This window comes from Heteronotia binoei, chromosome 1, assembly GCF_032191835.1.
Source record: "Heteronotia binoei isolate CCM8104 ecotype False Entrance Well chromosome 1, APGP_CSIRO_Hbin_v1, whole genome shotgun sequence".
NCBI classification, from domain to species: Eukaryota; Metazoa; Chordata; class Lepidosauria; order Squamata; family Gekkonidae; genus Heteronotia; species Heteronotia binoei.
The window spans coordinates 213,597,917-213,742,095 of NC_083223.1; positions in this window are offsets into that span (position 1 = coordinate 213,597,917).

Sequence of the window (144,179 nt, forward strand, 5' to 3'; positions counted from 1 at the left end):
AAAAGGGTCCCAGCCCCATCCGCCTCCTGGCTCTCAGTAAGTTACTGGCTACATACCCGGGCAAGGCTGATGCTGCTTATTTGTGGGATGGTTTTACTCTGGGGTTTCGAATTCCGTACAGGGGGCCCAGGGCCCCCTTTTCGGCACCCAACCTGAGATCGGTTGTTGGTCTCGAGCAGGTTGTACGAGAAAAAATAGCCAAGGAATGTCAGGAAGGTAGGGTCCTCGGCCCTTTCGATACACCGCCGGTGCCCACTTTGAGGGTATCCCCGTTGGGGGTGGTGCCCAAGAAGGTGGCGGGTGAGTATCGGATTATCCACCACCTGTCTTATCCTAGGGGGGCGTCGGTGAATGACGCCATCCCTGAAGAGCTTTGCTCAGTGCGCTATACTTCCTTTGACCAGGCGGTCAAAGTAGTTCGCGGCTGCGGGGTGGGGGCGGAGCTGGCGAAATGCGACATTAAGTCTGCATTTCGTCTTTTGCCCGTCCACCCTGATGACTTTGAGTTATTGGGTTTCTCCTTTGAAGGGAAATTTTTTATGGATCGGGCATTGCCGATGGGATGTTCCATTTCATGTGCAGCGTTTGAGCGATTCAGTTCCTTTTTGGAATGGGCGCTCAGGGTTAGGACGGGGGTTAGCGACACGGCGCATTACCTTGACGATTACCTTTTTGTGGGTCCAGCGGGGTCCGGGCAGTGCGCCAGGTTGTTACTCGCCTTTCAGGAGTTAGCCCTCGAACTCGGGGTGCCTTTGGCACACGAGAAAACCGAGGGCCCCAGCACGGTCCTTACTTTTTTGGGCATTGAGCTGGATACTCTCCAGCAGACTTCCCGTTTACCGGAGAATAAGGTCTCCGACCTTAGGAGCCGGTTGGCTGCCTTGAAGGGGCAGCGTAAAGTCTCCCTGTTAGAATTGCAGCAGCTGGTGGGGCACCTTAACTTTGCTTGCAAGGTGGTGGCCCCTGGTAGGGCTTTTTTGCGACGCTTTTGCGACGCCATGGGCCGGCTGCGCCTCCCCCATCACCGGGTCCGGGTCAACGCTGGAATGAGGGCTGACCTTGAGGTTTGGGAGGAGTTTTTGGAATCCTTTAATGGGGTTTCCTTTTGGAGGGAAGACCTGAGAATTGAAGCTGAGCTTCAGATTTCTTCAGATGCTTCCGGTGCCAGTGGTTTTGGCGTATATTTTAGGGGCCATTGGTGTGCCGCGCTATGGCCTGCTGAATGGTTGGATAGCGGGCTCTGTAGGGATCTCACGTTTTTGGAATTTTTTCCCATCATTGTGGCCGTTTGCCTCTGGGGTGAGCAGCTTGCCAACCATTCAGTTCTGTTTTGGTGCGATAACATGGCTGTAGTACATGTTATCAATTCCTTGACTTCTAAATCGGTTGCGGTCATGAACCTAGTTAGGTTTTTTACCTTACGTTGCCTCCGGTTGAATGTTTTATTCCTGGCCAGGCACGTACCAGGCGTATGTAACGGTGTGGCGGATGCTCTGTCTCGCCAACAGATGGAGCGTTTCCGGCAGTTGGCCCCAGAGGCGGATTCTTGTCCGGCGGAAATGCCCGCGGAGCTCTGGAGGCTTGGGAAAAAGAAGCCGGTAGGGCCATTCACTTGGCATTAGCCCCTAGCACAAGGAGGGCGTATGCTAGAGCGGCCGCTCAGTTTGGTGAGTTCCGGAGGGCGGTCGCCCTCCCGGATTGTTGGCCGATCCCCGTGGCGCACATTATGCAGTTTTGCGTGCACCAGAAGGAGCGGGGTTTGGGGTTAAAGACCATAAGGGGGCATTTGGCAGCATTGGCTTTCGTTAGCAAGGCCCGTGGCCTCTCTGAGGCCACAGGGGACTTTCGGATTAGGAAGATGCTGGAGGGCTGGGCACGGGAGCGGGCCCGGCCGGTAGACCAAAGACAGCCCATATCCCCGTCAGTCCTCCACGGTTTGTTCGGGGGTTGGAGTGAGGTCTGCTCTTCCCCATTCGAGTCCGCATTGTTCCATGCTGCCTCGCTGTTGGCCTTCTTTGGCGCCCTGCGCGTGGGCGAACTGGTGGTACAGTCAAAGGCTGACTCCTCTGGGAGGGCGCTCCAATACGGGGATGTAAAAATTAATAATAGTCAGCTGGTTCTGACCATTCGCCGGTCCAAGACTGATCAGCGGCAGAGGGGAGCCATCATCACGATCGGCATGTGTGATTTGCAGGAATTGTGTCCGGTCAGGGCTGTCCGGCGCTACGCCCAACTTAGAGGCGAGGCCCACGGTCCTTTTCTTAGGCATGAGGATGGCTCCCCCCTTACCAAATATCAGTTTTGGTCGGTCACAAGCAAGGCCCTGGTTCGCCTAGGGCTTACTGGCGTCAAATTTGGGACGCATTCCTTTCGTATTGGGGCGGCCTCCACAGCTGCTGCTATGGGCTATACGCCCTCTGCCATACAGCACATTGGCCGATGGCGGTCGGCGGCTTATAAGTCCTATGTTCGCCCCCTGGTCACCTAGTTTGTAGGTGGGGGGTCATTTAATCTTGGTTATGTTTCTGACTGTTGTTTGTTTTTTCAGGTGCTGTGGCTCGGGGTGAGAGAAGGCGGGTTCTCATCTGCGGGCACAGCATGATTTTCTGGGCTGCCCATTTCGCCAGACGATCACCGGTGGGCACCCAGCTCGGCCTCAGCGCATGGGCCACCGTGGAATGGCTGGGTCGTCGGGGGCTGCGCTGGCCCGGTATCATGCCTCTGTTGTTTAGGGAGCGTAGGGCGTTGCCTCCTCACATTCTGGTCGTCCACTTGGGTGGGAACGACCTGGGGTTGCTGCGTGGGAAGGCTCTTTCCCAGCAGGCGTTGGCTGACCTCCGCGAAATTCGTCGCAGGTGGCCTGGGGTTACACTGGTGTGGTCGGCAATTTTGCCGCGCCTGTTGTGGAGGCACGCCATTTCGCCCGGGGGCATCGAGCGGGCCAGACGCAAGGCCAATAGGGCCATTCAAAAAGCCATGGAGGAGGGTTTGGGTATTTTCCTCCCTCATCCGGCCATACGGGTCAATCAAGGTGACCTGTATCGACCGGATGGTGTTCATTTATCCGAGTTGGGCAACCGGGCCTTCCTAGACGAGATTCGGCAGGGGGTGCGGTTGGCTCTGGGCCACCCGGGGGGCGCTAATGCCTAAGCAGAGGCTTGGCATTGGCGGTGGCTGGATGAGGTTTGGCCACTGGGTTTTCCAGGGGAGCACCTATGGCCTAGCACCTTCGGTGCGGTGGTTGGCAGGAACCGTAGATGGGCTAAACGGCTCAGTACGGTGATGCAGATCACAGGGAGCCTCACCTGGGTGGATCTTTCCATGGGGATCGATCCAGCCCAGTTGGTGATGGCTGGAGGCCTGGCCGCTCAGTACAACCCGATTACGGCGGGTTTGTGCTGGGGGCAGGGTGGCTCGCCCTTTGGACAAGGCGGGGTCCAGGTGTTGACCCCAGGGCTTGTCTGGTCCGGTTTTCCCCCCTGCCAGTTATATGTTTGTTAATTCAATAAAGCGGCCCGGTTTAAACCCAATAATGTGTCTGCCTCTTCATTCCGACTGGGGGGGCAAGGTCCGGCCCCCTCCCAGCCGAGCCAGCTCGCTGGCGATAGGCTGGGGGCCGACGTTTGCTTCCCCGGAAGGAGGGAGGGGCAGCAGAATCACCCGACATACGGGTGTTCTCACAAGGCGCGAAGCCGGGGCTATATAAGCCCCGGCTTTCGCCTTCCTACGCAGTTTGGTTTCGGCTCTCTGCCCGCCCGCCCTTTCCCATTGGCAGTACAGGTTTGTGCCGGTCGCCTTTTGGGGCCAGGTAGGAATTTTTTCACTCCCGCACAATTGGCCCGTGTGGGGGTGTTTTTCGCCTACCTTGTACTGCCTGGTTAGGTTAGGTTTTGTGTGTGGTTGTGCGGTCGCAGGCTGGATGAGGTTTGGCCACTGGGTTTTCCAGGGGAGCACCTATGGCCTAGCACCTTCGGTGCGGTGGTTGGCAGGAACCGTAGATGGGCTAAACGGCTCAGTACGGTGATGCAGATCACAGGGAGCCTCACCTGGGTGGATCTTTCCATGGGGATCGATCCAGCCCAGTTGGTGATGGCTGGAGGCCTGGCCGCTCAGTACAACCCGATTACGGCGGGTTTGTGCTGGGGGCAGGGTGGCTCGCCCTTTGGACAAGGCGGGGTCCAGGTGTTGACCCCAGGGCTTGTCTGGTCCGGTTTTCCCCCCTGCCAGTTATATGTTTGTTAATTCAATAAAGCGGCCCGGTTTAAACCCAATAATGTGTCTGCCTCTTCATTCCGACTGGGGGGGCAAAGAGAAACTGACAGAGAGGAAGCAGAAAGGCTTAATGCCTATTTTGCCTTAGTTTTTTCACTGAAGAAGAGAACAAACTCATCTAGAGATGGTAATAGGCAAGACATGGCATCTGAGCTGCTGGTTGACACACAGAGTGAGATAGTTAAGAAGCATCTGGCTGGATTGCATGAGTACAAATCCCCTGGGCCAGATGGTATGCACCTAAGAGTGCTCAAAGAACTTTCTAGAGAGCTTGCAGAGTCTTTGTCCATCATCTTCCATACCTCTCGGAGGATGGGAGACATGCCGCAAGATTGGTACCTTTAAATAAAAGTTTTACTGACTATGTTAGCCAGTGTTTGATTGTTTGTATTTCTCTATTTTGAACTGTGATCCCACATTGTTGTTTTTTTCTACAAGATTGGAGAAGGGCAGATGTTATCCCAATTTTCAAAAAAAGGGAGGAGGGATGACCCAGGCCAGTCAGTCTAACCTCTGTCCCAGGGAAGATACTGGAGCAGATTTTAAAGGGATTGATCTGCAAGCATCTGAAGGACAACTTGGTGATCTGGGAGAGTCAGCATGGATTTGTCCCCAACAGGTCCTGCCAGACCAACCTTATTTCCTTCTTTGATCAAGTGACAAGCTTTCTGGATTCAGGGAATGCTGTTGATATTGTTAACCTGGATTTCAGTAAAGCTTTTGACAGGATTCTCCATGATGTTCTGATGGACTGTGGATAGAGGACTGTGGACTGGACTCTATGATTGTTAGGTGAATAGGGAACTGGTGGATTTGAACAGACTAGAAAAGCGGGTGGATATGAACAAGGACAAGTGCTGAGTACTGCTAGCAAGGTGTTCTCTGGGCATGGGCTCCCCAAACCAAGGTTACTGCAGAAGGATAGCTGTGCACACACAGCCAACCCTTCCCCAGAACGTGATGCTGTTGGCAGCGAGTTTGAGCTGGAGCCACCCCTTATCATTGTAATGTGTTTTGTCAATGCTGGCCACAGACAGCTTCTTGTAAACAAACAAAGGCAGGGAGGAAGATACATACACATTTCTTTGCAAGCCTTCTCAATGGATGGAGTGTGTGCTGAGGGATGCACAGTAGGGGAGGCTCCACAGCCAACATCGCCTTCATTCGCTCTGCTGCCAAATGTTTCCCCTGAGCCTAGTTTATGTTTAGGGGTTGGCAGGTCTTCCTAATCATCACTGTTGTCATTATGGGATTCAGCACTGGTTCCACATCTGATTGACTGCTCCCTTTTTTTTTTGCTGGCTGGCAGATGAGACAGACCCGGGGGGGGGGGGGTGGCACATGGCATTTTGTGTTCTCATGATCTGTTCTCTCAAAGGTGGTCATGGTTGGATTGGTTGTTTGTTGTAACATTGGGTGGGCTAGGCTTTGAGCTGTGAACTTGCACCACTAGGTCCATGCCCACTCTTATCAGCACCTGACCTGACTCAAGCCAACAGTTGTTGAGGGTTACCATGGGGTGGTTGTCTGTGATGGACTCAGTTTAGAACTTTTACACTGCAGAAAGGCATTACTAACTTCTTTGATGTCTCCTCTTCTAATGGGAGCCCAATAGGTCCTCCCCACATTCCATAGCTCCATGTCCATGCTAGCAAAGTGACTGAACAGAGGACATGGATGATCATCCCAGGGCATGTGAGCATTGCATAAAATGTGCCAGGGCTTTTAGCTACTCCTTCACACTCATCCTCCAGGCTGAGTGCAGGGGCCAAATCTGATTTCCAGAAGGAAGTGTCTTCCTTCTCATGGCACCATATTCCATCCAGGCTGCATGGCGCACACATCCATCCCTTCCAAATCACACAAGGTGATTGCAGATTGTGACAATGCCAGTCACACCAGTGTGGCAGCCACAGGGGAATTCCCCAATTCTAGTCAACCTTGAATTTCAAGGGCTGTGACCAGAGAAAATTTGTGCTAGAGAAGGGAGTGGGTGTCTGGTGGGCTTGCCTCATGGCCCACCTCAGTCCTATTGCCCACCACCAGCGCCAATGGGGGAACTGCCAGGAGACGCTCCTCCGACTCTGTTTGCTGCCGGTTCCAGTGCCGGAAGAATCTCCAGCCTCCAGCAGGGAAACCCTCAGACGCCACCTGGCAACGCGTCTACCGGCAGGGACCAACCTCACGCATCTGGGCTCAATAAAAAAGGGGGAGACGAGCTGGGAGGGGGCGGAGACTGGGAGGGACAGGATTTAAAGGGAGCCAGGGATACATGCTGGGGGGGGAAGAGCTCGGTGTTGTTGTTTTGACCGATTCAGAGAGAAAGAAGGCGGCGAACAACAAGAGCAAGAGCAGTCCGAGGTGTCTAGGTGATGTTAATCTACCCCTCCGCTTAGTCTGAGGCATGTCTGGTCCCCGGTTTAATCTGTCCTGGAGTGGCCGCCTGGCCCCTCCCAGAGTTCAACAGGGGAAGAACCTGACAAGTTGGTGGCCTGTACGGGGAAGAGTTGGCCCTGCTCCTCCATTCCCACACCCACTGGCTGGCAGCCTCGAAGGCCGGTCTTAGCCCGTCCACGTTTCCTGGTACGTTGCTAGGCGACGCTGCCGACAACCATGTCTGACCCGGCTGGTCCGACTTTCAACATGGCGCAGTTCACCCAGTGGATGACAGAGTGTCAAGAACAGATGATGTGAGAGTGGATGGCGCAACAAAGGGAGTGCCAAAAGACACTGGTGAGAGACATGTGCAAAGCCTGGCAAGTCATGCACCCCAGCCCCAGAGGAATCTCCGTGCGCCCTCTGCCGCCGCTACTGATCAAACTTACTGCAGAAGATGACATAGAGATTTTTCTGGACACCTTCAAACACACAGCTGAGATGGCCCAATGGCCCAAGGCCCAAGGCCCAAGGCCCAGTGGGCCTATATCCTAAGCCCGTATTTGACTGAGGGAGCCCAGGTCACATTCCAGGGGTTACCTCGCGGGCAAATGACCGACTACGACGCGGTGCAAAACACCTTGCTAGACCGCTTCAAAGTAACAGAAGAATTGTACTGGAGCAAGTTCCGCGTTCAACATTGGGGCTCCAAGGACTGACCCCGCCTTGTGGAAGCAGAATTGACAGAGTTAGCGACGCGATGGCTAGAAAACAAGACTACCACAAAGGAAGTGGTAATTGAGAAGGTTGTTGGGGAACAGATTCTCCAAATTGTGCCGAGGAAAGTCCGCCTCTGGGTCGTGTGCAATAAATCCGCGGACTTGAAAGCCCTGATTACTCTCCTCGAGAATTACTTGGCCCTAGTGGCAAGGCCCTCGAGACCCTTAAGGGATATGATGAGGGAACACCTGGGGGAAGCAAGTCTTCAGGGCACCTTCCAGCCAGAGAAGGGCAGGCCTGCCCCTTTCAGAGAGGCCGGCCGCAGGAGCCAATGACCCAGGGAGACCTGCCAGCCCTTCTGCCATGCCCCAGTGGCAACGGACGTCCGGAGGCTCAGCCCCTGTCCATAGGCCCCTGCTACACGTGCGGGCAGTGGGAGCATTTGCAACATGATTGTGCCACGATGGAATGAGACTTCTCCCGTAACCAAGCCTTGCCGCCTGTCTATCATTGCTCTGCCAACCCCCCCCCCCCCCCCCGGTGTATGCCAAGTTGGGTCATACCTTGTCGAAGCAATGCTAGACTCTGGCAGCACCATTTCAATGGTTAGGCGGAACCTTCTGCCCGTGGGGCTACATGTGTAGCGCTGGGCAGAGATCGCATGTTTTATGGATGAGCCATATGCCTGGCCGGTGGTAGAGATCGTGCTGGAGTTGGCAGGACTGGCCGAGCGAGTGGAAGTCGCAGCTGTTCCCCATCTCCCTTTCTCGGTCCTTTTCGGCTGAGACTTCTCTGGCTTCAAGCAAATCCTCCACCAGGCCACTGCACCCGGTGAGAGTAATCTGCTGGGGGAAGATGCCTGGCACGCCGGGTCCTCAACCGAGGGAAGTGATATGGATAACTTGGGGCCGCTGAATGAAGATTGTGATGTGGAAGAAGACGGGGATGAAGGGATGGTCCAGGTGAACCTGCAGTTCCACCACGACCAGAAGACTGTCCCCACCCTGCAGGTCTTGCGAGAAGCGATGGCAGTAAGTGAGGGCAAGGTGTGGGACGCCTGGAGGGCACAAAGATGGCCCCGAATTGAGAAGAGAGGAGGGGTTTGGTATAGGGTTCCTGAGGCCCCCAAGGAGGGGTCCGAGAAGATGTAGCTCCTTATTTCCCAAACTTACCAGGCTACAATTCTGAAGGCCGCCCATGATCTTCTGTGGGCTGGGCATCAGGGGCCACGAAAAACCCTCTCCAAGATATTGGCCTGGTTCTTTTCGCCCTCCAGTTACATGGATGTCTAGGAGTTCTGCCGCTCATGCCCGCTATGCCAAACAGTTTCAGCACGGACGCCCCCACAAGCCCCTCTGCACCCTTTGCCCATACAGCAGAACTCTTTTCAACAAGTGGCCATGGATTTCATAGGGCACCTCAATTGCACTCCTTGAGGTCATTGGTATGTACTCATGGTGGTGGACTACACCACACGATATTCAGAGGCAGTTCCTTTGTGGTCTCTGAAGACCCCACTGGTGTCTAGGGTGCTCCTCCAAATCTTTGCCCACTTTGGGCTACCAGAAGAAATTCTTACAGATCAGGGTGCCATGTTCCAATCCCGCCTAATGCGCAAGTTGGGCATTAAACAGATCTTCACCTAACTCTACCACCCCCAATGGTTCAACCAGACCCTCAAGGCAGGCCTTTGCTGCCCTGCCCACAACTGCCCTCACAACTGGGATCTGTTCCTGGACCATTTGCTGTCTGCCCTCAGACAGACCCCACAGGCCTCCATGGGTTTCAGCTCATTCGAACTGCTCTTCGGGCGTCACCCTCGCAGATTGCTCAACTTAGTTGAGGGCCAGTGGAGGCGGACGGAAGAAGTCCCCAGTCATACCCCTACCGAGCACGTCCAACTCCTCCAGGGATGCCTACACGCCGCCCATGAGGAAGCTCGCCGTAACCTAGCACAGGAACAAGAGGAACAGCACCAGTATTATAATGGAGGGGCCCGCCAGAGGGAGTTACAGGCAGGAGACCAAGTATTGGTGCACCGACGGGCCACCCCTGGAAAGGGCCCGGACACCTGGGAGGGACCCTTCTCGGTTCACCGCCAAGTCGGACTGGTCACCTGTGAAGTCCAGTGTGGACAGAGACCTTCACCGGCTACATATCAATCATTTGAAGTGTTGGTACCCCCCAAAAGGGCCCTGGTGTGGCCTTGGCTGGCAGCCGGAAGAGTTGCCATCGCCGGTGCTCCCCTGGGTCCTGGCGGCCCCGACGGAGGAACCCCAATACAACAACCACCTGTCAAAAGGACAACAACAAGCCCTACAGGAGGTAGTGGCCCAGATCCCAGGGGTCTTCTCTTGCATGCCCGGAGTCACCCTGCTCGCCGAGCACTGCATTCACATGGAACCCTGTCAAGTGGCCAGAGCTGTGTGGAGGCCAATACCGTGGAAGTGATGGTAGAGCAGGCGGTCCAGGATATGTTAGCCATATGAATTATCGAACCATCCAAAAGTGCCTGGCGAAGTCCCATAGTGCTGTTGCCAAAGCCGGACAGCTCCACTCGTTTTTGCATCGACTACCGGGAGGTGAACAGAGTCTCCCGGTTCGACACATACCCAATGCCATGCACGGATCATCTTCTCGACCTCCTCGGGGCAATCCAATACCTCTCTGCCCTGGATTTAACAAAGGGATACTGGCAAATTCTGGTAAAAGTGGAAGACTGAGAGAAAACGGCCTTTACAACCCTCTCGGGATTATATCAGTTCTGTGGTATGCCCTTCAGGCTCCATGGGGTGCCGGCTACCTTTCAGCGCCTGGTGGACTCCACCTTAGCCAGATACCATGGATTCGTGGCAGCCTATATTGATGACATCATCATCTTCAGTGCCTTGTGGGAGGAACACCTACAGCATGTACAGGCCCTAATCGATTCCGGGTGTACCAGAGACATAATCACACCTAAGCTGGTGGAAGCCCTGGGTCTCCACAAAACCTTATTATCACATCCCATTCGATTTGAACAAATGGATGGGACCATAATGAGAGGGGAGCCGTGTGTAGAACAGACTCGAGGAGTGCCACTGAGAATAGAGAACCACTGGGACACTGAACTCTTTGTGATAGCCCCCTCTTCATCCTTTGATATTGTATTAGGAGTCGGGTGGTTGACGAAACATGAGCACAACATTAAATAGGAAGAGCAACCTATAGACTTTACTGATAAAAGGTGTGAACACCATCACTGGGATAAAGGCTGGGGAACTGAGCCCCCTCCTAGGAACGAGAAACTGTTTGACAATAGAAAAAGTGCGATCGATTCCTAAGGAATACAAAGACTTAAAAAAAGTGTTTAGCGAAGAGGAGGCAAATGAACTTCCTCCCCACAGAGACACTGATTGTGCCATAGAATTCATTCCAGGCCAGGAACTCCCTAGAGCTAAACTCTACTCGATGGGGTGGGCAGAAAAAAGCCGAACTACGGAAATTTTTGGACAAAAATTTAAAAACAAATTTTATTCGGCTGGCCACAGCCCCTCACGGCTCTCCACTGCTCTTCCAGAAGAAGAAGAAATCAGCTTTGCATGGATTTTTGAGGGATTAATGGGATTTCCACCTCGAATGCCTATCCCATACCCCTGATCAAAGATCTATTAAGCACAGTATCGAAGGGGAAGATTTTTACCAAGCTAGACTTGTGAGATGCATACTTTCGGGTGTGCATAAAGGAGGAGGATGAGTGGAAAACTGCTTTCAACACACCCATGGGCCAATTCGAATATTTGGTCATGCCATTTGGATTACAAGGGGCCCCTGGGGTCTTTATGAACTTTATAAATGAAGTTCTGAGAAAATACTTGTACAAAGGGGTTGTGGTGTACCTGGATGATATAATTATTTATTCCAAGAATATACAATCACATGTGAAATTGGTGAGGGAGGTGTTAAGCAGCCTATATGAACACCAACTGTATGCCTAGCTGTCAAAGTGTGAATTTCACAAAACGGAACTTGACTACTTGGGGTATCAAGTGTCTGGGAAAGGGTTAGCAATGGATCTTACCAAAACCCAAGCAGTACTAGATTGGGAACCCCCAAGGTCATGTACACAGCTCCAATCTTTCCTCGGTTTCGCAAAATTTTACCGTAATTTCATACAAGGATTTGCGCAAATGATGTTACCCCTGACTGACCTTCTGAAAACTAAGGGAAAAGGGGCTGAAGCCAAAAGACCAGGGGCTAAATTGGAGTGGACAGCCAAATGCCAAGAAGCCTTTAATAAACTAAAGAGACTGTTCACTAGTGAACCGATTCTCATTCACTCGAATGAGACCCTTTGTGGTCCAATGCGACACCTTCAATGTAGCTGTGGGAGCGATCCTGATGCAACCCAATGAAGGGGGGAGTTGAAACCCTGCGCGTATAGTTCTAAAAAGTTTTCCCAGGAACAACAGAATTGGTCCGTTTGGGATAAAGAGCCGTTCGCGGTGATTTTTGCGCTGAAAACCTGGAGGTCATGGTTAGAAGGGGCGAGAGTGCTGTTTGACATTTGGACAGATCATAAAAATCTACAGGCACTCACAGAGCAAAAGAAGCTGACCAAAAAGCAGATTTGCTGGGCAGGCTTCTTCGCCAAGTTTGATTTTACTCTGAGACACATCCCAGGTTCTAAGAACTTTTTAGCAGATGCATTGTCTCGACTTCCCCAACACAATAGTCAAAGGGAAGAAGTTACTGACTCTATTATCCCACCAAATCACTTGGGAGGGGTTGTGACCACCCGTTCCAAAGCAAAACGAGAAAATCTCGAAGAGAAATGGGGGAGAGAAAGACTGATTGCAGAAGTAGAAAAAGAAGGAGACCAGAAACCTGATGGAGCCCATAAAGGAGAGGGAGGGTTTTGGTACAGAGAGGGGAAACTCTATGTACCCGAGAGTCTTAGGAAAGAAGTACTCAAATTTTGCCATAATGGTAAACTGTCGGGACATTTTGGGTATGTGAAAACTTTACATCTAGTGAATCAGCAGTTTTGGTGGCTCTCCATAAAAAAGGACATTTCCAATTATGTGGCATCTTGCCCAGTATGCATAATGGCCAAGAAAAGGGGGGGAAGCCCCCGGGACTATTGCAACCTATGGAAACCGCTACCACACCATGGTCAGTAGTGTCAATGGATTTTATAGTAGAACTCCCGATGTCCCAAGGAAAAAACATAACTTTGGTAGTAGTGGACACATTTTCGAAACAGGCGCATTTCATTCCATGTGACCAGCTTCCTACCGCAAAAAGACGGGCCCAATTGTTTTTCCAGCATGTGGTTAAATAACACTCATTTCCGGATAAGGTCATTAGTGACAGAGGACCTCAGTTCATTGCCAACTTTTGATGGGAGTTCTGCAAATTAATGTGAATGAAACAAGGTCTGAGCTTCGCGTATCACCCTTCAACTGAAGGACAAACGGAAAGAGTGAATACGCTTCTAGAACAGTATTTACAGTGTTTTGTGAATTACCAGCAATCCAACTGGGTGGAACTCCTACCTTTTGCAGAATAAGGATATAATAACAGTGTACATAGCTCCACCAAAACATCTCCTTTTTTGGTGGTGAATGGGTATGAGGGGAAACCTTTCACGTTATTGCCAGGGGGAACCACCCCAGAACTACCCTTCTCTTTTGAACAGTGGTGGGGGAATTTAGGGAAAACATGGAAGGTAATACAAGACAATCTAGAAGCCGCTAAATACACTTACAAAAGACATTATGACAAAAGTCATGCTCTGGTGTGGGACTTTAAAGTAGGAGAGACAGTCTTCCTGTCCACCAAGAACCTACTGTTGCTTCAACCTTCCAAGAAACTGGCCTATAAATTTTTGGGGCCATTCCAAATAAAAAGAGTAATCAACAAGGTGACAGTAGAATTGTATTTATCTAAAATGTTTAGCAAAATACACCCTGTTTTTCATTGCAGTCTACTCCATTGAGATCCTGGAGCTACGTCTTGGCACCCTCGTCCGCAAGCTCCACAACCTATCCAGATTGGGGGTCAGAGTCACCATGAAGTTAAAGAGATCTTAGATGCAAAGCTAAAACGGGGGGTGTTGTATTTTTTAATTCGATGGAAGCATTTTTCATCGAGCCATAATGAGTGGATGGAAAGCTCAAATGTGCGGGTGAGAGCTAATAAAAAAATTCTACAAGTTGCACCCCTCCAAGCCCCAAGCAAGATCTTAGAGGGGGCATTATGTCAAACATGATATTTCTGATAACAGAATCAATAGGTATTCAGTGCTCACCCTTCCCCCCTCTCTCCCCCCTCTTTTCCTTAAGGCTCCTCCCCTCCCTACCTGGCAACTCTCAAGGATTCAGGATATGCAAGTAATCTTACCATTGTAAAGCAAAAATGTCTCTCCCTCGAGTTCTCATACATATGCCTTATCAGTAAACTAGGAATGTGTGGGAACCAGGAGATGTTGTAGCACCCAAATGAATAGTTGATATTATGCTTTGAACCCTCTATGCAATTCACATCTGTAATGTTATGCTTTTGAAGCTATCTGAAACTTTGCCTTTGATGTAGCCTTTAAGATTCTATGCTGTGTGACACTCTGTATCACTTCCAAGGTTTCATCCCTTGCAGCAAGTATTGGATTATCAATAAAACGAGTCTTTGATTTAAACAATAGCTTGATTATTCGAAATACCGATGCTTGACACTCCTGTTGGTACCTGTCCACTCTTCCCTTTAGGTTCCAGATCCAGTACCGGAAGGGTAATCTCCACACCAACGCAGACTTCATGTCCCGATTCTACAAGGACAGCCCAGATACCAGGGAAGACCGAAGAGGGGAAGTGTGTCTGGTGGGCTTGCCTCATGGCCCGCCTCCATCCTCTTGCCTGCCACCACCGCCGACGAGGGAACTGCCAGGAGACGCCCCTCCGACCTCCGCCCTGTTTGAGGCCAGTTCCAGCACCGGAAGGATCTCCAGCCTCTGGTGGGGAAACCCTCGGACGCCACCTGGCGACGCAGCCACCGGCAGGAACCAACCTCAATAAAAGTGGAGGAGACGAGCTGGGAGGGGGCAGAGACTAGAAGGGACAGGATTTAAAGAGAGCCAGGGATACACGCCGGGGAGGAAGAGCTCGGTGTCATCGATTCGGCCGATTCAGAGAGAAAGAAGGGGGTGAATGACAAGAGCAAGAGCGGTCCGGGGTGTCTAGGTGATGTTAACCTACCCCTCCGCTCGGTCTGAAACATGTCTGGTCCCCGGTTTAATCCATCCCGGAGCGGCTGCCCAGCCCCTCCCAATGTCCAACAGGGGAAGAATCTGACAGTGGGACCTTTCCTCCAACACCCATTATCCACTGGCCATTCTCTTCCAGTCATATCACTGGCTAGGAGTTCAGTGTGGGGCCAAGGTCAACTCCCCAAGTTCTAGTTTTCAGGGCAAACCAACCGAGCCTTAGATTCCAGGGCACCTTGTCTTCTTCACAATGGCTTCTTTTCCCACCCAGGTCACACATTCCTCTCAAATCCATCGCCTTTCACCTATACCTCTTGCAGGATGACTAGTTGCAGGGCCCAACATCTATCCCTCTCTCTCCCTATTCCTGGGATTTGGTTGTTTGTTGTTGTAGCAGTGCACCAGGGTACAGAGTCTGACCACTGTCATTGCCCCCCCCCAATCACGGTGATTGCCATGATTGCATGGCCAAGATCTTCACCAGGGACTTGTCCTGAATTTTGGGTGGTCTTTCCATTTCCTTTTCTTTCCCTCTTTGTCTCTTTGCTCCTTTTGAGCCCCAACTCTCAGTCACTTCCCCTTGTGTAACAAATGACTCCCAGCCACCTGCACCATTCAAGGGCAGGGCATTTACCAGGCCCAGCCATTTACTGGGCTGCTGTCAAGAACACACATCACATGTGGCAGGCATGAGCCATTGTAACCTCAAGTGTGGGACAATGTGGCATTAGAGTCTCTAAAATCCCAAGGGGTCACCCTGCTGCATCCCAAATCAGTTTGGTTCAGCAGAACAGCTGGTTTGGGTCCAGGACATGCCTCGAACTGGGCTTTTTGATTGTGCCCATCCCTAATGTTGATACTCTCTGTGATGGATTAAACTGCAGTGGTATGAAATATTTTGGGTTTAGGTTTGTGCGATATTCTCTTATTATTACCATATGTACAAACCCTGAGAATTTTCATTGGTGCGTGTAACTGCCATAAATCATCACAAACGATTATATGATTGTTTGGTTCAGATCCCATTTCCCCCCTTTTTCATTAAAATGCCTCGTCAGAACATTTTTATGTATTTGTGGTCTTTTGATTTGCCCTGCAAACTAAATGTATGTGTGTGTGTGTGTGTGTGTGTGTGTGTGTGTGTGTGTGTGTATATATATATATATATATATATATATATATATATATATATATATATATATATATATATATATATAAGCAGGAAGTGAGGAACTACGCTGTCTTCCCACAAGCCTGGCATACATCTCCCCTGTGCATGCAGGCAAGTCACTTAATGTTTTGAATGCCTGTTTTGATCCTGATAAAGCATGAAGACTATTACTATGAAACAAGGACATGGTAAGACTGAATGAAACTGTAGCTTTTATCAATACAGGCATTCTTACTCTGAAGGCATAAGCAGCTCTGAAGCACTGTTGAGGGAAAATCACTATTCCCACTGTTGAGGGAAAATCTAGCAAAATCACTAGACTCTATCACAACATCATCTATCAGAACAATTAATATGATCCTCAAACTAGGCTGATCAAGAAACTGTGTGGGTGGGTGCCAGGGAGGGGGATATTTCCTTTCCTTTCCTGCTAGCTGTACTGCAGTAATGAGGGTCAGAGCCACAGAAAGCAGGCTTGTTCCATTGAGAGAAGCCTGGTTTTATTTTTTTAATGTAAAATGAAGAAAGATTATAGCATTGTAAGCAGGGCCACAGCCATATTATGAATTTTCCTACATTCCAAGTCATGAGATTTAACCAGAAACAGCTTTGGGGATATCATGATGGGAAAAAGCAAAATGTCGTGATTGCATTGGGAATACATTAGCTGGAACGCTGTCTCAGCAGCTGGCCCACAGGCTTTTGAAAGAAGGGTTATTCCAAGAACTATATAAATAAACAGAGGCCTTGGGAATTTTTATTCGTCCAAAAAACCGTCTTTGCCAAGCCAACCATTAACCAAAATTTCTCTGTATGTGTCCCTCATTGGTAGGGTATTTGACACAGAGGAAATGATGACTACTTCTACGTGCCAAGTTCTTTATGAAGAGATCTGGCAAGCTCTGTTCTAAGGTAGACTGATTTTTCCAGAGGTCTAAATGCTCAGTAATTACTCTGCTAATTATAATTGGACCTGTTGGTGTACTGCTCCTACTGTCCGTTAAGCGAACATTACTCATGCTGAAGCAACTAGGCCTCTGCTCGTAATAACATACCTAGGGGACTACAGTGTTGGGATAAACCCAAAACTGTCTCACAGCTTTGATTCCCAGTGGCCTAATCTCAGCTGCTTCTGTTGCTCTGACAAATAACAAAGGGGAAAGTGAAGTGACAAAGGAAGTAAGGAAATATTTGTGGGAGGGGGGAGGGGATTTATACAATAATCCAGTCCCCTTTCTTGATATCCATGGGTTTATGAAATTCAACAGGATATAGTGATTTAACGAGTCGCTGCTGGCATCACAGAATTAGTTCAGGAGCTGGAAAACCAATCCATTCCCTGTGTCCTTCTCTGCCTGCGTTAACTGTGAGGCCAAGGTTTGAGGCCCAGCTATTAGGGTTGCCAATAGCCGGGGGATCCCTGGTTTTACAAGCTTCCCCCTGCCCCCAGCCAGCTGGCCAGCGGGGGAAGCCCTGCCCCCACAGCCAACATGCAGCTCTAGATTTTGGGCAGGTTTAGAAACCAACAAACCGGTCTGTTTCAAAATGTGTTTGTGTGTGTGTACCTTTAAAGTTAAGCAGGAAGTATTTCATGGGAAGGGTCAGCAACACAGTCCCTCAGTTTGTTTTGCTTTCGTTTCAGAGCAACTAATTGTGTGTGTGAGAGAGAGAGCGAGCGAGCAGCGTAGCCCCTGTTCTTTTCAGATGTCATTGTGGAGGAACCAGACTCGGTGTGTGTGTGTGAGAGAGAGGGTTACCATTCCCCAGGTTTGGAGGCCCTTCCCCCCGCCCTCTGCTTTAGGGTCATCAGAAAGCAGCAGGGGGGAGGGAAATGTCTACTGGGCAATTATTCCCTATGGAGAACAATTCCCATAGGGAATAATGGGGAATTGATCCGCAGGTATTGGGGCCTCTGGGTGAACTGGTTTTTGAGGTAGAGGCACCAATTTTTCCATATAGCATCTAGTGCCTCTCCCCAAAATACCCCCCCAAGTTTCAAAACGATTGGACCAGGGGGTCCAATTCTATGAGCCCCAAAAGCAGGTGCCCCTATCCTTCATTATTTCCTATGGAAGGAAGGCATTTAAAAAGGTGTGCTGTCCCTTTAAATGTGATGGACAGAACTTCCTTGGAGTTCAGTTATGCTTGTCACACTCTTGCTCCTGGCTCCACCCCCAATGTCTCCTGGCTCCACCCCCCAATAGTCCCCAGATATTTCTTGAATTGGACTTGGCAACCCTAGTTGCCAATCCCCAGTTGCAGGCAGGGAATCCCCCCGTTTGGATGCCCTCCCCCTGCTTCAGGGTTGTCAGAAAGTGTGGGGGATGTATGCTTGGCATTCCATTATACCCTATAGAGACTGGTTCCCCATAGGGTATAATGGAGAATTGCGCTGTAGGTATCTGAGGCTCTGGGGGGGCTGGTGTTTTGTTTTGTTTTTGCAGTAGAGGCACCAAATTTCCAGCATAGCATTTGGTGCATCTCTTCAAAACACCCCCCAAGTTTAAAAAAAATATTAGTTCAGGGGGTCCAATTCTATGAGCCCCCAAAAGAAGGTGCCTCTATCCTTTATTTCCAAAGACAGGGAAGGCATTTAAAAGGTGTGCAACCCCTTTAAATGTGATGGCCAGAACCCCCTTTGGACACCCTTGTTGCTGGCTCCACCCCCAAAGTCCCCAGATATTTCTTGAGTCAGACCTGGCAACCCTAGCTATACTGCTGGCTAGGGGTGCCACCTTTGGCTTGGCGTATACAACTTTTAAGTCCTATGGCTTAATGATTTTGTTAAGCCATCTAACTTCTTCCTTCAATTTTAGGAATACTTGGCCCTTTTTTTAGGATACGCAGACTCCAAGTAGGGACTGGAAATATCCAAGAATTACGACTGAGCTCCTGACAACGGAGTTCATTTTTCATGGAGAAAAGGGCTGCTTGGGAGGAAGGTATCATTCTCTGCTGAAGTCCCACCCTGCTGCAAACCTCAGACTCCTTATGACACACTGTGCAACATTGACAGGAACAGAGAAACAAAGGGTAACAGCAAGAAGGTAGAGGAATCACAGGCTGAAGGCTCTTGAATGAGTTCATTCAAGACAGAGCTGGTAATTTCGAGAGATAAATGGCTGCCATCTTTTTTGGAAGTAATGTTAAAAGGCCTTTGGTTAACCAGTCAGTCAGTCAATCTCTCTTTGGCAAGGAAGCTTGTACAGACAGATGAAAATGGAAACTGAGAAAATGATGGCCCAAGTGGTATAACGGCTAGATGTTGGACTAGGAACTGGAAGACCCAGATATCAATCCCTATTCCGCTGTGACAGTTCATTCAGTGATGTCTGGCCATTTCCTTCTACCCGAACTTACCTCACTGTGTTGTTGTTGTCAGGATAACCCTCACTGGATTATTGTTGAGGGAGAAAGAAAAGGAAAGGTCCCCTGTGCAAACACCAGTCGTTTCCAACTCTGGGGTGACGTTGCTCTCACAACATTTTCACAACAGACTTTTTATTGGGTGGTTTGCCATTGCCTTCCCCAGTCATCTACACTTCCCCCCCCCAACAAGCTGGGTACTCATTTTACCAACCTCGGAAGGATGGAAGGCTGAGTCAACCTTGAGCTGGCTACCTGAAAACCCAGCTTCTGTCGGGGATCGAATGCAGGTCATGAGCAGAGCGTAAGACTGCAGTACTGCAGCTTTAACACTCTGCACCACAGGGCTCTTGTGGGAAAAAAAGTGGGGTGTAAACTGTGAATTTAGAAGGAGGTAATTGTGAATTTCCTGCATTGTGCAGGGGGTTGGACTAGATGACCCTGGAGGTCCCTTCCAACTGTATTATTCTATGAATCTATGAAATCAGTTCTTATGATAAAAACAATTGTGAGCTAAAGAGGAAGTTGTTGGAAGAAACAGGATAGGAGAAAGGTTAAAGCTGTAGAACCAAATCTGATAACATTTTGTCTGCTATGTATATGTGTTTTAAAGAATCTGGAACTTTAAAGAGTTAAAAGACAGGAATGCATGTATAACTGTTTAGTCAAAATCTACACTATATTAAAACTACTAACAGCTAAATGATAGGTGTAACATTGTCAAACAAACTCAGCAGTAAATTCCTTTGTAACATGGCCTCCTTTCCTTCCCTGTAAGTAGTTATTCCTCTTTCTCTGGTTATTTCATAAACAAAATAACCACAGCAAATGCTCTTGAAATACTTCCCCAACAACTCCCCTCCCCCCTAAAACTATACCAAAGAACTTTGAAACTTCTTGTGACTTTCTCCTTTTCCCATAGCTTCTCTAGCTGCTGAAGCCTGAATGAGCAGAGCTGTGGGGGAGGGAGCTGGGAGGATAAAATTTCCTGAGTTTAAATTATCTGGAGGGCCCCTGAAGCCAGTCTCATGCAGTAGTCATGAAATGCATTCACCCCCCCCCCTTCTTTTTCTTTTTACCTTCTAATGAAGTTCTGTACTGCAGCCCTTAGGGGCTATGGGAAGCCAGAGTACAGTAAACAGAAGCTATTCTGATTTTGTTAGCCAGGCCTTTCTGCAACATTTACTAGAAGGCTTAGGGAATCTCTTGCTTCTCAGATACCGCTAAACCTACCAGCCAAGCCAGCACTGGAGCAAGGTATGCCCAGTCAGGACGAGCTACAGTCAATAAAAGGATACAGCCTTCTAGGAAGGACATTATCTCTAGCAGCCTATGGTTTCCCTCTTCCTTTAGTTCCACCCAACTTCATAGTTTTGTCTGCACATCCATATCTTGCAAAGGGGCAGTCTTGTTAGTGTTTGTTAGCAAGATAATTTTTTTTAAAAACTTTTGTTGTCTTTTTCTTAAATTCTTTCCCACACTTTTCTCCTGCTTCATTTTGCTCTGTTCCTTTCAACATCTGCCATTCTTCTATCCCCATTTATAATCTGCCCCCCCCCTTATTTTTCAGTCTTGATTTTAACTTCTCATCCATTAGGGTTGCTAAGTTCAATTCAAGAAATATCTGGGGACTTTGGGGGTGGAGCCAGGATACATTAGGGTGGGGCTAGGAACAAGATTGTGACAAGCATAATTGAACTCCAAAGGGAGTTCTGGCCATCACATTTAAAGGGACCACACACCTTTTAAATGCCTTCCCTCCATTGGAAATAATGAAGGATAGGGGCACCTTCTTTGGGGGCTCATAGAATTGGACCCTCTGGTCCAATCTTTTTGAAACTTGGAGGGTGTTTTGGGAAGAGGCACTGGATACTATGCTGAAAATGTCATGCCTCTATCTCAAAAAATAGCATCCCCCAGATACCCATGGATCAATTCTTCATTATACCCTATGGGAATCAATCTCCATAGGGAATAATGGAGTGCCCAGCAGACATTTCCCTCCTCCCCCCTGCTTTGTGATGACCCTGAAGCATGGGGAGGGCCTCCAGATCAGGAGATCCCCTGCCTCCACTTGGGGATTGACAACCCTTTCATCCATTCTGCATGGCAATTTAGGATGCATTTAATAGTAGTGATAGTAACAGTTATAGCAGCAAACCTTTGTTAATGTTATGATCAGAAAGGGGGGGGGTTAATATTTCCCCATAATCCATAGCAAAAGGATGCTTTCCCCCTTTCAGTTTGCCTTAGTGGTGAAAAATAAGGAACAGAAGTTGGACTTTAGCTTAGTTTCCATTGAAGAAATGATAGATAGATAGATAGATAGATAGATAGATAGATAGATAGATAGATAGATAGATAGATAGATAGATAGATAGATAGATAGATAGAGAGAGAGAGAGAGAGAGAGAGAGAGAGAGAGAGAGAGAGAGAGAGAGAGAGAACACTGGATGTACCACTGGTTGGGGATGAGGAAATGAAGACTGTATTCGGGGGAACTGCACTGCTGTATTTTACTTATTTTTTTAGGGAATGTGAAAGTCTCCTGGCTCCACCCCCAAAGTCCCCAGATATTTTCTGAGTTAGACTTGGCAACCCTAGCCCATTGGCAGCCCTGGGAATGAGAATTCCATTTCCTGGATAACCTTAGCCTTCTCTGTTAAAAGCCTATCCAAGTTTACCTGTAAAGGACTCACCACCATTAATTTCTGGGAATGAGTTTAAAGATAACATTTGTTGGCACCTTACCAGAAATGAGTAAATATACATATGTATCAAAGAGAGTAACATATAAATATATTTTTTTAATCCCACAGATTTTTGGTATGGTAATTTTGTCTCCACAGTCATTTTAACTTTGAGATAAGTATGTTCAGGTCTGGGGAGGGTTAAACATTTTGAGTCAAATGTTTCCCTTCACAGCCCTGCAGACAGAAAATAGATAGCTGTGATTGCTCATTTAAAAGCTCCTGGCCAGGCTTCTTAAACAGTTAATCTTGGTCAGTTCTATCTGGTTTGCACATGTGTTTCCTGTTTTTCTTCTCAATTCTATACTGCTCAGGGACCTGGGGAATGAGAGTGCAGGATTTTCCTGAAAGGAAGGGCTGCTTTGTTCATTACCGCCTTGGGAATGTGTTAAATTTTAGCATGTGTACTGCAGGCACCAAACTGTATTTCCAAGGGCAGTAATCAGCTGTGATTAAAAATGTATAGTTTAAGAGAACCAATAATCAGCATGCTTCTTTTAGAAATGTTGGCATTATCGACTCAAGATCCTTTTGTGCTAGTACTTGCAGGCTTCCAAAGGGAAAAAACAGTAAGCATTACTTGAAGAATGTAATCACTGAAGACTGAGTTGTAAATTCACAGCAGGAATGAAGACTCTGAAGGCAATGCTGAAGGAATGACAGGCCAAGACATCATGCATTTTTTTAAAAAAGGTTATTCTAACCAATAGAACCAATACCATATAGTGAACGAGAGCCTATGGGGGGAAAGGCAGGTCCAGGTCGCATGTTCTTATCATATTTGGGCAAAAGAGAGACAAGAAATCCACAATTTGTAGTTCATGAAGAAAAGGATTTGTGAAGAATTGGTTTCTTTTAATTGGATGTTGTAATGTAGCCTGATAATGTACAGTCATATGTATTGTTCTCTGTGAATATAACAGGATATATATGTGGAGAGGGAGAAACTCCACACTAGACCTTTAATCCTGGTTCAGACTTGCCCCAAATGGATTTTCTACACTAGAATCGTATGAATTATAAACCCATAGAGTTGGTTTCTATAATTCCATGATCAGTTTGGGGGCAGAGCTGAACCAGGATTAAAGGTCTAGTGCAGAACTGGCTGCACTGATCTTGGCTTATGGTAGCTGCTGTTCTTACTCTTAACTCCAGCTGGCCAGATGAGCCAAAGCCCTCTCTACCTGTGGACCTCTGACTCACATGACAGAGCCAACAAAGCATGCTCAGTCCCAATGACTGAAACAGTGAAAGGGAAGTGGATGTTGTGCTCTTACTGTAGAGCATCAGGAAGAAGGTTACAGCACTGTGCAGGTATGAGGCTACTCAGGGCCTTTTTTGAGCAGGAATGCACAGGAACACAGTTCAGGCTTGATGTCAGGAGTGGCTTGATGTCAGGAGTGTATCCTAATACGCAAATGAGTTCCTATTGGGCTTTTTCTAGAAAACAGCCCTGCGGCTACTCAAGGGATCGTAGTAGAACTACAGTGGCTGTGGTTGATGATATCAATTGCCCAGAGCTGGCCCATGGGAGTAGGTGGCATAGGCGGCTGCCTGGGGCACCACCCCACCTAAAAGATTATGTCTAAGTAGTAACTGTCCAAAAGAGTTTTAAGGAATGACTCTTTCAAGAGGAGAATCCATAGACTTTCCAGAAAGAAGTAGAGATGATATTTCCAAAGAGGATAAGCATAAATTGCAGTCAATTTCTAAAGGGAATATGAGAGTACTTCCAAGAAGATATTTTTTTGCAGTACTACATGACTTCTGGATTCAGTATGTGTTTCAAGGACAAAGCCCTTCTTAAGGATAATACTTCTCAGGAAAACTTCCTTTTTATCAAGGTTTTTGCTTAATGAGGTTTTGATAGTGAAATTCAAGCAGACACAGGTCACAGAATTCAGAATTTTGGGTAACACCTTTTGGGTGTACAGGAGTCCCTAGAGAGGTATTACCCGAAATTCTGAATTATAATCTAATTAAGTATAATGCAGATTCATTTTCTTCATGTGTTCTTATTCAAAAAATAATTTCACGTCTACCAAAAGAGTAAAAAACATAGATGTCTGCTAGGATCCCCACTATGCCATGAAGCTATGTCACAGGGTTGTTGTGGGGATAAACTGGAGTGTGCCACCTTTAGGTCCTTGGAGGAATGGTAGAATAAAGATTTACCAAGTATATGGGGTTCATGGACATATCCTACATGCATTTTTATTGGCAATGATTGCTTGCAATGAAAGAGGATTTCCATGAGTAATTTTAGGTTTGCAGACCTTATTGGTGACATTGGCCAGTTATGCACTCTGTAGAGAATCAATGCTAAGCCTCTAAGATTTAAGGCCAAGTTTCAAGCCAGGCTGCAAAAATAAAAATAAATAAATCAACCAAGCGGATAAATGAAGTAATTCACACAGTGTCCAGAAATAATCCAGATTTTTAAGAAGAGATATTATTTTATTGCATTCATTAGGCAACTCATTATTTTCTTCTTTGGCTGGTTGTAGAAAATATTACTTATTCCTATAGTTTATTAGGCTTTAAAAAGGAACTGTGCAAAATGGACACTTTTCAAATTGTCAAGAAGCTGCTTTGGAAATTCTGGCATGCCAAGAAAAATAAAAATGTCCTATATAGTTTTTGTTAGCATACAAAGCTCCTTTCTCTTGAGTCAGACTATTGGTCCAACTCCCTCAGTATTGTCTACTTTGACTAGCAGCAGCTCCCCACCATCTCAGGTAGAGAAAGGTCTTTCTTTCCACCTACCTGTTTACAGCACAGGTATTCTATCAACAAGTAACAAATAAAAAGTCCTCCTGAAAGGTTCTTTTCCATGATCTTCCTAAAGGTTGCAAGGATGGCACCAGATGAACCTCAGAGTTTTATAATCTTCACACCACCACTCAGAAACTCTAGTATGTAACCTCTCCTCAAACTTCTATAAGCAGTGGTACTCCTAATAATCTGAGAATATGTTTAGATTAGCAATGGTCCAAAATCATTTAAGATTTAAGGGTCAAAACCAGCATTTTGAATTGGGCCCAGAAACAACCTAAAAGCCAAGGTATCAGCCATCAGGCAGCCACCGGATTTTGAGTTGGATTCAGATAGCTTTCCTGCTGGTGGAAGGATGCCTCCTGACTACCAAAAAAACCTATCCTGGTGGTCATGTGACTTGCATGGACAAAAGCCATGTGAGATGGGGACAGTAGTGAGGAAGATTAAGTGAGATTGAGTGAAAAAACTAGCTGGATCCAACCTGCAGTTTCCAAGAACTTTTCAAAACATGCTTTTAAAAGTATTGCCCTGGCATGAACTGGCATTAATTATCCCAGTGCAAGCATAAGTCTCCCCTTTCCTAACATCCTATGCTTGGTGGACTAGCAAACATCATTATCTACAGATAGGCTTCCCAACCCCCTCGCTTTGGCGGGAGACTTCTGGGTTCCCAGCTTCATCTCCCGCTCTCCAAAAATTGGGAAGCGGGGGGTGGGGAGGTGGAGGTGGGGGAGAACATACCTGTAGGCTTCATGCTGTTGTAGAGCTCCTGAGCAGTTTGTAAAATGTCTGCCCCTTTAAGGCTGGGCAGGAAGCAGGAAACAGGAAGGGCTTCGGAGAACGGCCCCTCCCTTTCTTTGCTTTCGTTTTCACAGCAGGTGGAGTTCTCCGGAAGAAGACCAAGTAAGTATTTGTGTGTGTGAGAGAGGGATGGGGCAAGGAGGGGGGATTCCCTGGTATGGAGGCCCTCCCCCCTTTAGAAAGCGTGGGGGGGGAGGGAAATGTCTACTAGGCACTCTATTATTCCCTATGGAGAACAATTCCCATAGGGAATAATAGGAAATTGATCCGTGGGTATTGGGGGATCTGGGGGGGGGCTAGTTTTTGAGGTAGAGGCACCAGATTTTTAGTATAGCATCTAGTGCCTCTCCCCAAAATACCCCCCAAGTTTCAAAATGATTGGACCAGAGGGTCCAATTCTTTGAGCCCCAAAAGTTGGTGCCCCTATCCTTAATTATTTCCTATGGAAGAAAGGCATTTAAAAAGGTGAGCTGTCCCTTTAAATGTGATGGCCAGAACTCCCTTGGAGTTCAATTCTGCTTGTCACATCCTTGTTCCTGGCTCCACCCCCCAAAGTCTCCTGGCTCCGCCCCCAAAGCCCCCAGATTTTTCTTTAATTGGACTTGGCAACCCTATCTACAGAACAGCAAATATTTACTGGTAGTCAACAATTAAATCAAATATTGAAAACAAAATATCAGGTAAGGTAAATGGAGTTACTAGTTGGCTGGGTTTTCTTTTTTGTTTTTGTTTCCTCTTATAGCTAAGAGCTAGTCTACATATTAAATTAGGTGACAGAATTTGGACTGTACCACTTTTGACTGCAGATGTTTTAAGTGCTTTGTCCTATTAAAAAACTCCAGCATGTAATAAATGAGGGATAAAGGTCAAGCATATTTTCATTGCCTGAAGTATTAATTTACTTCATACATGAAGTCTTTCAGCATTGTAATACACACCTCTTCAGACTAAAATTGTTTACTCTGACATTCTACCATTTCACTGGCTCCTCCTTTGAATATAATAGTGGTGAGAGTAAAAAAAAAAAAAAGTGCACTTCCAGCAATGCACGCATCCAGCTTTTATTTAAACAGGGATGTTACACATGCAAAGCAGCTATGTATTCTTGGTAAGTATGGCAGTACAACACCCAAGCAGTTTAGGGATCTCAAAAGTGCTTCCTAAGCACATGTAGCTGCTTTGCAAAACTAGCAGCCAAGTTTAAGCTGGTCATGCATAAAGATGGAGATGAAAATTATTTTTCCTCTCCAGCATCTTTTTCTCCTGGCTTGCTAATGCATCGGCATATTGTTGCTTGTTGCCAGGAGCACCTTCTTTCAGTTCCATCTAGCTCAAAAGCAGGTTCTTGATCTACATCCTGCTGACCTGGCTACACTGATCCATGCTACCATAACCTCAGAGTCCAGACTGGACTATTGTAACACAAGCTATTTCCTTTGCCTCAGAGGCTCCAATTGACATAGACTGTGGCCACAAGGCTCTTCTCAAAAGGGTCAGCCACTCAGAACATGTAACTTCAGTGCTGTGTCAACTGCACTGTCTGCCTATTTACTCCTAAGCCCAATTCAAAATACTGATTATTACATTTAAAGCCCTTCATGGCCTAGGGATCTCATATTTAATGAAATACACATTCTAGGGTTGCCAGGTGGGTGAAAACCAGGTCATGGATCATTCTAGGATTTATAAAAACTCTTATGTCTTAACCTGATGCGACATCAGTGCATGCTGATGCTGACATGTGGCTTAAAATTCCTCCTGCCATTTCTTCTTACTGGTGCTTGATGTTGGCAATAGTTCTGGCAACCCTAGCAGGACCTGGCAATCTTAGCATCTCCCAGTATACTCTCCTGAGCCATTCATGCTTTTCAGACAGCCTCTTCCTTAAGTTACCCTCCTTAGGACTGTTTGCACATGTTTGTTTTTTTCCTCCGTGGTGGAGTCCCAGACCTTTACAATGACCTGTCAGAGCAGGTAAGGAGGGCTCCACCCTTTGCTGCAATTTAGGAAGGTATATAAGACAGTCTTCTTCCAGAGAGTAAATCTGGGTGAGTGGGTGAACTTTCCCAGTGGATTTGGCTGTGAGTTTGCTGATCCTCTGTGTTTCAACTCTTGGTTTTTGTTTTAGTCTGAATGCTTTTAAATTTATAAATTGCATATTTCAGTCCATTTTAACTTTACTAATGTGCAATTTAATAGGTGCCTTTGCAATTTGGTTACTATATTGTGTGCTGCCTTGAGTCCAAAAAGACAAGGCAGAGTAGAAATGCTTTAAATAAATAAATAAATAAAACCACATGACCAGCACCTAGGCTCCCTTACAGTAGTTGAAGAAATATGAGTTGTAGTAATGAGGGGGGTTTTTTTAGAAAAAAAGCCCAGCAGGAACTCATTTGCATATCAGGCCACACCCCCTGGTGTCATCATTGTTCCACATAGGGTTTTTTTGTAGGAAAAAAGCCCAACAGTAACTCATTTGCTTATTAGGTCACACCCCCTGACACCAAGCCAGTCAGAACTGTGTTCATGTGCGTTCCTTCTAAAAAAAAAGCCCTGTTTGTGGAGGTCTTGACCTGAAGCCATGCTGAGACAGAAGGTGTTTACCCTCTCCTATGGGGGAAGTTCCCTTATGTTGTCTCTAGCTACCTTGCTAAGCTGATCTTTCTCTGACAGTTGGGACTGGAAGGGGAAGAAGCCACATTAACGTATCTCCAACTGTGTGGTCATATGTGATTATCAGAACACATAGTAGTGAGAGATTAAGGTACTGGTCATTCCTTCCCAGATGTCTGCATAGTCATGTAATGACTTTGAACAATGCTTTCATGTATACCATTTTTATGCATATGTCTTTTTTATTTATAAAATTTATGTCCTGCCTTTCTGCCCTTACAAGGCTGCAAGATCAGGATCCTCAGTAAAGTCCAAAGCAGCCATTTTCTCCAAGGGAACTGATTAATGTAGTCTGGAGATCAGTTGTAGAAGATCTTCCAGAAGATTTTCAGGCCCCACCTGGAGGTTAGCAACTCTATTTAAGTTAAACTGGACGTTTGTTGCTGCTCCACTATGCAATAAGAAGAGGATACTGTGTGTATGCACAAGGTTCTGGGTTCAATCCCTGACATTTCAGGTAGTGGGAAAACCAGAGCAATAGTACCGTCAGAATAGGAAATACTAAGCTAGTGGACCAATAATTCTGCACAAGACTGCTTCACATGTACACAGTATTTTGTAGACTTTTCCACCCCCAAAGACAGCACTTTGCCCTATAAACATATTTTCAGAATACAAGAGAAACAGTCAGATTTCCTCTTGGCATGAGATAATGAGTAGGAAAAAATCTCCCCCCCCACCCTTTCAAATGCTTCATGTTCCAAACAGCAAGCAGGAGAACAGGAGTATGACAAATTCTCCCATACTTCCTTTAATGGAAATCAGATAAGAAGAACTAAATATCTCAGTTAAAGAAGTAACTAAGTCTGAAAGGGCTGTGCCTGACTATTTGTTGATTGTTTCATGTGTGGTTCCAGCTGTGAGTGTACTGTCCTAATGACTTCCTGCCTAGTTTTTTTCAGTTGTAATTAATTCCCATATAAAATCAGATACTGGGTCTATGGCTAAAGGCTTTCTACATACTGCACCTGTGATGTTATGCATATGGCAGAGAGTTTAGCATTTTATAAGTGGCTTATCATTGTTGTCTATTCATGACCCTAATTACAGATGTTCTAGCATAAGTAAGAATTTGGAAATGACTTTTCAAAGTGGCTTGAAACAGAAAAAGGGTAAGTGACTGAAGCTTGCTCTACATGACCAGGATATTGAGATTCTAGAATTCTGAGGTGGCTGAGCATCAGATAGCAGATGAGGGCATCATTTGTGAAAGTTTGCCTAAGTTAAAAAAGATACTCCCTGAACATACAGCTCATCAAGGTTTTAGCTCACTTCTGACCCCCATGTTCCAGTGTTCCATTTGAGAGGAATGTTTAATGGAGAAGAACAGTACAAAGTTATGACACACTGGCAACCTGAAGTGCTATATTCTCTTCTATGATGTATCAGAACTGTTACAAGTTCTCACCTCATCCTGCTGCAAGTGCAAAATGGGTTTTATTTCTGCTTAGATCATACTTTCTAGAATGTTTACCAGAATTCTTCCTGAGCGCTTGCCATGGTTACACTGATACTCAGAAACTTTTGGCTGGCAAAGTTAAAAGAAAAGCTAACTTTCGATGCAGGTATCTAAGCTGTGCAAGTTGGTGTAAGGGAGTGGTTAAGAGTGTTAGGAGAGAGCCAGGAAGGACAAAGGTTGTATCAGAACACAGCTTTTTAAAGTGGTCTTAGGAAAGCCATTCTTGCAGTCTATAAAAACCCTGTAGTTTTCATTTCCATAGAAATCTATAAACATCTTGATACTTTCAGATGCTACAAATATTAGATTACATATTCTGAAAATTTTTGTATCCTGTTGGTATTCAGTCAAATATTGTTGGTGAAGATGAATGTCAAGAAGATCTCTCCCTTCAGCTATGGAAACACAAGCAGCGGCTTGGCATGAGGAATGAGACCAAATTTCACAATGTTTCTGGGGCTGCTAACAGATGGACTTGGGGGGGGGGGGTTAGAAGGTGTCCCAAATCAGGCTGGCTCAAAAAAAGCAGTCCCGAAGCCTCCACACATTCCCTCACAAGCCAGCTCCATCCTGTCCATGGGGTGACACAGGCACGATAAGATGGCTGTCGCACACCATTCCCGTTGCTCAGTTTGGGATTTTTTTCCCCATACATTTTTAGTGCTCTGAATAGTGCACTCCGAACAGATTTTTGTAAAAAAAAAAAAAGCCGGATGCAGATTGAGGTGGCTTGGCAGTTTCATACCACCAAGGAGCCTTGCTTGCGCCCTTCTGCTTCCAGATGCCGAGGAAGTGACTGCATGTGGTTCAAAAATTTGCTACCACCACAAAAGTAGTAACTTTTTGAACCACTCTCAGGACTCTGGAGGACAGGGTGAGTACAGAATGGGGACAAGTGGCAGATGTTGCCATTTGGAGGGATTTTTCTGGTCAATTTCAGAGGTGTCCCTGAGTTGGTCCAAAGTGCCAGTCTGTAATCATCCTGGTTGTACCTAAATAGTCTTTATCAGTTGTCAGGCTCAATTCAATGTAATGGTTATCAGATATAAAAACTGTCATGATCAGGAATGCTCCCATACATTTGTCATTCTGCAAATAGAATTATACAGCAGGGCATTTTTATAAGGGAAACAGGATTGTCCAGTAGTCTACTGTCACTTGTCTTCTATTTTCATGATTCAATTTTTTTGCATTGTTTCTCATTTTTGTAATCCTAGTACTATTCCACTGTTTATTGGATTGCTCATGCCATTCGATTGCATTTTCACCACCTTGAGTAACAGCATTAAAGCAGGCAAAAAAAAAAAAAGTAAATAAATGATGTTAGCACTCCTCTGCCCAGGGGTCTGCTCCTTGCAGAGGTGGTGGAATTCTTCTTAAGCCTCCACACTAAGCTTGGTAAGTGTGTGCTGGGAAATTCTTAGAGATTTGAGAGTTCAGACTGGAGAGGGCAGAGTGTTCACAGGGTGCTCAGCAGGGATTTGATGACCACCCTCCACACATTTTCTCCAGGGCAACTGATCTCTGTAGTCTGGAGATCATTTGTAATTCCCAGAGAACTCCAGGCCCCTCCTGGAAGTTGCAGCCCTGTTCCACATAATTGCTCTCCATGCCCTAACTATAGGACTACTCTGGTCTGTTCCTAGAAATGTGTTTGGTGTGATTCAAGCATACAATGCAGGGAAGAGGGTGCACACTGAAGCAAGCTGAATTTATTTTTCCTGTATGGAAAACATCTTTGAGAAAATGGCAATTGATACCCACTCATGAGGATTTCCAGAATACTGTGCAGTTCTGCAGACTGTAGGAGTCCTTTCTGCATTTCTCTCTCCTTTTTTAACACTGGATATTTTAAGAGAAATGCTAGGGGGAGAGTAACTGCTTATATGAAGGTATACAACTCATTTTACTCTAATTATTTTTGACAGCTCTCCCATAATTTTAATACGATTCCAAAAGGGTAAAGAAAAACAGATTTTCATTTCCCCCCCTTACATGTTGGCCTGGCTGTCATTATGATAGAAGTCAGAAACAAATTTCTTAATGTTTTACGATTAACATTTCTAAAAAAGCTCTCCCTTTGTGTATTTATGTATAACTACAAATCACAGAATAAAAAGCTGAAAATGAGAACCAGGATCATTTGACGATCTACCTACCTTTGGTCCACTGGGGGATTAGAAGGCAGAAGTAACACCACTAGTTGTCACTACTCCAAAAAGAAAAGAGAAAGCGTTTTGGCAGCAAACATTTGTAGGCATCTTGCCAGTATCCTGATTCAGTGTTTATGGGAACATCTTGAAATAGCTCCCAAATTAATGACTGTATCTTCCATCACTCTAGTATGATGTCTGAACATGAGGAGAAAGTAAACAATAGTTAATGATCTGGGATCTGCTGGCAGATGCTATATTAGCTCTGGTTCTGATTTCCAGTTACCAGTCACAAGCGATTCTGATCAGATGTTTATCTTTGGGGAAAATGCACACACATATACACATGCAAGGGAAAGCTGGACCAAAGATTGCTATCCTTTCTACAACCTCTTTCAGTGGGGATGTTTCACACAAAATCAAATCACTTCATGTGACTACTTGTTCAGTTTGCCCTTCACAGTATTTTTCTTTAGAGTATTTTTTTTTTGTTCAAGAAACAGGAGGAAAGGAGAAGACAGCATTTCCATTTTTCAGTGATGGCATATGCTGTGGATGACTTGTTACTACACGTTTAAGCCAGTGGTTTTGATTCTGTTCATGAGGCCTAATTTTCATGTTATTTTTGGACTTCTGGTTCAAGGTAGGGATGTGCAGGGATGTCCCTGCAGGCCTGGAAACAATATAAACCCAGTTGCCAACGTCACTGCCACACAAAACACAATCTGCTCAAGGTCTGCTCTGCAGACCTGGCTGCAGCAAACCCAGATGCCAGCTCTCCAGCCCTGCCCCAAACAACACGGGGAGAGCTGGCCAAGCACAACAAGCATGCTGGCTCTGGGTCTCTTATCCAGGTGCCAGCTTCCCTGCCACAGAACACACAATCTGGGGAGGTTGGGGATGAACAACAGCAGTGGAAGTGGCAGATGAGCTGCTTCCACCCCTCTTCTCCTCAACTACCAGCACTGGGTCTGCCCTGACTTTGCAACGCTCGACCTTCTGGGAGAGCTCGTCTCACCAGCAATCGAGCTTGTTGGCCCACTCAGCGACTGTGCCCTTAAGGCGCAGGTCTAACACAGTCGCCATCATGTAGACCTTATCCTGCGTGAAAGTCTGAAAGCAAGCCTCAAGCCCTTCCTGCAGCCTAACAACCAGGGCACGCACCGCTGGAAGAATGTCTGCACGACTTGAGCTGGCACTAGAAACGAGGCCAGGTCCTCACGGGCCATCTGGACCATGGGGACAACCAGTACGATGCTCGCCATATCAGACTAGAGCATTTCTGTGTGGGTCTTGAAGGGCCCAAGAACCTCCACAGTCTGAGAAATGACTACCCAATCCTCTTGGGTGAGACGGTTCTCATCCCGAAAGACCCTCATCTCAGAGACAAGGGCATCCAGGGCTGCCCTCTGCTCCACCATGTGCTCCAGCATGGCACAGGTGGAGTTCCAGCCTGTGCTGACATCACCAATCAGGCGGTGCCCTGGCACGCCTGTCAGTGTCTGTTTCTCATGCAGCTGATACGAGTCCGTATTGCTGCATGAGAAGTGACCCGTGATATGCCGACACTTCTGGAGCAGAAGTCAGTACTCATGGGTCATGGCTAGATATCGACGATCCTGGCTTTTCGTCTGGCTCAATGCGTCCTTAACCATGAGGTGGAGAAGGTGGGCCATGCAAGGGAGGCATTTTAGGCCCTGACGCTGGACAGCCGCCTTGATGTTGGAGCCACCATCAGTCACCACGAAGCCAATGGCGACGTCCCCGCTGCCTAACCAGCCCTCTAACTGCCGTGAGAGGATGGCTCTGAGAGTGTCCGCTGTGTGCAGCGCATTGACTGCTTCGGCATGCAGCAAGGCCCAGCAATAGCCGGCCTGGTGGCCCTGACCCTGCCTGCCGCTACTGCTGCCACCCCCACACTGCACTGCCCCCAGCTCTCTGGGTTGCCACCAATGCGCAGTCAGGGAGAGATACCCCTCAAACGCATGTTGGGAGCCCCAGATATTTGAGGTGAAATGAACAGTCCCCCCGGCAGCACGGGACAAATGCTCCTACACCAAAGATCTGGTCACCCTGAAAACAGCTGGCACAATGGTCCTGCTAATGGTGGTTCTTCCAGGAACTTTGTACCAGTGTGTCAGGTACTCCAGCAACCCTAGCACCCCAGGATTCGATCACTGAAACTGGAAGCCCATGGGCGATTGACCTGGCAAGGTTCCAGGTGATCACCCTCCTGCCATACCTGATTCCCCCTCTTGACACACAGGTGCCACACCTACCAAACATCTCTGGCAGAGATGCCTGGCATCCCTGTACTCCCACGGAACACTCCTGGAGAGCGGAGGTAGTCGCAATGGGATGGACCTCCTGGCTGGGTGGTATTGGCTGCTTGGGCACCACAGCACCAGCCCCGGGTGGTACTTCCACAGGTGATTCCGCATCCCCCCCGGAGTCAGGTGGGCAGGGTCCCGCCCACGACTGATCCGGACCCTGCACAGCTGGCACTGCGCATAGCGTGGATCCTCCATAAATTGGAAATGCTTCCATACTTCAGAGGTGAACGAATGCCCAAACTGACTGGCAGCTTGGGTGTCCGGAGCCACCTCCTTTGAGGTGCTTGGGGCAGACACATCGTGTCTCGGGGTGGCAGGAGGGGCTAGCCGCCAGGGGGGAAGTGGACGGAGATGGAGGCACCTCATGTGTCTCCATCTCTTCTCCCTCCACCCCATGTGGCCTCCACTCCTGGTCATCCCCTGAAGGACTGCTGGTGCCTGAAGAAACCGAAGAAGGGGGCTGGTCCTTCTCAACCAACTTCTCCTCCAGCTCCTGCACGACACTCTGCACCCTCCTTGGGGTGATCATTTTGGACAGAAAACTGTCCCCAAAGCTCATCTCCAAGGAAGGCTGCTCCTGCTGCCCCTCCTCTGGCTGCTGAGGCCGAGCGACGTCAGCTGGAGGAGAAATTGCCCGAGCAGCAGACCCCTGCTCAGTGCCAACACCTACTGGCACCTCTGCTGAGGGCGCCCCAGCAGCAGCCTTGATGAAGGGCCCAAGGCAGGCCTTCTTCTTCATCACACTCCTGCCAGAGGTCGGAGTGCTGGAAGGCGGCTGTGGAGTGGCCCCGCGCACAGGTGGTGGGGAGACCTGGGTCCTCCCCCTCCCCTCCACCCCTCTAGTCTTCTCCTTGGCCTTGCCCTCAGGGTCCCTCTTCTGCTGCCTGTCACTCATGTCACCCTTGGGCAGTCTCACACAACCTGAACTGAGAGTGGGGTTTTTTACAAACCTAACTCACTGCACTTTACCCTGAACCAACAGGTGCTCTGACTTCTTTTTAAGAACCCTCCCACCAAAACTTGTTTGTTTGTTTTTTTGGTCCATAACCTGTCCCTCTTTGGGTTGGGGTAGTAGTAGTCTGGTAAAGTTTAGGAGACTTGGTGATCCTGCCTCTACCTGGCTACAGTTTTTAAAAGGCTACCTTGAGATGAAGGCAATCCTTGTTATATCCTCCTAGTTAAACTTATCCTAACTAGATCCTGGGACAAACCTGATTTCCTTGCAAACTAGAAATCACGTGTCCCCTATAACTTGAGAGAAGCTATGGTTTACTCTATGGAAATCTAAGGATGCACCAGCTTTCAGTGGCTGAAAGCAAGATGCACTGCAACCCTAGTCTCTTTAAAAGGGAGCCTGATATGGCCTAGTAGTCACGCTGCCTTTTATGAGAAACCTAAAATCTTTTTAAATCACCCCTATCTGGCCTACTTGAATTTTGAAAGGAGATAAAGCCCTAAACTGGATTAATTTTTTTTTTAATTTCAAAAAACACAATCCCTAAAAACACCCTTATTAGTGGGGCAGCCTATGTAGCGGCACTAGCCAAACCGAAAGCACACTCAGACTCCAAAAATAACCCTATAAAAACATGAAAGTGACCCATCCCACACACACCCTCACCAACCCCCACACTAACCAGAGGTAATTACAAAAAACAAAACGTGACAGAAAGAACACCCCCCCCCCCAAAAAAAAAAAAACCCAGCACAATCAGAAAAGGCCAAGCAACTCAACTGTTTAAAAAGTGGCCTTTTCACCAATAAGAAACCTCAGGCCAAATCAGTCAACAACCCCCCCCCCACACACACAAACCAGAACCAGGAAAAGGGGGACAACAGGACAGGAGGATGCAAAACCTGCAGCAATAGAGAATAGATCCAAACAGAAGGCCAACACAAACTCAACTGTTAAAAAAGTGGCCTTTTAAACAATGAAAATTAGGCCAAACAGCACCCCCCCCCCAAGAACCAGAAGAGAAAAGGAACAACAGCAGCACAACACAGCAGCAACAAATCAAACATAGAATCCTTTTAAAACAGTAAAAAACTTAACTTTTAACAACACAGGAACTTTCCCAACTCCCCCCCCTCCCCCAAAAAACCTTCACCCTAACCCCAAGAAATCCAAGCCACCCAAATCAGGAAAAGTAAAAGGACACTGCACTTTTTAAAGTCCTCTCACTAAAGTAAGATATGGGCAAATTGGCAAAAAAACCCCTCACCCTAGGCCCCCACCCCCAGCAGAACCCCCTAACCCTAACCCCAAATAAGCTAGTACCCACCACCCAAATCTGGATAAGTAAAGGGACTCTGAGTCTTAAAAAGTCCTTTTACCAACTAAAATAAAAACAAGAACCCCAAGACTGTCTTACCGTAGATGTCTTCTCGACTCCAGGCAAGTCTGGTAAGGCTGAGAGAGAGCAGCAGCAGCTGAGGCCAAGGGCCAGCACAGCACAATCTCTCTCTCACACCAACACAGCAGCAATGGAGGAGTCCAGCCAGGCAGCCTCCTTAAACAGGTTCTCTGGCCTTACAGAGAGCAGTTTCAAAAAATAGCACTGCTCTGTGATTGGCCAGAACAACAATGTTGCTGATGGCTGGGGGATCAGCTACACAACAGCCCAGCAAAGCATGCATTTGCAATGCATTTTGCAAATGCATGCTTTGGATTGGCTGCTGGGGCTCCTCTTCCCCCTCCCCCCCTCCCTGATCCCAGGGAAGCTATGGGAGAGGCGGGAAATGGCTACTAAAGGCGGGAAAGGAGGCAAGCAGCTCCCCTGAGGCTGCAAAAGTCCCTTTCCCACCTTTTGCATTGAATTCCGTATACCGAATATATATATGGAAGTATACGGGGAGCCATACTCCCGCATAATGGGCCCCAATTGGATTCGGCTGTATGCTATTCTGTATACAGCCAAATCAGGGGTGATTCGGCAGTTAATTCGGTTTGGCTGAGCCGAATGCACACACCTAGTTCAAGGTACCATGAGGGAATTCAAGCACCCCAGATTTTTTTACAGTGTTTGGTGTTTGCCCTAATATGGGTGAACCTGGTATTATATTAGGAAAAATAGAACTTTGCGTGCACAAGAGTTCATCCTGCTGCTATAGGTACTTTATCACAATACACCTTAGACTAGATCTGCCAGCTCCAGGTTGGGAAATTCCTGAGCTTGAGGAGGGCTACATTTGGGGAGGAGAGGGCCTCAGCAAGAGGCATAATGCCTCAAAGTCTGCCCATCAAAGCAACCATTTTCTCCAGGGGAACCAATCTGTGTATTCTGGAGATCAGTCTGTGTAGTCTAGGAGAGCCCCTGGTGCTGACTAGAGAATGGCAAACTTACTATAGACCATAGACATTTCAGTGAAATATTTATCTTAAAACATACATGGTGAATGTACCCCTCAGAATCACATTCATGCATCCAAAGAAAGGTAATATGAAAACTGAGCTAAGGATTTCTGAGGGGGGTGGGCTGTGACTTCCCTTAGGAAAACTAAGGCCTAGGTTCTACAAACAGATGAGGAGATGGCTACACACACATCTGGAGTGTACCATTTCAGACTGCAAGTGGGGGGAATCACATATGTTGACCACCATATTAAAAATGCCCTGCACAGAAAACTAGATGTCAGATATCAACTTTTAGCTAGTGATGGAAGCAATTGGCAGAAACAGAGGATCTGGAATGTGAATTCAAGTTTGGAAAGCTCCACATTGTTACTAGATGAGCTCTGAGTTTTATTTTGCCTTGTAATGGCTCAGTGCTAATCTTCCATACTGCCAGTTTTCCAAGTCCTCCTTTCTCATAATTTCACAAACTTAGCAAATGCAAAGTAAGGGCAGAAGGAAGCCAGCCCCAGAAAAGACTGGAGAAGGCTCAGGTCTCACCACAAGAAGTTCTTATAGTTTCTATCTCCATTAAGATTTCCATGCATACTCTTAATTTTCTGTGAATTTTCTCTTGGTTTCTCTACATATGTTTGTTTCCTCCTCCCCTTTAAATATAAAGTTATTCACACAAAAATATGCAAATTATTTTAAAAGCAGATGTTTTGTGCAAGCTGTTTTTTTTCCAGCTGGGCCATCCTTGACTGGGCCACTGGAAATATCCCTCATACAAAATCTGTAATTCTCTCCACTTAGTAAACTATACATCAGATTGCCTTCATGCAGGAAATGAATTTCAAGCATATGTATTTACTCGCAATCTGAAGCCAGGACAGAGATTTACCAATCTCAGTGGGGACTATGCTCCTCAGCAAGCCTTTTAGCAAAAAAACCCTAGGGATACTCTGCAAACTATGTATGAGAAGAGAACTCTGTAAATCATGTTTGAGTAAGACACAAGACATCTGAGGCTACTGCTCCTGGCCTTTCAGCTGGGCATCATGCCGGGAGCCTCCATTGTCCCGCGGCCAGTTGTCTTAACTGATGTGCTGAATTTTTTTTCTCTCAGTATTTTTAAGTTCTGGTCTATTGACCCCACCCCCCCACCCCCCAAAAAAATCAGGATTCCCCCCAAAGCCTGGATCCCAATACTGGTAAAGTATTCAGATTCAAGGTTTTTTTGGTTTCTTTTGAAAACCTAATTTTTTCAGGTCCAATAGACCCAAACAGAAAAATACAAAGAAAAAAAGCAGCAGCAAAGCTGCAAAAAACAGCTGAGAGGCAGCTCAGTGGGGATTGTTTGTGGCAGTCTGCCCCCAAAAGCCTACAAGGCAGCTGATCCCACAGGAAGAACTCTCCCTGCAGGCTTGGCTGGGGCTCTATTGGTCAGCCTGGTTTAAATCAGACTGCCCCAAAGAGCCTGCACAGCTGCTGATCCCACAGAGAAAACTCTCCCCACAGGCTCAGCTGTGGCTCTGTTGGGCAGTACCTTTAAACTGGACTGCCCAAAAGAGTCCACAAAGCTGCTGGTCCTATGGGGAGAACTCTCCCTGCAAGCTCAGCTGCGACTTTTGTACACCCTGGTTCAAACTGGACTGCCTAAAAAACCTAGCAAAGCAGCTGATTCCATGGGAGAACCCTCCCCACAGGCTCAGCTGCTTTGTGGGCTCTTTTGAGCCATCTGGTTTAAAGGGATTGCCTAAAAGAGCCCCCGCTGAGCTGGCAGATAGAGTGGTCCCAGGAAAGGGGAAAGGTGGAGTGGAGGGTGGTCCTTCCTGCTCAGCCGCTTTGTGGACTGTCTTCTGCAGTCCCTTTAAACACCTCATGTTTGGGGAGCAATCTGCTCCAGCCCCTCAGCTCCTTGAGGTATGCCAGTAATTCCCAAATATATCCAGGATTTTCCCAGCATTCCCTCCTCCCCAGTTTTCTAGAAAAATTCTGGATATGTTTGGGATGGTGAAATATGCCATCCATATGATGGTTTTGGAGTATATTTTTGATAGATCCAAATGCACACCCCTGGCTCTAACACTCACTCTGCTGCGGAGGGAAGAGCATAGCCCCCTCCCCCAAATTCCCCACAGCTGATCCCTTGCTCAGGGAAGAACAATCAATCATAAGGCATTTAGGGGGGCTACTGCCCTACAAGTGGTCAACTTTCCCTTCCTCTCATTTGAGCGATTCTGTGGTCCCATCCTCAAACTTTGCCTAGGGCTTCAAATCGCTAAGATCACCCCTGTTAAGTTCTTCCATGCAGCTGAACCAGATGTGAACCAGACTCCTTTCATATAACTTAGTTAAGACATGCCTAGTCCATGTGAGAGTCATTAATCCTATCCCACCATTGTCCCAACTAAATCTTCTTTATTTCTTTTCTTTTAGGGCTGATAAAGATGCTGCTGATGAGTGACAAAATGTTTTTTAAAAACGCTTTGAAGAAGGATGACAGATAAAAACAGAACAAAAAGGTTTTGATCTATACAAAAGATGGGAATTAACTTTTGAGTGTGTGTGTGTGTGTGAAGCCTCCCTTTTCATGATGAAATTTCACATCCAGAAATTCACAAGTCATAATTAAAACTGTATTTTGCAATTTCAGATCTACCTATGATAATTCAAGTCCAATACTGAAATAATAATAATAATAATAATAATAATAATAATAATAATAATAATAATAATAATAATAATAATAATAATTTTATATCCCGCCCTCCCCCGCCAAAGGCAGGCTCAGGGCGGCTAACACGACACAGTATACACCATGATTACAATAAAATACAATAATACTACAGAACAATTAAACAATTAAAATAGATAAAATTGTATTCATAAATTAAGTTAAAATTAAATAGACAGTTGGACCATTATAAATTATAAATTCCTGTGCTACAGTTCAACTATATATAAGATGGCTAGATGTCATTTCCCGGGTTTCATCTTAATGCGAGCTGAAAGAGGGCAGTTTTGCAAGCCCTGCGAAACTGATTTAGGTCTCACAGGGCTCGCACCTCTTCTGGTAGTTGATTCCACCATTGGGGAGCCATTGTTGAGAAGGCTTGCTCCCTCATTGTTTTCAATCTAACCTCCCTTGGTCCAGGGACTTCTAGAAGATTTTGTGAACTAGATCTCAGTGCTCTCTGAGGAACATATGGGGAGAGGCGGTCCCTAAGGTAGGCAGGTCCTCGACCATATAGGGATTTAAAGGTAATAACCAGCACCTTATAGCGAACTCGGTACACAATCGGCAGCCAGTGCAGGTCCTGCAGCCTAGGCTGCACATGTTCCCACCGAGGTAGTCCCACTAACAGCCTGGCCGCCGCATTCTGCACTAGCTGCAGTTTCCGCGTTCGGTATAAGGGCAGCCCCATGTAGAGGGCATTACAGTAGTCTAGCCTCGAGGTGACCGTTGCGTGGATCACAGTTGCCAGGTCTCTACATTCCAGAAGGCGGATTTAGCTGTGGCAGCTATCTGGGCCTCCATCGTCAAGGAAGGCTCCAGTAGCACTCTCAAACTCTTGACCCTGCTCACTGGAATCAGTGACGCACCGTCAAAGGTTGGTAGGGAGATCTCCCCTCCTGGCCCGCCGCGACCTACGCAAAGGACCTCAGTCTTCGCTGGATTATATCTGGATTCTGTGTATTCATCAAATGATAAATATGTATGAAATTTTTGTTTTGCCTCTAAAAGCAATCTATGCTTTTTAAAAAAATTGAGATTAATGTTTTGTTTTTCTGTACTTCATATGTTTAGATTTTAATGCTGATACCTTATGTGCCTATAATATGTTTATATTTTAATGCCTTGGGTGAAGCGTTAATAAGAATTATGGAAGACAATGATTTACATTTAATGGAAATTTAAATACAAATAATTCCTAATGGCACTAACATCACATGTTCCTGACAACCAAGCAGAAGCAAGGAAATGTCACATTGTTGGTTGCCAAGTCAATTAAATTCATCCTTATTGCATGCATTTTGAGCTAATGTGGTGTTATACTCTTTTGACTCACTCAGGCCTTTTGCACATAGTTTATCCCGCCCCCCCCACAAAGATACAATTAAAAGTTGAAGTCTAAAATGTATTTTTATTTTTCATTTTAAATGTTCATTTTCTTTTTATTCCTTATTTATTCATTTTTGCCATTGATCTCAATAGCATATGCACAAAATTAGGCAGCAACTTCTTTATTTTCCAGCCAATCAGGATGACATTTTCCAGTGTTCTCAGGAGCCAGATCCGACTTGCAAACTTTCAGGTGCATAGCAAAAATGCCATTTTTTAAGGAAGTTAATTTATAACTCACAGACTGGACAACAGTAGCCATTCCCAAGGAAAAGACTGTGATATAAATTCAATATCATCATCTTCTTCCTCCTCCTCTTCTTGTCATTTCAAGAGCGCCTCATGGTTTCTGTCAAGAAAATCCTCACCTTCCTCTATACATTGCAGTGTGGACAATAGTGCCTTCCATCCTCGTATCTTCTCCTCCAGCAGGGCTACTAACTTACACTTGCTGCAAGTGCAATTGCTGCTACTCTCAGGTAGAAACACAAACATCCCATATTCTTTACATGTCACTGCCTCAGCTCCCTCACCAACCATGCTGCTGCAATCCATTTCAAAATTCTCTTTATCTTGACTTCCCTGTAAATTCCACTACTAACTGCCCCTTGAGACTACTCGTGAGGAACTACCCACCTTACTACAGAACCCCCGTGCCAAGAGCCCTTTGGCTCTTGCCCTTCGGCTCAGATGAGCCTTGCAAAGTAAAGGCTCAAGCACCCACCCACCTTTGACTCAATAGCCTGAGCAACAGTAGAGGGTGGGGCCAGCAACCACCCCCCAGGCAAACAAGCTCTCCTCTCTCAGCAACAGCTACACAAAAGACACACAAAAGTAATCAGAAACCCCTCTCCTGAAGGCACCAAGCACTCATCCAGTTCCCTCCCACAGCAGTCCTAGGTAATGCTCCCCAGCAGTTTTAGAAAAGCAAATCAACACTCACCTTACCAACAGTTTTGTCCCAGCTCCAAGCACCTTCCTCTAATGCAGCTGAGCCACTTTTGCCTCTGGCAAGGATGAGCCTTGCAAATAAAAGGCTCAAGCCCCCACCCACCTCTGACTCAACATCCAAAGCAACAGAAGAGGGTGGGGCCAGCAACCACCCTCAGGCAAACAAGCTCTCCTCTCTCAGCAACAGCTACACAAAAGACAGACAAAAGACACACAAAAGTAATCAGAAACCCCACTCCAGCAGGCACCAAGCACTCACCCAGTTCCCTCCCACAGCAGTCCTAGGTAATGCTCCCCAGCAGTTTTAGAAAAGCAAATCAACACTCACCTTACCAGCAGTTCTGTCCCAGCTCCAAGCACCTTCCCCTAATGCAGCTGAGCCACTTCAGAACACTTATGTTACCAAGTCCCCAAGGCATGTGGAATTATGGTTTTAAAATGTTAGAGACATCTCCCCTGAACTAGTAAGGTTATACCTGTGCTAGTTCAATTGAAGAGTGAAGCTGGAATGGGAGGAGAAGATATTGGATTTATATCCCATCCTATACTCTGGTCTTAGAGCGGTCACAATCTCCTTTATCTTCCCCCACCACACAACACCCTGTGAGGTAGGTGGGTCTGAGAGAGCTCTTATAGCAGCTGCCCTTTCAAGAACAACTCCCACAAGAGCTCTGGCTGACTCAAGGCCATTCCAGGAGGTGCAAGTGGAGGAGTGGGGAATCAAACCTGGTTCTCCCAGATAAGAGTCTGCACACATAACCACTACACCAAACAGGAGGAGCTATCTTTGCCATTGATCTTATTTTGGGGTGCAGTTCATAGGAATCAATATGATTTGGGGGAGTTAAATAGACTGCCTCCCCACCCCCAATCCTGCTATTTTGCTGCTACCTTGGCCAAATATGGAGAAAACAAAGTGTTTCAAGGCCACTGGAACAGACCCTCTATATAATGGAGGAATAGGTTGTTGTAGATTTTCCGGGCTGTGTGGCCGTGGTCTTGGCATTATGAGACCTGACGTTTCGCCAGCAACTGTGACTGGCATCCTTAGAGGTGTAACCCAGAAAACTGGAGTTTTCTCTGAGTTACCCCTCTGAGGATGTCAGTCACAGTTGCTGGCAAAATGTCAGGTCTCACAATGCCAAGATCATGGCGAATGGAAAATCTACAACCAATGGACTCTGGATGTGAAAGCCTTTGACAACATAATGGAAAAATCATTATGAAATTCAGCTCCACAGTTATTCATAATAAATGGACAAAACAAGGTTGTCACAAGTCCCAAGAGATAGCAGTTGGATTTAAAAAATGATGTTTAATTAAAAAAAAATTCAAAGATTTTTGCCAGATAGTTCCTATGATTTGAATTCTTGGTTTTGTTTTGTTTTTTTTTTTTAAAAAAAAAAAGACTAGGGTGCCTTTTTAAAAAACCTATCTGGTTGCTTAGACATTATTTGCCAGTGACCTCTCTATTTTGTTGAAAATAATGATAAAATAATGCTATTGCAAAAAATATGTTCAACTGGGAACTGTTTTTACAACCAGTCTATAAAAGCTGAATTCTGGACATGAAAATCTCAAGGAAGTATACAGGTGGCTGGTGCAATCCTAAACAGAATTAGGCCTACCGAGTCCATTGATTTAAGTTAACTTAGAAGGATGTGAATGTATCAGTGTCCTGGCCGGAGTGGCCCTTCCTCTCCTAGGGCTCTGGCAGTCCCAATCCCCAAGGGCTGTGCCCACCACCAGAATGGGGAGCGGGGCAAAGACAAGACCCAGCAGAACCCTACCTCCCATGTTGGCAAAGGGCTTTCTGAGGCCTTGTGGGGGAGGCAGCGCCCAGCCAGCCCTTGGCCCCTCCTGATGACCTGGCCATGGGGCCAGTTGATCCAAGTGGCAGCAGAACATGGACATTGCGTGGGCAGAGCAATGAGGGATGGAAGCCCTGACGGTGGGGCCAGAGGAGGATGGCCTGGTTTAGGCCAGGAAGATGTCTGCCATAGGCGTGAATGACCGGACCCCCCCCCCCCCGTGATGTTACAGGAGGAAGCATCAGAGTAGAAGGCTGCTGGGTGGGAGAGCATGTTGGTGGAGGGGAGGGCTGCACCATTGGGGAAGGGAGGGAGGGGATGGATGGTTGGTGGAAGGAATGGGCGGAAGGGAGGGGGAAAGCTACAGAGGTGTGAGGCATTAAAAAGGGAATAGACATTGATGGCCAGAGAGGAAAAGATGGAGAAAGGTGGACCCCAAAGAGAAAGAGAGCATGCCGATCAGGCAGCGCAACCCGACTCCATGGAGTTGACAGCTGAGTGCGTAAACTTACCCGCACTCCATTTCTGGGGCCAGAAGTGACTCCCTTTACATCACGGCTGTCCCTCTGCAGGTGGCACCAAAATCAGTATTTGTTAGTGTGTGTGCTCATCAGTGTGTGTAAAAACAAATATCACTTTTTATTGATGATCAAAGTGATTGGAGTTATAAATCTTTAACCTAAAAATCTAAGGCTTTCATAGATTTATGTTAAAATTAAACATTCTTCATAAAGTTATTTCACTTTATTTGTAACATATTCACCCATGTTAACAATCACTAAGTTCACTGTCTTCTCAAAGATGAAGTGCAGCTGATTTTTCAGACTGAATTATGAAACAAGCTTAAAAATAAATCATAAGCCTGTTCCTCTATTTTAAACAATATGCTTTTTTAAATTTTAAAAATTCCATATGACAATAAAGTTACAGTAAGGAAAGGGCTAACATATGTATGTGGCAGAAACACTTTTGCCTTTAAAAAGTTAAAAGTAGAGTCCCCTTTGCAAGTGCCAATTGTTTCCGACTCTGGGGTGATGTTGCTTTCACAACGTTTTCACAGCAGACTTTTTATGGGGTGGTTTGCCATTGCCCCCCCAGGCGGAATAACGAGACATACACAAAATTGGATTAAAGGGCCACTTTATTAAACACAACGGCAAGGGCAAACATGGGGAAGCAGGTAAAGCCAGGGGTCAACATGACCACCTCCTAAACCTGAAACTGGGCGAGCCCCCTGAGCCCCGGGTATGAGCCAACTGAACGGCTCAGACCCGGCCGGCCCGGCAACCTGATCACCGCACCTGAGCTCCGCCATCCCCACAGCCTTGAAGCCTAGGATGCGGACACTCACCGCGTGCCGGGATCCCAAGGCTTCCTGGGGCAACCTTGGGCCGTACAGCTTGCAGTTCCCCAGGGAAGCCATGCACCAAAACGGCGCGATGCAACGGGAGCTCACCAATCCCCAAAAACATAACCCAACACAAACTGCCAGTGACCAACCTATAACGGCTCCGCCAATCCAATTGCCAGCACCATACATCAGCAGTGCAAGGTAGGCGAAAACACCCCCAGACAAGGCCAATACGTCTGAGGGCGAAAAATTCCTACCCGGCCCCCTAAAACGAGCGACCAGCCTCTGCCTGCACTGCTTGACGGGTGGGCGGGCGGGCCGACAACCGAATTAAAGCTGCGTATGCGGAGGCGGGAGCAGCCTTATAAGGCCGCTCCTCGCCCCCACCCTTGGAAAAACCCATTGCCTCTCATCCGCGCGGGGAGGCAATGGGCAGCCCCCAGCCTCATCGGTCTATGGACCGTCCGGCTGGGAAAGGGCCGAATTGCCCCCCCCAGGCGGAATAACGAGACATACACAAAATTGGATTAAAGGGCCACTTTATTAAACACAACGGCAAGGGCAAACATGGGGAAGCAGGTAAAGCCAGGGGTCAACGTGACCACCTCCTAAACCTGAAACTGGGCGAGCCCCCTGAGCCCCGGGTATGAGCCAACTGAACGGCTCAGACCCGGCCGGCCCGGCAACCTGATCACCGCACCTGAGCTCCGCCATCCCCACAGCCTTGAAGCCTAGGATGCGGACACTCACCGCGTGCCGGGATCCCAAGGCTTCCTGGGGCAACCTTGGGCCGTACAGCTTGCAGTTCCCCAGGGAAGCCATGCACCAAAACGGCGCGATGCAACGGGAGCTCACCAATCCCCAAAAACATAACCCAACACAAACTGCCATGGACAGCGCCAAGCCTCTGCTTAGGCCGCTGTACCCCAAACTACAAAACCCTAAGAAGCCCTTGCCGTAGGTCAGACAAAAATAGCTCATTGCCCTTTGAAGACAGATGAACACCGTCCTCCCTGTATAATTCCGGGATGTCGGATAAAATCAAAGGATGTGGCACATAACCCCCAAGACCCGAACAAAGGGCTTTGCGCAGGGCCCTATTGGCCTTAATCCGGGCGCGCTCCAATCCAGTAGGGTCCCAAGCCGTCCGCCAAACGCGGCGCGGCAACATGGCTGACCATAAAATAAGGACCCCCGGCCACCGGCTGCTTATTAAGGCCAAATCCTTCTGGGCCTGGATCGAAAGGGCCTTCCCTTTAATCAGGCCCAAATCGTTCTCCCCCAAATGAATTACCAAAATCTGCGGAGGGGGGCCACTTAGGTCCCTAAACAAAAGGGGGAGAAGACCAGGCCATCTCATACCACGACGGCCCTGCCAAATGATGACAGCTCTGTCACTCAGGCCCAGCTGCGAACCGATCGGAGTCCTCCGGGCCTGATGCGCCGCCCAAAAAACAATGCTGTGGCCGCATATGAGGATCCTTTTTCTCTGGTCACCAGCCACAGCACCTAGAAGAAAAAACTATTAGACTGCAGAACAGAAAGGAGGGGGGGTGAAAACCAACTCGGAAAACATTCTATGACCGCAAAGGCCGGATGTAGGAACGGTAAGCCCCTGACTTCCAACGCCCAACTCGCCGAATATCTTCGCCCCCATACCCTAGAGCTGCAGCCGTAGATGCTGCTCCAATTCTAAATGAATGAGTACCGAATTTGCGCCCCCCGAGGCCCAAAAGCTGCAAAGCCCTACTTGTAATGGCCCAAAACTGGTACTTCGTCAGAGGGGCCTCATTGGCGTGGCGGAAGAGGGGGCCGTCCGATGACCCACGCAGCTCTATATAATGCCTGATAGCGGTAACAGGGCATAACTCGCTTTCCGTACACGAACCCACCGTCACAGTGCAGCCATGCTGCTTCTGATCCATCTTCGAACGGCGAACCCGGAACGACACATGGTCACTAAATAAACACACGTCCCCAAACTGCAAAGCCCGGGCCGAAACATCGTTGCGGGAGAGTGATACAAGCTCCGATACCCTAAAAGCCCCAAAAAAGGCCGTCAATGCGGCACTGTGAAAAAGCGCCTCCTCGAAAGGGGAACCGCAAACTAGGGCCCAAGAGGCGTGAAGCCCCTTCAGGATAGAAGGTGAAATAGGTTGGCGACAGTCCGCACGGGGTCCAGACTCGCGGGACCAACCCTCTAATATCTTCTGAATGCGGAAATCCTTCGTATCGTCTCGATGCCCCCTGGCCTTGCACATGAAAGCCAGCCCCGCGAGTTGGCCACGGATGGATTTTACTGATAGGCCCCTATGCCGCTGATGCACACAAAACCGTAAAAACTGGTCAACAGGAATAGGCCAAACCGCAGGTAAACCGCCCCCTTTTCGAAAACCCGCAAATTGGCTAGCCGCCCGGTCATACGACCTTTGGGTGCTGGGCGCAATCGCCAGATGGATTGCCCGGCTTACTTCATCCTTCCAATCTGCCATAGGTCTGCCGGGATGCGCTCTGGCAACAGGTCGGCCTCCGGGGCTAATTGATGGAAACGGTCCATCTGTTGGCGAGACAGAGCGTCCGCCACCCCGTTACAGATGCCGGGAACATGCTTGGCCAGAAACAAGATATTCAATTGTAAACAACGTAACGTGAACGCTCTGATGAGCCGCATAACAGCGGGGGACTTAGAGGTCAAACTATTAACAACATGAACAACCGCCATGTTGTCGCACCAGAAGTGTACCGAACAATTGGCCAACGCCTCTCCCCACAGAAAAACAGCAACAACGATCGGGAAGAATTCCAGGAAAGTCAAATTCCGGCACAACTCGGAACCTAGCCAATCCTGCGGCCATCGCTCGGCACACCAATGCCCACGAAAATAAACCCCGAAACCGATAGAACCGGCGGCGTCAGAGACAATCTGTAACTCGGCCTCCAGCTGCATATCAGTCCGCCAAAAGGAAATGCCGTTAAAATCCCTTAAAAATGTTTCCCAAACAGCAAGGTCCTCCTGCATCTCCCTCGTGACCCGGGTGAAGTGATGCGGTGCGCGCAAGTTAGCCATCCCGTCGCAGAATTGCCTCAAAAAGGCTCTGCCCGGGGCAACCACCTTACAGGCGAAATTCAAATGACCCACCAACTGCTGTAACTCGAGCAAGGTGACCTTGCGCTTGCCCAACACCCCCCGCACACGAGTAAGCAGACTAACTCGCTTGTCTTCGGGCAGTCTAGAAAACTGGCGCACCGTATCCAACTCGATGCCTAAAAAAGTGAGAACTGTAGTTGGACCCTCGGTTTTCTCTGTAGCCAAAGGAACTCCCAGCTCCTCGGTGAGATCCACAAAGGCGTTCAACAACGAAAGGCACTGGCCAGAACCCGCGGGGCCCACGAAAAGAAAATCATCTAAATAATGAGCCGTGTCGCGTAAGCCCGTTCTAACACGCAAAGCCCATTCTAGAAAAGTACTAAAGCGCTCAAACGCGGCTCAAGAAACAGAACAACCCATAGGCAAAGCCCTATCAACATAATAATTACCCTCGAAAGCAAAACCTAGAAGATCAAAGTCCTTGGGGTGCACCGGGAGGAGGCGGAAAGCTGATTTTATGTCGCACTTCGCCAACTCTGCGCCCCAGCCACACCGCTGGACAATATGCACTGCACGGTCGAAGGAAGTATACTTCACCGAACAGAGCTCCGGGGGGATTGCATCGTTTACCGAACCACCCTTGGGGTAAGAAAGGTGGTGGATCAACCTAAATTCACCCGCCGCCTTCTTGGGGACAGCCCCGAGGGGGGAAACCCTAAGGTTAGGCAGGGGGGGGACTTGAACGGGCCCAACACCCGACCCGCAGAACACTCTTTCTTGATCTTCTCCCTCACGATACACTCAAGACCCTTAACTGAACGCAAATTGGCTGCAAAAAACGGTATCCGAGGACCTTGAAATGGAATTCTAAAACCAAAAGAGAATCCCTCAAACAGGTAACGCGCATCGCAAGAAACGGGGTACAAGCGCAACAACTGCTTAAGAACCGTCAGCCGAATGGGGCTGGGACCCTTTACCAGGGGGCTGCCCAGGCCCGCCTCCCGACCGCTTGGCAGGCCAACGCTGCTTGGACCTGGTGCAGGCGGTGAAAGCGTGAGGGCCTCCACAGATGGGGCACTCGTGTTTATACCTACATCCCTTCCTGGCGCATGAGCCTTGGGAGGTGAACTCCCAGCAAAGCAGCCGTGGCTGAACCGACTGCCCCGCGACAGCGCGGGCGCCAGTAAAGGATGCAACCGATGTCTTCTGGACTAAATGGCCACTATCGGATCGTTCCCCAGCGTTTGGTTTTGCAGGGGCCATAAGTTGCAACCAAAGTTGCTGGTTAATTTGATTCCACTGGAGACAAGGATTAACCGCTGCCCGCATCCGAAACTGCTCATCGTACTGGAGCCAAGCGCCCCCAGCGAAGTCATTATATGCACGATATATAATGTCGCAGTACTGGAACAGTGGTGCGGCTCTCCATGGTTGGACCCTGGCAATAACACCCGCATAAATGCGGAAACCGGGCAATCAGTTGGCCCAGGTTCTGTCCACTTTACGGCGCTTGAGCTTCTCTTTGTCCTTTTCGTCAAGCTCATCTTTGGATTTTTTCTCCAGTTCCCTGTATAATAGGCTAAATACGTCAACGTATTCGCCTTTAAGAATCTTTTCTCGAGTAGCGGCGGTGAGGTGGTCGCCCAAAGGCATGGCAGGGTCACCAAATGGGACAGCGTGAAACTCCAATGCGCTGTAAGGAACTGGTGGATGGGGTGGGAACCCCCAGAAACCAGCCTGATGCCCGGCCCACGACAAAGGCGTGGAAGAGGACTGCTGCCATCCCCAGGGCAATACACTCACCGACGGCCCCTAGCTAGGGGCTCCTAAACCGGCGCCAAAACCACCAGCACTGGGGGCTACACCCCAAGGCGCCCAGGAACCTACTGGAACCGACGTCGAGGCAGAAGAACAACCCTGAGCAAGGGAGCTTTGTGTTGCCTGCTGTCCCAAAGAAGGCGATGGCCACGAATAATTAGGACCAGGAACTTGTGTACCAGCCCCTTCTCTGGGTCCCGATACTAAACTGGACCCCCACGGGCCCCATGGCCAAGATACACCCTGTTGAGTAACAGGCAGCTTACCTTCACTAACTGGCGGCGCCACCACGACGGCCTCGGGTTCCTCTCGCGGCTGATCATCAGGGGGAAATCCTGGGTTCACAGTAGCACTGCTTCCCTCCGTGCCCTGCAACACAGACAATCTGGCCAGCACCTCCTTTTGGAAGGACAAGGTAGCCGCCCTGCCAGAGCCCAACAAGCCAGTAACCCTGCGAGAAGGACCAGGCAAACCCATGGCCTCTTCTAAGGAAGCCAACTGATTAATAATGGCCTGCCTGGTCCGTGCCTTCTCCGTCTCTTCAGGCAGGGGTGGCTCAGGGTGGGGTCGCTTTGCAGGGCGCTTGGCAGGCTGCTTGCCCTTCTTGTTACCTTGGCCTTTTTTGGGCCCCATGGTTTTTCTTTCTTTTCTTTTCTTTTTTTTTTTTAAAGAAAGAATTCCCACCTTAACAGAACAAATAGGCGGGTATAATGTTTGCCACTCCTTTAACCTCCTTGCCTTGTGTCTTGTTTTTTTTTTTTTTTTGAACAAGAGAAGGGGGGGGGGAAGTACCCCCAAACAATCCCTCCCCAAACCAGTAGAGCAGGAAGAAGGGGCCTGCCTGCCTGAATCAGGCCCCACTCCAACACACCCTTAAGCCCAAGGAAACACGCCTGCCAGACCCACGACTAGCCTGCAGTGCCCGGCTCATGCAAAGAAGGAGGTTCCTCAAAATTCCCCCGAAGGCCAGCTGGCAACGCCCGACAGCCCGCACAGCCTAACCAGGCCTAATAATGGGCCTCCCAAGCAACTGCCGCACAAACAGGGGGGGGGGGGGAAATGCCGCAAAGCCTCCGGGCGTCCCTATCGCCTCACGCCACGTGCTACAAACCCGCTGCCCGATAGGCAGCTCTGACCGCAGCAAACGCCCCGGCCCCCGTCCGAGCCCCCGGGCCGAGACGCGGCTCCTCCCGCGGTGCTGCAAAGGCCGATCGTCAGGAGCCTACGTGGCTCGGAGAAACAGCCGCGCGGCCTCGCTCCACTCGGCCGAAGGCGCAACGACTGCGCCTGGCCGACAACCGAATTAAAGCTGCGTATGCGGAGGCGGGAGCAGCCTTATAAGGCCGCTCCTCGCCCCCACCCTTGGAAAAACCCATTGCCTCTCATCCGCGCGGGGAGGCAATGGGCGGCCCCCAGCCTCATCGGTCTATGGACCGTCCGGCTGGGAAAGGGCCGAATTGCCTTACCCAGTCATCAAGTGAATGTTAATACTACCTTACAGGTATTGATTAATTAATCATCTTTTCCGGGGGGGGGGGGGAGAGACGCCTGGTAAAGGAGAATTTTTAGTACTTTCATTAGCCTCATAGTACTTTCACTAGCCTCATAACAGCTAAACTGTGTTAGACAAATGTAAATTTGCAGGAGAGATGTACTGATGAATTCTTATTAAAGAGAGCTATTGACCTGGCATCTCGCTAGGTAAGAGCACTTCACTAGGGTACAGAGCCAGTTTGGTGTAGTGGTTAAGTGTGCAGGCTCTTATCTGGGAGAACCAGGTTTGATCCCCCACTCATCCACATGGAACTGCTGGAGTGGCTTTGGGTCAGTCGTAACTCTCTCAGAGCTGTTCTGCTCAAAAGCAGTTATTGGAGAGAGCTCTCAGCCCCTATCTCACAGGGTATTTATCGTAGGGAGGGGAAGGGAAAGGAGATTGTAAGCTGCTCTGAGATTCCTTTGGGTAGTGAAGGACAGGGTATAAATCCAATCTCCTCCTCCTCCTCCTCCTCTTCTTCTTCTTCTTCTTCAACACTTGTATAGAATTTCCTTTAAAAGCCTGTCTGAGGAACTGGGTGGCTGTAACAAGGGCTTTTTTTGAGCAGGAATGCACAGGAACACAATTCTGGCTGGCTTGGCATCAAAGGCTTAATGAGTCCCTGCTGGGCTTTTTCTACAAAAAAGCCCTGTGTGAAACAATGGTGACACCAGAGGTGTTGTCTAATATGCAAATGAGTTCCTGTTGGACTCCCCCCCAACAACAACAAAAAGCCCTGGCTGTAACAGAGTTGGCTGAAGCTTAATCCAACAAAGACAGAGGTCCTGTAGCTTAGCCAAGATGGAGTAGAATTGGACATCTGGCTCCCAGCACTAGACAGTGCGCTGTTGACACCAGCCCAGAAGGTGAAGAGTTTGAGTGTGACACTGGATGCCTCACTCTCTATGGAAGCCCAGGTCACTGTGGTTGCCAGATCTGCCTTTTACCATCTTCAGGAGATCAGACAGCTAGCACCCTATCTCTCCCCTCAGGACTTAGCTACAGTGATCCACACAGTGGTCACTTCCAGGTTAGATTAGTGTAACTTGCTGTACATGGACTTGCCCTTGGGGCTTATCTGGAAACTCCAGCTGGTGCAAAATGCAGCAACACACTTGCTAACACCATTGTCTTTACAGGCAAGCATACGGCCAGCATTACACCAATTGCACTGGCTATCTGTTAAGGACCAGATTCTCTTCAAGGTTTTGATACTGACATTTAAATCCCTGCACAGCCTGGGACCAACATATCTGAGGGACTGCCTCTCCCCATTTGTGCCCTGAAGGACTTATGTTTGATTAACCACCATTTGCTGGTTGTCCCCAGCCCAAAGGATGTCCACCTTCCCTTGACTATAGCCAGGGCATTTTCTGCCCTGGCTCTGGCCTGGTGGAACATGCTCCCACTAGAGATCCAGGCCCTACTGACCTATTACCTTTTCGTAGGGCCTGTAAAATGGAGCTGTTCTGTCAGGCCATTGAATCCAGCCTCCCTTGTTGCAATATTCCATCTTCACTCAGGCCTGTTCTTGCACCATTGATTCCAGCTTTATTTGTATTATAGTTTGACTAGTTTGTCTACCACCTGAAGTGGAGTATTTCAATAGTTATATTGCTTTTACTGTTTACTTGTTTATATTTGCTGATAATTGTTATTATAAATTGCTATTATTTGATTCTGTTGTACCCCACCGTTTGCAGGATACGGTGGAATAGAAATTAACAAAATAAATAAATATGCATTAAACAGCTGAAAATCATATACATGTTGTGGCTCTTATTTGAGCATTATGGAAATATCTAAAAGGTGTACAACTTTAATTATAATCCCACGCAGAGTTACTTCAGTCTAAACGCACAGATTGTGACTCTGTAATAGCGCTATTAGTATGGAATTTATTGAAACTACATAATATTATAGATGCCCACAGTCAGAATATGATTGTGGCAGTTAGATGATTGATTCCAGATATAACTCTGCTATACATAAATTATTTTGTTATGTTGTATACATTTATAGTTCAGCTTGGGTAGTAGGATTCTTTGAGGACTGAGATGTTTGTCAAATCACTGAGGAGCTGAAAGAGCCACTTTAAAATGGGTTGAATCACTGCAGCATTTAGATGGTTGGGTAAACTATGGGTTTCATTCTCAAGAGTAATTTCCCATTGAAATGTTACTTTTACTTGGGTGAAGGTTTGTGATGGCTTCCTGGTGTTTTTCACAGCTCCCACTCAGTTTCGATCAGTTTCTGGAGAGATGCTCATTCTTGATGCATGCCATTTAGCAAGCTTGGCCACATTGGTCCAGCCTTTCATCCGCACACTAATAAATTGCAAGCAAAGTATGCCATTCATAGGCAAGTAACCTCTGGTCCCCATTGTTCTACTAATTAATCATTGTTGATTGGTCTGACTTGCTGCACATTATTTCAAAGCATGATCAAAGTGAGTCTACAATTAATCTACTAAACTAGATGTCAGATTAGTACATTCTTTTGTTTTTATAATTTTTATTGATTTTAACTATAAAAAGAAAAAGCTTAAGTATAGATACAGAAGCATTAAAGAGGGGGAGGGGTGGATACAGAGTGGTGGACCAGAAACAAAGAAAAATGCAAATATATCAGTTACATTTCTACCTCCAAATGAAATACCCAATTCTTTCTACCTGCAAGTATTAAATTTTCCCCTTATATTTTACCATCTTTATCTTTCATTATACACTTTTTTTATTAAACTATTACTTAAAATAAAAGTCTAAACTATTCTTCTTCAGCACATATAAGTATAAAAAAAGTCAGAGAAGTCTCAACACAGGACTAACTGGCTAAGCTTAACCATATTAAAAATACAGACTAACTTGTTATTTTAATAATGTCGTCATTAAAATGAACATAAGAAACAAATATCTTTATCCTTCTAACTTACTTATTTCAAACGGAAAGAAAAAAATCAGATTTAAAATATCATAAAATGTAGAGAGAGAAAAAAAGTAATAAGCAGAAAAAAACATAGTAATTTATCTGTCTCAGTATAAACAATTTCTCCAAACAAACATATTAAGAGCAGATCTACGAGATTACAGAATAATTGTGTTGTCTGCCTTCTTAAAAACTGATCCAAGTTAACTATTTATTTATATAAATTTATATCCAAGTTAACTATTTATTTATATAAAATTCTTTTCAAAACTTTTCAATCCTTTAACTCTTATATCCACATTGCTCTAGGAGGAACAACTTAGTATGACCCAAAAATCGCACTTGGCCTTTTAAAATTGCATGTCAGTTCTTGTTGAGAATTCCATATCCAATTACCCACAGAGAAAGAAACAGTTCAAAGACCCTTTTTCCTGAAAGTTTTCCACGTCTTGATTTTTTTGCTGAGATGTACCTTCTCCCTCCTTAGTGCAGTCATCCCTCTCAGGAAAAATAGTAAGGATCCCATGCCACTTGCTGTAGGGTGCAGGAAATGTACCAGACACCACGCTGGCAAACCACGTGGTTGCCTGTGCTGCCTGCACCCTGCAGGGCCCCATCAGAAACTGCCTCGTGTGCATGTACTTTGCCCTGGCACTGCACTGTTGCAAAAAGGTTATCAATCATTACCTGAGCCAACGCCTGGTTTCCGAGGATAAATAAAGCAGCGCTCCTGGCTCGGGAGGTCAGCTTTCTCCCCACGGTCGTCTCGTTTGGTTTCTTGACTCCCACAGCTGGTGACCCCGACGTGATCAGCTCCCCGCCTCTACTCGCCCGACCTCTTGGTCTTCACGGTGCACCTTTTCAGGTGAGTATGGGGGAAACGTTGTCTAAGGAACAAGTTGTGCATGCAGATGAACTAAGGAAATTATGTCAGTCGCAGCAGCCAGACAGATGCCCGTCAGGGAAAGAGATCCTTGAGCTCCTGCGGGAGATAGACTGCCAGTGTCCATGGTATCCACAACGTGGTTCCATGAAGCCCAGTGACTGGGGGAAAATCGGAGCAGAGTTGCGGCAGGAACCCCGCGCTCCTATGTCTCTGCTCATAACCTGGCAGCGGATTCATCATGCCATTTGCCAGTTCACTCCAACTGATAACATCCTCTGTAAGCCCCCTGAGACGTCGGGTGAACCCCCCCCCTTATCTCTACCCGGCCCTGGCCTCTTGGCCAGCGGCCTCAGCTCCCGCGGGAGCTCCCCAGACGGTTGTGTCTCCCAGTGAGCCGCTGGGCTCAGCCCTCCCGGCGCCCCAGTCCTCTCCCGCCATCCTTCTCAGTCCTTTAGAACGCTCCTTGGCTCGAGCCCGAGAGGCAGGGGAACTGGACTTGTCAGAGGAGTGGGGTGGGGAATCTCCGGGGTTGTTCCCTATAACACGGACCCCGGATCCTCGGCACCCTAACCAGGTTCAAGTAACTTGGACAGGGTTGCCCTATTCCGTCCTGAGAGAATTGAACAAATCTATTAAAGATTATGGCTTGAAGTCTACCTTTGTGCAGGGGACCTTAGAAGGTATCGCACAAGGTTATTCTATGTTGCCCTATGATTGGAAGGCTCTTGCTCGTATGATTCTGTCCCCCTCCCAATATGTCGTGTGGGACAGCGAATATCGGGCCGCCGCCATTGCTGCGGGTACTGCTCAAATTACCGCCGACCAGCTTTATGGGGCGGGGCAGTTTGCTGACCTGGTTGCTCAAGCCCAGCTCACTGACGCTCATCTGGCAGGCGTTAAAGCTTGCATCCTCCGCTCCTTCCGCCGGGTCCCAGTTACAGAGAAGGCACAGAAGTCCTTTAGCGCCATCCGGCAGGGACACGGGGAGCCTTATGGCGCCTTCATCGATCGCCTCCAAGAGGCCATCCAGCGGCAGCTGGATAACATCGAGGTGCAAAGCGAGTTGCTGGTGAAGTTAGGCTATGAGAATGCCAACACTGACTGCAAGCGAGTTCTGAGCTCTGTCGTCAGCCGCCCTGGCTACACCTTAGCCGACATGTTAACAGCCTGTGCTGAGGTGGGCTCCAAGCAGCACGAGATGGCGCTTCTGGCCGCAGCCCTTAAAGGAAATGGGGGAACAGGGAGTGTTCATCATTCCTTCTTGTGAGGAAGCCCCTCCCCCGGGGGTGCCGCTCCTAGTGCAAGCATGGAGCCAACTCCCTTTTTCACTTCCGCCCGGGACTCCTGTTGTTCATGCGCTCCCCATAAGGGGGCGCGAGGGTGGTTTCTCTTCTTCTTCTGTTTTTCAGGTCGCTCTGGTGAACCAAGAGATCCTTGCTTCCGTTGGATTTCTTACTTTGCCTGTCACAGTGTTGCGTCCCTCACCTGCACCCCCGCGCCAGCGACAACGACGAAGCCCGCTGGGGTCGGGGTGTTCTGATCTTGTCTTTGTAGACCCACAGCTAAGTGGGGGTCCCGAGAAGTGGGGTACAGGGCGGGCGGCCGCTGCAAGTCTCACAGGCATTTTAACCTTAGGCGGCTATTCTAATATAGTAGCGCAGGAGAACCGCGCTTCCATCATTGGACTCACCTGCCGTCTAGAACAATCCATTAATGCAACCACCTCCATTATTTGTGATCTGCAGAATGAAATCTTCAGTCTGCACCAAATACAGTTGCAGCACCGGCTTGCCCTGGACTATCTGTTGGCATGCCAAGGAGGGTTTTGCAAGATTGTTGGACCAGCAGCCTGTGAGGTACGGTTTCAAGACTTCAACCGAACCATCGAGGAAGAGTTGAAGCACTTGCACAACCTCATTGCGGATAATGCACTCCGTCCTGATTGGGACCCTTTTGCTTGGCTAACCTCCCTGCTCCCAAACCTTACTTGGCTCCGACAATTGATTTGTGCTATAATTGTTATTGTTGTTTTTTTAATTATTACTGGTTGTTGTATTCAGTGCCTTCCTAATTTGCTGCAAATGTATACGCGTTCTAAGGAAACATGGCAACGGCGTGCATTGTATTATGCTTATTATCAGCTTAAAAACAAAAAGGGGGAGATGTAGGGTGCAGGAAATGTACCAGACACCACGCTGGCAAACCACGTGGTTGCCTGTGCTGCCTGCACCCTGCAGGGCCCCATCAGAAACTGCCTCGTGTGCATGTACTTTGCCCTGGCACTGCACTGTTGCAAAAAGGTTATCAATCATTACCTGAGCCAACGCCTGGTTTCCGAGGATAAATAAAGCAGCGCTCCTGGCTCGGGAGGTCAGCTTTCTCCCCACGGTCGTCTCGTCTGGTTTCTTGACTCCCACAACTTGCTCCTCTCAAAAAAAAACTTCAATTAGTCTCGATTTCTGGTCCTTCTTTTTAACTGCCCAATAAGGTTCCATTTTGGTTTTCTTCTGTTCCTTTCCCAGTGGATCACTCTCCATTTCCAATTCCACAGACGTCACTGAGATCTCTTTAATACTCTGCTCATGTAGATTTGAGATTTTGCTAGCTTTCAACATAAAAACTCCCATTTGCTTTCTTTATCAACTCTGTTAATGAACCAAGATCTTGCTTTAGAGAAGTTATGGTAACCATTATAACTTTTTAATAAAACATTTTGCTTAGTAATGCCATTTTTCTCTACCAAAAAACTCAGTCTATTAATCCAAGTTGAAAAGTAACTCAGAGACCCAGTTAGTCTGTCCCTCCAAATCTCCTCCAGCAGTGTGTTTTGATTGTTGCCATTTCAGTTGCACTCAGGCAGCAAAGACAAATCTCTCTAAAATATATCTCATTTTTGTTCAGACCATATTATAGCCAGATAATAGTCTTATTAACACATATTCAATTATAATCCGGGTCGATTTGAGTATCTGTATTCAGTCTAATTCAAATTGTTGCCAATGCTCAAAGTTGTTTTTTGTCTTTTCAAAGCCTCATTCATGGAAAAGGGGGGGGGGATCCGCCTCTTTCCCTTCCTTTGAACTGTCCCATTTGTTGTTATGTAAAACGACCCATTTAGCCGGTGGTATTGAAAGCAAACTTACTTGCTGAGTAGAATTGCCGTGCTTGAGGTAGGAAAGCGATGCATCAGAAGCTTGTTAAGAAAAAAAAGAGCAGGCGGTTGGGTGTTCACCTCTTACTGCCGTAATGGCGATCATGGTGGCAGAGCTTCAAGGCATACAAGGACAGGAACAGCCGCCACTATGCCCCTGGCTTCTTGCAAAGCCCCATGCCGAAAGGGCTTTTCTCCCTTTCTCACAATACGAGAACTCGTGGGCATTCGATGAAATTGCTGAGGAGACAGGTTAAAACGGATAAAAGGAAGTACTTCTTCACCCAAAGGGTGATTAACATGTGGAATTCACTGCCACAGGAGGTGGTGGCAGCCACAAGCATGGCCACCTTCAAGAGGGGGTTAGATAAAAATATGGAGCAGAGGTCCATCAGTGGCTATTAGCCACAGTGTGTATGTGTGTGTGTGTGTGTGTGTGTGTGTATATATATATATATATATATATATATATATATATATATATATATATATATATATATATATATATATATATATTTGGCCGCTGTGTGACACAGAATGTTGGACTGGATGGGCCATTGGCCTGATCTAACATGGCTTCTCTTATGTTCTTATGAAACCCCTTCAGGGTCTCCCTGGAGATGCCACGTCTGTGGCACCTCTCCAACCACCTGATTCAGGGGGGCCACTAGAGACAAGCTCTGCAGACCCCCATTGAGCTCAAGGCGACATAACTCGGAGCGCCAGATTAGTAAATTCTTGTGTGCTATTATGAAGAGTTTATTTTTCAGCCCTCAATAAAAGGGTTGTAAAACAATAGCGGCTTCAATATATCTCTGGCCGGTCAGTCTAAAGGTCATTCTCCAAAACATGCAGATCTTTGTGAAGCAAATTGTGGTGTCTTGTTTACATCTATGTGAATCTTTCAGCCATTCTGCTTGGTATCATTCAACAAGAATGGATCTTCATTGTCGGCATAGACAATTAATAAAAACTTTATACAGATTTATGCCCTTCACTATCCTAAAATAAACCTTCATCAATCCTGTGGAAACAATGGCCAGGGCCCAGCTAACATCAACTGATATCTATGGAATAGTTATACGCATTTTAAATTCCTTTCCTTTGCCAGTATAATTTAACAACGACTGAATTGTGCCCAATATGAGCTACTTATTATGAGTGAAGTTATGACATCACTTTTATATATAACAGTTGGATGAGTTTTTCATTCCATATAGTTTACAACCATACTTTAATGCCTAAATAAGTAATCATAAGTTCGCAACAATCCATCACACCCTACTATAATCAAGAAACAAAACCCAGGAAAGGGCTTTGCCAATAAAGGGAACTGAATCTGGAGTCAGCAGGGATCACTGGAGTTTTCACTCTCACCAAATGGCAAGCCATCCAGAGGAGGACTACAGTCAGCCTTCTTTGACTGGCTCCCATATTTCCAGGCAGGGTTACAAAAAATTACAATCTTTTGACTTTTCCATAAGCAGCCAATATTTAATATATTACTGAGCCCAAGACCAAGTGTCTAGTTGTATTTTAATATCTGTGAATTTATTTATCTATGAACTGTTATGAAAATAAGGTTTTTAATGACGTTCAGGAAGTTTCATATACTTATGAAAAGTTTTCTTAAATAAATGAAATCCTTACGTAAAAAGGGTGGATTTATGGAGGACTGTATGCAGTTCATAAGAAAATTGGATATAACAGAAACTGAATTCCAAATACTCTGAATGAAATTATTGGTATATATACCTGCTTGTAAGAAGTAAGGGTTTTAATAGCATGCAGTGAACAACTGCAATCATTCATGGTAAAACTAGGAAATGAAAAAAAAAATAGCTGCAGCTTATTTCCTCAAATATTATTTTTAATGAAGGAGCCAGCATGATGTGGTGGTTGGATGAGGACCCTCACTCTGTTATGGAAGCTTTTTGAATGACCTTGGTCCAATCACTTCTGTTCAATCTAATGCACCTCACAGGATTGTTGTTTTAAGGATAAAACAGAGGAGGGAAGAATGGTGTTTTATGCTGCTCATTCTCTCATTGTGGAGAAATGTAGGGTATAAATATGTTAATAAATATTTTAAAAATGTATATGCTGCTTATCAGGAGATCTGCTCAAGGTGGTTCACAAAGTAAAAATATCACAATAAAATAAAACTAGCACCATAAAACAAGCCATAAAAACAAGCTATGGCACAAAAATGTCAAAAGGCATTTCTGTTGTGATTTTAAATGACGGTTATCTCTGATTTAATTTTTTAAAAATATTTGATAATTGTCAAAGTTGCTCTCTGTTAATTACCATTTCCCCCTCTGTCTTATAGTTTTCTTTCATTTCTTTGCACAGTGTCTGAAGGAGGAGGAGAGGGGAGTAGGAGGAGATTGGATTTATACCCCACCTTTCACTTAGAGTTTCAGAGTGGCTTACAATCTCCTTCCCCTACCCTCCACAACAGACACATGTGAGGACGGTGAGGCTGAGAGAGCTCTCTGAGAACAGCTCTTAAGAGGAACAACTCTGTGATAACTGTGGCTGACTCAAGGTCACCCAGCAGCTGCATGTGGAGAAGTGGGAATCAAACTCAGTTCTCCACGCATTTAACTATTACATCAAACTGGCTCTATACACTCCTGAACCCACATGTGATGTCTCCTCCAGAAGCACTTTCTTGGGGGCACCTTCTTTGGGGGGCAATAACTCAGACCCCCCCCACACACACACACACAAGTCCAGTCTGCACATAACTTGGAGGTATGCAGGGGGCATCCCAGGGAGGTCTGGTATAATATTCTTAGCTCATACAGGGTCCATTCTATACACTCCAGAGCCTGCACCTGACATCTCTCTCAAAAACACTTTCCTGGGGGCATCTTCTTTTGGGGGTCTCTAGCACCTGGGAGGGCTTTTTCTGCATTGTAAATTCCCTACACTACTTTGGTCTGTGTGAGATTCAGGGTTCGGTTCATCAGCTGCCATGGACCCCAAATGGAACTGCCTTTTTTTGGTCCATGCCCACCCTACTTTAGATTGGAGTAAGGACTGTGTTTTGTGCCAGTTTGGTGACATTAACTTTAAAAACGGCTGCCCTAGATTCTCAAATCCATTCCTCATTCAACATAACTGTTCCCCAAAATTAGAAACCTGGGGCGGGGGGGAAACCCTGAAAACAAAAGTGGTCATGTCCTACCTGAAAACCAGCAATCACAATAAATCTACCTCCCTCCTGTCTGAATCCTAGAATCAAAATCATATATATTTTAAAAATCTTGATGCACACCCCTAATGCTTACTCTGGTTCCTGCTGTTAGGTTATAAAGGGGAGAAGCACACTGTTTCATTGTAACCTATACAATAACTACACCACAACACCAGCTTCAGTTTGAGCTGCCCATCTTATTGGAGCAAATGGGACAAATGAATTATAACAGTATTCCATTGTTTCAGTGGGATCATAACAAATAACTTTAGCTGAACTGGGACCTGTAGAGTTAGATGTAGCAAAATGCTGGTAGCATTGTTTATTTTATTGACTTTAAAATGCTTCTGCTATCTTTCAAACCTATAAAGGCTCCCCAGTGTGGCACACAAAATTCCAGTTAATAATTAAAACAATTTTTAAAAAGAACCATATAAAGAAGCAGCAGAGAGCAAAAAGAGGTGGGGGGGGGGACACGGTTTTGTTTTAAAAAGTGCTATCTAGTCATGCACCTCAAAGCTCCCACAACTAAAAATATCTTAGTTTTACAACAGAGGCAGCAGATGCCTCCCCACACCTAAGGTTGTAGGGGAAGCCCATTGGGAGGGTACCACCAACAAAAAGGTTCTGCCAGTAAAGGAAATGGGGAATAATAAAAAGGATGCACCTAATAAGGGTTTAAAGAATAATGCATGTGAAATATTATTAAGTGAGTCTCGTCCTCCTTTTTCCCAACACTCCCCTCTTCTGCAGTGGTCCCAGGAATGCTGGGGTCTCAGACTGGGGAGAACTGGTTGCTTCACCCTTGTAGCTTACTCCTGGTTTCTGTCCTTCCTCTCTCTTTGGCATGGACTCTTGACCAATCCTGATCTCAGCTACTTGTTCCCTTTTATATCCTCTTCCCTAGTCTTTGATCATTCAAGTCCCTAGTGAATGGTGGGGATTCCCCTGTCTATCTGCCCTCTTCCCTTCTCCTATTGGATTCCCTAATTCCCCTTTTAAGCCATCTCTGGCTTCACCCCTGTGTCTTCTGTGTGTGTTTGTCTCCCTTGGTCTGTATGAGTGCAGCAGCACTTGGTGTCTTCTCCTCTTCCTTGCCACAACTCCAGTTTTGGTGCAAGGTAAGTACTAATTTTGCTTCTCCTTCCTTCTTCATTCCTTCACCATCACTCAGCCCTGCATTTGGGCAGCTGGCTCCAGCCTTGGGGACCCAGGAGTCCTGCCCCGTATCTCTTGAAGTAGCCAGGGCAGGTTCCTTGGTTCTCTGTGGGGCAGGGTGTTGATTCCTCAGCAGAGGGGGAAGGAGCCATCTCCTTGCCTGTCATTGGCCTGGGAGGGAACTCCCTCTCATCACCAGTTTCTTTGCCAGCTCATGGGAGCTTGCCAGCCTCTCCAACATCCTGCCAGCTTGTGGGAGCGGGGTGCATTCCTCCTTGGTGGCTTCTTCTCTGCTGGCTGCCAGGGGTTCCTGGGCTGCTCTGCTACCTCCAAGAGCGGCTCCATCATCAAGGGGGTGCTCTCTGGCATTGCAATATCCAAAGCCAGACACATGAATGCTCTAAACTGCTGTTTAAAAGTTCAGTATGGATTTTACAAACAATGATATTACTTTTAGAAATAAAACTACCAAGTTTTTATTTCTGTTTGAAAAACAAGGGTGGGGGATCTTGACCATTGACTGCAGGGCATGTTTGAAGACCAAAATCGATTCATACATTTTTCAAGTGACTTAGGAGACACTTCTGGTCCCATATCACTCTAATAACATTTATAGAGTAGAACCAGTTTGGTTTGCTAAAAATGATGTGATTTCATCAAAAGTCAAAAATTGCTGGATTTCCCCCCAAGGAATCTTATCTTTTAAAAAACTAAACGTGTAATCTGTATAGCCCAAGGCATTAATCACATTCTAAAATCATTTTTTTTTAAACAACCAAGCCTGATTTCTACTTCCGCAAGCCATGAGTTTCCCCACTCTATAATGCTAAATATTCTAAGGATAGTAGATGTTTTCCTGTAAAATGTGCATGCTGAACTGAGGTCAATTTGCACCTGAACTTTTTTTTCATATGTGTCAGCAGATTGCTGCTGCTTTCTTGAAGACAAAAGACAAAAGCTGAACAGCTGAAAATAATTAATATTGAACCTGACACATCAAAAATGTAATTTGTCACTTGTGATTATGGCTTGTATCTTTAGTTTTATTTTTACATCCATCATGGCTCTCCCTTAGCTATCATTAGATTCCACATGGTTAGAATTAAGCCTGACCTGTGACCCTCCCTTACCAGATCCAAATCACTCTGTTGCTTCAAAATCAGAGCCCAAACTGATCCAGCAAGAGGGAAAATGAACACATGTAAGTTTAGTTAGTAATAATGACCATCTTGTATTCTGTGGGGTGTCGTCTTTGATATGTGTAACTTGGGCTCTATGTTAAGATTAATATTCTGTTAATGCAGTAGCCACATTCTAATCCAAACAAAGAACTCAAGGGAATGAAAGCACCCAATAGCGCCTGTTGTTTCAAAATCAACAAAGCTTTTGTTTATTTGTTTGTTTTGCTTCTTCTCATCATTTCTGTTGATGTTACTTTATTTGATTTAAAATAGCTTGGAAAATTTTCTGTAGCACAAGTATATAGTATGGACTGCCCAGAAATATGGAATGGTATACAAATTGTTTCTCACAATATCGGATAAGGGAAACCACAGTTATGAACTACAGCTGTAAACTTCCTGAAACTTTCCAGAAAACTCTGATTCTGATCAAACTGAAGCACATGGGCTTTTAAAAAATGGGATAGTTAATTAAGGCAGACTGGGATACAATAATGTCTTGTTTTCTCACGTAACTTCATTATTTTATTTATATATTTATTTACTTACTGATGAGGGGCTTGTAGCTTCCCCAGCATCCAATAACCCAAACAGTCACAGACAAACCATGCAGATAAACTTTATTGTACTTGGACATTCAGAAGGCATAACATAAGCTATAAACAGTTGAAGTACACACAGTAATAATCAAATGTACTTTACACACACTCCCACAACTACGCATACCCTCATTATGATCTAATACCTGTTAAAGAGAGAGAGTTACGTCCTACCCAGGAATCTAAAGCTGAGCAGTAAGCTATTGTTTGAGGCCCCAAATAGAAGATGTTTTAAATCAGCAAAGGGTGTTTTCTCTCTTAGGCTGTTCAGCAGAAGAAACTGTCTCTGCAGAACAGTCCAAGATTCTAAATCCCAATGAGTGTGGCATAATCTGACACAGAGGGAGTCTCTAGCTACCCTCTGGTCCAGATCAGCAGCATGGGTGGAAAAATCCACAGCTTATATAGGCATTAATGACCTCACACACATGGCTACGTGTGTCATTCAGTTGTGCTTTTGATGTCACCAATTTTGCAGCCAAATGTAAATAATAAACAATAATGGCTGGGAATGCCTCAGGCAACCAGTTCCCTAAACCTAGTTGCTGGGTTCATACCAATAGCTGCCGTAGATGTTGACCTTGTACCCAATTACCTCATCTGGCCCTCTACAGAGGCTCCATGATGCTGAGAGACTGAAACCTCTGGTGGCCAAATTCATAACTGCAATCAAAACTCATAGAGAAATATAGAGGCTTCTAAGGTGTTTGAAGAGCTTAGTGCTCATTCATAAGAGCATGGCTACTTTCATAAAGAGTTCTTGTAGCCAATTTCATAAAGAGTATGTTTAAAAGTATGTTTAAGACCATAAAGAATATTGTTCAGATCATAAGGAGGGCCAATCCAAAATAAATTCAGCAACAGTCCTCCGTTTTGGACCTCTTATGATCCAATTCAAGAATTTAAGGCATTTAGGAAACCATGACATATTCTCAATTATTTACTTGCTAGCTTGCTTACTTTATTTGAGTCCAGGAGCACCCTAGAGATCAATAGGTGTTTAAGATGTTGCTGGATTAAAATCTAACTGTTCTATTGCAGACTATCATGAAATTAATTAATTTATAGCCTCCTTTTCTTGCTGAGACAAGGCTATTGAGAGGCAAAATCAGACACCATTAGACAATCAGTGAACAATGCAATAGCACTAGGATTATATAACTAGAAAACATTTTATATGGTTGCCAGATTCTAGTTGGAAAATTCTGGAGATCTGGAGATAGAGCCTGGGGAGGGCATGGTTTGGGGAGGAGAAGGACCTCAATGGAATATAATACCATTGAGACTACCCTCTTGAAAAATTAATCTCTGTACTCTGGAAATCAGTTTTAATTCCAGATCTCCAGGCCCCACCTGAAAGCTGGCAAACCTAAAAATGAATAACACATAACTTAAGGTAAGGTATCCTATAAACAATGCATTAAGTGGAATGTAGAAGAAAATGCAATGAATGCAAGATGATACCTACAGAAATAATTGGAATAGACTGCAGTCCTATTATATTAGAAAAGTGCTCTTCAGGACTGTATCATGCTACTGCAGTTCTAATCCCTTTTATTAAAATGTCCTCCTGAACAGAAGAAAGGGAGCCTTTCTGACATTCTCAGGCAGGCCATTCCACAAGCTAGGAGCCACCACAGGGAATCCACATGACCTTTACTTAGTAGGGAAAGATTTTATTTATTCTATTGTAGAATTAATAAATTAATTAACTTCACAGACTTCACATTTCTGGGATCCAAGATTACTGCAGATGGTGACTGTAGCCATGAAATTAAAAGACGTTTGCTCCTTGGGAGCACAGCTATGGCAAACCTGGGCAGTATAATAAAAAGGAGAGACATCACCCTGCCAACAAAAGTCCGTATAGTCAAGGCGATGGTATTCCCAGTAGTAATGTATGGCTGTGAGAGCTGGACCATAAGGAAAGCCGAGTGCAGAAGAATAGATGCTTTTGAGATGTGGTGCTGAAGAAGAATCTTGAGAGTCCCTTGGTCTGCAAGAAGATCAAATCAGTCAGTACTAAGGGAAATCAACCCAGACTGTTCTCTGGAAGGTCAGATGCTGAAGCTCAATTACTTTGGCCACCAAATGAGAAGAGAGCACTCACTGGAGAAGATCCTGATACTAAGAAAGACAGAAGGCAAAAGAAGAAGGGGACGGCAAAAGATGAGATGGCTGGACAGCGTTACTGATGTAACAAACATGAATTTGAGCAGACTTCGGAGGATGGTGGAAGACAGGAGGGCCTGGTGTGACTTTGTCCATGGGGTTGCAAAGAGTCGGACTCAACTGTGTGACTGAACAACGACGAAGCATTAATTTGTATTTGGGACTAGTCTGGCTTATAGGTGATGCAGAAATATAGAAAACAAATAAGCCTTTTTTACAAGTTAATCAGAAGCATGTGAAATTGTTTTGGACAGAAAACATCTGCAGTTTTGTCAGAGGATGACACCTTGGAAGAAGAGCAGTGTCTGAACTGAAGTTACAGTAGGACTGCCAACTCTGGCTAGAGAAATTCCTGGGTGCAGTCCCTGGGAGGGTGGAGTTTGGGAAGGGGAAGGAGTTCAGCTGCTATGTGGTTCCATAGAGTCTGTCCTCTATGCTGCTCAGGGAACTACAGTCTGAAGATCAGTTGAAATGTTAGGCTACACCTGGAGCTTGGTAACCCTAGTTTCCAAAAACATAGTAGCTTTTAGGCTAACAGTGTTCCTGTCTCCCCACATCTTTTATGTACTTGAATGGAGATTCAGAAGAGCTATCTGCACCCAGAGATCTTGGCCATGCTGAATCAAAGCAATTATGGTAAAATCATACACATGAACAAACAATGATAAAAACGAGCCATTCATTCATATTTATAGTCCATCCCAAAATAATGTGAATTCAGGAATGAAATCCTTTATGAACAAACTGTCCACCAATCAGTTCAGAGCAGAACAGATGTGTCCCTTTCTTGGTTCAGAATAAGTTGTTCAACAATGTGGGGAAGGTCATGCAATAACTTTTTGGGAGGCACAGAGCAGGCGTAGAAAATGTGTCCACAGAAGCCAATGAATGTCAGTGACATCTAAGAGAGCGTGATATGATACTGATGATGAGTGCATGTTATAAGAATGCAATGTAATTTTCAATAAATAACTAAATAATGAGTATATAACCTTCCATGTACATGTTCTAGCCCAAATTGGATAGCTCAGGCTACCCTGATCTTGTCAGATCTTGAAATCTAAGCAGAGTTGGCCCTGGCTAGAATTTGGATGGGAGATCTCCAAGAAATACCAGGGTCAGAGCTGTTCTGGCAGGCATTTGGTTGAGGCAACGGACATCTAATCCAGTTGGCCTCACATGCTGAAGCCTCTTTCTTCCTTTGGCTCAGTCTTCAGAAATCCTTGCTGCCCAGTGGCTCTGGTCCTGGTTCATTGTATCCTAGTCAACGGCTGTTTTATACTTATGTTTTGGCTGTTTCTAATTTATTGAACTATCACATATCTTTTATCTGATGTAATCCACTCTAACATCAAACAATGCTGGGACCATGGAGGTTTTACAACCAGGAAATGACAAGAAAAATACTCTCTGTGTAACAAAACAATATCAGATATAATTACAATGATTCCCAGTTCAACAATATATTATAGTAACATCATTATCAATTTCAGTGACAGAATACCATCCAAAGCACACTGCTTCACTACAATCTAGGCTTCCCAATCCCCAGATCCCAGTGGTGGATTCCCTGGTTTTACAGGCTTCCCCCCACCCCCAGCCAGCTGGCTGGTGGGGGGGGGGAAGCCCCGCCTTCACAGCCACCATGTATCTCTACAGCTCCAGGTTTAGAAACCTGCAAACAGGTCCCATTTTAAAATGTGTGTGTGTTTCTGTGTTTGTGTGCCTTTAAAGTTGAGCAGGAAGCAGGAAACAGGAAGCACTTCATAGGGAAGGGTCAGCAGCAGCTTCATCAGAGCACAGCCCTTCCATTTGTTTTGCTTTTGTTTTCAGAGCAAGTAAGAGTGTGTGTAAAAGAGAGCAGTATCCCTGTACTTTTCAGATGTCATTGTGAAGGAACCAGACCCAGTAAGTGTGTGTGTGTGAGAGAGGGAGGGTTGCCAATCCCCAGGTGGGTTACAAGCCAAGAGACAATGTGTTCTTAAAATACTATAAAATTGAACAAAGCCTCTTAAGGGAATTTTACTAATGCACTAACTGTTTTTGCAAAATGAATTTACTTAGAAACTAATCAACACTCTCATTGATGCACTTAAAGTTTTTAAACAAACAAAATTAAGCTAATGTTGCTAACAGAGACAAACCAACAAAATATAAACCAATACAAGGTTTCAAAGCCCATCACATTGGAGTCCACAAGGACATGCTACTTAAAAGTAGCAATGTTGAGGAAAATTCTTCAAGAATAATTTGCAAAGTAGATTTGGATGCTGAAGAGAAGTACAATTGATAACACGTTTCCCAGGTAGAATTACGTGTTTCGATTCAAACTTCCTCTGATCAATATACTTCAATAATCTGGAACCAATGCTCAAAAGCAATATACACACAGTCAATTTTTCCAAGTGGCATTAATTGAGAACCGCTAATGCTGCTTGGAGAAATTAACTATCTGTGTGAACATATGAAGCTGCCTTATACTGAATCAGACCCTTGGTTCATCAAAGTCAGTATTGTCTTCTCAGACTGGCAGTGGCTTTCCAGGGCCTCAAGCTGAGGTTTTTCACACCTATTTGCCTGGACCCTTTTTTGGAGATGCCAGGGATTGAACCTGGGACCTTCTGCTTCCCAAGCAGATGCTCTACCACTGAGCCACTGTCCCCCCACCAAGTGTATATTGTTTTTGAGCATTGGTACCAGATTCTTTGAAGTAGAGGCACCAAATTTGCAGCATAGCATCTTATGCCTTTCCTCAAAACACCCTCCAAGTTTCAAAAGGATTGGACCAGGGGGGCTAATTCTATGAGCCCTCAAAGAAGGTGTCCCTATCCATTATTTCTAATGGAGGGAAGGCATTGAAAAGGTTTGCAGTTCCTTTCAATATGATGACCAGAACTCCCTTTGGAGTTCAATTGTACTTGTTCCAACCTTGTTCATGGCCCCACCCCCAAAGTCTCCTGGCTCCACCCCCAAAGTCCCCAGATATTTCTTGAATTGTTCTTGGCAACCCTACTACTGTCCATAAGATGATGTTACATTCATTCAATACAGTCCAACGATTTAAAACTGGTCCATTCTCATTTCGGATCTGTGTGATCCTTCCCCTGGGACTGTCTAGTTTATTTTTAGGTGCAGTAGTTCGATGGTGCCTTATTTCATTACAATTCACTGTTTGCCAGGCTTTCTCTAATTAATTTCCTTTTTTCAGAATGCTGCTGCCATTTCTCCATCTATCAGCATTTAATTGTGTTCAATCAGCTCTGAGCCTGCCTGCTGGAAGGGCAGAATATAAATTGAAACAAATAAATAAAATAATAAATAAAAATGACATGAAGGCTAGCAATGGTGAACCATCTCTGAACATCTCTTGCCTCGAAAATCCTATGGGATCGACATAAGTCAGGTGTGTCTTGATGGCACTTTCCACCACCATGCACATGTTGAAGCTCTGCCTGAAGATCTTTGGATCCCAATCAGAGTAGCTTGGATTCAAGCACAATTTCTGAAGATGTAGGAGCACTTCAGTTTTCTTAAGAGGAGGCAGTTATTTCTGCCCATTCTCCCTTCCCACCTCAGACCTCTATTGTGCGCCCAATATAGGTGGTAGAATTTCTGATGATGATCTCTTTCACTCCAACCCATTGAGCCCTCACCCTAAAAGTTTGTTCCTGGTAGGCATCCAGGACCCTGGTTTGGATCCTCATTGGAGAGAAATGGGATAGAAATATTTGAATACACAAATATGTACACTATATATGTAAATAATGTACTGTATACTTTGCATATAAAAACCAAGCAACATGCATGTGATGTACAAATTAACCTACAAAATCAACAGTAAAAAGTGGACAATATGTGGATAACAATAGTATGAATGAAGATAAAAAGAATTAAATAGTGAACATTTTTTAAAAAGAGCAATATTTGTTGGTCTAACCTATAGTTTAAAGTAAGAACAGGGAGAAGGAGCAGCATAAGATTACCATTAAAGCTATTTAAGTTACAGGCCCTGTAATTTTTATTACATTCCTGTGTTTCAGGTGTAGTCAGGAGTCAAAACAAACTTGAAAGTTTCCATCTTTAAAATGCCTTTTGTTGGGTACAGGGTACTTCTTTTTACCTAGAGCAATAATATTTTTTCTTTGCAAAAGTTTATGAAGTCATATTTTCTAAACAATAAAATAGAAGGTGTTTCTCCTCCATCCCAGAACTGTACAAAATTGTTTGAACACCCATCTGGTTGCATTCCAGTCGTACAAAGGTGCTTAATAGTTATTAAACTTCAGAGTATGGTTACTGCCTTAAGCCAGTAAAAACTAATAATTGCTCACTAGAGGTTTTTAAAGTTGAGCATTACTGTTTCATGTTATTTAAAAATATATCTTCTCCAGTGTTCAGTTATTATTCCAGCATAAGGCTCAGAATGTTCTTTTGAATACAATCATGTTATTTGGCAGCTCTTCGATGTCTTATTTGGGTTTCTTAAAAAATAAACTTAGCAATTAGGGATGGATACAAACCAGGAAGATGTGACTCAGTTAAGTTCGTGATTTGTGACATTCATGCTTTGTGAACCAAAGACTGTCACAAACTTTTTGACACTAGATGAAGGTTCTTGATATGTTACCATGACTTCCTCTGGTGTGCTAGAGGCATCAGACACACAGGGGATCTCTGACTGATTCCTTTACAAGTTTGTTGAGGACTTGATTTATAAATGCCCCCATCCTGATTTTTTTCCAACGGAAGGGGGGAAAACAGCAAAAAAAAAAAAAAAGCAAGAGCAATAGAAGCCCAGCAGAACACAAAGTCCCAGAGAATCTTTGCAGAAGAAACTGAAGGGGGAATTTTTGCTCCCCAAAGTAACCCAGTGACAGTTTGGCGGGCACCCCAGCCCCACCAGAGTTTTCCATTTAGAGTGATCATGAGGTAGGTGTTTCATGAGATAGGCATTAGGTGAGGAAGCCTGTGATGGACAGCATGCATATGAATGCTGAGAGGCAGTGCATAACAGGGTTGGCTCCCCCCCTAGGCAAACTAGGCAGTTGCCTAGGGCGCCGGCAGGGCAGGGGCGGCAAAATCAGCCTCCCCCACCGCAACCGGCTAGTTTGCCCCCCCGCCTCCTCCTCCTCCCTCCCTTCCCCATAGCATTTTAATTTCAAGGCCGGAACAGGCTCTAGTGCCACATTCCAGTTATCTAAAGCCCCCTCCTGCCTCCTTCTCCTCCCTCCCTTCCCCTCTGCATGTTAATTTCAAAGCCCCCTCCCAGCGATCGGAAAAACCGCGCCGTGGGGTCACGCTTCCAGTCTGTCAGGAGCAGTGTCCTGAAAGGGCAGTCCTGCTGCTGCTGATTCCTCCCTTCCCCACTTCCTGGATCAAGAGGAGTCAGCTCAGCAGCCACGGGACCACCCTTTCAGTACGCTTCTCCTGACAGACTGGGAGTGCAGCCCCACGGCACAGTTTTTCTGAGGCGGGAGGGGGCTTTAGGTAGCCGAAATGTGGCACTAGAGCCCGTTCTGGCTTTGAAATTAACATGCTATGGGAAAGGGAGGGAGAAGAAGGAGGTGCGGGAGGGGGGCCGTGAAGTGGGGGGGCGCCAGGCAGCGAGTCAGCCTAGGGCGCCATGGGGTGTCGGGTCGCCCCTGATGACAGTGACATCTAATGGAACTGCAAGTGAGTGACAGCTACTGGAACTCACTCTGATTGGTGAACTGCTTCTAATTGTCAAAAGAAGGTAGCAGTTAGACAGTTGGAGAGAGCAGTTACAGAATTGAAGGAGTTGGAGAGTGACTGAGAAAGAGAGTGGTGGTTTTTATGATGCTATCTAGTGTGTGACAAGAAACGCAAAGCAGAATCTGATTCAGAGCCTGTGTGGGTGGCTTTAAGTAGTGGAAACTGGTGGGAGGGTGTTCCTAGGAATTAAGAACAGTTTCTGTATGTGTAAAATGCAGAATCACAACCTGGGAAGGAAAACAGTTTCCTGTATTAAGCTTAGTGTCCAAAGGGGGAAAGACTGGGAGTCTGGGAGATCTGGCTTTGGCAAAGGGTGTTGAGGTGGCAGTGAAAGGCTCTCAAATGCTGCCAAAGGTGCAGGTTATTGATCTTAAAAAGAAGATAGTAATGATCTTGTCAGAGAAAGAGGTTTAGTGAAGAGTGAAATGCTGCCAAAGGTGCAGGTTATTAATCTTAAAAAGAAGATAGTAATGATCTTGTCAGAGAAAGAGGTTTAGTGAAGAGTCCAAAGGGACTCTTCACTAAAGGAGGATTTGAGGGAGAGGCCAATTCCTGGGGTCCAATTCCTGGGGCACCCAAAGGCAAACCTAACTTCACACTAGAGAATCTCTACAGGACCCAAATGCACTACATCCATCTATCTACTCTATGAACCCTGCTGGCCTGGAACCAATATAAACCCAGTTGCCAACATCACTGCCACACAAAACACAATCTGCTCAATGTCTGCTCTGCAGACCTGGCTGCAGCAAACCCAGATACCAGCTCTCCAGCCCTGCCCCAAACAATGCAAGGAGAGCTGACCAAGCACAACAAGCATGCTGGTTCTGGGTCTCTCACCCAGATGCCAGCTTCCCTGCCACAGAACACACAATCTACAGATGTCAGCTCTCCAGCCCTGCCCCAAACAACATGGGGAGAGCTGGCCAAGAACAAGAAGCATATTAATGGGGCAGCCTATTTAGTGTCTCTAGCCAAACCCACAGCACCCTCAGACTCCAGAAATAACTCTATAAAAACATGAAAGTGACCCACCCCACACTGCCCACAAACCAACCCCTACACCAACCAGAGGTAATTAAAAAAAACCAAAACGTGACAGAAAGAAACTTAACTTTTAACCCACCCACCCACCCCAAAACCAGAACCAGGAAAAGGGACAACAGGACAGGATGCAAAACCAACAACAACAGATCCAAACAGATCACTGAGAAAAGGCCAAGAAATTCAACTGTTAAAAAATGACCTTTTCGACAATAAAAAACCTCAGGCCAAATCAGTAAACAACACCCCCCCCCAAAAAAAAAAAACAAAAAAAAACAAACCAGAACCAGGAAAAGGGACAACAGGACATGATGCAAAATCAACAACAACAGATCCAAATCACTGAGAAAAGGCCAACAAACTCAACTATTAAAAAGTGACCTTTTTAACAATGAAAATTAGGCCAAACAGCCCCCCCCCAAAGAACCAGAACCAGAAGAGAAAAGGAACGACAGTAGCACAGCACAGCACAGCAGCAACAAATCACAGAATCCTTTTAAACAGTAAAAAACTTGACTTTTAACAATACAGCAACTTTACCAACCCCTCCCCCACAAAAAACCTTCACCCTAACTCCAAGAAATCCAAGCCACCCAAATCAGGAAAAGTAAAAGGACACTGTACTTTTAAAAGTCTTCTCACTAAAGTAAGATATAGGCAAATTGGCAACCCACCACCCACAGCCCACACACCTAGCAGAACCCCCTAACCCCAAATAAGCTACCCAGTATTCACCCACCCAAATCTGGATAAGTAAAGGGATTCTGAGCCTTAAAAAGTCCTTTTACTAACTAAAATAAAAACAAGAACCCCAAGATTGTCTTACCTTAGATGTCTTCTCTTCTCCAGGCAGGTCAGGCAAGGTTGAGAGAGAGCAGCAGCAGCTGAGGCCAAGGGCCAGCGCAGCACAATTTCTCTCTGACACCAACACCAACACAGCAGCAATGGAATGGAGTCCAGCCAGGCAGACTCCTTAAAAAGGTTCTCTGGCCCTACACAGAGCAGTTTCAAAAAATACCACTGCTCTGTGATTGACCAGAGAACACTGTTTACTTGGATACCCAACTAAACAAAAGAACAAAAATGTTGCTGATGACTGGGGGATTAGCCCAGTCATCAGCTACACAACAGCCCTGCAAAGCATGCATTTGCAATGCATTTCTCAAATGCATGCTTTTGATTGGCTGGTGGGGCTCCTCTCCCCCTCCCTCCCTGATCCCAGGGAGGCTATGGAAGAGGTGGGAAAAGGCTTCCAAAGGTGGGAAAGGAGGCAAGCAGCTCTCCTGAGGCTGCAGAAGCTCCTTTCCTGCCTTTTCTATGAGCTTCCGTATACTTCCGAAAATTCATTATACAGCTTCCATATAATGGCTTCCAGTTGGATTCGGAAGTATACGGCGCTGTATACTTCTGAATCAGATATGATTCGGAGGTTTCTTCGATTTGGCCGAATCGAATGCACACCACTAATCACAACCTGTCTTGCCTCCTCTTCTGCACAGAGAGAACAACTTGAGAACAGGATCTTGACTAGTGCTCCTAGGGTGGGGAAAGGGGATCTCCCAGTTTGGAGGCCCTCCCCCCACTTCAGGGTCATCAGAAAAGCGGGGGGGGAGGGGAGGGAAATGTCTGCTGGGAACTCTATTATTCCGTATGGAGACTTTTTTTTACCATTTATTTATTTATTTATTTGATTTGTATCCTGCCCTTCCCGCCAAAGCAGGCTCAGGACAGCTGATGTAATTAGATGTAACAGGATGTACAAACAGTATGCACTATAATGGAAATCATTTGGTGGGAATAAGTAGAAATGGGTGGAAAAGTAAAAACTCAAGGGTTCATTTCTCTAAAGAAAGAAAGCAGCTTGAAAGGGAGACACTGAATCATACCAAAGCCTTTGAAAGTCAGTCTCATCTCTTGTTTTCACCAACTTGTATTACCATATGTATTTTCAATTTAATTATTCTCTGAGGCATAACTTGACTTAATCAGATTTTCAGAAATCCCCCTTGGGTGGCGGGTTATAGATAGGAATCTGATAAAGGCTTATTTGAATGGGCATAAATTCCATAGACAAGACGTCACACAGAGGCTCTATCCGACACACAGGGCTTCATACATGTATGGGTTACCCTGTTCTTTCACATCACATATTCATGTGGAAAATCTGGCCTGAATAAGAGAAAATGACAATAGAAATTAGAAGCTTACACAGCCAGCTAAGGAAACAATTCCTTCTGGGTACGTGGCAACATGGCACTGAAACTGACAGAGGAACTTGCATGAGCTGTTGCTGAGTTTGCTAAGCAGTTCCTCTAGTGGATTTTCCAGACTGCCAGCTGAACCTAGAAATAAATGCAAATCTCACTGCATGGAACATGGCAGCCTGCAGTTCTGCAGTACTTCATTATATATGCAGCATGTAAGCAAATATTTGGTTTATTATTTCAAATTATGCTATTCACAACAAACATGCTGGTTCTGGGTCTCTCACCCAGATGCCATTTCCCCTGCCACAGAACACACAATCTACAGATGCCAGCTTTCCAGCCCTGCCCCAAACAACACAACTCTCAAACAAGAGAAGTGGTGGACCACACCTAGCTCCACATCATTCTGTATCTGACACAAAGCAAGAAGCATTTAGACTTACCTTGAGTGATGGATGGTTGGCTGGTCCAGACTCTTTTGCATTACCCAGGGTGCACCACGAGGAGGAGAGCCAGAGTTGCACCCCAAATGAGGAAGATCACTGGGAGGGCCTCAGATTGTGTGAGAGGAAGGGAACCATTCCTTTTCTCTCAGCTCAGCAGCAACACACCAGGTATCACTGTCCCATTAGAGGGACCTCAGCATTGGTATGACTGTTGGCTGCCTGTCATCATCACTGGCACCTCCCTCTTTCTAACTCCTGCCCCTGAAAAAAAAACTGGTTTATCCTGGCTGGGCCTGTGGGTGCTGTTAGTTACAGTTGGGGGCTGCAATGGCCCTTTCGGTATTATTAGGCATGTGTGGATGGGGACTGGGGAAATTTGGATAGCTTTGCAGATTTTAAACCAGCATTCACTTTTGGTATGAGGATGGATGAGGGGTGGGGGGGGGGGTGCACTGTCAATCAATTTGTGAGTGAGTTTTTTGGGCTGTCTTTGGACTCTAGTCTATGTTTAGTGGGAGAGCGTTTTACAACCACCTTCCAAGCGTGGGCCAAGAGAGTATGCAGGTACAAGTAGGTGCTCACTTCATTCACTCTCAACATCTACGTTCGGGGAACACCTTGGCTACGGAGGAGAGGGCCGACCAGACCTCCCCCTTCACGACCCAGTAGTCCAAAGGAGGCATTTCCTGCGACTCATTGGGCTCCGAAAGATAGTCCCTCACCATCGCAGCACCCATCTCCACTCTCAGGGGCCTACCGCTCCCAGAGGGGCCAATGAGCCACCTGATGAGTGCCATCTCAGCACTGTTCTTGGCGTGAGTCTGGTGGGAAACACTGCCTAGCCGGGGAGGTTGGGGATGAACAGTAGTGGAAGTGGCAGATGAGCTGTTTCTACCTCCCTCCTCCTCATCTACCAGCACTGGGCCCACCTTGACTCTGCAGCGCTCGACCTTCTGGGAGAGCTCGTCTCACCAGCGATCAAGCTCATTGGCCTGTTCAGCGATTGTGCCCTTAAGGTGCGTGTCTAACATGGTCACCATCATGTAGATCTTATCCTGGGTGAAAGTCTGAAAGCGGGCCTCAATCCCTTCCTGCAGCCTAACAACCAGTAAGCTCACCACTGGAAGAATGTCTGCATGGTCTTCAGCTGGCACTAGAAACGAGGCCAGGTCCTCACGGGCCATCTGGACCATGGGGACGAACGGTGCGATGCTCGCCGTATCAGACGAGAGCATTTCTGTGTGGGTCTTGAAGGGCCCAAGAACCTCCACAGTCTGAGAAATGACCACCCAATCCTCTTGGGTGAGACGGTTCTTATCCCAAAAGTCCCTCGTCTCAGAGACAAAGGCATCCAGGGCTGCTCTTTGCTTCACCATGCGCTCCAGCATGGCACAGGTGGAGTTCCAGCCTATGCTGAAATCACTGATCAGGTGGCCCCCTGGCACGCCTGTCAGTGTCTGTTTCTCATGCAGCAGATACAAGTCCGTATTGCTGTGTGAGAAGTGACCCATGATGTGCCGACACTGTGAGAAAATGACCCCTCTGTCACAAACATGGTTGCGAGGGCGCCTGGAGAAGTGAGCTTGCATCCGCCTGGTCAGTGAATGCGAGTAGAACTATCCAGGAACTACATAGGACTCATGTGTACCAACCACCAACTATATACGTGCTTGAGACAGGCACAGAGTGTCTGCAGACGCACACGGACGTTTCCCCACTACCGCGTGGAGTCCGCCATGGCGAGGGGGAGGCTACGCCGCCAAGGAGCTGTCCAGGCGAACGGTGTTGGAGCGCTAAGCATGGAAGCCACTGTGTTTCGCTAACACCACATGTAGCCATCTTCCTGCCTGGTTGGGCTTCATTCCTTCTTAGTGGGAACCTCACGTACACACCTTGAGTCATTCCTAGCCCGCAAGCAACCTATCTAGTTTATGAATGGATTAATGGCTCAACCGTTGATCCTGACTGCTAAGTAATATCCTGAACAACAGTCCTCACCCAGGAGATGATGAGAAAGAGGAAGGATCTCTCCTGCTACCTCCAAGCCCTTTTGTCTACACCGGAATACCTAGGTCCATATCTGATTTCCTATTGTCACCTTCCCAGTTAATCCCATCTCATCCCAAGCACCTAACCATTTCCATACTGATATCATTGGAGCCGCCCCAGGCCCTGTCGCAACTTGGAAGTTTCCAGGATGCCCAGGATGAAGGTGATGTTCATTGGTTGAAGCATACACCCAATCAGGTGTCGCCATGGACTCACCATTGGTCCAGCCGATGTCCAGCCTTCTTGGTCATCAGCGGAACCTCCCATTACCACTCCCAGTCACCTCCCATCCCCTCAGGACTGAGGTGACTCTATATAACCTGTGGACTAGCTACCCACAGGTGTGCTCTCTATTCAGCAACCCCCTTATCCCGCTGTATAGATCCATCCCCAATTCCTGATCAGTTTCGGGTCCATTCCCCATTCCCTCATTCGTCGCCATCGGAGTCTTCCTTGGAGTCTGCGAGAGGTAGTATCACTATGTATGTCCATCCTTTTATGTACCCCTATCGATCTCTCTATATTTCTTTAGACCTGTGTGAATGTGTGATTGTTTTTGTACCTTGTGTGAAAGAACTATTGTTTCAAATAAAATAGAATTGATTTTATTAAATTAGAGTCCAGTTTATTGAGCATTGACTCTCTGAATGGTTGAGCCTAGTATACACAGATAACAAAGATTCCTATTGGGCCAACTGTCTCTCAACCTAATTCCCCAAGTTCATTTTGAGAGCAGTTACCCTAACAACACTTCTGGAGCAGAGGTTGGTACTCATGGGTTTTATTTTTATTTATTTATTTATTTATTTATTTGCGGCTAGATACTGACAATCCTGGTTTTTCGTCTGGCCCAATGCATCCTTAACCACAAGGTGGAGAAGGTGCGCCATGCAAGAAAGAAGACATTGGATTTATATTCTGCCCTCCTCTCAAGCGGCTCAGAGCGGCTCACAATCTTCTTTATCTCTCTCCCCCACAACAAACATCCTGTGAGGTGGGTGGGGCTGAGAGGACTCTCACAGCAGCTGCCCTTTCAAAGACAACCTCTGCCAGAGCTATGGCTGACCCAAGGCCATGCCATCAGGTACAAGTGAAGCAGTGGGGAATCAAACCTGGTTCTCTCAGATAAGAGTCTGCACACTTAACCACTACACCAAACAGGTGTTTTAAGCCCTAACACTGGAGATCCGCCTTGATGTTGGAGCCAACGTCAGCCACAACGAAGCCCGTGGTGACGTCCCTGCTACCTACCTAGCTCTCTAAAGCCATGAGAGGATGCCTTTGAGAGTGTCCGCCATGTGTGGTGCGTTGACTGCTTCGGCATGCATCAAGGCCCAGCAATAGCCGACCTGGCGGCTCTGACCCTCCCTGCCGCTACTGCCACCCCCACCCTGCAGCTCACTGGGTTGCCACCAATGCGCAGTCAGGGAGAGATACCCCTTGAACGTATGTTGGGAGTTCCAGATATCTGAGGTGAAATGAACAGTCCCCCCGGTAGCACGGCACAAATGCTCCTTCACCACAGATCTTGTTGCCCTGAAAACAGATGGTACTGATGATTCCCCCTCTTGGCACACAGGTGCCACCCCCACCAAACATCTCAGGCAGATATGGCTGGTGTTTGTGTCTTGTCATGGAACTCTCCTGGAGAGCTCGGAAGGTAGTCACGATGGGATGGACCTCCTCTCTGGGTGGTGTTGGCCGCTTGGGCACCCTAGCACCAGCCTGCTTCTCCCCCTTAAGAAGCATCACCTGGTGGTGCTTCCGCAGGTGGTTCCGCTCCCCCCCTCCCGGAGTCAGGTGGGCAAGGTCCCACTCACAACTGACACCTATGCAACAGCTGGCACTGTGCATAGCGTGAATACTCCATAAGTCGGAAATGCTTCCAGACTTCGGAGGTGTATGAATGCCCAAGCTGACCAGAAGCTTGAGTGTCCGGACCCACCTCCTGTGAGATGCTCGGGGCAGACACATCGTGTCTCGGGGTGGCAGGAGGGGCTGGCTACCTGGGGAAGTGGGCGGAGATGGAGGCACCTCGTATGTCTCCATTTCTTCCCCCTCCACCCCATGCGGCCTCCCCTTCTGGCCATCTCCTGAAGAACTGCTGGTGCCCAAAGGAACCAAAGAAGGGGGCTGGTCCTCCTCAACCAGCTTCTCCTCCAGCTCTTGCACGACACTCTGCACCCTCCTTGGGGTAGTCGTTTTGGACAGAAAACTGTCCCCAAAGCTCATCTCCAAGGAGGGCTGCTCTTGCTACTCCTCCGGCTACCTCCCCTCTCAAAATATGCTGACATATTTAGTAGGCCCTTCCTTCAGCTGCTACTACTGGAACCCTGCCTCAAGCTACAACCAAGCTTGCTTGATTTCAATAGAATCTTTCGACAACTATTTTTCATACTTTTCTTTGGTTGAAACACTGGGAAATTGCTGTGAAAGGCAGAAGAGAATGGTACTGCAATTAATTAATTAATTTCAAGTTATATGAAGTTCATACAAGCTTTTCTGCAGTTATCCCAAAAAGGATATTTATAAGGGGCTTGCAGCTTTTTACTGGCTGTGTTTCCCATGCCTTTAAAAGCAACCTATTGTGCAGATACTTAGTCAGTGAACTACTTTCATCCTTTTTAATATCTACAGGAGTTTAATTTTGGTGTCAGACAGCTGTTAAAAGCAGGACCAGTAAAATGGTGCCAAGTTCATTGTACCATCTCTTCCAATGCGGTTGAGACATATCGCAGTAATCGCCAATAATCTCTTTTAGTCCCACACCTCTTACTCTCACTCACTCACACAAAAATCTCATAGAAGGCCACCTGGCTACAACTGGGGGTGCCAGCTTTTCACTGGCAGAGCACCTATGCAACAGCAGTATGATGAACAGAAAGTTTCATCCAGCAAAAATGGAAAGAAAGAAAGAGAAAGGGAAAGAATGAAATGGAAGAAAAGGAAAAGAAAGACATGGAAAGAAAGAACATAAACATAAGAGGAGCCATGTTGGATCAGGCCAGTGGACTATCCAGTCCAAAATTCCCTCATACAGTGCCAAAAAGCATCAGCATGTCCACCAGTGGGGCCAGGGCACTAGAAGCCCTCCCACTGTTGCTTCCCCCACACACACCAGCACCAAGAATACAGACAGAGCATCACTTGCAGGGAGAGAAAGAAAGAAGGGGGAGGCCAAAGAAAAAAAAAAGCCTTCCTCACCATCAGATGACCCCAGCCAGCAAAAATTCTGCCCAGGAGTCATTTGGTAAAAAGAAAAACAGCTACTGGAATGCCCACTCCCCGCCACTCCCAGCTGAAAAAACACACACACACCCTTCTTTGTCACCTAGGTCTCCCAGGGTAATCTCCCCAAAATAACACACTGCAAGGCACATGAAAATTTATACCTTGAAGAACACTTCATGGGTCTAAAGTGCCAATGGATGCCAGCTTTTCTCTCAAACACTGCAAGCAGGGGAGAAGGAAGGAGAGGCAGCCCATCTCCTCTCTGCACAACACAGAGATGGGGCAGGGCTAGTTTTGCTGGGGACGGGGCTAGCTTTGACTTTTCTTGTGAACCACTAGTGAGGCTTCTGTGGCCTGGTACCAGGTCATGACCCTGCAAATGGGAAACACTGGTTTAATTGAATGGAGAAAGTCTATCTGGAAAGTGTAATCATTTACAAACTACCAGGAACTCCACAAGAGTTTGTGGAATATTTGTGCTTGTTACCCTTCTACAAACATCACTTTTGCGAACCACTAACTGGCCAAAATTCATGACTAACTTTATTTTGTGAGCCTGTTCATGCCCATCCCTATTAGTAATAGCAGATGAGCTTACCCGCCACCACGAGTATGCTGACATCCAACAGTTCTGAGCAGTGGGTCACATGAACTGACCATATGTTCTAATGTAAATCCCTGAATCCTTTGCAACACTTATTCAGCGAAAAAGCAAAATATGTATGTGGTCAAGTGTGTTTTTGTGGCTTGTGAAAAGCATATGCCATAATAAATGTGAGGGGGGGGGAGAGAGACTCAAACTGCTGTTTAAACTCTCCCAGTCTGAAAATAAACAGAACCTGGAACCCTATAAGAAGGAAGGCAGTTTTTCAGTAGAAATATGACCCTCTGGGAAAATAAATCCACTGTCACTACTCTTCCATTTAAGTTATGCTCATCTTCATTAGTTTCTTTCTAAAACAAAGAATGATATTAGGGTCTGTATTGTTTTAGTTATCCCATTATGTTTACATGAAGGGAAAAGAACAAGATCTAGAAAATAAATTTCTGTAGTCACGAATAACTGTAGTCATGCAGGAGACGGACGGTGGCTCAGTGGTAGAGCATATACTTGATAAGCAGAAGGTCCCAGGTTCAATTCCCAGCATCTCCAACTAAAAAAAGGGTCCAGGCAAGTAGGCATGAAAAACCTCAACTTGAGACTCTGGAGAGCCGCTGCCAGTCTGAGTAGACAATACTGACTTTGATGGACCGAAGGTCTGATTCAATATAAGGCAACTTCATATGTTCAACTTTAATGTACCTGGAAAAACCCAGAAGTGGCATCATTCTAGGAGCCCCACCCCTGCTCTTCAGACCACCAGTAAATAGCATGAGATCACTTCTGGGGAGGAGGGGGAAACAGAAGTGACATCATGCTTCTCCAGGAATTGCCTAGAGTTTCCAGCAATTTCTAAAGAGGTATTTATGATGTCACTTCTGTTTTTCCCCCAGAAGTGACATCATGCCATTGTTGTCAGTTTTTCCCATATCCCTGCTCTCATCCTGTCTCTGAAATGTAACTGCTTGAGCATTCTAAGGTAGGGTTAAAAGCTCACACATACCACTGTTGTGATGTCTTCTCTGTAATTCCTACATGCCTGCTCTGTAATGTTGCTTGCTTTCTGAGGTTGCCTAATGCATTCCTGTACCTTATGTGAAAATGATAATTGTAATTACTTATGAAATGGGGATTTTATTTCTTTCTGTCTGAACTTTGGTGCACCAAAATTGCAACTACAAGCATGTCTGGCATATCGGCAAAAGTTGCTTTTCAATAACTGTCAGTGAACTCCCATCAGCAATATGTACATTTCATGAGATAAGCTCAGTATCATGGATTTAAATGAACACTGAACAGTAGGACTTTTCTCACCAGGTTTTTGATGCAACTCAGTTTCTTAACTTTAATTTAACTTTCCCCTCCTGTACAAACAGGATCATTTCCCAGTTGTTAGTGTCCTATTTTTTGGAGAGAGGCTGAGTTTATTCTGACTCTCTCCAAAGAGGTTTTAAAAAAGTGGGGAAAACTTGAAAAAAACAGGAGAGCAACAACAGACATACAATACTGTCTGTGAGGGATGGGAAAAGCCAATGCAGATTAGAAGTCTTTTAATCGGTGGCTGATTGATTGACCTACTCACTCTTTTTATTGATTAGTTTCTCAGGTAGAGGTAATGGTGACAGATGGGGGCACTTGTATTTTCATTGAGCTGTGTAAAAATATGTATGTATTAGTCATATTGCTGATCACATTGTACTATACTGTGTAGATTTATGGAAAATAACCCACTGAACATGTTCCATTACTTATGAGCAGCCAAATGGGTGAGCAGGATAGCTGAACAGACAATTATTTGATCACCCTGCTTTTTCTAATCTGTTGACTCAGGATGATTAGCCAGTGTATCATGAGTTGTAAACTGAGAGGTGTGAGGGAGCCAGGGTCAGTGGGCAAAGGGGACCACTTTGAATCACACCTTTACCCAGTACCTCAGGAGAACCCAAATTAACCTTGTCAGATATAAATGATGGCACAGATAGCGTTTTTAAGTTCAAAACAAATAAGAAGTTTTATTATATACAGATAGTATGGGAAGGGAGGAGAGAATATCAAGAGGTCTGTAACGTTGACAGGCAGAAAATCAGACTTGAACACTCAAGAACACCTTATGTTGGCAGGCTGTTATTGTTATATAGATAAATGAATGAAAACTCAGTGTTTCCCTCAACTGGATAACACTCTTCAAATATATATCTTTTTACAGATGATGTTGGCTTTTCAAATATTCCCACACACTATCTCACTCCCTCAGAGAAAATTGATTGGACTTGTGTAAGAACTTCCCTCCACAGACCCTTTCCCTTAGCAGACTAGGTATCCTCTTGTCTAAAGAGCTATACCCTGAACTCTGACACCCTTGAGGACACCTCATACACTTGTGCCTAGTCCTCTTCTTCTGCTAGGATCTCTGTCTGACTTCAGGGATTTCACACAGACACAAGAACCTTTTGTCCCTCTCACAGTATGTGTTTTGAGGTTCTTTCTTTAAACAGGAATCTGCCCTTTGGCTCTGACAGAACTCCTCAGCAGAGTCTTAAACTTGTACTGCCTTGTGATACCCTGTGCCACAGCCTTGAGAGTCTTCCCAGAAAGAGCCACTGTTAGCCCCTTTTCATAAATACTCTCTACAGACCTGAGCTCTATTCAGTCACCAGCTCTGTCTCAGACTGCCTGGACTGCAGTCTCACTCAGACACTTCTCAGTCTGATCTCCACTGGAACTAAACTAGAACTCAACTGAGGAGATTTTTCTCTCCCTGCCTCCTTTATTTTGTTACATTGGTTACCATGGAGGTGGTTAGCCAACCACAGTGAGTGTCTCAGCTGTCACTCACAGAGGCTGCTTTCCAGTCCCTCACAGGAGGTAAAGAGTTCAAGACTACAGGCAAGGAAAAGATTCATTTAACAGACTGAAAATGTTGAAGCTAGGGTTGCCAGCCCATGATGAATAGTGGGAGTCCGGGGGGCTAAAGCAGGGTATCACTGTCATGAAAAATCCAGAAATGAGGATTTCTGTCCAGGAATCTCTGTCCAGGAATCTCTGGAACTCTATGGTAAAACCATAATCATAGATAAAAATCCCCTAATGGAATTGGCCCAGTCCAGCTTTCTCATTGGCTGTGGTATGCACCATCAGTGATTGACCTGTGAACTGCCAGTCAATCATTCTCCTGTGCCATAGCTGGCTGTGCTTCTCTCCCCCAGCCACTGTCAGACTCAGGACAGATGAGGATTGAGCCACTGGAGAAGCTACTAGGTAGTAGTGGTTGCTAGGCAACCATTTTTGCTTCTTTCAGTAAAAGATGGTGAGGAGGCCTTTTCCAGGCTTCTTTTGGCACTTGAGGGAGAATTCATTGACCCAGTCCTGACTAAAGCTGTCAATTCCAGTTTGGTGGGAAATTTCTGGAGATTTTATAGTGGAGTTTGAAGAGGGCAGGGTTGGGGGATGGGAGAGGCATCAACTGGATAAAATGTCATAGAGTCCACCCTCCAAAGCACTTGTTTTCTCCATGGGGATAGAGATCTGTTGTCTGATGCCAGGAAATCTTCAGACTCCACCTTGAGGTTGCCTACCCTATGCCTGGCTGCTTGGGAAGGAGATACAGTTGCCAACTCCAGGTTGGGAAATTCCTGGAGATTTATGGGGTGGAGCATAGAGATGGTGGGCTTGAGAAGAGGTGGGACCTCAGCCATGAACAAAGCTATAACTCCACTTTCCAAACTAGCCACTTCTTCCTAGGGAACTATTGTTGCCAATATCCAGGTGAAGTCGGAAGATTAGTCAGAATTACAAATGCTCTCCAGATGGCTTAGATCAGCTTCCTGGGAGAAAATGGCTGCTTTGAAGCTGGACTCTGTGCTATTATACCCTGCTGAGGCTCTTCCTTCCTGCTTTTGGTCCACACTGTGATTTTGTTCCACACTGTGACCACCCACATACTTTCAGCCTAACCTATCTCACAGGTTTGTTGTGCAGATCAAAAGGGGGAAAGGAGAATGATGTTTTGGTCCACACTGTGGAGAAAGAATGTATTTTTCCTAGGTAGAGGCTGTAGAGATTGGGAGGAGATGGAAAGCTGAATTCAGATCAATTCCCCTACAGAAAATGGCTGCCTTGGGTGGGTAGGAAGACACCAAGGCAGGGGGGAGTGAATGCCTCCACTTGGGTGACTGAATGAGAAGATAGTGAGGGGAAAATTTGCATCTTTGAACAAGGAAAAGAAGGGGGAAATGTAGTGATCCACAAAACTGGAATTACCTGAAATATGTACTCAGTATTATATATATAACTTTGAACTCTCAAATCACTTTCTTTACAGTAGTATTTCCTGAACTAAGTGACCTCAGAACTATTTGGAAAATGAAAGGTTCCTGTGAACCCTAGAGTGAATTTTTTTTTTGTTCTTCAGAAAAATTTCCCCTTGGTCTAAGAAATGACTATATTATTGTAATGTCTGGAGCCATTCTGTAACAACGTCGTTTGACCTCTGAGGACAGCCAATTGACAAAAATGTGTTTGGTCATGGTCAATAATGGTCTATGTTTGGGATTAGTGTTTGATTTTATTTTGAATTGAGGCTATTACTTGGGCCTATATTTGTTTTATTGAATTTGTAATAAATACATATATATTTTCATATAATTTATAATATTTATGCTTCAGTTTTAGACACCGAACTATTGAACCTTTATATTCTGAGTTCCTTAACCTTTTGTTTCTTAATTCATTTTGGGTTAAGTACCCCACCTTTGCCTTTTTCTTATTGTGAGTGTGTGTTCCTATAGTCGATTATATCCTCTGAAGGTTAAAAAAAATCTGTCGTGCCTCTTCATCAGTTGTGAATTGATCTTACAAACATTCCTGAAGTATCTATGTGAAGCAAATTCTCCACAGAGGATGCTGCCCATTGCCTCTCTGCAGAAGTTACCACAGCGACTTATTTCTTTTCAGCCAAAAGGCACACTCAGAAAATGGACTCATAGAGAAATACACAAGCTCCTCTGAGGGAAGGTAGGTCTTACTCTTCCATAGTAAATTAAAGCTTTTGGGGTATAATAATGAAGTTTACCTACCTAGCTCTCACGAAAAAAAGTGTTTACTGCTCTACTGTATCTCCAGGAAGGCACTTTGAAGGCCAATTTTAACCTGATGCTGTGCATGTAAAGAAAACTTTCTCTGTGCACCTATCAAATTTAAGTCTATGCATGCAGCAGTGTGTCATAGTTCTATGTCCTAACTGGGAATGCACTGGTGCAGTGAACACAAAAAGCAACATTACACTGAGTCAGGCCATTGGTCCATTTTTCCTGGCATTATTTCTTTTGGCTGGTAGCAGTTCTCTACATGAGGGGCATTTCCTATTTAGTGACTTGAGATACCAAAGACTGAATTTGAGAACATGTGCTTAAAAAGCATGTGCCCTGTCACTGACTTTTGGCCCTCCCAATTTCAACATTTTCAGATTTCTAAATGCATGCATAACATCCAAGAGCATGGTTTAAAATGAGATACTGGGAGCTTGGAATGTGCATCTATAAGCCACTCCTCTTAAGTCATTTGTAGATTGCAGCTTTAATTGACTGGGTTGGTTGTTGTTGTTTTATAAACAAGATTCTCATTTTTTTTAAAAGTCCATAATGCATACATGCCTTTAACCGGCATAGATACAACATGAGTGTGCTTGGGACATTTTTATTGCTGCTTTCATTTCTTGCTGTATTGTTCATGACAGTGCTATTTCAGGAACAAGGGTTTAAAGCAATGGCCCTGCAAAAAAAAGAAATCTTTTTTCAAAGCACATGGTTTTCATTGCCTCCCTTTTCTCCTTGATTTTTTCCCTTTGTCTCTTTCTTTGGTTCCTGACAGTCCTGCTTTGTTTTGATTGTAAAATTACAGAACAAAACTTTAATTATGGTGTTTGGATGGTAAGCAATTAGCAGACTAAATGTTTTGCTCTTGGTAGTCGAATAGTTATGTCTTGTCTGGAGAGACACCAATCGCTGTGTGCATTTGTGTGGGAGGTTAAACCTGAGGTCAACGGATTGTAACTGCCAAATACATTACATTCTTAGGGCAGGTACTGCACGGTTAACAGAAAACAGACTGTGCTTCATACTCCCACAGCTGCCTGGAAAGACTTTGTTTTATGTTATTTTTGTAATATGCAAAATGCCAGATAAATTTTTAGATTAATGAAATCTACGCCCTTCTTAACAATAACAAAAAAACGATGCAAGTTCAAAACATTCAAAATGTTTCACTGCAAAGGGGAAGAGAGAAGCATCACATTCAACTATAAACTCAGGCCTCAGATTCAGTGGAAGCTCACAAGAGTGCAGCTCCTGAACCTTTCTGAGAGTTCCACCTCCTCCTTCTGAGAGTTCCACCTCCTTGTCCATTGACTAGTATGTGCAGCTGCATAACAGTCCCTGGATGAGCTCCACCACCTATTTTTCTACAAAATGACCCCTTGATAAACTGTTCTTGGAGCCAGAAAATCCCAACATATAGACCTTTTCATGCAGCAGAATAAACATTGACTTGCTATACTGAAAATCAATTAAGGATTTTTAGTTGGTTAGAGCAGTAATGTGTGTTGTTTCATTGAGATTATAGCAATAACTAACTTGTCTTCTCTTCTAGCTTGATTTATCAGGTTCTAAATGGGTTCATATGCTGACATTCTTTTTTGCTGTCTGGTATAATAAGATGGTTCTGAAGTTTTTCTCATCTGTATTTTGAAATCACTTGTTGCCAGTATCATACTGGCAACTTTTCCTCCTTCATTCTGGTTTTCTTTTCCAAACTTTGTACAGAGTACTTGTCATGTTAAGTTTGCTTCCCACAACACTTTCTTCCTTTTTTGCTCTCTCTCTCCCTTTCTATATTTTGCTAGCATGTGTGTACATTGATTAAAACACTGCAAGTTTTTTTTTTAATTTAGAAAAATTTTGTGCAGCCTCTTTAGATCTGTTCAGTGCAACTCATGACAGTATAAACAACAACTGGATATATAATTAAAAACAGACTATAATAATAATAAAAATCTTTAAAAATCAAAATCAGTAACAGCATACTAAAAAACCCACCACTTAAAGCAATCGAAGGCATGAAAACATGCTTTAAAGTAATATTAATAAAACAGTCTGCGTGCTAAAAACTGAACATAGCAAAAGAGCAAAAAAAAAAAAAAGACTGAACCCTTTAGTTAAAGGCCTGGTTAAAAAGAAATAGTTTAAGCTGACATTTAAGAAATTCAGCCCAGCTCTGCCCATGCCACAATGCGGCTGTGCACCGCAGGGCCGCTCTTTGCCTCCCCGGAAGGATGGGAGGATGAAGAGCTTCCCACCCATCTGGGGCTGCGGGCGGGTGGAACGTCTGAGCTATTTATAGCCCCGGCCCCGCCCAGCCAACGCAGTTGGTTTTCGGCTCTTGGCTGGGACGGAGGCTTCGTTGCCATCCACAGCCGAGAGCGTGGAGCATCGGGCTGGGTTGGCGTGCGGTTGCAGTGGCGGACCCAAGTCGCAGGGTGTGAGTATGGAGCTCGGTGTCAGGCACTTCATCGGCGGCAGCCTGGTCAGGCCGCAGGGATCCGTGGGTGGCACGGAGTGGCTGGCGGCGGGCAGCAGGCCCTTGTGGGCCGGGGGAAGGAGCTGTTAAGGGGGGGCTAGTGCCCCTTGGTAGTGGAGGCCAGTTTGTGGTGGGAAGTTCATTTTGCCCGCCACCCCCCCCCCTTGGCACACGTTGTATTATTGGAGGTGGAAAGTCTGGGCTCAGTGGTAGAGCTCCGGCTCGGAACGCAGAGGGTCCTAGGTCCTGTCCCAGCATCTTCAGTTGAAAAGACTGGGCAAGGAGAGGGTCTCCTGCTTGAGACCCTGTAGTTAAAAAAAAGGCACACAGCAGAGAACTGCAACCCCCCCCCTGTGTACAATAAATAAATATATTGGTGGATAGGAGGGTGTGGCCCCCCCATCCCCCCTTTGGAAAGCTATCTGGGGAGTGGCAGCAGAACAGCATAGTATGGGGCCAAAGAAAGGGCAAGACCCTTCCAAAGGGAAGCAGCCGGTCAAAGGCCCCAATAAGCGGGTTCGCCCGGGGACACCGGGTGAGGAGCAACTGGATGGGTCTGAGATGAGGCAGGCCATAATGGATAAGTTGGGTGCCTTATAGAGGGAAAGGGGTGCAGCTGGTGCACCTACAACCTGGTCCGGGCGTAATAGGGCTTCGGGGCGGTCCGGTGCCTTTACATTTGAGCGAGAGGTCCTGGCAAGACTGTCTGCATTGCAGGAGGGCATGGGACCCAGACCAACGCCCAACCAGAGTCAGGAGGCCGGGACGAGCAGGGACGCCTTGGCGGGGGACAAAAGTGAGGACCCAGAGTTGGTGGAGGAAAGGCAACAGACGGACCAGACGGTAGTAGTGGCAGTGTCGGCCTCAGGTGGAGAAGGTACAGTTACACCAACACAACAGTCCCAGGTGTGGCCATGGAGACCTTGGGGCTATAATACAGTGACAGGGCCCTCTAGTGGAGGGCAGGTTTCTACTAGGGGTGTGCATTCGATTTGGCCGAACTGAATCAACCACCGAATCACCCCTGATTCGGCTGTATGCGGAATCACATACAGCCAATTCCAATTGGGGTCCATTATGCGGGAGCCGAGTATAGCTCCCCGTATACTTCCGTATAAATATTCGGAAGTATACAAATGTCAATGCAAACGGCGGGAAAGTGGCTTCTGCAGCCTCAGGGGAGCTGCTAGCCTCCTTTCCTGCCTTTGGTAGCATTTTCCCGCCTCTCCCATAGCCTCCCTGGGATCAGGGAGGGAGGGGAGGGGGAAGAGGAGCCCCAGCAGCCAATCTAAAGCATGCATTTGCAAAATGCATTGCAAATGCATGCTTTGAAGGGCTTTTGTGTAGCTGATCCTCTAGCCATCAGCAACAATGTTGTTCTTTTGTCTCTTGTGTGAGAGAGATTGTTCTGTCTTGGCCCTTGGCCTCAGCCTTACCAGACTTGCTTGGTGTAAGAGAACACGTCTAAAAGATAAGACAATCTTGGGGTTCTTGTTTTTATTTTAGCTGGTAAAAAGGACTTTTTAAGACTCAGAGTGCCTTTACTTGTCCAGATTTGGGTGGTGGGTACTAGCTTATTTGGGGTTAGGGGGTTCTGTTGGGGTGGGGGGGGGATTTTGCCAATTTGCCCATATCTTACTTCAGTGAGAGGACTTTTAAAAGTGCAGTGTGCTTTTACTTTTCCTGATTTGGGTGGCTTGGATTTCTTGGGGTTAGAGTGAAGGGTTTTTTGGGGGGGGAGGGGTTGGTAAAGTTCCTGTATTGTTAAAAGTTAAGTTTTTTACTGTTTTAAAAGGATTCTGTGTTTGATTTGTTGCTGCTTGTTGTGCTTGGCCAGTTCTCCCCATGTTGTTTGGGGCAGGGCTGGAGAGCTGGCATCTGTAGATTGTGTGTTCTGTGGCAGGGAAGCTGGCACCTGGGAGAGAGACCCAGAACCAGCAGGCTTGTGTTTGGCCAGCTCTCACCGTGTTGTTTGGGGCAGGGCTGGAGAGCTGGCATCTGGGTTTGCTGCAGCGAGGTCTGCAGAGCAGACCTTGAGCAGATTGTGTTTTGTGTGGCGGTGATGTTGGCAACTGGGTTTATATTGGTTCCAGGCCTGCACTGCAGGGTTCATAGAGTAGATAGAGGGATGTAGTGCATTTGGGTCCTATAGAGATTATCTGGTGTGAAGTTAGGTTTGGCTTTGGGTGCCCCAGGAATTGAACCTTCTGCTCCCCAGAGCCACTTTTCCCATGACAATTACAGTGAGGAAGTGGCTCTAATTGGTTTTTTCTCACCATTGAGAGCAGTGTTCCTTTTGGGGTGCCCACAGATGGGTGCAGTCTTTTGGGGCCAGGGGGGTTTCATGCTGGGGAGTCCCCTGAAGCTGCCCTGCAGTTTTGGGGCCTCTCCCTCAACCCCCCCTCTGGCCAGAGCCACTTTCCCCAGAGCAATTATAGTGGAGGAAGTGGCTAATTGGGCTTTCCCCAGCATTGGGCCTTTTGGGAAGCCCAAAGACAGGGACCCCCTGGCCCAATCTTTTTGGGACTTGGGGGTTTTGTAGGGGAGAGACCCCTGTGGGTTCCCTGCAGTTTTGGGGGCTCTCCCTCAAATCCCCTGCCCTCCAGTAGCCTCTAATTATGCCCTATGTTGCCATTGGTTTAAATGGCCCATAGGGTATAATGGTGGAATAGGGGCACTCTCTTTGGGTGCCCCTGGAATGGGATCCCCTGGCCCAATCTTTTTGGGACTTGGGGGGTTTGTAGGGGAGAGTCTCCTGCAGGTCCCCTGCAAATTTGGGGGCTCTCCCTCAAATCCCCTCCCCTCCAGGTGGCTTCAAATACACCCTATTTGCCATTGATTTCAATGGCCCATAGGGAATAATGGGGATGTATATTCGTAAATAGCCGCGCATCTACCGTATATGCGGCTATTCCGACTACGTAATTCAGAAATATACGGGATTCCAAATTCCCCCCCCCCCCCCGAAGCCATATAATTCCTTTTTTTTTTTTTGCACATCCCTAGTTTCTACACCATTGGACCAAGGCAGACATTGGGTTTTTCCTGCCCAGCCTGGCACGGAGTGGGCGGTGGGTGGCCACCCGATGGGCCGTGTTCAGGGCACTTCGGCTGGGTGGTGCCAGCCGCCAGTAGCCTCTACAGGGGTGGCGGCAGCTCAGGCCGTGCCATCAGTATCGCTATCAGGGGCGGCGGCAGCTCAGGCTGCACCATCAGTATCGACGGGGGTTCTCCCATGGACCGGGCATATGGCCGTGGCTCAACCTGTGGGGTGGCCAAGTGGTCAATGGAATGCTTGGAGTTATCCTCCAAATCCTTATGGTTCGGTGCCTTTTTTGGCTCTCCCCTTTGGGGATACCGCGCTCCCCTTAGGGGACCATTTGACCCCTGCAACAGGAAAAAAAAAATAAGGGGGGAATATGTCGATGTATTCAGCCTCCTTTACAGGAAATTGGAGAAGAAAAGTAAGGACGAAATGGATGAGAAGGGAAAAGAGAAGCTACGGCGTAGGAAGGTTGATCGCACCTGGGCCAATTGGCTACCAGGGTTTTTTATATAAGCAGGATTCATTGCCAGGGCGCAGCCATGTAGAGTGGCCCCACTATTTCAATACTGCGATATTATATATAGAGATTACTCGGATTTTGCGGAGGGAGCTTGGTTACAGTATGATGAAACGTTTAGGATGAGGGTAGCTATTAATCCGACCTTACCTTGGGACCAAATTAATCAGCAACTGTGGCTGCAGCTGATGGCCCCAGCAAAACCCAATTTGGGGGACAGGACTGACAGTGGTACCTGGTGCACAGACAATTGGGAGTCGCAGTTGCCCGCTCACCAGTGGGCTAGCCGGTTCAACCCCGGTTGCTGTGTTGGGAGTTCACTTCTCAGGGAGTGTGTTCCCGTAAAGCTTGTAAATTTCGGCATGAGTGCCCATTATGTGGCGGGCCCCACGCATTTTCGGCATGCAGCAAAACAAAGCATAAAGGAAGGGCTAAGCGCCCCGAGGGCGGTGGCAATGCACAGATGCCTGGAAAAGGGCCCCAGTCCCATTCGGCTGAAAGTGCTTAGGCGTTTCCTGGAGGGTTACCCCAAGAAGACAGATAGGGCATACTTATGGGAGGGGTTCTCAATGGGGTTCAGGATACCATTTCAAGGGCCTAGGGTGCCTTGTGGGGTTTCCAACCTCCGTTCCATCGTAGGGCTCGAACAGATCATTCGGGAAAAGATAGCAAAGGAATGTGCCGAGGGCCAAGTCATCGGTCCTTTTGATGACCCCCCAGTTCCATGTTTACGAGTTTCTCCTCTTGGCGTTGTGCCTAAGAAGGCACCTGGTGAATATAGGCTTATTCATCATCTTTCTTATCCTAGCGGCGGATCAGTGAATGATGGAATTCCCGACCACCTATATTCAGTCAGGTACACTTCCTTTGACCAAGCGGTCAAAGTGTTGCGGGGGTGCGAGCTGGGTGCAGAAATGGCCAAATGTGACATTAAGTCGGCATTTCGCCTGTTACCAGTTCACCCTGAAGATTTTGAGTTGTTAGGGTTTCAGTTTGAGGGGAAATATTACATGGATACGGCCCTACCCAAGGGATGCTCTGTATCCTGTGCAGCCTTTGAGAGATTTAGTTCCTTTTTGGAATGGTTGGTGATGACAAGATCTGGGCGCAAGGAAATGGTTCATTACTTGGACGATTTTTTGTTTGTGGGCAGGGCAGGGACCGGGCATTGTGCTCAGCTACCAAACTTGTTTATGGAGCTGGCAAAGGAGCTTGGCGTTCCTTTGGCGCACGAAAAAACTGAGGGTCCGGCGACACGCTTGACATTTTTGGGCATTGAGCTTGACACTGTTCAACAGGCATTGAGGTTGCCTGAAGAAAAGGTACTGCAACTTAGGGAGAGGCTCGCCGCTATTAAACCTAAAACGCAAGGTGTCGCTTAGAAAGTTACAGCAGCTGGTCGGGTATCTTAATTTTGCCTGTAGAGTTGTAGCGCCAGGTAGAGCATTCCTTTGGCACTTTTGCGATGCCATGGGGTCCCTCCAGTCTCCTCATCACAGGGCGTGTATAACGACCAGTATGTACAGCGATCTGGAGGTCTGGGAAACCTTTTTGGAGTCATTCAATGGAGTTTCCTTTTGGCGTGAGGACCTGAAAGTTGAGCTGGACCTCCAGATATCCTCAGATGAGGCTGGGTCGACCGGTTTTGGGGTTCTTTTCCATGGGCATTGGTGCGCTGGGCAGTGGCCCTGGGACTGGCAGGACAGTGGGCTTTGCCGGAATTTAACATTTTTGGAGTTTTTTCCTATTGTGGTGGCAGTATGGATCTGGGGGGGAACAGCTGGCTAATAAAGTTGTACATTTTTGGTGAGACAACTTGTTGGTTGTGCATGTTATTAACTCATTAACATCTAGGTCAATTCCAGTAATGAATCTGGTAAGGGCTTTTACATTGAGCTGCCTTCAATTAAATGTGTTGTTTCTGGCAAAGCACGTGCCTGGTGTTTGTAATGGGGTGGCGGACGCCCTGTCTCTCTGACAGATGGAGCGTTTTCGCCAGCTGGCCCCGGAGGCAGATCCATTGCCGGAGTGGATGCCCCAGGACCTGTGGCAGCTTGGCAGGCCAAAGCCGGTAGGGCGATTATGTTAGCCTTGGCCCTGAGTACCCGGAAAGCTTATGAGCGTGCCGCTCGACAGTTTAAGGTGTTTAGGGATATAGCTGGATTGGGGGATAGTTGGCCCATTCCACTGTTACATTTGATGCAGTTTTGTGTGCATCTGAAAAAATAAGGGCTTAACGGTTAAGTCTATTCGGGGGCAGTTGGCCGCCTTAGCTTTTATCAGCAAGGCACAGGGCTTTCAGGTATCAGTTGGGGATTTTAGAGTTAAAAAGATGTTGGAAGGCTGGTCACATGAGCGTGGGAGGACGCCCGGCAACCCATCTTGCCATCCATACTTTGGCAGTTGGGTCGTGTATGGCCTGAGGTGTGTAGCTCTAACTATGAGATTGCACTTTTTCATGCAGCGGCACTGACTGCATTTTTGGTGCACTACAGGTATGTGAACTGGTCAAGCTGTCATGGAATGATCAGTCTGAGGGGGCATTGCAATATAGCGATGTCAAATTTGTGGGGGGAAATGTAGTGCTGCACATACAGTGATCCAAAACGGATCAGCAGTGTAAGGGCACCAAGATCACAGTAGGTCCCTGTGAAGAGGCTGATTTGTGCCCCGTGCAAGCATTACAGCGCTATGTGGCAATAAGGGGGAGCGCCCAGGGCCCCCTTTTTTGCCACAAGGGCAGGGTTCCTCTCACAAAGTATCAGTTTTGGGTGGTCACGGCTCATGCCTTGGCCAAGTTGGGTTTGGCAGGATGCAAGTTTGGCACTCATTTGTTTGGGATTGGGGCCGCATCCACTGCCACAGCAATGGGCTATTCGGAGCCATTGATCCAAAAGGTGGGCCACTGGCATTCAGCAGCTTTTTGCACCTACGTACGCCCATTGGTGATTCCATGAGGGTGTTGGGGTGGCTGTTGTGTGTTATGTGTGTTGAAGTTCAGTTGTGTTTGACTGTTTTCTCATTCCAGGTGTTGTGTCTCACCAGGGGAGGCTGCGGATCCTCAACTGCAGGCACAGTTTTATTTTCTGGCCGGCCCACTATGCAAGGAGACTGCCAGTCGGTATCTAGTTGGGGCTGAGCAAGTGGGCTGTAGTTGAATGGCAGGGGCGACGTGGGTTACGGTGGCCAGGGCTCCTGCCATTGTTGTTTTCAAGCAGGGCTGGCCCCCCACCTCACATTCTGGTCATTCACCTTGGCGGGAATGACTTGGGGCTGATGAAGGGGAAGGCCCTTTCATTACAGGCGGTGGTGGACCTTCGGGTCATCGTGTGGAGGTGGCCCAGAGTCTATCTGTTTTCATCCGCCATCCTACCAAGAAGAGTCTGGCAGGCCGCCTGGAACCCGGCTGGGGTCGAGCGGGCCAGACGAAAGGCGAATCGGGCCCTGCGGAAGGTCTTGGATGGAGATCTGGGTACCTTCCTTCCTCATCCGGGAATTAGGGTGGAGTTGGGGGAGCTGTTTTGGCCAGATGGGATTCATCTGTCGGATGCGGGGAATCGGGCCTTCTTAAGTGACATTCGGCAAGGGCTTTGGGTGGCTGTAGGCCACCCGGTGGGGCGCTAATGCCTAAGCAGAGGCTTGGCATTAGGGGTGGCAGAAGGAGCAAGGGGTTATACCTTGCAGGTGAGCACCCAGGCATCTGCACCTGTTAATGCAGTCGATGCGCACGAGCGGCAGATGGGCTTTATGGCTCAATGCTGTATAATGCGGATCGTAGTCGTGCCTCCCCCTAGATTTGCCTCCTTCTGGGTATCGGGGCGGAAGTTTAGAGGAGGGTAGTTTTGGCCTGGCTGGCCCAGCATTAGCCATAGACTTATGGCTTGTGCTGGGGGCAGGGTGGCTCACCCCTTTGTTGGACCAGGCGGGGTCGGAGGAAGACCCCAGAGCTTGACCCAACTGCAGGTTGCCCTTGCCATGTTAGTTGTATTAATAAAGTGGCCTGTTTCCCAATATTTTGTGTCAGCCTCTTTATTTCAAATGGGGGAGGGGGGGCAAATGAAGGATCTCCACTGGTGGGCTGGACAGTATGGGAGGAAGCTGTCATTCAAGTACCCCAGGCCCATTTTAGGACGTAACGGTAAGAAATGGCAATTCAGGTTGTGTCCAGAACCAGATGGGTGGCCAATCCTGATGTGATCCGATATGACTGTAATACTTCATTATTGTTTTATGATGTTTTACTAATGTGCGAGAATCACATAGAAGAATTCCATTGCACTTATAATGTTGGCTTTTTTAAATGTTTATCAATGGGCACATGTACAGTAATGCAGAGTGGACAGTATTTCAGATAAGCTGAAGTAACTGAAAGCTTTGTAAAGAGCCAATTCTGGAAATAATTATCTAAATTCAGGATGAATGGAACACAAATACTCTTCAATTTCAAGAACTTACACTCAATTAAAAATAAAATCTTGATGTCATTTAGTTTCCCCACTATGTGAATTCAGTGATGGAGTCTGTTAACCTCTGTTTTATAAAATAAGATCTGAATTATTCCTAATCCTACATTTCTGCAGCAAGGCTCCCCTTATATTTGTAGGGACAAGATATGGCACTACTGAGATGGACATGGGGGAGAATAAACATAACATTAAAATAATTCTCTTTCAACTCAATTCTCATTTTAAAAAAAAAACAGACGTCTATAAGAAGACACTCTTTCACAAGGTCTAATGGCTTAGAGAGTGTATGGGTGTTTGTTTTTGTATCTGCTCAGTCTATCAAGAGGTACTTTTAAACTGACCAGTGGGAAAAACCACAACTAATGAATGAAAAATGCTGAAAAAACAGAAACTGAAAGTGTGGTTGTGGTTGACCTTTCATCACAAGAAAGTAAACATACAACCACAGAAGGTTAGGGGGGAAATCATAGGTTTAAATCTCATGTATCTATACCTCTAATGGAGCCTCTAACATCAGGGGAAGATTTCTTCTGCCTCTTGCACTGCAGAAACATGCTGCCTTTTGCAACACTGATCTGTGGGATCCAACCATTATATAGGAATGAAACAGAGAGCAAGGGAGAGTAAGTGATGAAGAAAAAAAATCCTAGACTAAACAAAATTAAATTAATCAAAACTATTTCACAAATATTAACAAGTATTAGAGGAGCCCACTAAAGACAATAGGAAGCCTTTCCAGTATCACAAAATAAACCCACTTTAATAAGGGCAAAATTGCCATCATCCTGAGGCAAGGGACAGGAAGAGATCCATATTCAGCATCTGTCTGCTGAATAAGTAGATTAGGATAACAAAAGAAGCTGAGAAGGACCAGTAGATTTCACCTCAGTCACACCCCATTGATTATGTGATGTAATTTATATTAGGGAATGGTATAAGCAGTTGCAGATCTTTCATTGCCAAAAGATGGCATGTTTCTTTCTCTAGGTTATTCAGAAAAAAATACTGAAAGATGTATGATTAGGAGTATTTGTTTGTTGGTCAATATCATTTTCATTTCATTTATTCCATTTATACCCCTTACCCCACTTAGGGAGGCAATAAAACAATTAAGAGAATCAACAATTAATAATAACCCCCCCACCATGCCTTATGTCAGAAAAACATGAATATAAGCAGGACTTTTTTCTTGAAAAAGTGCTAGAACTCTCAACAGGGAGATGAAGGAGAAACACAAGGGATTCTTTTAAATAATATTATTTTCATGTGCTACAAACTTACCTCTACTTTAAAGCAGTTTCCAAACTTTAGACACCAGCTTCCTCAGTTCTTTTTTGAGTCTTGATTTTAATGCCTAATGCTGAATGATGACCTTGAAGCAACCACGTGTTAACATGCTTTCTTGGATCAAAGACTTTTAAGGGAGGTCCAACAATTTTATATACACAGTAAAGATGTTATGATTTTGACTGACAAGGAGGACCTTTTTTAGTGGCAATCAGGTTCATCTGGGAAAACCCCCCTTCACACTCATAGGAGGAAATAGCTATTGTATTGAGAGTGTGCCAAATCCAAGACAGTTCCTTGGGCATTTCTTCTCTGAATGTTAGATGTTATCTGAAGGCTTAACTAGCTTCTCTTTCATTGAGGTGAAAACTTCTTTCCAATGTGCATATTTCTTGTTTCCCATAGAAAATATTGTCCTTTGACTTTGCTGGCCATTTCTTAGAATTCAGAACTCTTCCACACCTTGACAATTGTGTGGTTTCTTTTGAAAGCAGTCTCTTTTGAAGAGAAATTTTAAGGCGATCATAGAATGCAACTGGGGAGATTGGTGGGTTATCAGTTTTATTTGTTTTTTGCAATGGGACACCCTTAAATTGCAGATTTTCAGTTGCCTCAGGTGCTTTCTTATAATAAGGCCTGCAATAGTGATCTCTTTTCAGTTCTGATGGTTCTTGCAAAGCATCACAAATTAATCCGAGAGATCCAAAATAAATTCAACTGATGTAAACTTTTTATGAAGACCTTCATATGTGCACTTCTCCTTTCTGTCTTGATCATTTGCTGATTTACCTTTTTCAAAATGAAGCACCAGGGCTTTTTCAAAATGAAGCACCAGCCAAAGCAGTTCTGTAGCTAGATTAACCATCTTGTAGATAGAATCCTTCCAATTTTTAAAATCTCCATCTCCAACGTAAGTTCACATGACTTGAGCTGCCTTGCAGTTTTTGGAGATGAATGATACATAGCATACAACTTGTCCCAAAAACTCTTAAATTTATTGATGCCAGAAACCCTTTTTTACAACATCATGCAATCCAAACTATGCTCGCTTGGGAGTCAGCATATGGAGTGGCATCCGGGGCGTGCTGCTGCCGGGGAAGAAAAGCCTCCATTGGGTAGACTGTAGTTGATTTTCTCTCTCCCTCCTGAACCCACCTCAGACTCTCTCCAGGCTCTCATAAGAACATAAGAACATAAGAGAAGCCATGTTGGATCAGGCCAACGGCCCATCAAGTCCAACACTCTGTGTCACACAGTGGCAAAAAATGTTATATACACACATACACTGTGGCTAATAGCCACTGGTGGACCTGTGCTCCATACACTGTGGCTAATAGCCTTGGCAAGAGCAACAAGTCCCCTGCACTGTCTGGCAGCTTCCCTGCTCACCTGCAGCTGCTACCATGCATCCGCTCATTTAAATCTTATTTTTTAAATTTCATTTTAACATTTTTCTAATGTTACAAGCAGCATCATGCTCCTCCAGTGCTCCTCATGAACTTTCAAGCTTTTTTTTTTTTTTTAGAATTTTATTTCCACAAAGAGGTTCTGGAACTCAGTTCCACCGTGTTCCCCCAGAGTTTCCTTCAGCAAGGCAGATATCAAGTCTAAATAAGCATTTCAGATGAGAAATATACTCTTGGGGAAAAGTTTGCCCCCATGGTCCAGATCTGACTTTGGGCCTCCATGGCTGCTGTTTAAAAGTAAAAGTGTTGGAGATCAGTTTACCAGCATCTCAGCCCACATCTAGTTAAGTGCAATGGAACACTTTATTTACCAGTGTCACACCTATTATGTGATTCCACACCTATGATGGATTTTAATGGATTCCCCCAACAATCCACTTCTAAATTTATGGAACAGAGCACATAATCTACTGCCATCATACACTAGTTTAATTTTATTTTTAGTTGACAACCAAAGTGTGTGCTAATTTCATTGGGTGTCCCCTGATTCAGCCCTTTGGCTTTTTCCTTCACTTTTCTAATGCAAGACATGTCCATTCTGTGTCTGGAACACTGATGGCTGATTCTGATTTATTTTTGGTTGGATGTCAACACAGCTGATGTTGGCACAGTTTATCATGCATGAATTTCAGCCAGGAAAACAAAACAAAAACAAACCCCCATAATCTTCCTTGAAAATTGCATGTACTGGAGGGGATGCAAGAGGGTGGGTTGCTAATGCCTTCCAAAGCTCATATAAGCAAGTGCTAAATATGGTAGAAGATAAAACAAAATTGCAAAGCCAAGAAAAGGCCAAGAAAAGACAAGCTTTATAATATGCCAAGCATTCTAATAAATCAACGTTCTGATAGATTTAAAAGGAAAAGGCAGTTATAAAGCCATGGAGCCTTTCTCCTGTATTGAACTCAAAGTAAAGTCAATTAAATCTGAGTTGTTTGTACTAACCTGCTATGGAATTACCAAGAAATGTGTCATATTTTTGTCCCACTGCCAAAGCTTTGCCAGAAGAAAACATGTACTCCATGATTTGTAGTATGGTGCCATAGAAGCTTTAGCAAACCATTCCTTAGAATTTTGGAGTTCTGAATCACCTGGTTTTGTTTAGAATGTTCAATCTGAATCTTGTACAGAGTGCTGTGCAAATGCAATCTGCTGTAGTTTAATTTGTTTCAATAATTTTGTGCATCTGTGGGGCATTTAACCATGTCAGAGTGGTTGTTTTCAGTAAGGGTGTCTGAAGAATGGAGTCAAATTGAGGTGCCAAGTGATGAAGTTCTAGGCTGCTAGGCAAACTGAAAAGTAATACCTATCCAAGTTCAGGTGACATACTTGGAGTGTTCATAAAGAACACAAATATGAATTCATTCATCTACTAACCAGTATGTCTAACTTGTTTCTGAAACCATCCTGGAAGACTAGAAAGTGGAAAATGTCACATCTGTTTTTATATGGGGGTTTAGAGGGAATCTAAGGAATGGCAGGCCTTTTAGCCTAACATCTGTCCCAAGTAAATTAGTAGAAATTGTCATTAAACACATTGACTAAAAATCAGCATGGAAAGAAAAATCAGCATGGCTGAAGGGGAAAAAATCAGCATGAATTCTGCAAAAGGCGGTCTTGCCTCACCAAAATTTTGGCGTTCTTTCAGCATATTAACAAGTATATGGATAATGGTCTTGAGGACAAAAGGAGATTGAGGAAGAATCGTACTGCTACAGCACCAACCCCAAATCAGACTTTTCCCCGCAGCCACTGTGGCCAGACCTGCCTGTCCCGCATTGGTCTTGTCAGCCACCAGTGAGCCTGCAGCAGACGTGGACTACTGCACCCTTCTTAAATCTTCGTTCGCGAAGTCAAGCCGAGAGGGATAATGGTGATTGGGTAGACCTTACACACTTAGACTTCCAAAAAGCTTTTGACAATTTACCTCACCAAAAACTCCTGAATAAGATTAGCAGCCATGGGATAAGAGGAAGGGTCCTTTAATTAAACATTGGTTAAACAATAGGAAGCAGAGAGTAGAAATAAATAGTTCTCAGAATTGAATAACATGAGCAGTAGAATTCAACATGATTCAGTATGGGGACCAGTGCTATGTTTAATTACCAACGATTTATCTAGTGACCCCTGCCATAATACAAGTGTACAGATAACATCAGGAAGATCACCGCCGTTTAAACTATGGAATGACCCAGACATTTGGAACTGGTTTTAGATTGTTGTTTTAAATCAATGTATAACTTAAATGTTGTTTTAAATTACCTTATATTGTATATTTTATATTGTATAATTTATCGAACTGTTGTCAGCCGCCCTGAGCCTGCCTAGGCGGGGAGGGCGGGATATAAATAAAATTTATTATTATTATTATATTATTATTTAATTTGTTTAAAAATTATATGGAATTGAGGCATTAGCAGTGAATTGGCCAGGTATGCAGATGATACTGCATTGTCTGGGATGGTGAAAACCAAAGTGGATTGTGAAGAACTCCAGGAAGCTCCATGTAAATTGGGTGCATGGGCAACAACATGGCAGATGACGTTCATTGTAGGTAAGTGTAAACTTAGGAAAGGCACTACCAAGACTAAAAGAGGGCCTGTGTAGATAACAACACAAGTCAAGGAAGCTATACAAAGTAAAGAGGCTTCTTTTAAAAAGTGGAAGGTCTGCACCAATGAATGGAATAGGATGGACCACAGGATCTGGCAAAATAAATGCAAGTCAATAATTAGGCATGCAAAAATAAAGATTTTGAGGAGTGGGTTGCTAAAAGCATCAAGATAAACAATAGACATTTAAAAAAATATATCCAGAGCAGGAAACCAGCCAGAGAAGCAGTAGGTCCTTTGGATGACAAAGGAATCAAGGAAGTGCTAAAGGAAGATGGGGAGATGGCAGAGAAGCTCAATTACCTTTTTGCTTCAGTGTTCATTGTGGAAAGTGTGAGATACATACCCATGTCACAGCCCCTATTTTCAGAAAGGGAATCTGAAGAAATGAGACTCATTGAGGTAGCCAGAGATGGCATTCTAGAAATTAAAATTAAAAATAATAAGTATCCAGGTCCTGATTGCATACACCCGAGAGTTCTTGAGGAACTCTTATCTACTAACGTGTATATGCAACCTATCACTAAATTCAGATGCTGTACCAGAAGACTGGAGAATAGCAAATGTTACACCAATTTTTAAAAAGGGATCCAGAGGGGGAACCAGGGAATTACAGGCCAGTTGGTCTGACATATGTCCCAGACAAATTAGTAGAAACTGCAATCAAAGATAGAATTGCTAGGTGCATAGAGGGACAAAGCCTGCTGAGGAAAAATCAGCATGGCTTCTGCAAAAGAAAATCCTGCCTCACCAACCTTTAGGAATTCTTTGAAAAAGTGCTATATTTAGACAATGGTGACCTGGTAGACATTATATACCTGGACTTTCAAAAGGGTTTTGACAACGTACCTCACCAAAGACTCCTGAGTAAATTTAGCAGTCACAGGATAAGAATATGGGTTCTCTTATGAATTAAAAACTAGTTAAATGTCAGGAAGCAAAGAACAGAAATCAATGAACAGTTCTCACAATGGAGGGAAGTAAGCAGCAGGGTGCCACAAGGGTTGTTATTAGGGCCAGTACAATTTAATTGATCCATTACTGATCTGGAACTAGGGTTGAGTAGTGTAGTGGCCAAGTTTGCAGATGACACCAAATGATTCAAGAAGGTGAAAATCCGGCCCCTTCCCGCCCGCGCCGACTTCAGGAGGCTATAGGGCGGGGGCCGTTTTTGCCTCCCCGGAAGGAGAGAGGCAACGGTCGCAACATACGGGGAGTTTGGGGCGTGGTCTGCTGGGGCTTTATCAGCCCAACCACGCCCGCGGCCACGCAGTTCTGCTGGCCGTTTTGGGTGAAGTCGTCGCTTCCCCGTTCTTCTCAGCGTGGCAGCAGGGCCTCTTACCTCCCTGAGGCCGGACGGTTTAGAGGCTTCTTCTCCGAAGCTTCAGCTCTTGCGGCATCGGCCGCTCCAGGTTCCGGCGGGAGTGGGAGTTTTTTCGGCGCGATAGCTGTCGCGCGCGTCGGCCGGCGGCTCCGAGGCTCCCAGCTCTTGCGGCATCGGCCGCTTCAGGTTCCGGTTGGGGGGGGAGCTTTTCGGCGCGATAGCAGTCGCGCGCGTAGTTTAGTGAGCCCGGCCGTGTTGCCTGTGTCGCGGCCGGAAGCCGCGTTCGGCCGGAGCTCCAGGCCCCCCCCCCCCCGCCTCGCCTTTCGGCTGGGAGCGACAGCGGTTTGCGCCTCTTCATTTTCTGTGGACGGCGCTTTGTGGCGCCGCTTAATTGCGTGCCCCCTCCTTCCTTTCCCTTATCAGGTGTCTGGTTGGTTCTCTGGGCCTTTTAGCGCCCAGCTTATCGCCCCCCCCCCTGTTAGGGGTGTTGGGTCCGAATTAGCTCCTGTTGGGGCCCTGTGACAGGCCTAAGAGCCTGCTTTTGGTAGTGGTTAAGTGTGTGGACTCCTGTCTGGGGGGAGCCTGGTGGGATTCCCCACTCCTCCCCTTCCACCGCCTAGGGGCATTTCTTTGGTGAGGGGATAGAGAAGGTTAATCATGCCCAAGGGTCAGGGAAAATCCAAGGGCAAGCAGCCCTTGAAGGCTAAGAAGAGGCCCAACCCCGGGGCTCCCCCAGGGGCGGAAGAAGAGGCCCAGACCAGGCAGGCTATCGTCGACAGCCTCGAGGCCCTTGAAAGGCATTATGGTCTGGTCCCGGGGCCGACGGGTCCCGCCCGGGGGCGCAAGGCAGCGCGCTCATCAACCAGGGCTTTTGAACAAGAAGTCCTGGCTCGGCTTTCCTCATTGCAGGAGTCGGCGTCCCTTCCTGGGCCTTCTGACGCACCGGGACAGGAGCCACCAGATGACAACTCCGATGTTGAAGAAGGTAACGCCCCGGTTGGGCCGACTGGTCCGGGAGGTGTAGGCGCTTTCACCCCAGGCGGGGCTCCAGCTGGCCCGGATTTTGTAGGTAAGCCTAGTCCTCTTGACAATGTTGGCACTTGGCCTTGGGGCTCTTGGAGCCCCTGGCATTCATTTGGACCTGCTGGTCAACTTGCCAATGTTACCCATGGCGGCTCGTTTGGGCAGGGCCAGATCCTGCCGTGGGGTGCGGGTGCCGGAGCCGGGTCTTCAACCAACCCTTCAGTTCCCGTGGGTCCTCAGGGCCAGCCACCCTTGGGCGGTTCTCTTCCCTGGGGTCACCAATTTCCCCCCTCTTTGGCGATGGGTGCACCGGTCCAACAATGGGGGGGATGGTATTTCCCCGCACCGCATCTGGGTTCGGTTCCCTTCCACTGCCGCCCTTTTGGGGACACGGCTATGCCCCTGGGTGACCATCTGACAACTGCCACCCGGGAAAGAATCTTGCGCGGCGAATATGTCGACGTCTTTGGCCTTCTTTATCGGGAACTCGAGAAGAAGGACAAAGATGAATTGGACGACAAGGATAAGGAGAAGATCAAACGCCGCAAGGTTGAGAGGAACTGGGCCAACTGGCTGCCCGGGTTCCTCATATATGCAGGGGTTATCGCACGCTCGCAGCCTATGCGTGCGGCGCCGTTGTTTCAATACGTAGATATTATCTACAAAGCTTATACGGACTTCTCGGGTGCTGCATGGCTGCAGTACGACGAGGAGTTCCGCATGAGGGCGGCGCTCAACCCCAGCATCCCGTGGGACCACATTCACCAGCAGCTGTGGTTACAGCTGATGTCCCCCGCCAAACCCAACGTTGGTGATAGGTCGGACAGTGGTCACCTGGTCAGCAAGCACTCAATGGCATCTGGTCCCCGCTCAACGGCGGGGCAGCCGGTTCAACCCCGGTTGGTCTGTTGGGACTTCTCGTCCCCAAGCGGTTGTAGCAGGAAACCGTGCAAATATAGGCACGAGTGCCCATTGTGTGGGGGTGCCCATTCCTTGTCCGCCTGCAACAAGACAAAGCCCCGAGCGGGAGGCAAGCGGTCTGCGGGTGGTACAGGCGCACATGCCACTGGTAAAGGGCCCCAGTCCCATCAAGGTGATGGTTCTTAAGGAGTGGCTGGCGGGTTACCCCCGTGCGAGCGACCGGGTGTTCTTGTTGGAAGGTTTTAGTTATGGTTTTAGGATCCCGTTTCAGGGGACCAGGGGCCCTTATATGTCTAGGAACTTACAGTCCATTCGTGGGTTGGAACATGTGGTAAGGGAAAAAATTTCGAAGGAGTGCAGGGAGGGCAGAGTCTTGGGTCCGTTCGACGCCCCCCCGGTACCCAATTTACGGGTATCCCCTTTGGGGGTGGTTCCCAAGAAGGCCCCCGGGGAGTTCCGTTTGATACATCACCTGTCTTACCCAAAAGGGGGGTCGGTGAATGATTTTATCCCCGACTCCCTGTGCACTGTAAGATACACCTCCTTCGACCAGGCGGTTAAGATTGTGCGGAGTTGTGGTTTGGGGGCCGAAATGGCGAAGTGCGACATTAAGTCGGCATTTCGCCTGTTACCGGTCCACCCGCGCGATTTTGAGCTCCTGGGCTTCGCTTTTGAAGGTAAGTTCTATTTGGACAGGGCCCTGCCTATGGGTTGCGCTATATCTTGTTCGGCGTTTGAACGTTTTAGTTCCTTTTTGGAGTGGGCCCTTCGCGTGCGGTCTGGTGCCGTCACGACTGTTCATTATTTAGATGATTTTTTGTTCGTTGGCCGCCAGGGGTCTGGACGGTGTGCCCATTTGCTCCAGTCCTTCTTGGACCTGGCAGCGGAGCTGGGCGTCCCGCTTGCCCATGAGAAGACCGAGGGCCCAGTTACCAAGTTGACGTTTTTGGGCATTGAGTTGGATTCCGTCCAGCAGGCTTCCAGGTTGCCTGCGGAGAAAATTTCCAAGTTGAGGCAAATGCTGACGACGGCCCGGGGCCGACGCAAGCTTTCGTTATTGGAACTCCAACAGTTGGCCGGGCACCTGAATTTTGCCTGTAAGGTCGTGGCACCTGGGAGAGCTTTTTTACGGCGCTTATGCGATGCCATGTCAGGCTTGCGCATGCCCCATCACCGAGTTAGGGTCACCCGGGGCATGCGACAGGACCTCGAAGTGTGGGAGGAATTTCTGTCCAACTTTAATGGCGTGTCTTTCTGGCGGGATGAGCTGAAGCTGGAGGCTGAGCTCCAGGTTACATCTGACGCCGCTGGTGCCAAGGGTTTTGGCGTCTATTTTCGGGGGCACTGGTGTGCCGAGGAATGGCCAGCGGAATGGTTGTCAAGCGACCTGTGCCGCAACTTAACTTTTTTGGAATTTTTTCCAATAGTTGTGGCATTGCGGTTGTGGGGACCAGCTCTGGCCAACCACGTTGTCCACTTTTGGTGTGACAACCTGGCGGTCGTCCATGTAATCAACACGTTGTCCTCCAAGTCGCCCCCGGTCATGCGTTTAGTTAGGGCATTTGTACTGACTTGCTTACGGTTAAATGTTCTGTTTCTCGCCAAGCACGTGCCCGGCGCGTGCAACGGAGTCGCGGATGCCCTGTCTCGTCGGCAGATGGAGCGGTTCCGCCTTCTTGCACCAGAGGCCGATCTCCAGCCGGTTCGGATGCCCCCAGAGATGTGGCGGCTTGGAGACGCGAAGCCGACCGGGCAATGATGTTGGCATTGGCGCCTTCTACACGGAAGGCCTACGAGCATTCTGTTGACCAGTTCCGGAGCTTTAGGGAGCAGGTGGGGTTGGCCAATCGGTGGCCCGTACCAGTTCCTCACCTTATGCAGTTTTGTGTTCACCTGAAAGGTAAGGGGCTGGTCGTCAAGACTATCAGGGCCAAGCTGGCAGCTCTTGCGTTTGCCGCTAAGATCAGGGGTTTATCAGACAAGTCTGATGATTTCAGGCTGCGCAAAATGTTGGAGGGATGGGCTCGCGAGCAAGGGCCCCGGCAGGATACTCGCCAGCCTTTGTCTCCTGCTGTCCTAAAAGGTTTGCGGGCAGTGTGGCCCACAGTTTGCTCTTCCAGTTTTGAAGCCGCACTGTTTCAGGCGGCGGCGATGACTGCTTTTTTCGGGGCTCTCAGAGTGAGCGAGCTGGTGGCCAGCTCACGGAAGGATCATTCTGAGAGGTCTCTTCAGTCCAGGGATGTGAAGATCCAAGGGGACCAGGTAGCACTTTTAATCCGTAGGTCTAAAACAGACCAGAAACAGCACGGGTCTAGTATTACCTTAGGCCCATGCCACGACAGGGATATCTGTCCGGTGGCTGCCTTGAAGGAATACATTGCTGTTCGTGGGGATGATGCTGGCCCATTTTTCCGGCACAGCGATGGGTCGCCATTGACCAAATTCCAGTTTTGGTCAGTCACTAGCCGGGCCCTGGATAAACTTGGCCTCGGGGGGGTGCAATTTGGGACCCATTCTTTTCGTATTGGTGCCGCTTCCACGGCCGCGGCTATGGGGTACCCGGGGCCGGCCATTCAGAAAGTGGGACGGTGGAGGTCCTCGGCTTATAAAGGTTATGTGCGCCCCATTTCCCATTGAGGAGTTGGCTGTTATGTTCACGCGTTAATTTGTTCTGTTTCAGGTGCTGTGGTTCGGGACGAGAGAGCAAGGATCTTGATCACCGGCCACAGCATGATATTTTGGGCTGCCCGTTACGCTCGACGATCGCCCTTCGGTTCCCAGCTGGGCCTTAGTGAACAGGCAGTCGTTGAATGGCAGGGGCGACGTGGCCTACGTTGGGACGGCCTCTTGCCGCTTCTTTTTCAGGGGAGGAATGGTCCTCCGCCTCGGATTTTGGTGATACACCTCGGGGGTAACGATCTGGGCCTGGTACAGGGGAGGGCCCTGTCACACCAGGCGATCGAGGACCTCCAGGTGATCCGGAGCAGGTGGCCTGGGGTGCTGATCATCTGGTCCGCCATCCTTCCTCGTCGGGTGTGGCGAGCGGCCTTGAACCCTGCAGGGGTGGAGAGGGCTCGACGCAAGGCCAATCGAGCGGTGCGGAGGGCGCTCGCTGGGGGCCTGGGCATTTACCTACCACACCCGGGAATCAGGTCGTACAAGGCGGACCAGTATCGGCAGGACGGAGTCCACCTGTCCGAGGTCGGCAACAGGGCCTTTTTGTTTGACCTACAGCTGGGGCTGCGGCTGGCTTTGGGCCAGCCGGTGGGCCCAATTGCCGAAGCAGAGGCTTGGCATTGTGGTGGCGGGAATTGATTCAGATTTGTTCGGTGGGCACCCATGGCTTTCCCGTTTAAGGGAGGTGGCGGGTACCGATGGCAGCTGGGTTCGACGGCCCTCTGCTGTTTTTGCCCGCCACAGGGTCACCCCCATTTTGGCTAGCCGTCCTGGTCGGGCGGCGTCGCCACTGGGAGTGGATACCCGGCCGCCGCCGGCCTGGCAGCAGCTAGTTTTACACGGCTGCTGCTGGGGGCTGGGTGACTCGCCCCACCTGGACCGGGAAGGGTACGGATCCCCTTCGCCGGCCAGTTAGTTGTTAGGTTGCCCCAGGCTGTTGGTCAATAAAGTTGCCCTGTTTTAAACCCACTCTGTGTGTTGGCTCGTTCTTCCGACTGGGGGGGCAATCCGGCCCCTTCCCGCCCGCGCCGACTTCAGGAGGCTATAGGGCGGGGGCCGTTTTTGCCTCCCCGGAAGGAGAGAGGCAACGGTCGCAACATACGGGGAGTTTGGGGCGTGGTCTGCTGGGGCTTTATCAGCCCAACCACGCCCGCGGCCACGCAGTTCTGCTGGCCGTTTTGGCCCACCCTCCCACCCGGCAATAGTACAGGCTCCTCCGGTCGCCGTTTTATCGGGGCCAGGTAGGAATTTTTTCAGCCCAACTGATTGGCCTGTGTTGGACTGTTTTTCGCCTACCTTGCACTGTTGCATCGAGGTTGGGTTCCCCTCCCCCCTTTTTTCTTTGGTAACTTTAATGGGCGGGAATTGATTCAGATTTGTTCGGTGGGCACCCATGGCTTTCCCGTTTAAGGGAGGTGGCGGGTACCGATGGCAGCTGGGTTCGACGGCCCTCTGCTGTTTTTGCCCGCCACAGGGTCACCCCCATTTTGGCTAGCCGTCCTGGTCGGGCGGCGTCGCCACTGGGAGTGGATACCCGGCCGCCGCCGGCCTGGCAGCAGCTAGTTTTACACGGCTGCTGCTGGGGGCTGGGTGACTCGCCCCACCTGGACCGGGAAGGGTACGGATCCCCTTCGCCGGCCAGTTAGTTGTTAGGTTGCCCCAGGCTGTTGGTCAATAAAGTTGCCCTGTTTTAAACCCACTCTGTGTGTTGGCTCGTTCTTCCGACTGGGGGGGCAATTGAGGTTCAATGTGAAGCGCTCTAAGAGGACCTCCACAATCTGTAGCAAATGAAGTTCATTGTGTAAGGTGATGGGTCTAAACTTGCTGAGATTGAGAGGGGGGAAGTTCAGTGTTGGTAAGTGTAAGGCAATGGCCATTAAGACAAAAAAAAATTCCAGCTTCAAGTATAGGCTCATGGGGTCTGAACTTGCTGAGACTGAGAGGCAAGAAGATCTTGGGGTCATATAGCTCAATGAAAGTGTCAACCCAGTCTGCTACAGCAGTTTAAAAGGAAAACTCTAAATTAAGGATTATTAGGAAAGAGATCAAGAAGGGGTAAAATGGAGCCAAATAATTTCAGGTTTCCTGAATATTTACTGGAATCCCAATACAAAACCAATATTGGTATTTGGGAAAATTTGGGAATATTTCTTTATTTTAAAAATTGCACACCCTAATCCCTAAATCTTGTGCATAGATGCCTGACCCTTGCACAGATATTGCTGGTCTTCGTGACAGCAGACTGCTGAATCTATCTCCTTATTTCCTTACTTGTAAAGGTGATACTAGATGTTGTGTATGCAGACCAAAGTGAAGACTCAGATGGGTGTTCCTGCCAGGCTCACTGGAGCCAGAAGGACTGAGCTTGGGGATTTGGGAACAATGGGCAGCAGGATCCAAATCCCTGCTGCCCTGCTCCAATCACGGGTCCCCTGCTGGTTTGAATGATCCAATAACGTGGTTGTGCGGGAACCCAGAGTTGTATATAGTTGGTCCTGTTGGCCCTGTTGGTTAGTCTTTCAATGTAGCCCTATACTATGCCGTATTTATCTAATAAAGAGCTGATTTTCACCACAACCTCGCCTCCTCAATGCATTGAACCCACTATATTATTCTAAGCTATCACAAGACTTTACACCTGGGTTACACAAGTATCCATAAGCCAAGTGGTGGGGCAAAGTGCTGGAAACATTGAGTGATAGTTGCAGACAGCTGCTTGCCATTTCGTGACTCCTTGCAATCTTGCTGTCAGGCCTGATAAATGCTGTATGGAGTTGTTCTTTTAGTACCTGGCAATGAGAGGTGATTTTTACTTACATATCCATAAGTAGTTCTGGTTGAGAACTAGAATGGTGTAGATGTTTAAAATAAATAAACCAATCTGAAACATAGCATCCATTTTTCAAACTAGGCAGCTCAAAACATTCTTATGTAAAAAGAAGGCACTATTTTAATGCCAATATATTAACACCCAGAGAGTACAATGTTGCTTAGCCAAAAACAGGCTAAAGTGAAATAAAATTTCTCATAAAAAAACGCTATCAAATGTAATTTTTTTAAAAAAAAAAAAACCATGCAAAAGGCCTAAAAGCAGTTTTCACTGAGAATGCCTCACAGTTTGAACCACAAACCAGCTAATCTATAGCACTTGGACTTCAGCTGAACGATTTCATCGTGGGAGCCACAGCCTAGCACTTAAGAATTGCTGGAACAAGATATCTATGCTGTTGCTTCCAGGGGAAGAAGGGAGTTGCTTTTATGTGTGTTGCTTGGCTGTTCTGGAGATTGTGTTCATATAAACACCATCAGAATAGTTGGATCTGTGATTCAGAAAGAACTTATTTTTAGATTCTGGACTGGTTAACATGTAGGGTTGCCAAGTCCAATTCAAGAAATATCTGGGGACTTTGGAGGTGGAGCCAGGAGACATTGGGGGCGGAGCCAGGAACAAGGGTGTGACAAGCATAATTGAACTCCAAGGGAGTTCTGCCCATCACATCTAAAGGGACCACACACCTTTTTAAATGTCTTTCTTCCATAGGAAATAATGAAGGATAGGGGCACCTTCTTTTGGGGCTCATAGAATTGGACCCCCTAGTCCAATCGGTTTGAAACTTGGGAGATACTTTGGGGAGAGGCACTAGATACTATACTGAAAATTTGGTGCCTCTACCTAAACAAACAGCTCTCCCAGAGTCCCCTGAAACCTCCAGATCAATTCCCCATTATACCCTATGAGAATCGATCTCCACTTAGGGAATAATGAAGTGCTCAGCAGACGTTTCCCTCCCCCCCCCACCCTGTTTCTGGCAACTCTGAAGCGACGGATTGGTGTCTCTACTCACGAGTTGATGCCAACTTTTTCAAAGTAACATAGACACACCATCTCAAGAGAAAGCCTTTCAAATGGAGACTAAAGCCTCCAAAAGCACATGGTCCTCTGGGGGTGGGGCTTCCCCCTGCCGGCCAGCTGACTGGGGGTGGGAAGGAGCCTGGGAAAGCAGAAGAACCCCTGCTGGGACCTGGGGATTGGCAAGCCTAATAGCATGTGATATTTTAAAAGAGAGGACCACATGTACTGAAGTTCTCAATGCTTGTAATGGCCACTATATGTAACCCTGACTGAGTAATCCTTCCAGTCCATAACCTTGGTCTACTCTCTGAAGGAAGGAGAGAGCTGCCACCCTACCCACTTATTTTAATAACATCCCCTCCATTTCCTTTGCCAGAGAAAACAGGAAAATCTCTGTGTGTTTTTTTACTCCTTTGTTTGGGGGAGGGCTGCTGTTCTCTTCTCCCTTCCCAAGAGAATACTGTGTAAGCTATGTGCCAGTTCCTTTGACTTCACTATCAAATGATAAAGATGCACTTATTGTAGTCATTTTGCTACAGATGGCAGCATGGAGCATTGCCCAAAATGCCAGAAGATCTCCATATTCTACAGCATTGAAAAATGTATCAATTTTAATGCTATAATAATGTAAAACACATTTGGTAAGGATTATCTATGATGAATGTTAGTAAATTCAAATCCCATTCTCAGACAGAGTCATTTGACCTAGTGCCTGAGGCAACATCAACAAAAATAACTTAATCCATGCCCTCAGCTCCTCTTGGCTCTTTGGCCTCACTCAGAGCCTTGATCCCTACTTGGGAGGGATTGCAACAAAAGGCAAGAGAATCTGATGAAGCAGACTACAGAGAAATCAATCAGTGGAACCAGCTCCAAAAGGGGGGCAGAGAACATTTTCCAGCACTGGAAACATTTTTAAAATAAGACCTCGACTTGAAAGAGGGCATCCTGAGTTTGTAATTGCATGTGATAGATATGATATAATATGAATACAGCTCCTTCCAGTGCACATGTTAACAGTGTGAATTTTGTCCTGCTTGTTCTTTCTATTTATCCATTTGGTTAATTTCCACTGACTGCTGAATGTAGGTGGGATGGTAAAATCATTCCTCTCCAATAGTCATGACACAGTCTGTCCAATGCCAAAATTATTAAAGCATACTTATCAGAGGAAATTGAAAATTCTCCTTGCTGATGCTTCTGCACATCTGTCACTGGAACAAAGGACTGTGAGGTTGTGTGATCCAACTAGGATCTCAGATCAGGAATTCTGGCAATGGGATCTAGCAGTGCCACTGTGGTAACTTCAGGTCCCTTAGTAAAGAAGGAAGATACCAGCCCAACTCAGCAGGATCCCTACAGGAATCCTTTATATCTCCAGATTCTTAATTGGCTTCACTGAGCAACAGTCAGGCAGAGGTGAAGCTCTGAGGCTGCCTTTTCCTTCATGCCACCTAAACTTATTGGCTGATGCTCAGCTTACTTCCAGTGTCAGCCATGACAGGCAGTTTTATATCGCATGGAAAAGGAATAGTGTAGCAGATGTACTCCTGTGCAAGTGAGGAAGCACAGTCATATGTACAATCATACCTGTCTGCTGTCTGGTTGTCATTCACCGCAGCACCTTCTGCAGCCTATAATATGCAAACACTGAGCTGAGGAACTGGTAGTAAGGGAAGGGGCAAAGTTCAGTAAAAGTGCACCTTTTTTTGTCTGAAGGTGAGAGCTGTGTTGTCTCTCTGTTTGTATGTATTCCTACTCAGATTCAGGTGAAAGGTGAGTTTTGTTTTTGGGCAGGACATTGCCAGATTAGGGTTCAAATCTATGTGGTTTTTTGGGTTCCTTATTTTCAATGAGGAAATATGAGGGTCTTGGGCAGATGTTTATAGGGATAATGGCACCAGATTTGCACAAAATATTGATTACCTGCAGCTTAGCAAGAGAGCTCCCACCAGCCACAACATTAAAAAAAACATCGACATTCATTTCCTTTTCCTTCTCTTACAGTGATGGATTAACATTTTTTTTAACCTTTTCATTGAAGACTCTGTATTTGCCCTTATTCCTTGCTGTGGTCTGTTTGTTTCCTTTCACAAAGCAAAAGTGGTTTCTTTTCAGACTGCCTCTCTTCTCTTCCCATGAGTCTGCTATTATTTCCTACAGGGGACTATTTGGGGGATGCTAAAAAAAAAACAGTGGAATGAGTGCTGCCTGTCCACTCAAGAACCTCCAACTTTCAAATGAAGTGAACCCAGGGGCTGCATTCTATGAACCCCTGAACAAGCTGCATCCACCTCTCTATTTTCCCAGCCATAGTATTTGCAAAGGATAATGTGACTCTATATGGCTTATCTTCAAAGGGGACTGGCTAGAACTGTTCTATGCTCTTCCCCTGAAAGGATCCAACTGGAAGGGAGAAACAAAATTGCCCAAGAAATTAGTAGAACCCCCTATTTTGTACTACTGAATGCTTTTCATGGGAAGCAGAAAGCAGGGATCTCCCATGGAAAGTGGTGGGGAGCAGAAAGCAGGGATTTAAATGGCTCCAAACCATTTAAACCCCTACTTTCTGCTCTTCGCAATCCACCAGAAACCACCATGAACTGTCTTAAAATTTGTGGAAGTTCAGGGTGGATTTTCAGGCTGTGAACTACAGTTTGTAAACCACAAACCAGCCAAAATTCTTCACAGACTTATATTCTTGAGCCAGTTCATCCCCATCACTACATGTATGTAGGTTCGTGATGAATTTGGGAGCCATTTAAAGCCCAACAATTCAAAATATACTTTTTGCAGTCACAGAGCAAAAAAAAAAAAAAAATCCTTTGATTTTTCTTCAATGCCACCTAAACCACTTTAGCAGGAATAGAAGCTTTCCATTTGACTAGTTTACTTATAGTAGCTGAGTGTTGAATTTAGGATGCAATTGTTTAATAAATGGATAATAATGAAATGGCTAGACATAAATCAGGCTTCTGATTAATTGATAATTTACTTTATTATTTGATTATTTTCATCAAGCACAAGATCCTTGCTAAATGAAAATTGCCAGGCTAGTTTTTGGACTGTCTGCACCTAATACTCCTCAAAATGATTTCTAATAACTCTTGATAACTATTCATTCTGTTTCACCTTAATCCCTGTATGTTCAAAAAGACAACAAATCAATCAGACATCTGTTGAGTTTAATTGATTTGTGGACTTTTTTTAAGGCTACAAAAAGTGGTTTCAGGCTTTGTGAATTTTGAAAATTAACAATTTGAGGCTCTGTATAACAACATTGCTAAAGGAAATAGACAAGCTTTGACAATGGTGGATTGTCACTGAGAATCCAGCCATATCTACAGAGTCTTCCCTATATGCTAACTTTCGTATTAAGGAAAGAAAAATATGTATTTCATCTGCAGATATAGTAGGAACAAGCATTTTCTCCCCCCACTATTTTCTCTTTCCCTTTTCTGGCAGCCCCCTTTTCCTGCTTCCTTATCTCCTTATCCATCAGCCAATGTACATTTATCTACCAACTAGTCTTCAGTCTTCCCTCTCCTGGCAGCCTGTCCCCGGGAAACCTCTGGCGAGTTGCATGGTTCCAGTGAAGCCAAGCACAGTTACACGGTGGAGAACCTGTATGACCTTGTGGGGGAGTACCTTACTTTTGCCTGTGACTTCTCCCCAAACATTTCCCTCTTTCCTTTCTCCACCCACTGACCAGCCTACCTTTTATCTGTCTCCATCTTCAAATATAATTATTAACTTCCCTTTTATCACACCTTTTCCACTATGTAAGCCCAAAGCAGCTTATCTCATTCTCCTTTCATCCATTTTATGCTCACAACAGCCCTGTGAAGTAGGTTAGGCTGAGAGTGTGTAACTGACCCAGATTCACACAGTGAAATCCCACAGCAAAGTGGTAATTAGAACCTGGTCTCTCAGATCCTAGTCTGATACTCTGCACCACACTGGTTTTTCATCATCACAAGACAGCCTTTATTGGCATATATAAAAATATAAAATAGAGGGTCAGCCAGGTTACAGATTAAAAGAGCATAAAATCCATATAGAATAAAGTTAGGATTACAAGATAAAAACCAAGTAGCACATAGTAAAACCTGATACATAGTACTACTTATCAGGATGAGTAACCATAGCTCTATAAAAAAAAAGCTTTGCTACTAATTCAGTTATTTCCAGTTCAGAATTATTAAGCAAAAAAAGCACCTTAAAATCATCAGAGGTCTTTAACATTTGGGCCAATATGGGGTATAAAAGATCCCAGTGGGACGCCCAATAGAAAGGACACTGGAGAAGAACATGGGCGACAGTCTCAATACAATCCATTTTACAGGAACAGCGCTTACTTGAATAGGAAGTCCCTTGGAATCTGCCAAATAAAATGGCTGATGGAAGGCATTGTTTCTGGCCAAGGAAAAGGCTCTGTACAGATCTGGAGCTTGAAGTTGATAGCTGGAATATTTGCATTTGGTTCGGTTGGTAAGACTATAAACAGTTTGTAGCTCTGGCTTTTGTGGGGTGGTCACTGTTGAACACTAGTGAATATAGTACAAACATCATGCTGTTGACTCATGTTCAATGTATGGTCTACTAAAACCCCTTTTTGCACCTACTACTGCTGAGACAAATCTCCCCTATCCTATAACTATGCATTGGATTTTTCCTACCAAAATTTACATTCATCCCTGTTAAAATCCAGTTTATTTGTTTTAGCCCAGTTTTCCAGCCTGTCAAGATCATCCTGTATCTTGAGTCTGACTCCTCCCATATTTGCTACTTCTCCCAAATATGGTAGAAGACAGAATCAAAATATTAGATGTTCATGGGTGATCATGGGTTAGATCCAGCCAGCTTTCCCCTCTAAATTTCACCCAATTCCCCTCCTTATTACATCTCCCCAGACTTCTGTCCATGCAGGTTCATGATCCCCATCATAATCTTTTTACTGGTCAAAGGGGACCACTGTCTCTCCTCACTTGTGGAAAAGATGCTTGGCTTCAACCCCATATGTTTTTTATACTTACATCCTAGGTTCAATCTGTTTTTAATGGAATTTCAGATAGGAGAGTGGGAAAAAACCTTTGTCAGGCAACTTGGAAAGCAACTGCTAGCTGGATTTAGGCCATCTTTAGTAAAATACATGTTTAATCCCAGTGATATTGCATAGCAGAGTGGTTCTATGTCATTTGAAAACTTATTTGAGGATAAGTATCTCAGAACCAAGGAGGAAGCCAGGAAAAAATCAAGTACAACTGAGGAGCTTATCCAGGAGAACAGGAAGCAGAGAGAAGCATGAGGCTACAAGCAATCAGGATAGGAACATAGGCTAGAAAACACAGAGCAGATGCTTGAGCACAATGCCTAATAGTATTGGGGAGGTTAAATAAGGAAGACTTGGAAATGCCTGGCTTTTCAAAAGAACAAATAAAGAAACTGAAGGAAGCTGACTGAAGCACTGCCATGGTAACCTTTCCTTTTCCTTCTAAAGTGTAGTGCCAGTCAGTTAGCAGACAGTAGGTCATTCTTAAAACCATGCATGGTCCCAGGCCTTGGGGTCAGTGGGAGCTCACAGGAGCACAGTTCCACCTCCTTCTTCCCACCTTGTCCATTGAATAGTAGGTGCAGCTGCATAACAATCCCTGGATGAGCGCCACCACCTTTTTCCCTACAAAACAACCCCTGCATGGTCCCCATCCGTAACATTAAATGGAAGATAGCTTTGGTCTCTAGGATCCAAGTCCAGAGGTCTAGTGACTGGACCACAGTGGGATGTCTGTATAAGTCTGAGATTCTGATGCAGTACTCTTTAACATACTTGCTTGAGTCCTCTTTAGTAGATTACACACACAGGACATTGATGATAAACTACTGCTCATTCCATGGTTGCCTCTATTCCCAAGTAAATATTTATCCTGGCATTGGACCCATTTGTTTACCAGCCATTCATGGGCTGGAGATCTTTAGGGAAATTAATTGGGTTACATAAAGATGCTGTTTATTATTTGACAGTTTTCTTCAGCCTGGCTCTTGTTGATGGCTGCTTTGAAAACATTCCCAGATGAAAATATACATGAGATTTCAGTGGAAAACTTTGAGAATGGATGGATGTGGAGTACATAGAAGCCCTTGTGTACATCTGTGAGCTGCACTAAGCAGTAGGATTTCTTCATTAAAGAATGCAAAAACCATTGAGAACATTGTATTTAGGCTGAGAATCAAGTTAAAGTTCAGACTACAAAATGTCCCATTATATTTCTGTGCACTCTCCTTCCCTCCCTCCCTCCTCCCTCCCTCCCTCCCTTCTTTCCTTCCTTTCTTCCTTCCTTTCTTCCTTCCTTCCTTCCTTCCTTCCTTCCTTCCTTCCTTCCTTCCTTCCTTCCTTCCTTCCTTCCTTCCTTCCTTCCTTCCTTCCTTCCACATGACTTAATATTTTATCATAAATTTTAATATTAAAAATTCTAACATTAGATAAAGCTACAATTATATACTCATAGACTGATCTTTAAGAATTGAAGATACTGTCAAAATGTGTTGTTTAAAGTAGACATCACATCAATTTTCATAAGATAAATACTATTTATGTATAGAATAATGGGCATCCAACATCAGCAGCATATTTCTTGTAACTGTAATCTTTTTTTTAACTAAATTAGAAGTGCAGTATATAAAATATAGAACCCCTAACTTAAAAGCCTGGGTAAAAAGAAATGTTTTGGCCTGGTGCCTAAAGGACAGTAAAGTAGGCATCAGGCAAGCTTCAATGAGAAAGAAGGTGCCACCATTTAAAAAGGCTTGTCTGATCGCAACTAGGGGTGTGCAAAAAAAAAAAAAAATGGAATTAATCGGATTCGGAAATATATGGGGCCAAAAATTTGGAATATCGCATATTTCTGAATACTGGTACTCAGAATAGCCATATATATGGTAGATATATAGCTATTTCCAAATATGCGGCCCCATTAAACCCTATGGCCATTGCAGGGGACCTGCAGGGGACTCTTCCCTACAAACCCTCCAAGTCGCACACAGAAATGCTCTTGTATGACACGGCGAGCATCGCACTGGTCGTCCCCACGGTCCATATGGCCCGTGAGGACCTGGCCTCGTTTCTAGTGCCAGCTCAAGGCCATGCAGACGTTCTTCCAGTGGTGCACGCCCTGGTTGTTAGGCTGCAAGAAGGACTTGAGGCCCACTTTCAGACTTTCATCCAGGATAAGGTCTACATGATGGCGACAATGTTAGACCTGCGCCTTAAGGGCACGATTGCCGAACGGGCCAATGAGCTTGATCGCTGGCAAGTCGAGCTCTCCCAGAAGGTCGAGTGCTGCAGAGTCAGGCGGGCCCAGTGCCGGTAGCTGAGGAGGAGGGGGGTGGAAGCAGCTCATCTGCCACTTCCACTGCTGTTCATCCCCAACCTCCCCAGCTCGGCCTCAGCAGCTGGAGGAGGGGCAGCAAGAGCAGCCCTCCTTGGAGATGAGCTTTAGGGACAGTTTTCTGTCCAAAACGATCACCCCAAGGAGGGTGTAGAGTGTCATGCAGGAGCTGGAGGAAAAGCTGGTTGAGGAGGACCAGCCTCCTTCTTCGGTTCCTTTGAGCACCAGCACTCCTTCAGGGGATGGCCAGGAGGGGAGGCTGCATAGGTTGGAGGGGGAAGAAATGGAGACACGCTCTAGGGTTGCTCGAGTACCCTATGGAAATCTAAGGATGCACCAGCTTTCAATGGCTGAAAGCAAGATGCACTGCAACCCTAGTCTCTTTAAAAGGGAGACTGATGTGGCCTAGTAGTCACACTGCCTTTTATGAGAAACCTAAAATCTTTTTAAATTGTTTCTATCTGGCCTAGTTGAATTTTGAAAGAAGATAAAGCCCTAAACTGGATTATTTTTTTAAAAAATTTCAAAAAACACAATTCCTAAAAACACCCTTATTAGTGGGGCAGCCTATTTAGTGGCCCTAGCCAAACCGAAAACACCCTCAGACTCCAAAAATACCTCTATAAAAACATGAAAGTGACCCACCCCACACAGCCCACACTTCAACCCCCACACCAACCGAAGGTAATTTAAAAAAACCAAAACGTGACAGAAAGAAACTTAACTTTTAGCCCACCCACCCCAAAACCAGAACCAGGAAAAGGGACAACAGGACAGGAAGCAAAACCAACAACAACAGATCCAAACAGATCACTGAGAAAAGCCCAAGAAACTCAACTGTTAAAAAAGTGACCTTTTCAACAATAAAAAACCTCAGGCCAAATCAGTCAACAACCCCCCCTCCCCAAAACCAGAACCAGGAAAAGGGACAACAGGACATGATGCAAACCCAACAACAACAGATCCAAATCACTGAGAAAAGGCCAACAAACTCAACTGTTAAAAAGTGACCTTTTTAACAATGAAAATTAGGCCAAACAGCCCCCCCCCCCCCAAGAACCAGAACCAGAAGAGAAAAGGAACGACAGCAGCACAACACAGCAGCAACAAATCAAACACAGAATCCTTTTAAAACAGTAAAAAAAATGACTTTTAACAATACAGGAACTTTACCAACCCCTCCCCCCCAAAAACCCTTCACCCTAACCCTAAGAAATCCAAGCCACCCAAATCAGGAAAACTAAAAGGACACTGCACTTTTAAAAGTCCTCTCACTAAAGTAAGACATAGGCAAATTGGCAACCCCTCCCCACCCACAGCCCCCACCCACAGCAGAACCCTCTAACCCTAAACCCAAATAAGCTACCCAGTACTCACCCACCCAAATCTGGATAAGTAAAGGGACTCTGAGTCTTAAAAAGTCCTTTTACTAACTAAAATAAAAACAACAACCCCAAGACTGTCTTACCTTAGATGTCTTCTCTTCTCCAGGCAGGTCAGGCAAGGTTGAGAGAGAGCAGCAGCAGCTGAGGCCAAGAGCCAGCGCAGCACAATCTCTCTCTGACACCAACACCAACACAGCAGCAATGGAATGGAGTCCAGCTAGGCAGACTCCTTAAAAAGGTTCTCTGGCCCTACACAGAGCAGTTTCAAAAAATACCACTGCTCTGTGATTGACCAGAGAACACTGTTTACTTGGATACCCAAGTAAACAAAAGAACAAAAATGTTGCTGATGGCTGGGGGATTAGCCCAGTCATCAGCTACACAACAGCCCTGCAAAGCATGCATTTGCAATGCATTTTTAAAATGCATGCTTTTGATTGGCTGCTGGGGCTCCTCTCCCCCTCCCCCTCCCTCCCTGATCCCAGGGAGGCTATGGGAGAGGCGGGAAAAGGCTTCCAAAGGTGGGAAAGGAGGCAAGCAGCTCTCCTGGGGCTGCAGAAGCTCCTTTCCCGTCTTTTCTATGGACTTCCGTATACTTCTGAATATTAATTCGGAAGTATACGGGGAGCTGTATACGGCTCCCGTATAATGGCTTCCAATTGGATACGGAAGTATACGGCACCATATACTTCCGAATCAGGGGTGATTCGGAGGTTTCTTTGATTTGGCCGAATCAAATGCACACCCCTAACCTGCCTTGCCTCCTCTTCTGCACAGAGAGAACAACTTGAGAACAGGATCTTGACTGGTGCTCTTAGGGTGGGGACAGGGGATCCCCCAGTTTGGAGGCCCTCCCCCCACTTCAAGGTCATCAGAAAAGCAGGGGGGAGGGGAAGGAAATGTCTGCTGGGAACTCTATTATTCCGTATGGAGACTTATTCCCATAGGAAATAGTGGAGAATTGATCTGCAGGTATCTGGGGCTCTGGGGGGGGGGGCTGTTGAGGTAGAGGCACCATGTTTTCAGCATGGTATCCAGTGCCTCTCCCCAAAATACCTACCAGGTTTCAAAAAGTGTAGACCAGGGGGTCCAATTCTGTGAGCTCCCAAAGAAGGTGCCCCCATCCTTCATTATTTCCTATCGAAGGAAGGCATTTAAAAAGGCATGTGGTCCCTTTAAATGTGATGGCCAGCACTCTCTTTGATGTTTAATGATGCTTGCTACACCCTTCTTCCTGGCTCCACCCCCAATGTCTCCTGGCTGCACCCCCAAAGTCCCCAGATATTTCTTGAATTGGACTTGGCAACCCTAGGTGGTCTTTCAGTTACCCTGGCCCCAGGTTATTTAGACCTTAAAGGTGAGAACAGGCACTTTGATTTGTGACTGGAACCAGATGGGTACTGGTGCAGATCTTTTCACTCAGGGATGATACAATCCCTGTTTGCAGTACCCAGATTTGGTAAATTGTCATTGCCCCTGTTTTGCTTGAGCTTATTTTTCATTGCTGCTGCTGATTCTTTTGCAGCTTATGCTTTTTTTACCATTTATTTATTTGATTTATATCCTGCCCTTCCCGCCAAAGCAGGCTCAGGGCGGCTGATGTAATTAGATGTAACGGATGTACAAACAGTATTGAACATGCACTATAATGGAAATCATTTGGTGGGAATAAGTAGAAATGGGTGGAAAAGTAAAAACTCAAGGGTTCATTTCTCTAAAGAAAGAAAGCAGCTTGAAAGGGAGACACTGAATCATACCAAAGCCTTTGAAAGTCAGTCTCATCTCTTGTTTTCACCAACTTGTATTACCATATGTATTTTCAATTTAATTATTCTCTGAGGCATAACTTGACTTAATCAGATTTTCAGAAATCCCCCTTGGGTGGCGGGTTATAGATAGGAATCTGATAAAGGCTTATTTGAATGGGCATAAATTCCATAGACAAGACATCACACAGAGGCTCTATCCTACACACAGGGCTTCATACATGTATGGGTTACCCTGTTCTTTCACATCACATATTCATGTGGAAAATCTGGCCTGAATAAGAGAAAATGACAATAGAAATTAGAAGCTTACACAGCCAGCTAAGGAAACAATTCCTTCTGGGTACGTGGCAACATGGCACTGAAACTGACAGAGGAACTTGCATGAGCTGTTGCTGAGTTTGCTAAGCAGTTCCTCTAGTGGATTTTCCAGACTGCCAGCTGAACCTAGAAATAAATGCAAATCTCACTGCATGGAACATGGCAGCCTGCAGTTCTGCAGTACTTCATTATATATGCAGCATGTAAGCAAATATTTGGTTTATTATTTCAAATTATGCTATTCGGGGGGGGGGGTGTAGCAGGAATTTCTTTGTATATTAGACCACACTCCCCTGATGTAACTAATCCTCCAAGAACTTACAGAGTTTTTAGTACAGAGCCTACTGTAAACTCCAGGATGATTGGCTACATCAGGGGTGTGTGGCCTAATAAGCAAAGGAGTTCCTGCTACAAAAAAAGCTCTGATGCTATTCAGCTTTCTTCACTTCTGAGGAACTTGGCCATTTATACCTCTTTTCATTCATTCCCTTCCCTTCTCAGATTTCTACCTTCTCCTGTATCACCTTCCCTGTGTTCTCACAAAGCATGCACACATTAAGGTTTGGTTTCATTGACCCCTACTTAGTACATTCATTTCCTATGATTTTCTGTCTGCCTTGTAACTGTCTAGGATCAAAATAGCTCAGTCAGTGACAGCTGCAAGTCCTTTTGATTGCCCAGTCCTGTATGACAGATAGGCAGTTGATCTAATACTGCCAGAGACTTCATAACCTCTACTTCATAAGCAGAGAGTGAGTATAAATGGGCAGTCTTCGCAGTGGAGGACGGTAAGCAGTGGGGTGCCGCAGGGCTCGGTACGGGGTCCCATGCTCTTTAACATGTTCATAAATGATTTAGAGTTGGGAGTGAGCAGTGAAGTGGCCAAGTTTGCGAATGACACTAAATTGTTCAGGGTGGTGAGAACCAGAGAGGATTGTGAGGAACTCCAAAGGGATCTGTTGAGGCTGAGTGAGTGGGCGTCAACGTGGCAGATGCGGTTCAATGTGGCCAAGTGCAAAGTAATGCACATTGGGGCCAAGAATCCCAGCTACAAATGCAAGTTGATGGGGTGTGAACTGGCAGAGGCTGACCAAGACCAAGAGAGAGATCTTGGGGTCGTGGTAGATAACTCACTGAAAATGTCAAGACAGTGTGCGTTTGCAATAAAAAAGGCCAACGCCATGCTGGGAATTATTAGGAAGGGAATTGAAAACAGATCAGCCAGTATCATAATGCCCCTGTATAAATCGATGGTGCGGTCTCATTTGGAGTACTGTGTGCAGTTCTGGTCGCCGCACCTCAAAAAGGATATTATAGCATTGGAGAAAGCCCAGAAAAGGGCAACTAGAATGATTAAAGGGCTGGAACACTTTCCCTATGAAGAAAGGTTGAAACGCTTGGGACTCTTTAGCTTGGAGAAATGTCGACTGCGGGGTGACATGATAGAGGTTTACAAAATAATGCATGGGATGAAGAAAGTAGAGAAAGAAGTACTTTTCTCCCTTTCTCATAATACAAGAAATCGTGGGCATTCGATGAAATTGCTGAGCAGACAGGTTAAAACGGATAAAAGGAAGTACTTCTTCACCCAAAGGGTGATTAACATGTGGAATTCACTGCCACAGGAGGTGGTGGCAGCCACAAGCATAGCCACCTTCAAGAGGGGTTTAGATAAAAATATGGAGCAGAGGTCCATCAGTGGCTATTAGCCACAGTGTGTGTGTGTGTGTGTGTTGTCATGGGTGCTGAGGACCCTGCAGAGGAAGACGAGTGTGCCGAGGAAACTGTACCCCTGCCACCTGCACCAGTACCCCTGCCTCCTGCTGAAGAAGATCCCATCCCCCCTGCCTCGCCCTCTCGGGTGGCTCGTGTGCGTGACCGCCTCCGTCAGGACATCAAGGATCGGAGGAGGGCGGCACGCTCACAAGCAAGACACTCCCTGAGTCCTGAGTTTTGAGAGGATTCTGGCCCTCCTAAGAGCAAGGATGCTTGAGTTGTAACAGGATCCTGGCTGCCTCCCAGAGCCAGCAATTAGCCCAAATGGGCAACAGCCAGCAGAGGGCTATATAGCTGTGGGCTTTGGGAGGAGGCTTTGTGGAAGCAACTAGTCATCTCCCTGACATTCTAGCATCCACTCCGGCTTGACTTTGGTTCCTGACTCCCTGACTTTGGCTTTTGACTTCTGGACTCCCTGACCTCGGCTTCTGGACCTCGGACCTGCGATACTTGCACAGCGATTTGGATTTGGCACCTTGGACACTCCTGCTTGCTGGCTACAGACCTCGGACTGCCTCTGGACTTTGCCTGACCCGGCCCCAGCCGTGACACACACACACACACACACACACACACACACATATATATATATATATATATATATATATATATATATATATATATATATATATATATATATATATATATATATATATATATATGTATCTCACACACACACACATATATAAAATTTTTGGCCACTGTGTGACACAGAGTGTTGGACTGGATGGGCCATTGGCCTGATCTAACATGGCTTCTCTTATGTTCTTATGTACTATTGCATTAGACCATAAACACAATGCTACTGAGTCAGAATACATTATCTACTACTGAGAAGATCTCCAGATTCCCCAACAGAAAAAGAACCTGCCGAATGCCAGCCTCCTGGGATCTTTGAAGATGTTGAGAATTGCATCTGCATGTAGAACCCTCTCATATAAGTGTATGTTTGGCTCCTATGCAATGATGAAAAACAGAAGTATAAGGTCTAGAGCTCTTCCTTAAAACCTGGGAAAACACTGCAAATCAGGAAGCAGTACTGGAAGGAATATTCACATATGGAACAAACTGGATGAGCTGAAGGGCAGGCTTGCCAGATCTTCACGAGGAGAAGCCCCCACCCCCAGCAGGCATTTACCCACCTCCATTCTGCTGGCCCCTAGGAGGAATATGACAGCAAAGGGGGATGGGTGCCAGCAGCATCCCTATGGGCTAATATTATTCCCATGTGCCTGGAAGTGATGTCAGTGGATTGCTGGTGAATGTATTACATCACCTGGCAACCCTAGAAGGTCTGAGATTTTTTTTTCAATCTTAAAAGCAGCCACTGATTAGAACCAAACTACTGAGAGAACAAAGTTAACCCCTTCCTGATACACTGATTTCACAATTAATGCTAGTTAGTTAGTTTACTCACAGCCTAAGCCAGCATTTAAAGCAGTAAAATCTCACAAAATTAAAACTGAATGACCATAAAATCATACTTAAAAAGACATAGAGTCATACATAATGAACATAAAATCATACATAACAAGAGATACAAGTTGGTAAGTTAAAATCATACATAAAAAGACATAAAATGTTGCTGTAAAACTACAAATATAACAGAACATGGCAGTTATAGCAAACAGATTGGTAAAGGTGTTTAGCCATTTCCTGACTGAATTATCAGAGTTTTCCTTATTCCTGTGGCAAGCCAGTCAAATTTTGCTAATTTGTATGTAACCTCAGGGTTCTTATCATCAAGAAGATTCTTAAAGAGTTACAGTTTTTGACTACAGGTAAAAGGTATGGCTTTGGAAAATGGAAGTACTTTGCAAAGATCATTATACACTTCACAGTCAAGTATGACGTGGACTAAAGATCTTGGGTCGTGGTAGATAACTCACTGAAAATGTCAAGACAATGTGCGTTTGCAATAAAAAAAGGCCAACGCCATGCTGGGAATTATTAGGAAGGGAATTGAAAACAAATCAGCCAGTATCATAATGCCCCTGTATAAATCGATGGTGCGGTCTCATTTGGAGTACTGTGTGCAGTTCTGGTCGCCGCACCTCAAAAAGGATATTATAGCATTGGAGAAAGCCCAGAAAAGGGCCACTAGAATGATTAAAGGGCTGGAACACTTTCCCTATGAAGAAAGGTTGAAACGCTTGGGACTCTAGCTTGGAGAAACGTCGACTGTGAGGTGACATGATAGAGGTTTACAAGATAATGCATGGGATGGAGAAAGTAGAGAAAGAGGTACTTTTTTCCCTTTCTCACAATACAAGAACTCGTGGGCATTCGATGAAATTGCTGAGCAGACAGGTTAAAATGGATAAAAGGAAGTACTTCTTCACCCAAAGGGTGATTAACATGTGGAATTCACTGCCACAGGAGGTGGTGGCGGCCACAAGCATGGCCACCTTCAAGAGGGGTTTAGATAAAAATATGGAGCAGAGGTCCATCAGTGGTTATTAGCCACAGTGTGTGTGTATATAAAATTTTTGGCCACTGTGTGACACAGAGTGTTGGACTGGATGGGCCATTGGCCTGATCCAACATGGCTTCTCTTATGTTTCTAAAGATTCAATACCATCATTGCAGCAGGGACATAATAATTCTTGGAACGACACTTTTTTATATCTCCCTTCCACAACCACTGAAGGGAGAACGTCCCACCTCATAAGAGTAAATGTTCTCCTATATTCATTATTTGTTAAGCGATATAGGTAGGGCATCAGGGTCACCCTGTTAATTGGTTCTGTCAGAGCTCGCCATTTGGTTGTGCTATTAAGGTCATTTTGTCTGACAATGTCCAATATTCTGTTTCACTATCTTCCTTGCATTATCATTGGAGAACTGAGATATTGTTTTGAAAGGCTGTAATAATGAATTCTGTCCTCTATGGCCCTAATCCATCGTGGGACCAAGGTATCTTGCAGAATTAAACTGATAAAGCCCTTAGGAAAAAACGTAAGTTTCAACCAGAACTGGATGGCCAAAATCCAGAGGCTCACTTCTACTGTAATCATGCCAGTTTCTATTCAAATTAATGCATTTGAAATGTCCTTGGGTACCTGGAGAAGTATTCTTAAAAATTTTGATTGAACACTCTCCAGTTTTTTTGTAATTTGTAGTTATATTGATTGTGGCACCTAATGTTAGCTGGCAGAGGGATTTAGCCTTAAACAATCTAAGGGCTGCAATTACGCATTTACCCCCTTTGCTCCAGTAGAATTTTTGGATCGCTCCAGCACTCCTTTTGGCATTTGAGGTAATGATGTTTATATTGGTGGTTCTTCTTCCATTTGCTTGAAACATACTCCCAGGCACTTAAGGCATGAAACTTGTTCAATGGGAATAGAATTTAAGTACCAATGGTGTGATCTGGGTGTCCTTTTGCCAAAGGCCATTACTTTGGTTTAGTGTAATTTACATCTAGGTTGTTTTCTAGGCAATATTGAGTGAAAGCTTTCAAGGCTCTTCTGAGGCCTAAGGAAGTCCTTGAAAGTAAAGGAGCACCCCTATATGTTTGTCACCGAGCTTTGGTGGGTGGCATTCCGGTTTATTTATATATGACACCAAGTCATTAATGTAGAAGTTAAATAAGTAGGGGGCCAGGAGGAATCCTTGTTTACCCCCTTTGTTGGTAGAAATGGGATCTGTCAAATAGCCTTGATGGGAATATTTGACCCAGATGGTTGTTTGATCATAAAGGGCCTGAATAAGAAATAACAACCGTCTGTCAATGTTGGTGGCTCTTAATTTATCCCATAGAATGGTCCTAGAGATGGAGTCAAATGCTGACTTCAGGTCTAGAAATGCCGCATATAATGGCACACTTGAGTTTGAGGAATATTTTACAATCAAGTGGTCCAACAATGCAGTGGTTCAATAAGGCACAACCTTCTCTGAAGCCAACCTGTTCCTCACCTAGGCAAAAATCGTTCTCAAGCCAGTCTCTAAATTTCCACAGAAGGTGTTTAGCATATAGCTTGCTTGTTACATTAACAGACTGATTGGCCTATAGTTGTTTGATTCTTCTTTGTTTATTTATTTATTTAATTTATATCCCACCCTGCCTGCCAAAGGCAGGCTCAGGGCAGCTCACAAACCAGGGTCGACACAACACATTAGTTTTGTTAACTTTTTTATATATGGAGATGATGATAGCTGCTCCCCAGTCCTTGGGAATTTTCCCCAATTGATCAATTAGTGTAAACAAAGCTGCCAAAACTGGAGCCCACAATTCTGCATTCATTTTAAATAGCTCTGGAAGAATTAAGTCAATGCCTGGGGCTTTTCCTAGCTTCAGAGTATCAATGAGAAGAAGAAGATGATGAAGATATTGGATTTATATCCCGCCCTCCACTCCAAAGAGTCTCAGAGTGGCTCACAATCTCCTTTACCTTCCTTCCCCACAACAGACACCCTGTGAGGTGGGTGGGGCTGGAGAGAGCTCTCACAGCAGCTGCCCTTTCAAGGACAACCTCTGCCAGACCTATGGCTGACCCAAGGCCATTCCAGCAGGTGCAGGTGGAGGAGTGGGGAATCAAACCCAGTTTTCCCAGATAAGAGTCCGCACACTTAACCACTACACCAAACTGAGCTGCTTTGCTTCTGTACACCCCACTGTGGGCCAAGTTGGTAAGTTATGAATGATATCAAAATTGAGTGGGCTTGTAATTGTTTCCCCATATAACATCTTATAATGGTGTAACCAAGCATCCGGCAAAAGAGAGTTATTAAATATATTTGATGACCTACGTGATGGATCGGAGACTAGTTTCCAGAATAATATTGATTTTTTTTTCTTTTACTGCCTTCCAAAGTTCCTCCCAAGAAGCCATAATGTCTTCCTGTTTCTTTCTTCTAATGAGGGCCTTATGTTGGGCTTTTTGGTGTTTTAAAGCTATTATGGATGTTATTTCAGGGTTAATTCTATATTTTGCATAGTTAACATTAAGGGTATACTTTGCCTTTTTACATTCTGCATCAAATCACAATTAATGCCTCATCACATGATACCAATTCTTTCCCTCCTTCCAAAGCTGCTTGTGCCTTTAAAAAAATCTTCAGAAAGATCTGATTATCTCATGGGCTGTGTCGCATGGACTTTGGTCTGGAGCAGCCAGCAGCCCTTTGAATTGGACACCATCAGTTAAATGTTCATGCCACTCTACTTGTGCCATATAAGTCCATCATTACTATTTGTTTTTATGAAGCTCTTGTGCTTGCACAGTGGCAGACTTGAGTTCCTGGATTTTCACATAATGTAGTGGATTTTGTTTAATTCCGGTTTGTTCTCTATTATTGTACTTATCCTAGAGCAAAAGGATAAATTCAGGGTAGATTCTCCACCCCATCATACAACGGGTTGGATCCAGGATAAATTTCCCATCAGCAGAATAGAAATACCCTGTCTTCCCCCCCCCCTTATTGCAGCCCATTGATCTTCATAAAATGGTGCTTATGGGGGTTAGAGGACCCTGATGAAGGACACCAGGGGGTCTGTAGTGGGGAGGGGAATTGAGTGGAACCTGCCAATTTAATCTGGATTTAAACTAATAAATCACCATACATTAGGATCCATATGGAAATGAACATGACAATCCACATTCAGATGCTACTGTAATTTTGATAACACTTTTTTGCTAAGAACCTGACAGTCCACCACAAAAGGGGAGATCATTTGGGACAGTGGTTATGCATTGATCTTGTTCTTAACTGAAAGAAAAAGTTGCCTGCAGATCCAGTAAAAGAAACAGTTTGATTTCATTAAAAAAAACCAAACAAACTCTGCTCACTATTAAGTGCCCTTTCTGTGTAACTAGCTCTTCCTACCCAAGCAATTACTTATATAGTACATCAAGCTAGAGCTGAACAAACTTGTACATTCCCTACATTCTGCTTCATGCTTTGCCAATGCCTTCCTCATATCCTCTTTATATTGTATTTTCCATTCCTTCCATTTGCTTCTGCCTCATCTTGCACTTACAAGTGACCTTCTAAAAACCAGCACCCCTGTGTCTCTCCAGACATTCACAAGTAGGTGGGGTTTTCTGCAGTCCCCCCACAACAAAAATCAAAGTTCCCAACTGAGATGGCATTGTGCTCTCCTTCCCCCAAAGGTGTTGCCAAGTTGGGGCAAACGTTACTGCAGCAGCTCTGCACTTTGAGGCTCTTTGTAGATTCTTATGTGCTTTTGTTGTTGCACAAGTGGATCCTCATTAGTTTGTTTCTGCATGCTGAATCCCCAACGGCTGCTTTGAAGGCATGTTAATTATAGTAATAATTTCCAACTCATTTACTAGTCATTGCTGATTTTCTTGATGGAGAGTTGCAGGAAGATAGGACTTGTCCAAACCACTCCATCTTGAACCATGCCTTAAGTTCTGGATATTTTTATATTCTCATAATTTATTTATTTGCTCCAGTGAAGTTTGCCAGAAGTCCTCTCCTTCCAGAGCCTTTATGAGAAACTGCTTGATCCAAACTGTACCATTTCAGCCTTAAAAAAAAAAAAAACTTTGGTAATAGGGGAAATTAACCATCAGCAAAAGTGTGAGAAAACTGCAACTTCTATTAAATGGAACTCGTTTGTTTACTGAAAACTAAATACACCGTGATTATATGCATGCTCACGGTTCTTGGATTTTTACCTTTAACTTTAGGAACACACATAAGATGGTTTCTCTGTGGTCAGTAGAACAAGAACTGTCTGTCTTAAAGTCTGACTTACTGAAGTGTACAGAACTTTCTGGGTGGCACTTAGTTCCCACCATGCTTATGGAGCCAATTCTTGGTGAATCCAGCCATTGGCCAAGGGTCTTCAAAAGTAGACAAACTGCTAGTTTTTCTCTTGACAATTTCTATTGGAGATATAAGGGTACTTTCAACAGCTCTCTAAAAGGACTGGGAATATTTTTGTCTCCAGAGTATATCAAAAGCTGAATTCATGTTTGATTTAGACAATCCACCAATTCTAAATACTATCCTGTAAATTATGGCAGTCTTGATGAAGCTGCAGTGAATCTTTCAGATGTTCTCCCATTAAGAAAATGTGTCATGGTTTCACGTATTATAGCACTCTGTATTTCTGCAATTTTAACCCCTTCCCACCAAAGCATTTCCTGTTAAAATCACTGGTTGGGATCCCATGGTAAATCTCTGCTGACAGAAGGAATTTCTGTCAGTGCAATGGGGTGGGACTTCCTCCCCTGCCCTTCCTGCTGCAGCCATAAATGGTCCTGGGAGATAGGGTCATCCCAGGAACAGCATGAGGGCAGAGCAAGAGGTCAGTAGCAAGAGGAGGAATCAGTGGAAATTTTATCCCCCCCCCCCTTCATTAATGGAAATGTTCAAGATGCCATTAGGATGATTGCAGCATTCTTAAGTGTTTTTTTTTAATTGAGCAACCATGGTATATTAAACATACTAGTATAAAACAAAGAAAATAATGAATACCTGGACTTCCAGAGGAAGGTTGTTCTCTTGTTATGGAAAAGTAGAACTTCCAACAGATTTTCTGGGGACATCTATGGCAACTCCAATTCCCAAAGTATGTTTCTGCAGTTTATTCAGTAAGTTTTAGTCCCTGCTAGGATATTTGTGTGCCCACATGAATATGGGATGTTCTGAAGAAAATAGAGGTTTTCACAATACAGTTAACGACATGAACCAGTATGAGATTGTGTGTATGTTAAGTGCTGGGAAATCGCTTCCAACAATATGAATCAATGACTTCCAAGACATCCTATCATAAAGAAGCCTTGCTCAAGTCTTGCAAACTGAGGGCAGTTGCTTCCTTAATTGAGTCAATTCAATTGAGTCATATTTGGTCTTCCTCTTTTTCTGCTGCCTTCATCTTTTCCTACCGTTATTGTCTTTTCTAGTGACTCCTGTCTGCTCTTAATATGAATAATGTATGACAGCTTCAGTTTAGTCATTTTAGTTTCTATGGAGACTTCAGGCTTGATTTGATATAGAACCCACTTATTTGTCTTTTTGGTGGTCCACATTATCTGTAAAATTCTCCTCTAATACTACATTTCAAATGAATCATTATTCATACTGTCAGCTTTCTTAATTGATCAGCTTTGACATCCATACCTAGAAATCAGGAATATGATGGCATGAATTATCTTGAGATTGGAATAGAAAATCTTTATCAATTTCAGTTTCTTCATTGTCAACCTAAAATTTGTATTATTTCCCAGTAGTCATGACTTTTGTCATCTTGATGTTCAGCTGTAATCCTGTTTTGGTACTTTCTGCTTTAACCTTTACCAGTAGTTGTTTCAGGTCTTCACCATTTTCTGCCAGTAATGGGGTATCATCAGCATATCCCAAACAGGGTTGCATTATGACTTTGGGGCACTCTAGGCACTTTTGCCTTTGTGGGCCCCTCTCACCATAATAATATCAATATTAAAATTATGTTTGATATAACTTTAATACTTCAACTTTTTTCTGCTTAAGGCAAATTTTATTAGATTTTAGTGGTCCCTAAACATTTCATATTTTTTCTGATGTGAGGAAAAAAAATAAGACTATAAAAAAATATTTATTCTTATTCTGATTTTAAAAGAAATTAAAACATTTTTGTGACCCCCTAAAAGTATTGTGAGCCCTAGGCACTGTGCCTACTGGGCCTAATGAATGTTGGTCCTAATCTCAAATTGTTAATGCTCCTTTCCCTCAGTTTTCATTCCACCTTTACCTATGAGATCCAAGCCATAGACCAGCCTTACAGTTGACATGAGTGGCTCCAGTTGTGCCTGGAGACTGAGCAAATGCAGAAAACAGCAGAGGACAAGTAAAAGATCATGAAAGGTTTCAAATAAAAATCTACCTAATTGATTTATTAATCATTAAAGATCATCAAATCATTTACTATTAATTACTTTAATTAATTTCTCCACTATAATTAACTTCAATTAATTAATCACTTTGATTAATGTTTTTTATCTTCTTATTTATCTGTAATACCTGTGACTGGATCAATCATGTCAAGCATGTGATGCTTTATCTTAAAATCTCAAAGGCAGGATGAACTCAGAAGGATATTTCTGTTTACTGAAGTTCCTTGAAGTTTCAAGTGAGATGATCCAGGGTAGTTTTCAGATAAGCAGGACCTGGTTTCCACCAGCTGAGAAATTTCATTGGGTCGAATAAACAATAACACTCAGGACATTAATCCAATAGAATAAGACAGAGCTTGAAAACTTCCCATGGGAAAAAGTCATATTAATGAGACATGTGTGATATTGCACAGGACTTGCAATTAATAAAATGGTTTGGGTTGATTTAATATCCAAACCAAAGACCTGAAGTCACACCACCATAAAAGGGCCTAGAATGGAATATACACATTTTTTGAGCTTCTTACCTGTAACCCTGGTGATATACCAGCGTTGCTGAGATGTTGCATGCCTGTAATGAGATATAAACCCTCTCATGTTTGTATATGAACAAAACCACTATGCAATGCAAACCTTCCTTAACTGCAAGAGAAGCTCTGGCTGATTGTTTCCCTGTGACTAGTATAGTGGCAGGCCTACCTGGTAACCTGACAGTTAAATAAAATTGCTCATATCTTGGATTCAAATGTATTCTATATACTATATACATGGTCATCTTGTATAATTTGTGCAATGTGTACATTGATCTTGCATTCAGCTCTTGTGGGCACAACATCTGCACATGTACAAACTGTACATATGAAGTGTCTTTCTCATGACTGGGAATGTTAAGAAAGTTTTCCCAATCACAGCTTATTTGTTTACTGTTTAAAGTGCATAAGCACTGTGCTTATTTTGAAGGGAATTTATGTAAATGGAATGGAACCAGCACACTTGATTGTGGGTAGGGATGAGCTTACTGAATCTTGCTATCTCCACAGTTTACCCATCAGAACATCATGGGGAACCCTGTCAAAAGCTTTACTGAAATCCAGATCAACAACACTAACAGCATTCCCTCAATCCAGTAAACTTGTCACTCGCTCAAAATGAGGTTCTGGCTTGCCTGTTGGGGACAAATCCGTGCAGACTTCCTCAGATCACCAAGTTATCCTTTAGATGCTTGCAGACTGATTTCTTTAAAATCTGTTCCAGTATCTTCCCTGGGACAGAGATCGGACTGACTGGCCTGGAGTTTCCTGGATCATCTCTCCTCCCTTTTTTGAAAACTGGGATAACATCTGCCCAGCCCCCCAGTCCTGTGGCACATCTCCTGTCCTCCAAGAGGTCTGGAAAATGATGGACAAAGGCTCTGCAAGCTCTTTAGAAAGTTCTTTGAGCACTCTTGGGTGCATAACATCTGCTCCAAGAGATTTGCACTCATTCAATGCAGCCAGGTGCTTTCCCACTACCTTCCTGTCCATGGTGGATTCTGCACTCACCTTGGTCTGGGGCAGGCTTCTGTTTTTATGTGGAGCAAGTTGGTGATTTTGCACCAGTTGCTCTGTGTCACCATTTTGCACGAGGCAAACCCACGATTTGTCATGCCACAATGTAAACCTGTTTTTTCAGGTCAATCATCAGCCTGAATGCCATACCTTGCCTACTATCATTTCTAGATGAGCCTGTACTCTTCTTCTGGAGGGAAAAAAACTGAGGCAAAATAGGCATTAAGTCTTTCTGTTTTATCTCTGTCTTCTGTCGTAGTTTCTGCATTTTCACCCAGCAGTGGACACAACACCTCTTTTATCTTACATTTGCTCCTGTCCCTGTGTTGTCTCTGGATAATGGCAAGTCTCTTTTTTATATGAATACATGTAAGAGGGGTGATTGGTGCTTGCACAGGGGACTACCTTTACCTTTTTAAGAGGGATTAAGGATTCTTTTTCTAGGGAACAGGAGGAATTGACAGTTCACCTGTAGATACTGAAAACATATTTAAATTATTAATAAATGATTTTTAAAATTGTGTTCCTGCCAAAATAATAATGCTGACATTGTGTAACAGTTTGCAAAGCAAACTTGCATAATTCCTTGATAAGCACTAGATATGTTCCAGACAAAATGGTGCAAAATGTTGTTTCATTTATTTGGTGCTCATCTATATCTTTGACAATAGCCCCAGTTATCTTCAGTTTTGCTGTCATTTTTCTTGATTTATTTTTATGATGTTGAACTGCTTTTATAGGCAATTTACATGATATTTACATATTAGAGCATTAATTATAGGTATAACTTATGTAAAATGTATAATGCTGAAAAATCCTTGCACAGATAATGTCAAAAAGCTATCAATTTTATGAGAAACATGCAACAAGGAGAATGTATGAAGAATATGGTGTGAAAACCATCAGTTTAATTTGCAGCAGGGACAGGTGAAATCAAAATCATGATTTGGGGGAGCGTGGAAACAGCAAAGAAGAGAAACTCAAAATCATCCTTAATGGCAACCAACTGTTGCATTTTAAAGCACTCAATGTTATGTTCCAGGGCTATGATTACTGATTTTAATTTCCTTTCTATTAAAATTCACTACTCTACTTACTCTTCTTTCTTATTATATTCTGTTATTATAACCATTTCAGAAATAACTTTAAAAACCACAAATATACAGCACTGCCTATTTAATATCTGGAAAGTAGCTCATCCATTATTTTTCTTTTGCTGCTCATTAAAAGCAGGCTCAAAGTAGCTTACCATCACCTTGGGCTGAGAGAGTTCTGAGAGAGAACTATGACTGGCCCAAAGTCACCCAGCAGGTTTCATGTGGAGGAGTGGGAAATCAAACCCAAATGTCCAATTTAGAGCTCCCAATCTTAATCATTACACCATGCTCACTCTCTATTGTCTATTCTCTTGGTCAGTAGAACACTATAGCTAATTCACTATAGCTAATTCATATATATTCACTACAGCTTCCAACTTCCGTCCTGGTCATGGGGCAGAGACTGCTCTGGTCGCCCTCACAGATGACCTTACAAGGCATCTGGATCAAGATGGGTCAGTGCTGCTATTGCTTCTAGATCTTTCAGCAGTGTTTGACACGGTCAACTACGATCTAATGACCCACCACCTTGCTGACATTGGAGTCCAGGGGTTGGCCTTACAGTGGTTTTCCTCCTTCCTCTGTGGTCGGGGACAAAGGGTGGCTATCAGTGAGCAGACCTCCCTGCATCACCCACTAAAATGTGTACCTCAGGGAGCTATTCTCACCGATGATGTTCAACATCTATATGCACCCCCTTGCCCAGATTGCCAGAGGTTTTGGGCTGAGTTGTCACGAGTATGCAGATGACACCCAGCTCTATCTGTTGATGGACGGCTACTCAGACTCTGCCCCAGACCATCTGGAATCAGTGGCTGGTTGGTTGCAATTGAGCCAGCTGAAGCTTAATCCTACCAATACGGAGGTTCTGTATTGTGAGAAAAATACCCCTAATTCCAGAACATCGTAGTCACCCTCTTTGTTGCCAGGGTGCCTGGAGACTCAACTCACACACATCTACCAGGAGAGCATGGATTTTGTCTACCAAACTGGAAGGGACTTATGAGTACTAACAGCCACAACGTTGCAGCAGCACTCCGTGTCTCCGGAGGAGTGCTAACCAGGAGAACAGATGGTTTCCAGTCGCTCCGTGCGATCCCCATCTTGACCTTGTAACGGAAGAAGGTGGGCCACCAGGAACTGTCCAGGCAAGCGGTTTCCAACCTCAACCATAGAAACCATCTTGGGAGGCTAACACCACCAGCATCTATCTTCCTGCAGTGCCAGACTCCATCACAGTGAAGCGGGAGGCTCACGTACTCAACAGATGTCACCTATGCATAAAGCCATCAAGCTTATCTTAGGCATGGCTCCTGTCAGACTGCCTAAGCCTTTGTCCAACAGAACTCAAGACAAAGACTGGTGCTAATAGAAGATCAAAGAGGAGGAAGAACATCTTCACCCAGAGCCAGGTTTCTTTGTATAGACCGGGTGTTACCTAGGCAGCTATTTGGCCATCTATTGTCACCTTTTTAGATAAATTTGATAGACTTAAGTACCCCCCACCTTAACAATTTTTCCCATTCTTTCCCTTAATGGTCATCCTGGAGCCTCCCCCTTGGCCCATTGTTACCTGGAAGTCCAATCAGGTAACTAAGGCCAAGTCTGCTCATTGGCTAGCTATGAGCATCCAATCAGGGACCACCAATTAACTGGCTATTGGCTACTGCATAAGTTCAGCCCTTATGGTCACTGCAGAGCCTCCCCTTTTTTTGAGTTCATGTACCAGCTGACCACTGTCATCCGCCCCTGTACCTCCCATTCCCTAAGGGCTCAAGGTAGTCCTTATAACCTGTGACCCAGCTCCTCACAAGTGTGCATCTAGCAGTAGCCCAGTTCCGCTGTCTAGATACATCCCCGATTCCTGATCAGTTGAGGGTCCCCTACCCCTAGTCCTCGTTTGTCACCATTGCAGCCTTCCTTGAAGACTACGATCGGTAATTATCACCCTGTTTGTCCATCCTTGTGTTATCTCTGAATCTCTCTCTATTTTTCTTAGGACTGTATGTGTGTTTTATGAGTTTATTGTATGTATGCCTATATTTTTCTGGAATAAATTGTAATTGTTTTTACTTAATTAGTGTCCTTGGTAAATTTAAGCAATAATTTCTGATTTATTTTTTTTTTCGGTCTGAGCTGACGGCAGAGCTGCAGCCCTCTAAATAAGGGTTTTTTTTTTTCCTTTGTTTAGGGCAGAAAGACCCTTTCGGGGGCCCTGCTCACTAATCTCAGCCAGAGATTAGACAAAGATAACGCCTAAACTCCTTTAGTTGTTGATCTCAGCTGAAATTAGGTGGCTGAAGCCGCCTTTTTTTGAGCTTTGAGATCCGACGTTGGGGGAGCATCTTCCATCATCTACAAAGGATTAAAAAGCCATTAAATTGACCTAAGCCTGTCGGAACCCAGGCACTTCAAGGACTGATTTATAACTGCAAGATAACTAACTAAGAAGCCGAAGTGAAAGAGCATAAGCTGACAAGGTACCGTTATTCAATGTTTTTGCTCCTGAGACTCTTTAAGCTAATCTGAATAGCCTTGAAAATTAAAAATAAATAGAAGTGAAGTGAAATAGAAGGAGATAACTGCCTGCTAAATTTGAACTCTTGGAAACTAAAGACTTAAATAGAATTTGTAAAAGAAGGAAATTGTTTATACATTCCTGAGGTCTATGACGCAGGCTCTTCTGTTTAACACTCCACGTTCTTATCTGCAAATTTCAAAAGCTGCGATATTTGAAAGACGGGAACTGAGCAATCTGAACTGGGAAGTAAAACCTACTGGCCAATGAGGTGAAGCCTACAAGGATTACAAAGCTGTTACACTTGAACCAGGAAGGAATTAAAACCAAGATCAAAGAAGGACCTCTCTAAGACTCTGTGTAACCATAGACAAAGAACGATTGCCATTTTAAAAGGGGGGAAAATAGCAAAATTTGTTGAAAATCAATATCTCAGCCCAGGAAGATGGGAGGAAGATGAAATTAGCTTTATTTTAAACAGCATACTCTAAGCTATTGGACTTGGTGTTGAATTTTAATTTGGAGACCTTTTTAGGTTTGGTGAGTTTTTTATGTCAGAAGAGAGAGTAACCCGATCAAGGGCTCATACTTTTGGCAAGATGCAAAAAGCAATTTGATGCATTAGAAACCAAGATGATGAAAGGAATGGATAAAATGTTACTGGCCCTTAAAAAAGAACTGAAAAAAGATATTGGTGATCTTAGGAAAGATATTGAGGGCTTTAAAGATGAATTGGGAAACAGAGTCAAACAAGTTGAAGAGAAAGTGGATACACAAGCCTCTACTTTGTTAAAACTTCAAGAAAGGGTTACAATCCATGACTGCAGATTGATGGAAACACAAGTGCGTCTGAGAGGACTACCTGAAAGAGAGGAAACAGATTTAATGGACTACATGGTGAAAATCATTGCTGAATACTTAGAAGAAGATCCTGAAAAATTTAGAAGTATGCTGGACAGTGTCTATAGAGTCAACTCATCATATGCAAAAAACAAAGGCCTACCCAGAGATATCGTTGTGAAACTAAGGTCCAAGGACATAGCAGGAAAAATCATAAATAAAGGCTTTCAAAAAGCTTGGATAATAGAAGGGACCAGAGTTATCTGCTCTCAGCTGCTAGGACATTGTATGCGCAGCTGTGGAAACAAGAAAAAATACCAGAGAAATGGGAATGGATTGTGAAAGTTTTATCGTGGAGCGAGATGGATAAATTAACAAGAACTCTGAGAGACTATGATCTGGAAGTGTTTAAAAAGGAGTGGAAGAAATTTAAAAAATATATAGAGTTAGAATGGAACGTAAAAAGACACTGGACAATCTTTTAATATGAATGAGAAGAAAAAGACAGTGTATTTTGATGGGTTTGGGATATCTTTATATTTGGATTTAAATATATAACTTCGGGGTAAGTCTAATAACGGAGGGAGGGGGGATTGAAAATATCATATGGGTTAGGGATAGAAAAGATATAACTAAACATCGTAACCGTAGGTTATTAATGAATTATTAAAATACAACATTGGAGGGAGGGGGGATTGAAATGTCATACGGATTAATATTGAGATAATTAAGAAATAACTAAGTTGTATAACCATATGATATCAATAAATTGTTAAAACACACCAATAATTTCTGGACGTGTATCCTGTATACATAGATTCAAAGATCCTTTTTAAGCCAGGTGCCCACCTGTCAATTCCCCAACCTCGTTTTGAGGGCATTTTGGCTTACAGATATATGAGTCAGTGGTGGGGCTAGGATCAGTCATTCAGCTCTCCACCCTGGATGGTGCATCTCTTGTGCCAGCTCAGAAGGTGAGGAGTCTGGGTGTGATACTGGATGCCACCTTCTCTATGGAGGCCCAGGTCATAGCAGTTGCACAATCTGCCTTTTACCATATGCAGCAGGCCAAACAAGTAGCGCCCTATCTGGCTCCCGGGGACTTAGCTACAGTGATCCATGCAACAGTGACTTCCAGGTTAGACTACTGTAACTCGCTTTATGCAGGCTTGCCCTTGAGACTGACCTGGAAACTCCAGCTGGTGCAGAATGTGGCAGCACGTTTGCTGACTGAATCGCCTGTACGGGCGAGCAGTCGACCAATGCTGCGCAGCCTGCACTGGCTGCCAACTGGCTGAGTACCGTATTCGCTTCAAGGTATTAGTACTGACATTTAAAGCCTTGTGCGGCCTGGGACCAGCATACCTGAGGAACTGTCTCTTCCCATATGAGCCCCAGAGGCCATTACGATTGGCTACTAAACATCTTCTGACCATCCCTGGCCCAAGGGACATTCACCTTGTCTTGACCAGGGCCAGGGCTTTTTCGGCCCTGGCCCCAACCTGGTGGACTCAGCTCCCCATAGAGGTTCAAACCCTCTGTTGCCATTATGGAGGGCCTGTAATTCGGAGCTGTTCCGCCAGGCCTTTGGCTGAGGCAGGCTGGCGTCCCTATCTTGCTATACCATCTAACTGGCCTCCCAACACTGACAACACTGATACCACCAACTACCAATACCGATTACCATCTGGACTAAGGAGAAAATCGGGCTGATATAGTTGGCATCTTTGGACATCAGGCTGTGTATTTAACTGTTCACACTATCCATGCTGTTACTGGCTTAACTGTTTTAATTTTTAATGTTTTTAATTGTTTAACTGTTTGATTGTAATAGTGTAATTATTGGTTTTACTGTTTGATATGTTGGAATCCGCCCTGAGCCCAATTTTGGAAAGGGCGGAATATAAATCCATAGAAATAAAAAAATAAATAAATAGCTAATTCATTTTGGTTTTGGTTTTAACTTGTTTTTATTGGCTGAACATCACCTAAAGCAGGGGTGTCAAACACATGGCCTGAAGGATGGATCAGGCCCTTGGAGGGATCCTATCAGGTCCTCAAGCAATTGGCTGTCATCTGCTTCCTTTTTCTTCTCTCTTGCTTCCTTCTAGAGAGCCAGTTTGGTGTAGTGGTTAAGTGTGCGGACTCTTATCTGGGAGAACCGGGTTTGAGTCCCCACTCCTCCCCTTGCACCTGCTAGCATGGCCTTGGGTCAGCCATAGATCTGGAAGAGGTTGTCCTTGAAAGGACAGCTGCTGCGAGAGCCCTCTCCAGCCCCACCCACCTCACAGGGTGTCTGTTGTGGGGGAGGAAGGTAAAGGAGATTGTGAGCCGCTCTGAGACTCTTCGGAGTGGAGGGCGGGATATAAATCCAATATCATCATCATCTTCTTCTGCATCACAGCTTACTTTGCCAGGCTTGCTTAATCACACAAGAGGTATGGGGTAAAGTCTCTATTTTCTCCATTGGCTGAAGCTTCTCCCTTGGTAAGAAAGGGGGTGGGAGGGAGACCTTGTTTTGTCAGGATCTCAATTGCACAGCAGTACTACTGAACTAAGCCTCTCTTTCTTCTATTGGCTGAAGCTCCTCAGAGCAAGAGTTGTCAGTTATCAGAGACTGTTAAATAAACAAAATATTGCAAGGGTGCTAATGTTTCGAGCATGTTTTATTGTAAGTTTTTTTTTAAAAAAAAATGTTTTTGTCTGTGTCATTATAAAGTTTGCTTCACTACCTGGCATTACATTTTATGACACACATGGCCCAGCCTGACAAAGTCTCAATTATGTCAGATACAGCCCTCCTAACAAATGAGTCTGACACCCCTGACCTAAAGCCTTACATCATAGGGAATAGGTGAATAAATAAATTGAATATATAAATAAAATAAAAATCTGTTTCCTCTACTATCTTCTGAAAGACTCAGAGCCATACTATAAATTATTTACATTACATTGTCCTCATGTATGTGTTTACCCATGACCACCTGTGCTGTTCTTGTCCTCTTGACCAGTCATATGCTGTAAATTGGAAATTACCAGGCACTCAGCCCCATTTAGGATTGGAACCACAGCACATGGGGAGAGAAGGCTTCAGTCTTCTGCCCTTAACTATTATCCCCAGAGGAAATGGTCTGGGGAGCTTCTTTTTGGCCCCACTGGGGAAATTTACTTGTGCTGATGGACTACATCAGGGGTGGGCAACGGTAGCTCTCCAGATGTTTTTTGCCTACAACTCCCAT